At 41.3% G+C, this 144,179-nt stretch overlaps 1 protein-coding gene across 2 annotated transcripts; it reads left to right on the top strand.

The window, feature by feature from the left end:
• Nucleotides 1-42,646: 42,646 nt before the first annotated feature.
• Nucleotides 42,647-117,109, top strand: LOC141498524 (heat shock factor protein 3-like). 2 transcript variants are annotated; one of them, XM_074201742.1, is made up of 13 exons: nucleotides 42,647-42,822; nucleotides 78,277-78,385; nucleotides 82,810-82,937; nucleotides 90,949-91,073; nucleotides 95,681-95,756; nucleotides 96,188-96,249; nucleotides 98,170-98,251; nucleotides 98,402-98,574; nucleotides 102,928-103,158; nucleotides 110,146-110,251; nucleotides 111,118-111,183; nucleotides 114,408-114,477; nucleotides 115,273-117,109. In XM_074201742.1, exons 1-13 carry the CDS (start codon nucleotides 42,727-42,729, stop codon nucleotides 115,587-115,589), a joined length of 1,641 nt encoding a protein of 546 aa, XP_074057843.1. In that variant the 5' UTR covers nucleotides 42,647-42,726; the 3' UTR covers nucleotides 115,590-117,109. The 2 variants fall into 2 exon arrangements, with proteins under 2 accessions (XP_074057843.1, XP_074057842.1); XM_074201741.1 differs by lacking the exons at nucleotides 95,681-95,756; nucleotides 96,188-96,249.
• Nucleotides 117,110-144,179: the final 27,070 nt, after the last annotated feature.

Below are 144,179 nucleotides of genomic sequence, written 5' to 3'. Positions count from 1 at the left end.
TCCCTATTGAGTAAGTTACATTTCTATACACAACTGAGTGTCTTTGAGTTTTCCCTCTTTGACCTAATTCTGATGAGCCTGAGGTCCAAGCACTCCTCCATTTCCCCCTCCATTGTAAAAGCTCTTCCTTGCAAGCTTCTTTTATGTGAGAACATTTTCCCCATTCTAGGTTTCCTGTCCTTTTTCTCTTAGTGCATCCTTCTTCCTCACCCCTTCATTCATACTCACCCTCCATATGGGTGGGTTCCAGACAGATTTCCACTCTGGTCCCCCAGAGTTTTCCTGTCAGTCTCCTAAATTTGCTTGGGAAAGAAAAATGCCTCATCCCAACCATCTGTTGACTCTGCTACTCCAAAATTGGATTTGAGTGGTATTTTAAACTTGCTGGGTGGCTGGGTGGCTGGGTGGCTACCCCTAATCCACTATCTGGGTTCTGCTTCCCATGATTTTTATTTTTTTCAAGGTTATCCCTATCTTCTCAGTCCCCTTGACTTGCAACTTGGTTACATTCTTAATTCCTCCCTTGTAATAATTCAGTGTATCTATTTTGCTATCCAATTGCAATTTTTTTTAGGGTTTTGCAGGACAATGGGGTTAAGTGGTTTGTCACTTATTAAATGTCTGAGATGGGATTTGAACCACCTAGCCACCCCTCAAATTGCAACTTTTATAACTCCATCAAGTCTCTCCCACCATCCTCTCTCCACTTCCACAGCTGCTTCCCAGTACAAGCTCTCATCAACTTTCCCTTAGATTCTTAGAATAACCTTCTTACTGATTTCTATTTCTCAAGTCCGTTTAACTCCAATCCATCATCCATATAGCAGCCAAGGTGATTTTCCTAAAGCAAAGTTCTGCCTATGTAACTACCCTACTCAAGAAGCTCTAGTGGCTCCCTATTAACTCTAGGATCAAATTTAAGACCTCTGTTTGGCATTTAAAACCCTTCATAACTTTGCACCTTCTGACCTTTCTAGTCTTCCAGCTAAGCCAGCCTCCCTGCTGTTCTCATGTAACGCTCCATCTCCCACCTCCATGCTTTTGCCCTGACTGTGTCCCATAACTGCAATGCTCTCTCTCCTCACCTCTGCCTCCCAGTTTGCCTAGCTTTCTTGGTGATTCAGCTCAAATCCCACCTTCTGCAGGAGAGCCTTTCTGCTTCGCCCCTCCCTCCTTCCCCCATGCACACTCCTGCTGTTAGTACCTATTGCAACCACAAAGGGAATCCTGATCTTGAACTGACACCTAATCTAGCAACAGATTGAATTCCGCATCTGGGCCAATCATCTCCTAACACAGGACATTGATAAAAAGTAGAAAATTCCCTAGATTCTTCAAATAGAAACTGTCATCTTGATCTTCAGGCTATTTACAGTGTAAGATAAGGATGAGATAATCTCTGGAACTCAACCCCAGTCAGACTACACCTGGATCTGGAACGTTGTCTTCAAATGAGTTCTATGTGTCACATTTTAAGAAGGATATTGACAAAGTGTTGTGTGCATGTCCATGGTGAAGAGGATTCTAAATCATACCATAGAGCTTTGGGAGAACAAAGGAACTAGAAATGGTTCCCTGAAAAAGATAAGACTTGGGGGGAACACGATGGAAATTATCAAATATTCCAAGAATCTCACATTAGGAAAAATTTAGTCTCAGTCTGCTTGGTGAGGTGGGGGAAGAGAATCAGGATTAATGGGGGGAATGCTGCTAAGAACCTCATTTAACTCACAATTGGAAAGAGACTCCTCCTAAGAACTGTTCCCAAAACCCAATGGGCTGCCTTGGAAGGTAATGAGTTCCCCATCCCTGGAGGGCTTCAAATGGAAGCTGGATGAACACTAATTGGGGATGTCATAGGAAAGAGCCCTATTTTGGTAGAGGTTGTATTAGATAATGTCTAAGATTTGGTCCAAGCCTGAGACTCTGTACTTTCTATGGAATGTTACACATCTCTGCAACTACTCTCAGTTCCATCCTCTGGGCCAAACAGAACAGATCTAATCCATCTCACCACATGATAGTTCTTCAAATACTTCAAGACACTGATTATGTTCCCTGGAGTCCTCTGTTCTCCAGGCTAAATATCCTGGGTTCCTTCAATCAACCTTCCCAGGGCCGTCTCAGCTTCCTGACATCCCTTCTTTGGATGCGCTCCCAGCTGTCAAAGGTCTTTCTCAAGTGAGCACACCAGTCCAGATGTGGCCCATGTTCAGGGCTTGGTAGGAGGAAGAGGAGCCAAGGGAGGAACTGGAGTACAGAGGGGAGAAAGAGAGACTCAAGGAGGATTAATCCTGCTATGGCCTGAAGGCCAAAGCTGGGAAAAGTTTAGAGAAGGAAGAAGTGGTCAGCAACTTCAACTAAGAGAGAAAGGTCAGGGGAGGATGCAAGCTCTGAAAGGTCCACTAGATGAAATAATTAAGAGGTTATTCGTGACCTTCAAGAGGGCCGCTTGGACTGAATAGTCCGGGTGGAGGAGCAATTGTAAGGGCTTTCTGGAGGGGGCTGGTGATGAGAAAGTGGAAGCAATGACATGTAATCAGCTGCCTCAGTGAGCTGAAGTGGGGCCAATCAAAGCAAGGTGGAAAGAAGAAACACTTTAAGGACAATTTCAGTTGATGAAGTACAGTTAGCAAATACTGGCCCACACCAACCATCGGCTGACTGCCGGGTCGGCCACAGATGTGGTAATAGGACCAGAAGACAAGGGCAGGAGAGAGAGGAAATCTCTGAGGCCCACATGCAAACAGTCTCAGACCCAACAAAATGAGGGTCTCTTAATAAAATGGAAACTCTTGGCTGTACATCAGCCATTTTATACGCAAGTGGACTCTGGCATCATCTCAGAAATGGTGTGGGCGTGCACTTCAGGGGTCCCAATTTCATTTTATGGCATGATAGGCAAGACTGAAATATCAGAGAACTTAGGTTCCATCTCAGCTCTAGGGTCCAACTGCCATCCGTATGGCACCCTGGGAAGCCTCTAAAGTCCCCAGTCTTTTTTGTTTGCAAAATGAGGGAGCTGACATAGGTGAAATAAAATGTCCTGTGTTTGGCATCAACAGCTACTTTCAACCTGGTCCCTTCTTAGATTACTAGTCATATTCTACATCATCCCCGTCCTGTGCACTATCTGATCCAGTCAAACTGTGGGGGGGGGGGAGAGGAAGGAAAAGGAATAAGTATTGATTTAACACCTACTATATGACAGGAAAAAAACAAATATTATCTCATTTGATCCTTAAAACAATATTATAAGAGAGGTACCATTAAGATGCCCATTTTCCAATTGAGGAAACTGAGGCAAACAAGATGAAGTGATTTACTCAAGATCCCACAGCTGGATTTGAATTCAGACCTTTCTGACTACAGGTCCAGTGATACCAGCTCTGCTCACTTCTGACTTCTGTCTTTTGGAATTTCCAGTCTCAGTAAATGCTCCCTTTTACTGGAGGCCTTTCCTGATCCCTGTCCTCTCCCCTGGCTACAAGAGTTTTTCTCCCAGAATGCTCCTATACTCCTTTTGTATATATTAGCTGTGACTTATAGACTTGCTGCCTTGCCCATTCAAATGGAAGCTCCCTGAGAGTAAAGAATATTTACTTTCTGCCTTGTATACTCAGAACCTGACACATTGGCTGGCGTATGCGTGCTTAAGGAACACTTGTTGATTTTGAACTGCCCAAGAATCAGAGAGGAAATGTTTCTTGCTCAAAGACTCACAGCCGGTATGGTTGCCATACTCCATGGTAGTGTTCTCTCTGCCATATCACAGCTGCCTGCTGTGGGGTGCAGACATATCCTAAATTGGTAAGAAGAGTTAGGAATTTGGGAATCAAGGCCCTGTTTAGACATGTGTTGCTTAGGGTGGCATTGTGGATAGAGAACTGGCCTTGGAATCAAGGTGCCCTAGGTTCAAATCCCATCTGTGCAAGCCATTTTACTCATGCCCAGGCAACTGTCTAAGAAGACTTTAAGTGGCACAGTGTCGACCTGTATTGGGAGAACACTTTCTGCCAGTCATATCTAAGAATTTTCCTTTAGGCAAATTAAATTGAATGGTGGGAGATAAGGAGAGGGGTTTAAGGCAAAGTTTCCTGCAGACCCCATTTAACCTACAGCACTTTGGAATGCCTCCCGGACTAGGATGAAATGTCATTGGAAAATATCTAACAATATCAAAAAATAATTAATGAAATAGTTAACAATTTTAACAAAATAAATAAATATAAATACAGAAAATAATGCAAAGAAAATAAAATATAGATAACATGACATTTCAATACTAAGTCAATAGGTGACCCAAAGGGATCCTTAGGAAGGGGAAAGAAAATAAGGGTAGAGAAGGATATTGGGAGTCAGGATCTGAATTCATTGGGAAGGATGGACATCCCACAAATGACAACAAGGAACTGGATAGGATGGAGGGAAACTTGAAAGGTGTAGGCTGAGTGATGGTGGCAGGTGGAGGGTCTGAAAGTAGCAGTGGGGTGGGGGTGTTAGAGGGAGAAGAAAGACATCAGCTGTTCCTGGCCCTGCATGTCAGGGTGTGGGAGAGAAAAAGCAGACAGACGGAGCGAGGGGGGAGAGGCTGGAGCTCATGGAGCACTAAAAGATGGCGGCCAGATTTTGAGAGGAAGAGATGTCAGCCCCAGTAGAGTTTGTTACCAAAAGCAAGATTTCAGAAAGTACAATGGAGGAAGAGGGCAGAAAAGAAGAGGGATAGGGAAGGGTGTGGGCTGAGTGGAACAGATGAGTGTGGGAAGAGGTAGCTGGGAAGGGGGTTCTGAAGGATGTTTGTGAAATACACTGCATGGGGAGTTTCAAGTATGGATCAGCTAAATTAGTTCCAAGGTTCTAATTAGATTAGCATGGAAGGGCCTCTGCTCATTCTGGCTCTGGGGTGCTGTTCTCTCAGATGATTACAGCAGGTGGGGGGGGGGTAGAAGAGAGCCAGGGGGATTATTTGTTTGACAAGAAACATATCAAATGTCCTCTACTTTTGAATCCCCCACCCCCCTTGTCCTATCGTGGCTCAGGTCTTGCCAAACTCCAACCCTAGGATTACTCCCACCACCTGCCTACCATTCACGTGCTATTAAACATGCTTGAGGAAGTCACGCAATCAAGCTGCCTGGGTCTACAATAAATTTATGTTATCTAATCTCAACTGGGCTTTCATTGAAACATACCAGTCCCCCTTGAAATGATTCTCTACTCCATTCCCCACAACAGCTGTTTCAAACCTCTTCTTTCCTCAAGTCTCCTACAGTACCCCACCCCCATCCTTTCAGTTAAAGGCCTAGCCTCATTTTTAATGGAGAAAACTCAAGCTATTTGCCCTCAGTTCTGTTCTTCTCCCCATGCTATATTTCAAAAGTCCTTGACTGCATATCTCATTCTTCCTTCTTTTAGCCCCTGATGAAAAAAAGGTGACCTTTCTTCCATGCCAAGGCCAATTATTCCTTTGATCTTAGATTTCCTCTGACAGATTATCCCCATTGTCATTCTTTTTCTCTAAACTTCCATCTTTTTCTACTAGTTCATTATCATCATCATCATCATCATTATATTTAGCATTTATAAAACCCTTTAAAGTTTTCAAAGCACTTTACATATATCTTTTGGTATCCTCACAGCAACCCTGCAGCCCTGAGTGGTAGGTGCTATTATCATCACAATTTTAGAGATGAAAAAACTGAGGCAGTCAGATAAAAGTAACTTTCTCATGGTCATACAGCCTGTAAGATTTGAACCCAGGTTTCCCTGACTCCAGATCCAATACCCTACTCAACTACCATCTCTATCCTTCCCATCTAACTGGTAGTATTGACCCAGGCCCTCATTTCTTTTTTCCTTGTATTCTCTCTCTCTCTCTCTCTCTCTCTCTCTCTCTCTCTCTCTCTCTCTCTCTCTCTCTGACCTCCTCAGTTCCCATGGATCCCATGATTAAATCTAGATTTAAATCTAGATCTCCAGCCCTGGTTTCTTTCCTGAGTTCTCAGGCAACATTACCAACTATCTATTGATAGTATTTTCCAAATCGATGCTTCATGAACAGGTCTAACATGCTAAGCAGAGCTCAGCATCTTTTTTTCTCAATCCATCCTTCTTCCACACCTCTCTATTTTTGTCTAGAGTACAACCATCTCCCAGTCATTTGAGTTCATAATCTTGGTGTCTTTTCAGACTCCCTACTCTTCTCTATCACAATCATTCAGTTGCCAACTCATTCCTTTTTCACTCTACCAAGGCTCTCAGAACCATTCCCCTCACTCACACAACCACCATCCGAATTCAATCCAAATTACCTCTCATCTAGACTATTTGTCTCCTGAGTGGTCTCCCTGAAGTTAGTGCCCACTTCAATCCAACCTCCATTCAATTGAGAAAATGATATTCCTAAAACACAATAAACTCCATTAATTCCCTCTTGGGAGAGCTTCAAAACTGGACTCCAACCTACTTTTCCAGACTTAATCTATATCACTCCCTTTTACAAACTCTCTGATCCAGCCAAGTTGCCCTGAACTGTTCCTCACACATGGAATTTCGTTTCCTGTGTCTGTACTTTTGTCTAGGCTCATCCGCATCACCTTTGCCTAATTGTCTTCTGAACTTGATTTCAGCACCACCTCCTATTCTTTGTGTGTATGTGTACACATGTATGTGTGTGTGTGTGTTCTGTGAATATATCCATTGTTTACATGACATCTGCCCTGATAGGATGTAAGCTCCTTGAGGGCAGGGACTGTTTCATTCTTGTCCTCTTGTCTTATCCTATAGATCTCTATTCAGGAACTCTGGTCTCTGAACCAGAAAGGCATGTGATATAAAGATGCTTGTTGATTGATTGGTAATCATTCACAAATATTTACCAAGTTATTATTCTGTCTCTTGTGTTTGGTGGAAAGTGAGAGCGGTGTGATACTCTTTCCCCCTTCCCTCAAAACATTTGCTAGAGGGTGGGTCTTCCTTTGCTAGTGTCCTGTTGAATCCCCAGGACAGGAACAATCTATCTGGGTGGGGAGATAGCCAATGGAAAAGGATGAAATGGCCAGGGGCCATTGAAGTATGGCATCCCAGAACCTGTCAAGAGAACATGAGTGACAGGGCAGCCAATGATCTGGAGTGGGGTTTGGAAAAAGCATGCATGGCCCCTTCAAATGTCAGTGCCTGGAACTGCCCAGTAGTGCCCAGTAGTCCTACAATAGTGGGCCTCTGCTTCATTCTCAGTGGCCTCAGGGCCTTCCCAAAGAAAAATTGTAGAGTAAGTAAGGTTTCTCTGAAAAAAAAAAACAACATGGGACTTGTAGTCTGAAGGTTTGTTTGCATATTTCAGAGCTTCTTCATGTTACAAGACTGCACTGGAATTCAGATCTATAGAAACCTTCCCTTAGGAAAGGACCTACCTAATTGCAGTTATTCACACTTTACTGTAATTTCAAGTCATCATGTAAAAGTGTTAAGTTATACCAAGAGGATGGTCGATAGCCAACTACCAAACACTAAGGGCAGTAGGACCAGGCATGGCCTGTTGCAAAATTGAAAGTTTGTTGCACTTGAAGGGAGGGAGCCCACAATACTCTCCTACTACATCACTCCCCAAGCTTTAGGCCTCCTCTTTCTTCCCTCTGTGGAGATCACTGAATGCTCCAATCAGTCAAACCTCTTGCTACACTGTCCCTAAGTGCCACTATCAGTTCATGGAAAGATCACTGAGATCCAGTGAATGCTCATTGTTGTCAGGAAGCCATACAGTCTAAGTGCCAACCATCACACTCCACCTAAATTCTTAATAGTTTCATGCTCTCTCTATAGAGCATTCTGCCAAGGAGCAAACCCAGATCTCTGGAGATCCACATAATTCATCTTCTCTTAGCTTCCGCACAGTCCCAACCCACCTTATTCTTCTGATTCAGATCACCCTGAGTAGAAGACTGTCATTCTCAAGAACTCTAGGCTATCACAGAGTAGAAATAAGTTTTCCCCAGGGTCACTAAATCTCTTATGATACAAATGAGTATTGTATACAGTGTAGTATACATTGAGTATGAGTATTAAGGATAGGACAGCTTTAACTTCCTCACCTCAGAAAATACCTAAGGTGCAAAAGATCAAATCTAGAAGCATAAATTCTAATGGCCTCCCTTTAACATTTGTTAAATTTCCCCTAGAAAATAAAAGTCATCTTTTGGGGCTTGTGAGCAAACATTCCCCCTCACTTGGAACAGCACCTCTGGCACAACCCATAGCAAGATCATAGAGGATTGGCAGGATAGAAGTTTCCTGGCCTCATAGGATATGCTTAGTTCCTCATTCAGGGTAATCCTTTGATGAGACAGGAAATCTCTTTAGAAATTGTGAACTTGGACTGGCCAATGAGGTAGCTCCTAAAGATCTCTTTTCAGGAAACCTGGTCTCTGAACCAGAAAGGCATGTGGTAAGCAGCCTTCAATTAGCCAAGGGAGAATACTTCTGCAAGCTGCTATTTGAAGTCCTTGGGGAAAAAATGCAAGGAGGAGGGGAAGGAAGATGATGAATCACATCATAGCTTGCCTTTATAGATCAAGGGGGAAAGGTGCTTCTATTAATACCACTCTGATTCTTAGTCATCAGTCATTTTAGAAGCAGCTCCATCACTGAGGACCCATCTCAGCATTGGGCCTCTGTGTGGGCAAAAGTCCACACCCTCTAATCTCATCCAGTTTGTTAGGGGACGGAGATTAGTCACACTGTTCCAAGGCTCCCCTGGTCACACAAGGGGCAGATCAGGAAAGTCTGATAGGTGGGTTAAAATTTAGTCCAAAAAAGATCTAGAGTCTGTGGCAGACCACAAGAAGTAGAGTCAGCTATATGTGTGGCAGCCACTGAGGTTCATTCCATCTTGGGATGAGTTCAAAGAGACAGAGTTCTTAGGACTAAGGAGGCTCTTAGGAATAAGGACTCTGCTCAGTCCAGATTGGATCTCATTTGCAATATGTTCTTCCATACTAGGTACCACATTTTATTTTTTATTTTTTATTTTTTGTATTATAAAGTTACTTAATTTTTTTCAACCACATGCAAAGATAGTTTTCAACATTCATTTTTTGGTAAGACTTTGAATGCCATATTTTTTCTCCATCACTTCCATCCCTCCCCCCTCCCTTTGACAGTGAATAATATGATATAGATTATACATGTATAACCATGTTATACATGTTTCCATATTATCCATGTTGTGAAAGAACAATCAGAATAAAAGGAAAAAGCCATTAGAGAGAAAAAACATAAAATAAAACGAATTTTAAAAATTGAAAATAGTATGCTTTAGTCTGAATTCAGACTCCATAGTTCCTTCTCTGGATGCAGATGGTATTTTCTATCCCAAGTCCTTTCGAATTGTCTTTGGTTACTGTATTGTTGAGAAGAGCTAAGTTTCATCACACGATGTTGCTGTTGATGTGCACGATGTATAACATATACAACACTCACGGTTCTGCTCTCTTCACACAGTTCAAGCAAGTCTTTCCAGGGGCATTTTTAAAAAGACACTGACAAGTTAGAGAATATCTAGTCACTCAGTCAACAGACATTTATTAAACTGTTACTATATGGTAGATTGTCACCCTGGGAAAATCACTTCACCCTGTTTGCCTTAGTTTCCTCTTCTGTAAAATGAGCTGGAGAAGGAAATGGCAAACCACTCCAGTATCTCTGCCAAGAAAACCCCATATGGGGGTCACACAGTCAGTACAGCTGAGATGACTTAATAACAATAACAAATATGGATAAAACTGTGCTAAGCACTGGTGACACAAATATAATTTAAAAAAAGACAATTCCTATCTTCATTTAGCTCATATTTTAAAGAGGGAAGATAACATATGAAAAGGGAACTGAAAAGAGGTTTGGAGGATAATAGTCTCCTATAACTCAGACTAATTTCTGCCCTACCCACTAGACTTTCCTGATCTGCCCCTTGAGTTAGTTTCCTGAATCCCAGAGTAAAACTTATTGATCCCTATCCAAATCCGTCTTATTATATTTATCCCTGTGTCCTAGCCGTTAAGTTTTGGGGTTTTTTTTGATTCCAGAGGGCATGATGGGAAGAAGTAGAGAAAGAGGCTCGCTGGTATGGTTCCTTCCCTAAATGGAGATTCTGGTCGGAAGGAGTCTAAAGATACCTAATAGAGGGCAAACAAAATGGTGAAGAATCTATGCTATATAAGAAGGGGGCTGAAGGAACTGAGAAGCTTTAGCCTAAAGAGCAAGCTTAGGGGGGAACATGATAGCTATCTTCATTATCTGAAAAACCGTCATGTGCAAAAGGGATTAGACTTATCCCCAGAGAGCCAAACCAGGAGAGGCAAATATAGACCTGAAGTCACAAAAATTTCTTAACACAATGGGAACTGTCTTACAAAATGGGATGGCCCATTTTGGGGAAGAAATGGTAGTACCCCTGTCCTGAGTGTCTGCAAACAAAAGCTGGCTGATGACTAGTCAGGTGTTTGTAGTGAGGATTCTTATTGAGGGATGGATTGAACTAACTAAAAGAACTCTGAGTTCCCTTTCTGATTTTGTGAGAAGAACCAAGAAGAGATAAAGTGATAAAAACAAGATTATATCAGATTCCAGGGATAATTTTAGGTGTGAGAGTTTGAAAAGGTCAGGGGGAATGAGCAAGATTGATTCATACATCATCATAGTCTTTCTGTTTTTAATTTAAAAACCCCTCAACAACCAGGGTGACTGGCTAGACAGAAATTAGGCTTCACAATGGGTGGTGGGTGGGACGGAGAATGCAGATATGAAAATAAAATAAAATCTAATTAAGAAAAAGAAAAGAAAGAAACTCTAGCCACTCAGAAATGGTTCAATTTTCAACCTGACTTGTAATTGTGGAATAAAAGGCTTTCTTTTTCTCCTGCTAGAGAAATTTCTGGCATTAGCTAACAGGTGGGAAAAGCAGTTATTGGGCAGGGGCGACCAATTAATAAGAGCTAACCCTGGGTGTTGGTGAAACAAAGTAATGAAATTGACCTGGGAGGCTAAGAAGATGGCAGATGTGGTCAATTGCCCAAAAGAGGGTCCCAACTTCTCCCAACTAACACATAAAACAAGGGAATGGGAGGCTTACCCCCCCCCCTCCCATAACTGGGAGACTAGTTGGGTGAAACTTGAGAGTTTTTAGAGCAGAGAAAAGTCATTAGATGGGACCTCACAGCTGCAGGGGGCCAACTTCTCAGAGTGTTCCTCATTGTTTCTACGGGTGTCCCTTGGACAGGGCGCCAACGAGGTAGGGTTGGCATTAGTATAGGGCTGCTGGAACTCTACTCTAGAATGAGAAAATTGAAGGGTGCCAAAAAATGAGTATGCACACTCCTTTGGTAGTCTAAGTGGGTGAATTTGGGCTTTGGCTAAAGAAAAAGAGAGAAGTTCCCCAGAGATCATGGAAACAATGAAGTAGGGTATTTTTAAATTCCCACTCAGCTTCACTCTGTCAGAACAATCTCTTGCCTACCTGCTCTCAATGAGAGATATTTGCCCCAGAGTTGGGGGGCGGTGAACTTGGTGTTATACTCAGCTATAGGCCAGCTGGATGACTCAGTGAATAGCACTCTGGACCTGAGATGGGGAAGTCTTGAGTTTAAGTCCAACCTCAGACACTTCCCTTGTGTAAGTCACTGCTCTGTTTGCCTCAGTTTTCTCAGTCTTTAAATGTAAATCTGTAAAATGGAGATCATAAACTTCCCAGAGCTTTTGTGAAGATCCAATGTGATATTTGTAAAACATTGAGCTCATGGTGCCTAGTACACCACAGATGCTTAATAAATGTTAGCTATCATGATTTTCCTGGCACATGCTATGGGTGAGAGCCTTTTTCTGGGGTCTCTGAAGGAGCATGGAACTCTAAACCCTATGAGTTGGAGGCTTCTCTGACTTTGACAGCCTCTCCCTAAGCCACTATTGTAACTTAGTCTCCCTCCCTGAAACTGAATTTGTCTTAGGTCTTGTGTTCTTTGGCCTCATAATTTGCAACGTTGACTTGAGTTGGCATTTTTAGTGCTCCCCCAGGGAATGGACAGGCATGGAGAACACCCAAGGGATTAAGTACGATGTTTGTGTCTCACAAGAGCAACAGTAATTGAGAATAGAAGGGTCTTTGAATGCAAGCTCTTTCTGTATGGTACAGGGGAAAGACAGCCAAACTTAGAATCAATTTGGAATCCCACCCTTCCATTTAACTACCTGTGTGGCCTGAAGGTTCCCAAGACCTGACTTAAACCTCCTGGACTCTTAGCTCCCACTCTGTAAAATTAGGGGATTGGATCAGAACTGATCTGGACCCTGAGACCTCACCAGATCTAGGTTTAGGATCCTATATCTAACTTGGACAGGTCCCTTCTCCCTGGGTCTCACTTTCTTCCTCTGTAAAATGAGGGTATTGGCTTAGCTGCCCTCTAAGGCCCATTCCTGTCCTAGATCTCTACCCCTATGACTATTTGTGGGTCTTCCCCTTTTTGTCCTAGGAGACTTGAATGATACTGTGTTCATGAGCTTTCAGAACTATTTTATTGAATTGAATTGAAGCCAGAGTCCTACGGTGCTGAGGAAATGTGGGCCAGGAGATTTATACTTGTGGCTATTCAAAGCATTACAGGCATACCTTGTTTTATTGTACTTTGCAGCTATGTGCATATATATATATATATACACATATATATATATATTATGTGTATGTATACATGTATGTATGTATGTATACATGAATATTTTTTATACATTGAAGGTTTGTGGTATCCCTGTGTTGAGCAATTCTATCCACACTATTTTGCCAACACCATGGGCTCACATAGTGTCTGTGTCACATTTTGGTAATTCTTACAACATTTAAGATTTTTCATTTTTATTCTATTTGTCATGGTAATTGATCAGTGACTTTTGATGGTACTATTGTAACTGCTTTGGGACACCATGAACAGCACCTGTTTAAGACCATCAACTTAATCAATTAATGTGTGTCTTCATTCCCTGTCTCTGTTCTTCTCCTCCAGCTTCTCCATTCTCTGAGACAGCTAGGTAGCACAGTGAATAGATCACTGGCCTTGGAATCAGGAGGACAGGTGTTCTAGTTCAGCCTTGACTCTTAACTAGCTGTGTGACCTTGAGCAAGTCACTTAACCCCGATTGCCTTGAATCTAAATCCAAGACCATCTCCATCCGTTATGATTCATATCTGGCCACTGGACTTAGATGACTCCTGAGGAGAAAGTGAGGCTGATGATTTAGCATATTACCACCTCATAAAAATCCAATTCTTGTGCTTGTCATGGCATCACCTCTCTGATGTAACGGTTTTCTTTGAAAAACGAATACAAGCATAATCTTTGAGACACAATAGTATTGAAATTATGTCAGTTAATAACCATACAATGACATCTAAGTGCTTAAGTGAAAGGAAGAGTTAAACAATGGGACAAACTTCACTGTTGTCTTATTTTAAGAATTGCCACAGCCACTCCAACCTTCATCAACCATCACCCTGGTTAGTCAGCTTCCATCAGCAAAAGGATGATGATTTGCTGAAGGCTTAGGCAATGGCTAGCAATTTTTGCAATAAAGTACTTTTAAATTCTGGTATACATATATATTTGCATATATATATATATATATATATATATATATATATGCTGTAGTTTTTTGGTTTTTGTGCAAGGCAATGGAGTTAAGTGACTTGCCCAAGGTCACACAGCTAGGTAATTATAAAGTGTCTGAGGCAGGATTTGAACTCAGGTACTCCTGACTCCAGAGCCGGTGCTCTATCCACTGTGCCACCTAGCTGACCCTATAATACTATTGCAGACTTAATAGACTACTGTATAAACATAACTTTTATATGCACTAGGAAACTCAAAATTCTCTGTGCCTTTTTAAAATTGTGATATTTGCTTTGTTGCCATGGTCTGGAAGGGAATCTAAAATATCTCTGAGATATGTCTGTATATTCATATATATGACACATATACCTACCATATTATATTTTCTTTTTTTTAGGCTTTTGCAAGGCAATGGGGTTAAGTGGCTTTCCCAAGGCCACACAGCTAGGTAATTATAAAGAGTCTGAGGCAGGATTTGAACTCAGGTACTCCTGACTCCAGGGCCGATGCCCTATCCACTGCACCACCTAGCCGCCCTGCTATTATATTTTCGTATATATAACATATACATATACATACATTCCCATCATTTTCATAAAGGTAGAAAGTTGGATCTAAGTCACTCGAATGACTAGCCTTTACAGTAGGAGCACAAATAGCCATATGACAATCAGATTTTTTTCCTGCTTTATATTTTGGGTAAATCATTTTTCTTTAGGCCTCAACTTCCTTGATGTTGTTGTTTAGCTGATTTGTTGTATCCAACTCTTTGTGATCCCATTTGGGGATTTCTTGGCAAAGATATTGGAATGGTCTATCTTTTTTTTTTTTTACCAGCTCACTTTATGGATGAGCAAACTGAGGCAAGCAGAGTTAAAGGACTTGTCCAAGGTCAGAAAGCTAATATGAATCTGAGATCAGATTTGAATTCAGGTCTTCCTGACTCCAGGGCTCACTGTGCTATGTAGTTGCCCAATTCAACTTCCTTAACACCCAAATAAATCAGATGGATTTAGATCAGTAGTCTCCCCAGTCAAGTATCTTGTCCCCAAAGGGAATGTTCCCTCTTTGCAATTGTCAATCAGGGACATATCTCCAAAACAAACACACCTTCTATTACTACCTGTCCTTCCCAACACTATGCACCCTCCCAATCCCTTCTGCTCTTGGACATTTGCTCCTTAGGATTATTGTACCACCCCCTCCAACCACCTTGCCTTGATGCCATTAGGAAAACTTTACCCTTATCCTTCCCCCCTCAACCCAGCATCTCTACCCCTGACCCCAACCTCAAGTTGAATAGTGGGGCAGGACATGATGGATGAGTAAAATTTTCCATTCCATTTTCCTTCTTATTGGGAAAATGGGTTCTGCTTTAGACCTAAGTTTAAGAAGTCTGTTGAACACTCATTTTAAGATCTCTGAAAGGCAATTGGAGATGTAACACTGGGGCAGGAGAAGGAGATTTGAGAATCCTCAGAATATAGATGGTAATGAAAGCCGGGGGAACTGATCTAATCACCAAGTGAAGTAGTAAAGAGGAAGAGGAGAAGAGGACCCAGGACAGAACCTTCTAGGACACCCACGATTAGAAAGCATGATCTGGAGGAGGATCCAGCAAAGGAAACTGAGATGGAGCAATCAGAAAAGGAGGAAGAGAATACAGAAAGAGGAATGTTCTGTAAACCTTGAAAGAAGAACATGTCAGGCAGAAGAGGGCTAGGAGAGTAGAGAGTAGAATGAGTTGTACTCTGCATCTCAGATCTCCTTGTCCAATCTCCCCTCCTCCCTTGGTCCCAGGAGGTCTTCTCTTCTGAACTTTCTTCATCTGTGTTGAGGGCACCACTGCCCTCCCAGTCAAGAAGACTCACCAACCTTAGTGTCAGACGGAATTTTTCTCCTTCACTCACCCCACTGCTCCACTTCTACCTTGACAGTCTATCTCCTCTACCCTACCTTCTCTCCTCTGACACTGCCACCACACTAGTTCAGGTCCTCACCATCTCTTGTCTGCACTTAACTTTCCAATTGGTTTCCCTGCCCCCATTCTCCCCCCTTGCTAATCAATTCTCTGTCCAGCTCATCTGCCACAGTGAGCATTTTCCTACCTACCCCCTATACCCCAAAACATTCTAGTGGTTCCCTTTTAACTCCAAAAGGGCAATTAAAGCCCTTTACAACTAGGCCTTTTCCTGACTTTCTAATCTTCTTAAATTTTTCTCTCCCTCACAAACTCTACAATCCAGACCAGCATCTTGTCATTAGATTGTGATTTCCTTAAGGGCAGAGACTGTCATTTGCTGGCACATAAGAGACTTAATAAATGTTTGATTGTTCCCTGAACATATGCAAAAATACAAATAAAATGTCCAAATCTGAACATGAAGTTAAGGATTCCCATTCCTTAAGCCAAGGGCTCCCAGTCTGACTTGTCTGGAGAATATAGGAAGATTTGGTAAAATAGCTTAGCCTATTAATATCATCCAAATGTAGTCATGCACTTCTGGCCAAGATGGCAGAGAGAAGATAGGCACTATGTTAAGTGCTCCTGGAGTCCTCTCAAAAATAAGATGAAAGAAAACTCTTAACAGAAACTCGATCAACAAAACCTAGAAAAAGAAGCTAGGAGAAGAATACCTACCAACAATATCGGTCTCAGGGGATAGTGGATGAAATGGGAGTGGAGACCAGAGGGCAGACGCAGGGACAGCAGCTGAGGGAAGCCAGAGGACTGGCCTGAGCCACAGAGGCTTAACCAACTTTAGCATCAGAGTCTCTGGCCAGGAGGAGGGGAGGTCTGCACTCCTGGAAACTGTCCAACTGGGTGTCCGACCTGAGCTCCATACATTTGGAACATTGTTCCAGGAATGAACTGTAGCCACCCCCCACCCCCTCAGGCTCAGGTGTGGACTACAGAGACTGGCTTCCTCCCCAGGACCAAGCCCATTGTTCAGGGTCAAATCAAACCCTGCTGCCCCTGCTCATCCCCTCCCCCCAACACTTCCAGGATTGGGAGAGGGCTTTAATCACTCCAGAGAAAGCAAACACCACCACCTACTAGCCAGACCTTGGAATTACTAAGCCAAGTGAACAAAGAATCGAGGGTTTTCAAAGGCAAACCTCTGAGAGCCAGCCCCTACCCCAACAAAAGGTCCTAGAAAAATGAAGAAAAGCCAGCAGCACAGGGGGAACCCATGGAGAAATACTTAGAAGAACAAGATTTTAACCAAGCATTTCTGAGGAGAATATGAATTGAAAGACTTCCTTGAAGAAATCAGGAAGGAGTTTAAAAATCAATTGGAAAAATTGGGAAAAGAAATTCAAGAGAAAATTAACATGTTACAAGAGAAAATTAACATCTTGCAACAAGAAAACAAATAACTGGAAATACAATTGGACAAATATAAAATGAAAATAATTTTCTCAGATCCTCAATTGGGCAAATGCAAAAAGAAAATAATTCTCTCAAAACTACACTTTGGCAAATAGAAAACTCCTTCAAAAATAGAACTGACCAATTGGAAAAGGAGTTGCAAAAGTTAAATGAAGAAAATTCTTCTCTAAAAAAAGAATGGAATCTGTGGAAACTAATGACTTCATGAGAAAACAAGATTCTGTTAAACAAAACCAAAAGATCAGAAAAATAGAATAAAATATAAAATACATCAACAGCAAAGCCACTAACCTCGAGAACCAATCAAGATGGTACAACCTGAGAATTATAGGACTTCATGAAAACATTGAAGAGAAAAGTATCCTGAACTTAATATTACAGTAAATCCTTCAGTGATGAAAAACTGCCTGGATATCATGGAACCAGAGAGCAAAATAGTTATTGGAAGAATACAATGATTTCCTCCAGAAAGAGAGACTAAAATGAAAACACCAAGAAATGTTGTGGTCAAATTCCAGAACTATCAGATAAAAGAGAAAATTCTGCAAAGAAAAAATTAAATATGAAGGAACTTCAGTAAGGATTATACAGGAACTGGCTACATCAACATTAAGGAATAGAAGGGCCTGGAATGAGATATTCTGAAGAGCAAGGGAACTGGGAATACAGTCAAGAATCCACCATCTGGCAAAGCTGAGCCTTCTCTTCCAGGGGAAAAGATGGACATTTAACAAAATGGGAGACTTCTAACAGTTCCGAATGAAAAGAGCAGAGCTCAATAGAAAATTTGGACACCAAACAGGAGGCTCAAGAGACATATGAAAAAGTTAAAAAAGGGTAAAAGGAAAAAACCCTACTATCCAATAAGATGAAACTGTCTATATCTCTATCTGGGAGGAAGACTCTAATAATTCTCAAGAATTGTAACTCTATTAGAGAGAATGTACTTAGCCAGAAGTGATGAATATTCATGACTTTTCTGTGACTCAGATAGGATGATTTAAAAACAAGACCTCCTTAAAAAGGGGGAAAGTAAGGAGATGGGAGGATGGAGGAGATTGAATGGGGTAAATCAAATTACATTAAGAGGTACAAAAGACCTATTGCAAAAGAAGGGAAGAAAGGAGCAGGTTAGAACCACCTGAATCTTCTTCTCATCAGACTTGGCTTAAAGTTAACTTACACACACACACACACACACACACACACACACACACACACACTCAGTTAAGTTAAGAAATTTATCTTACTTTTCAAGTATTAAAAGGGGAAAAGTGGAGGGGGGATGGGAAGGGGGAGAAAAAGGGGAACTAAAAGAAGGAAGGGAAGGAGGAAGGGGAAAAGGGAAAGGGGAAAGAAAAGGGAGGGGGTTGATAAAGGAGGATAAACACACTGAAGGTGGCGGTATTCAGAAACAAAATACAGGAGAATATGGATAAAGGGGAAAAGGGGGAAAAACAAAGTGAAGATAACATGGAGAGCAATAAAGAGTTAGTAATTATAACTTTGAATGTGAGTAGGATGAATTCTCCCTTAAAATTTAAGCAAATAGTAGAGTGGCTTAAAAACCAGAATCCTACAATATGCTGCTTACAAGAAACCCATTTGAAGCAGAGAGATACACAGAGTAAAAGTAAAAAGTTGGAGCAAAATATATTTTGCTTCAGCTGAAGTGAAAAAAGCAGGGGTAGCAATGCTTATCTCAGACAAAGCAGCTGCAAAAATAGATCTCATTAAAGGAGATCAGGAAGGAAACTATATCCTCCTAAAAGGTACCATTAGAGAATAAAGTAAAGTAAATAGATATGCACCCAATGGTATAGCATCCAAATTCTTAGAGTAAAAGTTGAAAGAGCTACAGGAAGACATAGAAAGCAAAACTCTACTAGTGGGAGACATCAAACTCCCACTCTCAAATTTAGATAAATCTAATCATAAAATAGACAAGAAGGAAGTTAAGGAGGTAAATAGATTGTTAGAAAACTTAGATATGATAAACATATGGAGGAAATTGAATGGGGATAGAAAGGAATATATTTTTTCCAGCAGTACATGGCATTTACACAAAAATTGACCATGTACTAGGACATAAAAAGCTAATGATCAATTGTAGAAAGGCAGAAATAGTGAATACATCTTTCTTGGATCATAATGTAATAAGAATCATATGCAATATTTGGCCAGGGAGATATAGACCTAAAACTAATTGGGAACTAAATAACCTCATTTTAAAGAATGAGTGGCTCAAACAGCAAATTATAAAAGAATTAATTATTTCATCCTAGATAATGGCAATAATGAAACAACATACCAAAATCTGTGGGATTCACTCAGGGTGGCTGTCAGGGGATACATTATATCTTTAAATGCTTACATGAATAAGTTAGAGAAAGAGGAAACCAATGAACTAAATATGCACCTAAAAAAATTAGAGAAAGAACAAATTAAAACCCCCAATTAAATTTCAAATTAGAATTTCTAAAAGTTAAAGGAGAAATTAATAAAATCAAAAGCAAGAGAATTATTGAACTAATAAATAAAACCAAGAGTTGGTTTTATGAAAAAAACAAGAAAATTGATAAACATCTGGTCAATTTGATTAAAAAAAGAAGAAGAAAACCAAATTGCAAGTATCATAAATGGAAAAAAGTGAGCTCAGCACCAATGAGGAGGAAATTAAAATAATAATTTGGAATTATTTTGCCCAACTCTATGCCAATAAATTTGATAATCTAAATGAAATGGATGGATATTTACAAAAATATAAGTTGTCCAGGTTAAATGAAGAGGAAATTAAATACCTAAATAACCCTATCTCAGAAAAAGAAATTCAACAAGCCATTACTGAACTCCCTAAGAAGAAATTTCCAGTGCCTGATGGATTTACAAGTGAATTCTATCAAACATTTAAGGAACAATTGGTTCCAATTCTATATAAACTCTTTGGAAAAATAGGTGAAGACAGAATTTTGCCTAACTCTTTCTATGACACCAATATGGTGCTGATACCTAAACCAGGAGGAGTTAAAACAGAGAAAGAAAATTATAGATGTATCTCCCTGATAAATATAGATGCCAAAATCTTAAATAAAATCTTTGCAAAATGATTACAAATTATCACTAGGATAACACACCATGACCAAATAGGTTGTATGATTTTTAATGATTTTCCAATTATATTCAATAGTAATATGTACCTATCATTTTTTTGTAAGGTTTTGAGTTTTACATTCCCCCCCTTCCTCCCCCCCCACCAGAGAAGGCTGTCTGATAGTCTTTACATTTCAAGTAGGATTTATCCCAGGATTGCAGTTTTGGTTCAATATTAGGAAAACTGTTAGTATAATTAATTATATCAATAACAAACCTATCAGAAATCATATGATTATATCAATAGATGCTGGAAAAGCTTTTGACAAAATATAGCACCCATTCCTACTAAAAACACTGGAGGGTGTAGGAATAAATGGATTGTTCCTTAGAATAATAAGCAGTATCTATCTAAAATGAGCAACAAGCATTATATGCAATGGGGGATAGGCTAGAGGCATTCCCTATAAGATCAGTGATGAAACAAGGATGCCCATTATCACCACTCTTCAATATTGTATTATAACTGTTAGCTTCAGCAGTAAGAGAAGAAAAAGAAATTAAAGGAATTAGAATTGGGAAGGAAGAGACAAAACTCTGACTCTTTGCAGTTGACATGATGGTATACCTAGAGAATCCAAACAAAATCATCTAAAAAACTAGAAAAAACTTGCAACTTTAGCAAAGCCACAGGATATAAAATAAACCCTCATAAATCCTCAACTTTTCTATATATGACTAGCAAGATACAGCAAAAAGAGCTATAAAGAGAAATCCCATTCAAAGTAACTTCAGACAATATAAAATAACTGGGAGTCTACTTGCCAAGGCAGACTCAGAAACTTTTTGCATACAATTACAAAACACTTCTTACACAAATGAAATTAGATTTACATAACTGTGCAAATATCAACTGTTCGTGGTTAGGCCAAGTTAATATAATAAAAATAACATTTCGACCAAAACTAAACTACTTGTTTAGTGCCCTACCCATCAAATTTCAAAAAAATTACTTTAATGAGTCAGAAAAAGTTGTAAGTAAATTCATATGAAGAAATAAAAAGTCAAGAATTTCCAGGGATTCAAGGGAAAAAAAGTGCAAAAGACGGTGGCTTAGCCCTACCAGATCTAAAATTTTATTATAAAGCATCAGTCATCAAAACTGTCTGATATTGGCAAAGAAATAAAGTGGTGGATTAGTGGAATAGACTAGGTGCAATAGCAGGAAACAGATACAGAAATCTGCTGTTTGATAAACACAAAGAGTCCAGCTATTGGGATAAAAAAACTTTCTCTTTGATAAAAAAAAAAATATTGGGAAAATTGGAGTTTAGTATAGAAGAAATTTAGATTAGACCAACACCTCACACCCTAGACCAAGATAAGATCAAACTGGATAGAGGACTTAGACATAAAAACAATATTATAAGCAAGCTAGAAGATCAAGGAGTAGTTTACCTGTCCGATCTATGGAAAGGGAAGCAGCTTATGACCAAGGAAGAGATGGAGAACATCATTAAAAACAAATTAGATAATTTTGATTACATTAAGTTAAAAACTTTTGCACAGATAAAACCACTATAACCAAGGTCAAAAGAAATGTAGTAAATTGGGAAACAATTTTTCAACTAGTATTTTTGACAAAGGACTCATTTCTAAAATATACAGATAACTGAGTCAAATTTTCAAAAAAAGCCATTCCCCAAGTGACAAATGGTCAAAGGATATGCAAAGGCAATTTACAGATGTCAAAATTAAAGCAATCCATAGTCATATGAAAAATTGTTCTAAATCATTACTAATTAGAGAATCATAAATTAAAGCATCTCTGAGGTACCACCTCACACCTCTCAGATCAATATGACCAGAAAAGTCAATGATCAATGTTGGAAGGGATGTGGGAAATCTCGGACACTAATACATTGTTGGTGGAGCTGTGAACTCATCCAACCTTTCTGGAGAGAAATTTTGAATTATGCCCAAAAGGCAACAAAAAAGTGCATACCGTTTGATCCAGCAATATCACTACTGGGCCTATACCCTGAAGAGATGACGAAAAAGGGAAAAAAAAAACATCCCTTGTACAAAAATATTCATAGCAGCCCTGTTTATGGTGGCAAAGAACTGGAAATCAAGTAAATGTCCTTCAGTTGGGGAATGGCTTAACAAACTGTGGTATATGTATGTCATGGAACACTATTGTTCTATTAGAAAACAAGAGGGATGGCAATTCAGCGAAGCCCGGAGGGATTTGCATGAACTGATGCTGAGTGAGATGAGCAGAACCAGGCAAACACTGCATACCCTAACAGCAACATGGGGGTGATGATCAACCTTGATGGACTTGCTCAATCCATCAGTGTAACAATCAGAGACAATTTGGGGCTGTCTGCAATGGAGAATACCATCTGTATCCAGAGAAAGAACTGGGGAATTTGAACAAAGACCAAAGACTATTACCTTTAATTTAAAAAAAAAAAAACCTCTGATATCTTATCATGTAATTTTGCTATCTCTTATACTGTATTTTTTTTCCTTAAGGATATGATTTCTCTAGGGGAGGCTAGGTTGCACAATGGATAGAGCACTGGCCCTGGAGTCAGGAGTACCTGAGTTCAAATCCGGCCTCAGACACTCAATAGTTACCTAGCTGTGTGGCTTTGGGCAAGCCATTTAACCCCATTTGGCTGGCAAATACACCAAAACAAAAACAAAATAAAAAAAAAAAAACAAAAAGGACACGATTTCTCTCTCATCACATTCAACTTAGATCAATATATACTATGGAACCAATGTAAAGACTAACAGACTTCCTTCTGTGGGGGGGGGGATGGGGAAGGGAAGCTAGGTTAGTGGGAAAATTTTAAAACTCAAAATAAATAAAATATTTCATACAGAAGTAGTCATACTTGTGGTAAAAAGGATGAGTTAAAGAAAGAACAGTTCTATGATACCGAAAAATGTCGCTAGGCTCACAAAAATAAAGTTTTCTTGATTAAAAACAATACCTTCAGTTCATTTTAATTCTTGCATGTGTGTGAGTGGTAAACTCTAGAAATTTATTTCTTCTTTTTTTTGATGAGGCAATGGAGTTAAAAGACTTGCCCAAGGTCACATATCTAGTAAATATCAAGTGTCAGAGACCAAATTTGAATTCAGGTCCTTGCGACTTTAGGGCTGGTGCTCTATCCAACTGTACCATCTAGCTGCCCCAAAATGTATTGATTCTTCTATGAAATAGTAGGTATCAAAAGTCAAGGGATTTCAGGGACAGGAAAAACTCATGGAATTTCTTACATTAGAACTGTGGATAAAAAGGGGAATGGATTTATTCTGAAAACTTTCAGCAGAGACAACCCGTTTCAAGCTGGTTTTGCATTGGGAGAGGTAACCAGTTCAAAGGAGAAAATGGTGACTTCTGCTTTTGTTTGAATTTTATACATATTGTATATCTTCAAAAAAAAGTTTCTTTAAAAATTTCACCCTTTTGGGTGAAATTAACTGAATGATTAATTATTAACAAGCAATAATCATTCACAAATACACTTCCATCCCCTAGGACATACATACTGAAGGATTTTTCAAAAATATTGAAATCTATTCAAATCACATTACTCTTAGAGTGGGAACAATTCTTATTATTGTTAATAAATGACATAAAACACTTAAAATACTTTTTTATTGCATCCATATCTCATCCTTTAATTTTGTGTGTATATTTTATAATGTACGTAATAGTACCAAAGTCCAAGTAGAGAGTTTTAAATAAGTATATATATATATATATATATTAGTAGGAGTCCATTCAAAATTGTTTTACTGAATAGGGTGTGGTAATCAAAAAAATATAGAGATCTTTGGATTAAATGAGGTCCCTTCCTGTAAGGTAGTGGTATATAGCCTGGTCAAAGGAAACATATACAGTTTGCTCACTTTCTGGGCATAATTCCAAAGTTCTTTCTAAAATGGCTGGGCCCATTCACAGCTTCCCAAACAGTGAACTAGTGTACCTTCAACAAGGGTGCATTAAGCACTAACTATGAATAAGGAGGGTGCACATATTTCTTCGGGAGTACCAAGGAAAGCAAAATAAAGGTTCCTTCTCTAAAGGGGTTTTCATTGCACTGGGGGAGATGACAATCTCCGAGGTTCACACAAAATGTCTACAGTTATGTGAAAGTAATCTGAGAGGGGAAGGCATGGGCAACTAGGGTGGACCAGGAAAGGCCTTCTGTGGAACATAAGATTTGAACTGTGCCCTGAATGAAGGTTTGAAGGGGCCTGGGCAGATCCAGTGCAAAAGCAGGGGAAGATGGCTTTTGGAATGTCCTGTTTCTCAATAGTCCCACATGGTTGTATCACCATGTGTGTGAAGGGCATGAAGGTGAAAGAAGAGGCTGGGTTATTAGGAGCTTTAAATGCCAAATGGGGGATTTTATAGCATAATCTTAGGAGGTAATAGGGAGTCAGTGGAAGTCCTTGAAGAGGGGCGTGATTCTGCCTCCTTTCCATTTGTAGATTAATCAACTGTTAAAATACTAATACCTTTGGTATTATTGACTTCTGGCTAAGGATTGGATACTGATATGCTCTATATTATTGAGTCCTGTATAAAGACTTGTATTGAGTTCAATGTGAGAAATTTAAAAACACTAATTGAAATGGTATATATTCTTTTTGTGTTTAAGCAAATCTAAACTGCTTATCTTTTTTTTTTTCTGAGTGTTTTCTTAGGTTTGTTTTGTTTGGCTTTTTTGTTTTTTGCAAGGCAATGGGGTTAAGGGACTTGCCCAAGGTCACACAGTTAAGTAAGTATTAAGTGTCTGAGACCAGATGTGAACTTGGGTACCCTTGACTCCAGAGCTGGTGCTCTATCCACTGGGTAACCTAGCTGCCCCCCCCTCTTTTGTAAGTTTTTATAAGATAGTTTTCAACCTTCATTTTTCTATAAGCTTTCAAGGTACTGCTTGCTTTTTGTGAAAGCAAAATGATCCGAACTTCTTAGGTCGAGCAAACCCTGTGCCTCAAATCCTCAAATCCTTTGCTACTTCTCTGAGTCCACTTGTCTTTTTGCCTACTGAGTACATTTTCAGTTCTGCTTGTTCCCTCTCCCAGTGGCAAAGATCCATGAGGGAATTTCGAGTGTCCTTCAGGATAAGGAACCCAGAGGAAATTGCCTGGACCTCTATGAAGATGGCCTATGCAAACAGGACCCCTATGTGTCCTTTGTTTAGAGTCCAGTTGAATGGTCTTATGCACTGAGAGCATCATGGAAGAGGTTCTACTTTGGACAGCTTTCTCATTTGAGAAAGGATCAATGCCAAGCTGGCCCCAAACCCCTGTGGAGGGAGCTCTGTGTGGCTTGGAAAGCTTCGTGTAGACCAGTTTCTGTTTGAGACAGAAGCCAATTTTCTTTATCTTTGCTCTTTCACTTGTAGGTTCAGAGAGGTCCAGCTAAGGAAGCTGAGATATTTGGTAAACTGTTAAAAACAAACAGCTCTTCTTTTGTTGACTGGTTTGGGGAACTTTGTGAAATGTTCTTTTTTTATTCAAATCTTCAAAATTTTGTATTTAGATATAATTACAATTCTTATATGTGAGACTGCATATGGTGATGTGATATTCAGTTATATGATAACATAAACTGAGTTACAGACTCAAGTATAAGACACGGGAGAGGAAAAGGAATAAACATTGCTTAGAGACCGGAGAGAACTATTTGGAATTTGGAACTAGTCCTGTGGAGGGGTAAAAAGAAAGAAAGGGAAAAGAAATGCATCTGTCTTTTTTTCAAGGGCAGCAAATTTCAGACAAGGGGAAATGTAAAATAACGGTCTTGTCTGGCATGTCCAGTTTCTAAGGGGTCTATGGAGCAGTCTAGATTGCCTAAGATGGAGGTTTCTGCATCCCCTACCAAGTAGGTAGGGGTAGCCTCCTTTGACTGATTGTCTTTGTCTTTAAAACAGCAAGATTGAAACAAGCACTCTTTTTGGTAATCTGCTGGGTCCAGCCTAGGTCATGAACTAAATCAAAAAAAGGGGAAGCCCTCTCCTTCCCCACTCCCCTTTGTTTACCCCTGGCTCTGAGAAATGGATCTGAGAATCTTTGTTTCAGTTTTGTATAATTTATCCTCAGTTTTAGGCATTTTAGTTTTCCATAGAGACCTTGGAGCCAGGATATTGCAGGAATGATACAGCTAGCGAAGACAGCATGGAAGTTCGGAGAAGCAGAGGCACCTGGAACTTGAGCCTGAAGAAAATTTTGGACTTGGAGCTGGGACTGTGCTCTATAGGAACCAAGGTAAGCTAAGGCACCAAATCTCCTTCCTTTCCTTAGAGACTGAAGGGGTGCAGGTTAATACCATTTTCCATTAGCAGCTGTGCTTGGTTTCAACCTCATAAGAATATACATCATACCTCCTCCAGGATCAACTGATCATCTGTAATTTCACCGCTATGTACATGATTCATTTTTGAAGACTGGAAGAGAGAGCAATCAAGTCCCAACAACTTCCTTCAAAGAGAGCTCAGTCCTTTTTAGAGAACGTTCCATTTTTCAGGAGCATCTCTGCTCAGAAAATCACAACCCGCCTGCCAAGAACCCCTTGGTACCCTCCACTCTTTTCCAATTTCCTTTTGTGTGTTGTCTTCTCTTTTAGATTGTAAGCTCCTAGAAGACAGGGACTGGTTTTCCTTTTTAATCTTTGTATCCTTATGGGCTTAGCATGGTATCTGACATATGATATGGCTAAATAAATTTGTATTGAATTGATAGAGAAAAAAAATCAGTTTGGTAGTTAAGTAGAGAATGGATTGGAATGAGGAGAGATAATAGGAAAACTGTTAGAATGTTCTGTATGGAACATTCTAAGGTACCCCATAGCTTTGAAAGTCTGTGTTCTAAGTAACAAGAATCAGTCCTGAATTATATGATCTCTCAGGGTCCTATCAGTTAAGTTCTAGACACTCCAATTAAAAATCTGTGGCTTTTGAGTTTTGAAAACCCCTAACAGCCCTAGCAATATTGTTTCAAATCTTGTCTAATGCAACTGGCTCCTGGTTAAGGGTCCCAGGATAGGTGCTGCCCATTGTAATGGAAGCACACCTGAATAACACATTATTTGGGACTGAGGACCACACCATTTCCCCAAAAGGGGCTACCCCTGGAAACTCTCCCGAGTCCCAAATCTCCAGATCATCGGTCTCACAGGGGCAGACAGAAGCTGCTGGGACCCCTGCGGCTCCCACTAAAGTCCCCTCTCTGATGTCTCGGGGAAGAAGAGGGCCCCATGGACTCTGAAAAAACTTATCCATAACCAGAAAATCTAGGTTACTCCCTGGTTTTGAGTTGTTTGTCTTGACATCCAAGGCTCAGTGCCCTAGAATAGAAGGTTGATCACTAAGAGGATGAATTTTTATTTTATCCATAGAGACTAATGAAGACAAAATGATCTGAGATGACAATCTGCATCAATAGATGAAATAAAAGCTTCATGAATTCCTGAGCCACATATCTCAGGAAATATTTGAAGAAGATTCTTTAGAAAAGAGGGGATCCAGGTGGCCTGGACAAAAGAGACAAATCCAGGAGACAAGAGACAATAATAACCAGCTTTGGGTACTGAATGTTCCTTTAGACCAGCTGTTTTCCAACTTTTTTCATCAAGCTTCTCAATCAATAAAAAATTTTGAGCATGTCCACATTTAATTATTTTTAGATTATGTTTGTGTATGGAGAGACAGTGTGTGGGGTAGTAAAAGGGAGATAACCTTGAAGCCAGAAGGGCCCAAGGCTTGTGCCTCCGAGTCATCTTGCCATTTTTGTGATTTACTGAATTTAATTATTTACTCAATGACCATAGCTTATGAAGGATGTTTTATTAAGTAATATATATATATATATACACATATATGTATACACATATATACCTATATATATATATATCATACATACATAGTAACCATTATGTGTACATATATATTATACACACACACACACACACACACACACACACACACACACACACACACACCTCCTGTTTCAGACAAATCATTTATCCTTTCAGGATTACAGAACAACCAACTCTCTAGGGCAATAAGGTAGATGAGAAGGCGTCAGACTCCATGGGCGAGAAGATGTTGCCCTCTCAGAAGATGCCTATATCAATGAAATCACCAGGTCAGTCCCTATCCTTAATAAGGGATAACTGTAGTATAAGCCAGACATATCTTAAAATTTATACAAAAATAGACATTTGGAAATGGTAAACTAAAGATGGAATAATATTAGCTCATAAAGGCAATAAGGAGATCCTGAGGCTTCTTGAACAAGATAGACTTGTGATTTAGGAAAATTACTGTGGCAGATGAGTGGAGGTTGGGTTGAAGAGGGGACAGACAGGAAGCAGGGAGGCTAGTTAGAAAGCCATTGCAGTAATCTAGGTAAGAGGTAATGAGGGCCTGATTTAGCCTGGTGAATAGGAAAGTAGAGGGAAGAAGACTTTATGGAGGTAGAAAGTACAGAGTTTGGCAACTGATTGCATACATGGGTGAGGGAGAGAGGATGATGTCAACTGGAATGACTGGAAGGATGATGTTGCCCTTGCCAGAAATAAGAAAGTTGGAAGAGGGGTGGTTCTGGGGGAGAAGGAAACACAATGAGATCTGAGATGAATATCCCAATTCAAATCCACCCTGTTCATACTGTGGGACACATTCTGAACCACCTAAACTAAAGGGAGAGGAGCTTTTACTGATCACAGCTTTGGATCCTTGAGCTCACCCACTGGGGGTACATAAGCTAATCTTTGGTGGTGGTGGGTGGCAGAGGGGGAAGAAAGGCAAGAGAATTGTCCCAATGGCACATGCATAACTGCTGCTATAGGTGCCCAAGGAATGGTTATAACTGCCCTGAACTTGAAAATTAGACTAAGGGGGCACAAGAAGGAAATATTAGGGGAGAAGGGGAAGAGTGTTGGAGAAAAGTTCTACAATTAGCAACTCTACAACACCGAGCTATGCATTCTCTCAGTCAATAAGGAGTTCCATCTGCCATTGCATATCCACCATGCAGCACATATCTTTGAGGAAAAAGGGACATTACAACAAAGAGATTAATTTTTCATAAATAAAACTTTATTTTATATATAAAACAACATTTTAGTAGCATAATGTTAAATTTTTATCAGAACACAGTCAAATAAATAAATGCAGTGCTTAATTCTGTTTTTTTGCCAACAAATAGTTTTATTCTTTATCAAGTTTTCAAAAGAGAAATACAAATGTAATGTTTAACCTCCAATTTGTTTCTTGCTTTGAATTTGATTGAGAATCCAGATTCTCAGAGATAAGTTGTTATAAAGAAAATTCAAATTTTGTGAGCAGAGTAAGATTGTTTCTCCAAAGGGTACACTGAATATCTTACTACTTCATTGACTGAAAATCAATTTGGGATTTCTGATTATTGTAGAGATCAATGAACTTATCTTTCAATGATTCAAATTTATTGATTTTTTTCTGGCTCAATATTAAAAGAATTTCATCTCCAAACCTTATTCATTTGACTTTGGCCAATAGGAATTATTCCTACAACTGTATCTTTCAAATTTTTAATATGCACAATAATTCTCTGACTTGTACTACCTCACAATTCTCTCTATAATCCAAACATTTTTTCACTAAATTCTTTTGAAATATTTCAATAGGATAAGAGTGATATACTATAAATTCCCTATACTCCCCTTGACAATTTTCTCCTACCCCCATGGTATATGTTTACTCAAGTTGGGGATCCTTATACTATGTCATATATACTTTCATTAGGAAAGTTAAGAGTTAAAAGCATGGATTCAACTTCCATCTCCTGACTTGTTAGCTGTATACCTTAGACAAGTCCTTTAACTGCTCTGAGTCTCAGTTTCCCTATTTATAATATAATTTATTAGGAATAATAAATTCCCATGTATAATATAATAATCATAAAATAATAATAATGCCTTTCAGCTCTCCCTGCACCCCATCTTTCCTCCCAAGAGTACTGGGATGATTCAATGAAATTTTGGAGGCCATTTCCTCATTTTCCAGATGAAGGAACTGAGACCCAGAGAGGAAAGTGACTTGCCTAAGAATACCCAGGAGTTAAGTGGTATAGCATCCAAATTCTTACAGGAGAAGTTAAATGAGTTACAGGAAGACATGGAAAGCAAAACCATACTGGTGAGGGACCTCAACCTCTCTCTCTCAGAATTAGATAAATCTAACCATCTTCTGGGGCAGAACCAAGATGGTGGCATGAAGCTAGCACGCTCCTGGAGCTTTTCCCTACACAAAGTTAAATGAAGCCTCTGCACAGACATTAAAGCTACAGTTCCCACCAAAAAAAGACAAGATGCAAAGTGGTTTTCAATAATAGACATCATGGAGGATCTTCAGTGAAGGTCTGTCTCTTTGAGGGAAGGGGGGAAGTAAAGCCCAGGTAGGTGGGAGAGCAGGAAAGCCAGCAGGAGGCTTTTAGCTTCAGTGCAGTCCAGGTCCAGGTCCTGAAACCTTGACAACAGCATAGGTCCCAGCAGCTATATAACAACCCAGCAGGGAGAGGTCCAACCCCAAACAAAATCTGAACCCTGGGAACACTGGGGCAAAAGACAGAATTGGGTTGGGAACAAACCACTGCATAGGCAGAACCTGGACATAAAGTAGGGATAAAACCTCTTTGCAAAGGCAAGGGCTGGATGACATAGGTGACATCTTGTCCAATGACAAGTCAGGGATCAGACCCCAACTCCAGCATAAAAAAGCTTGGATCTATACTCCCTATACTCCAGGAGCAGAGCTCAAACAATAAAGATGAGCGGAAAAGCTAAAAGAGCATTCAAAAAAGCTTCTATACAGATAAAGATGATAACAGTGCCACCTTAGAAGAAGAAAGCAGTGAAAAAATACATACAAAAGAAGTCTCAAAAGAGTCTATGAATTGAACTCAAATCCAAAAGCTCATAGAAGAGCTTAAGAAAGAATTTAAAAACCAAAGAAGAGAGGAAAAACAAAAATGGAAAAAAAGAAATGAGAGTCATGCAGGAAAATTATAAAAAAATTGACCAAAGAAATAACTTTCTTTAAAAGTAAAAATAACCAACTGGAAAAGGAATATAACTCAGCACAAAAAGCAAAATTAACCAACTAGAAAAAGAAAACACAACATACTAAATTGAAGAAAATAAAACCCTAAAAATTAGAATTGAACAAATAGAAATCAATGAATCTGAGACTACATGATTCCATCAAATAAAGTCAAAAAGCCGAAAAAATTGAAGAAAACATAAAGTACTTTTTTAGGAAAAACAAATGACCTGGAAAATAGATATAGAAGAGATAATTTACAAATTATTGGACTACCAGAAAGCCTGGATCAAAATAAGAACCTGGAAAAATCTTTCAGGAAATTGTCAGAGAAAACTATCTAAATCTGCTAGAGCAAGAAGATAAAATAGCCATTGAAAGAATACATAGGCGTGGCTGGGTGGCATAATGGATAGAGCACCGGCCCTAGAGTCAGGAGTACCTGAGTTCAAATCCGGCCTCAGACACTTAATAATTACCTAGCTGTGTGGTCTTGGGCAAGCCGCTTAACCCCATTTGCCTTGCAAAAAAAACCCCTAAAAAACAAAAGAATACATAGAACTCCTCTAGAAAGAGATCCCAGGATAAAAACTACAAGGGCTATCAGAGAGCCAAATTACAGAATTCTCAAATAAAGAAAATACTGCAAGCAACAAAAAGAAGCAATTTAAATACAAAGAAAATACAGTCATATTTACACAAGACTTGTCAGCTTAAACATTGAAGGACCAGAGGACCTGGAATATCATATATATTAGATTGCAACCAAGAATTTACTACCCTGAAAAATTCGACATATTCTGTCAGGAGAAAAGATGAATGGTCAATGAAATAGAGGACTTTAAAAATTTCCTGATAAACAGACCAGAACTGAACAGAGAATTCAATCTCCAAATACAAGTCTCAAGAGATGCATAAAATGGAACTGATGCTGAGTGAAGGGAGCAGAACCAAGAAAACATTATACACATTAAAATTAACCTTGATGGCTGCAGCTCCTCTCAGTAGTTCAGAGAGTTCAGACAACCCTAGGAGATGGACTATGCTATCCTCACCCAGAGGAAGAAAAACAAAACAGAACAAAAAACAACTAAATCCTTACAGAGTCTGAATGAACACTACACTAACTTTTTAAATTTTTTAAAAATATTTTATTTATTTTGAGTTTTACAATTTTCCCCTAATCTTACTTCCCTCCCCCCATGCCCCACCCCCACAGAAGGCAATTTGTCAGTCTTTACAATGTTTCCATGGTATACATTGATCCAAATTGAATGTGAAGAGAGAGAAATCATATTCCCATGAAAGAAACATAAAGTACAAGAGCAAGATCAGACCATAAGTTATCAGGTTTTTTTTCCCTAAATTAAAAGTAATAGTCCTTGGTCTTTGTTCATACTCCACAGTTCTTTTTCTGGATACAGATGGTATTCCCCACTGCAGAGAACCCCAAATTGTCCCTGATTGTTTCACTGATGGAATGAGCGAGTCCATCAAGGTTGATCATCACCCCCATGTTGCTGTTAGGTTATAGTGTTTTTCTGGTTCTGCTCATCTCACTCAGCATCAGTTCATGCAAATCCCTCCAGGCTTCCCTGAATTCCCATCCCTCCTGGTTTCTAATAGAACAATAGTGTTCCATGACATACATATACCACAGTTTGCTAAGCCATTCCCCAACTGAAGGACATTTACTTGATTTCTAATTCTTTGCCACCACAAACAGGGCTGCTATGAATATTTTTGTATAAGTGATGTTTTTACCCTTTTTCATCATCTTTTCAGGGTATAGACCCAGTAGTGTTATTTATGCATCAAAGAGTATGCACATTTTTGTTTCCCTTTGGGTGCAGTTCCAAATTTCTCTCCAGAAAGGTTGGATGAGTTCACAGCTCCACCAACAATGTAATATACACTCACTTTTAAAAATTTTCTCTTAAGTATCTTTCTTTTCCCTTAATCCTAATTCTTCATACCAAAATGACTAATCTGAAAACGTGTTAAACATAAATGTGTATGTATAATATTCACCTAATTGTTTACTACATAGTGGTGAGAATCAAAGTAAATAATATATGAAAGATGCTTTGCAAACTTAGTTTGTTTGGAGTATAAGAACTTTGGGAAATATTGCATCAAAAATAGTTCCTCTATTTTAAAAGTTTGTAATCTTTGATCAGACAACTTTTTCTAAATCAAATATTTTAGAATTAGAATGGACCATAGAGGCCACCTCATTCAGCTTCCTCATTACAAAGTCAAAGAAATTGAGCCCTGAGAGATGAGGTCATGGCATGTTTAACAGAGCTGGTCAATGACAGTCATGTCTAGAAGTCAAGTTTCCTGGCTCCTCAAAGAATCCTAAGTTCTCTAGTATAACTTCCAGCTCCAAACTTCTGTTTTTTATGATCTTTTAACAAAGAATTCTTAAATAAATATAAGGCAGTCTTTGAAGGGACAAGCAGTATACACACACACACACACACACACAATTCAAAGATATCTATATATATATATATATATATATAATAGATGGATATATAGATATACATACACACACATACATAAATATTATTGCATAAGGTAGGGATCAGTATAGAAGTTGGTTATTTCATAGAAATGGTGAGATTTGAGCTGGGATTCAAAAAACTATTTGTAGGGTTTTTAAGGACATGTAAAATAAGTACATTGTTGAAGGGAGGAAGTTGGGAGGGAAATTGTAAAATCTTCAGGCCTGGTAAATAGAATGTGCAAAGAATTAGAACAATGAGACTTGGGGACAAAGGGAAAAGGAACAGGGAGAAGCATAGGGGCCATTTCCCAATAGGGAGAGAGAAGGTTGAATAATTAGGATTAGATTATAGTTAATCTTAGATTTATGTCTCTAGGTCTTTGGAAGTTGTTGAAAGTTCTGGAAAGAAAAATGATGAAGTGAAATCATTGTTTTAGGAAGATTTATTTTATGGTGGCACACAAAATGAATTTGAGACTGGGAGATGAGTTAAAATGTATGTATCTTAACTGTCAATAAGACTGGGAATTTTTGCAAAAAAGCATAGTTTGTCTTTATTTTTAAACCTCTGATCACATATATCAAAAACTAAGATAAAGATCATGTTTTGCCATTTAACATTTTTATTATTGTTGTTTTGGCTCCCAATTGTTTGTCTCCCAAGAAAAGACCTCATAAGTATGGTTTAAAAAAGTAGAAGAAGCAGAAGTAGGAGGAGGAGGGGGCTACTTAGATACCCAGGGAGCTGCCAAATCCCACAGCTGCTTCAGGCCAATGAGAAGAGGACTCCATAACCTGGGTCACCTGTGTACAGAGTTGCGACTACAGCTCCCAGTGTATCTCCACCTGCTGCTTTGTTATTTGCCTGTTGCCACAGGACTTTGAAGTACATAAAATGGTAAAATAGTAAGGGTGATGTCTTGACTCACTCATAAATTGTATTTGAGACAAAGTTCCTCAAACTTGGCAGTATCACTCTTTCTTTCAGAGTCATCAAAGTCCAATGGCAGGACAAAAATCAGAAGGACCAAGATGGCCTGGAATGCAGATGGTCTTAGTGGTTTTTAATGTCTACCCATACTCTTAAATACTTCACAGCACCTGCTTTGGTTGCTTTCAAGGTTGTTGTAATAAATTATTTTCATCTGCCCATTCTGCTTCAGGGGAGGTCTTCTCATCCTTGGGTTAGACACTCCTCTAACTCACTGATGGTTTTGAGACTCCTTGATTATCCTCAACCTGGTTTAGACTGTCTGCCAAAATAGTTCACTGTATTGTGGCTGCTGCACATGCTACAGATTCTTGGAGCCCAACTGAGAGGTGGGTAGCAGGTGGACACCAAAGGAGAAGAAGCAGTCTTGAAAAGGGCTCAGCACTCCTCTCATCAGAGGGGCTACTCCTCCTTGAACACCTGCCCACCTTCCCCCCCAAAAAATAACAGATAAATTTGACTATAGAGGAATTTCAAAGATTTTATATGAACCAAATAAATGTAAATAGGATAAGAAGGAAAGATACCAATGGGATTTTGATGATGATGTTTGCCGTTCTTTCCTGAAGAAGATCATGACATCAGGAGTAGGTGATGCCATGACAAACACATAAATTGGATTTGAGTGAGGCAGGGCTATGCTAAGTCACCAGCCTCACTTTCTCCTCCAGAACCATCTGTGTACAGTGGTCAGATGTGGATCAGGATGACGAGGGTTAAAGTGACTTGCCCAAGGTTGCACAGCTGAGAAAGGGGCAAGTGTCTGGCTAGATTAGAATTCCTGTCCTGATTCCAAGGCCAGTGCTCTATCTACTGCGCCACCTAGCTGCACACACACACATACATACACACACAAACACACACACACACACACACACACACACACACACACACCACACACAAACACTCCAGTGAACCATATGAAAGTTTGCTATAAATCACTAATAAGGGAAGAAAAAACAACTCTGAGATTTCACCTTATATCTAGCAAATTGACAAAGACAAGAAAAGATGGCATGACTTAACATTGGAGAGGCTGTGAAAAGACAGGAATGCTAGTAAATAACCTTTAGTAGAACTTTTATTGAAATGGGTCTAACCATTCTGGAAAACAATTTGAAGTTATACTAAGAAAATGACTAAAATGTCTGTACCCTTTAACCCAGAGCCCCTATCGTTAGGCACATACCCACCCTCCAGAAGGTCAAAAGTTTCAAGAAAGATGCTCTATTCACCAAAATATTTATAGCAGCACTTTCCATAGTAGCAAAGAAGGAGAAACAAAGTCAATGCCAATCAATTAGAGGATGGTTAAACAAATTGTGGTCCATGAATATCATGGAATAGTTTTGCATTGTTGGAATGGATGGAATGGACCATTTCAGAGGGAGGTCTCTATGAATTGAATGGAGGGCAAAGTGAGCAGAACCAGAACAGTTATACAATGATAACAACAGTATGAGAGAAAAGCAACTTTGAAAGACTTGAGAATGCTGAGGAAGAAAATGATAAATCATGGGATCCAAAGAATGAAGATATAGCATACCCTTCTTTTCCAGACAGACATCTGATGAGCTTAGAATGCAGGAAGGGATATTCAGATATGGCTAATGGGGGGATTTGTTTGCTGTGTTATATAGCTATGTGTATCTGTCTGTCTGTCTGTCTTTGACTCTTAAGGGAGTATGTGTGTGTGTATGTGTGTGTGTGATTTGTTCAATTAGGGAAGTAGTGGAAGAAGACTATTTTTTAAATTCTTATTAATTGAAAAAAATAAAAATAAATTATCTTTTAAAAATAAGTACATTTAGTGCTTAGGAAAATATTACGACAACGTTAATGGAAAGCCCCCCCTACATGCCCCCACCAGAAAGCAAAAGATACATAATTATAATGATCCGGCTTGCCCTACATGAAGACAGGACATCATGTTCTCTTCCTTAATGGGAGAGGTAGAAAACCCTGGGTGGCAGGGAACATTCAAGCTATTGTTGCCCTCTGCTTCACTGAAGTGCTCTTTCTTCCTCCTGTTCTTTCTCTCTTTTATACTTTGTTACAAGCAGAGGTTCTCTGGAGACGGAAGGGAGGATGGAAATATTTAGAAACGAAGGTCATATGAGAACAAAAGATTTAAATACATTTTTAAAAAAGTCATGCTAACCTCAGAGGAAGCTGAGCCCAAAGATGTTAAATAACTTGTCTAAGGTCACACAAGTGTTTTCGGTGAGTGCTCTGCTTCCAAATCCAAAACCACCTGCCCACACTCAGGCAGCCTTTGTCCTCATGGATGGGAAAGTCCAGAAAAGGGATGATGCCAACACAAAGAACTGCCTGAGAAGTACATCAGAAAAGTCCAAATCAAATGCTTCATGGAATCCATTAGTGCCAGTGGCGCAGAGAAGGATCTCAGGGGGAGGGGCATTGGAGGAAGGGTCTGAAGGCAAGAGCAATGAAAACGAACCCATTATTGAGTGCCTACTCTCTGCCAGGCACTGTTTCAAACTCTGGGGATACAAAAAAAGGCAAGTCAGTCCCTGCCCTCAAGAAGCTTACAATGGGACGCAAAGTGCAAATAAATTTATACAGAACAAACTGGGATAAAGAGGAAATCTTGTTTGGAGGAAGGTCCTGGAATTCCAGGGGCTTGGGGAAGGCTTGCTGTATGAAAAGTAGCCTGGGAAGTCAAGAGTAATTGCATGGGGTGGGGAGTGAGGTATAAGGACTCTGGAAAGGTAGAAGGGAGCTGGGTGATGAAGGACTCTGATCACCAATCAGCATCCTGGATGCAACAGGGAACCACTGGAGTTTATTGAGAGAGAGAGAGAGAGAGAGAGAGAGAGAGAGAGAGAAAGAGAGAGAGAGATTGAACTTATATTTTAGAAAATCACTTTAGGGACTGAATGGGGATGGACTACAGTGGGGAGAAACAAAGGCAGACAAATCTCCCAATAGGATGTTGTAACAGTTCAGGCATGAGATTATGAGGGCCTATACCAGGTGATGGTCATGTCAGAGGAGAGAAAGGGGGAGTATTGGAGAGAAATTGAAAAGGTTAAATCAACAGGCCTTGATAACAGATTGGATGTCAGGAATGAGAGAGAGGGAGGTATCCAGGATGACTCCTGGGTTGTGAAGTTGAGAGACTGGGAGGATGATGGTACCCTCTACAGTAATGGAGAATTCAAAAGGTAAAGAGGGTAGGCAGGACATTCCAGGAGAAGGGCAGAGCCTGAACAAACAGAGATCTGAGAGTACAGGACAGAGAGTTATGGGGCTTGACTACAGGGTACAGTTCAGGAAGGAAAGTTTTCATGAGCTACGGTTGAATGGCACCAGGCTGGGCAGGACCTTGAATAACAGGCAAAGGAACTTGAAATTTCCCTAGGAGCCAATAGGGATCAACTGATGAATTTTGAGGAGCAGAATAACATGGCCAGATGTCGTCAGAAGACTAAGTACCCCCACCCTAGTATTATGGGGGGAGGGGCAGAGGAGGAAAGGGAGTGAAGGGGATTAAATTTGGTAGGATGCCAGTGCTCCAGTTTAGGCCTTTGCCTAGTCTCTCATTCCAATCTACCATATTGCATTCCAGTTTCCCAATTTTTCAAGTTGTGGAATATAAGCTAATATATATATATATATATAAAATTTAATATAACATATTTTATATAGAAATATGTAATATAATACACAAATAATTGAAAGTGGAGCTTTAACAAGAGTTAAGAGTTTCTGTATTCACTGGTTGACTTCCCACTAGGGGAATCCAGGAAGGTGTCTGGGATGGGGGTGGCAAGGTAACTGCCTAATTGAAGAATAGGTAACTGTCCCCCTGGGGAGGCAGGAGGAAGATGGTGGTTCTGCACCTGTTTTCTTGGCAAACATACTGGAGTGATTTACCATTTCCTTCTCCAGTGGTTTAAGGCAAAAAGAGGTGAAGTGACTTGCCCAGGGTCATAAAGCTAGTGAGTGTCTGAGGCTGCATTTGAATTCAAGTGTATCTTCCTCCTGCCTCCCCGGGGGGACATCTAGAGAGCATCTCATTGAGCTTGCCCAAGAGGAGAGATCATGATGAGAAAAGCAGTCAGATCTCTAACTGCCTATAGGACATTTCAGACTGGATGTCTCATAGTTATCTTAAACTCCATTGAACTCACTAGCTTTCCTTCGAACCCTAACCTGGGCCAGCTAAGTGGCTGTAGTGGATAGAGTGCCAGTGACTCTAGAGTAAGGAAGACTCATATCCATGAGTTCAAATTCAGCCTCAAATTACTAGCTGTGTGACCCTGGGCAAGGCTCTTTACCCTGTGTACCTCAGTTTCTTCATCTGTAAAATGAACTAGAGAAGGAAATGACAAACTACTGTGGTATCTCTGCTGAGAAAAATCCAAATGGGATCATCAAGGCTCAGACACCATGGAAAACAGCTGAACAACAAAATCTACCCCTCTTCTTAACCTTTTGTTTACTATAGAAGGTACTTCCAGTCAACACAACTCACAACCTCAGTGTTTTCCTTCAGTCCTCATATCTACCTGTGTACTATTTCTCATCTATATTCCCTTCTCTTCTCTGACATGGTCACCACCCTGACTCTCACTACCCCATGCTGGGTCTATTCAGCCTGTCTTAAGTCTCCCTAGTCCAACCCATCTTCCATTTTCAACCTCCAAAGTGATCTTCCTAAAGTACAGGTCTGATCATATCATGACCCCTTTCCCCTTCATTTATCTCTATTGGCTCCCTATTACCTTCAAATCTTTTGGAATTGGGATTTAACATGACTTCTCCTTACTACATCTCCCTACTCTGGCAGACCATGCTAACTTGAGATGGCATGGGTGGGCCACTGGACCCAATGGATCCACCCCAATTGTTCCTCGTGACCTGTCGAAGAAAGTTCAAAGTCCTTAGCTTGGCACTCAAGGCCCTTCATGACCTTCCTCCTCCTACCTTGCCAGTCTTACATCTTATACCTTCTCCTTACTCTACAATGCTGGGGGCACTGATCTCATTGATCCTCCAGCAGAAAGATCCTCTGTGCATTTTGCTGATTCACTGGGCTATCTCCCATTCCTAGAATTCTCTTCTTCCTCCTCCTACTCTTTACCTCTTGGCTTCCCTTAAGTCTCTGCTAAAATTCAGCTTGGAGTGATCTTGTCTGCATAAATGTGTTTGCCTATGTCTCCCCTTTTTGAGTCTGAGTGTCCTGAGGATCCATAAAGCTCACCTTTCTGGGGGCAGGAGGAGAGAAAGTGCTTGGTAGAGGAGACCCTGGAGAAAATTCCTTTATCATCATACTCAGGAGTTGGGAGCAGCCATGGCTCTCAAGTCCTCCCCCCAATCCAAGCAATCATGGCCATCCCTACTTTAAAGGGCTTGAACTCTAAGATAGAAAAAGAGCCCAGGAGAGCGTTCGGGGTCAGAAAATCAGGGAGAAAGCTGACAATTCACAGCACTGGGTCTGGAGTCAGAGAAAACCTAAGTTCAGTTCTAGACTCAGATACCAGCTCTGGTCTTGTGCACGTCACTTAAGTTCTGTTGCCTCCATTTCCTCATGTGTACAATGGGACTAATAATAGCACCTACTTCCCTGGGTGGTTGTGAGGGAAAATGGGACAATGTTTATGAAGTATTTTGCAGACATTAAACAACTCTATACATGTTCATTGTTCTATTGGTCCTGGTGGTAGGGAGGTGGTTCAGGAGAGAGAGTGCTGGACTGCAGTCAGGATACACTGGAATTCAAATTCGGCCTCAAGACACTCACTAGCTTTATGACCCTGGGCAAGTCACTTCACCTCTTTTTGCCTTAAACCACTGGAGAAGGAAATGGTAAATCACTCCAGTATGTTTGCCAAGAAAAGTCCTGGACAATATGTGGTCCATGGAGATTCAAAGAATCGGACATGACTGAAGACCAATATTATAGTGTTACTATTAAATGGAAGGAATGGGAGTGTTTTCTAGAGCTAAAGCTGGGAAAGAAAAGGTGGTTTGGCATCAAGTACATAATTGCTACTGAAACAATCACCTACCAAATCTTGCCAAAATTTTTTGGGGGTCCAGACTTGTGATTTTATCCCTATAGGGAACTCCCAGAATGGGAGATACCCCTTCACTGATTTGTGTTCTACAGGGAGAGAGAATTGCCTAGAGGTCATAGGACCTGAAGGCTGTCAAAGTACATGTGAATCCAGGTTTCTTTGACTGCAACAGCAGCCTGGGATCCGTCCCCTAAGCTGCTTCATTGGATGGTCTCTAGCGCCCTCACAGTCTGCAATCTTATACTCTTGTATTTGAGAGTCTTTGAAATGCTGTTGACCTCTGGTGTAGGGTTTTGTCTTCTCAGGTAGGCTGGGGGGGGGGGGGTTGCTTCTCCCCGAACCCAAGCCTGGCTAGAGCCAGAAGATACCTTGGACTACATCAGCCAAATCAGTCAGTAAACGTGGATCAAATGCCTATTGACCCTACCATATTTCTTGGGGGAAGACAGCCTGGCAACATATCTACAAAGCAAACTAAGTCCAAGAAGAATTGGAAATAATGAGCAGAGAAGGCACTATAATTGTGAGGATAGAATGGGGGATTTTATTAGATTTTAAGGGTTTTTTTTGGCAAGGCAATGGGGTTCACTGGCTTGCCCAAGGCCACACAGCTAGGTCATTATGAAGTGTCTGAGGCTGGATTTGAACTCAGGTCCTCCTGACTCCAGGGATGGTGCTCTATCCACTGTACCACCTAGTCGCTCCTCGAATGGGGGATTTTAGTTGGGGTTGGAAGTCTGGAGGGTGCCATAAGGGGAAGGTAGCCAATATTAAGCAGGCACAAAAGGTATTACAGAGGGTCCCGGAACATGAACAGTGAAGAGACCATTTATAAGATCTGAAGTCCTTTGAGCTGTGACATTATATGGTTTGGTGGGGGTGAGGGGGAGGAAACATAGCTCCTCTCTAGACTTATTATAGTGTAAATATTTTCAAAAGGGGGCAGGTTAGAGCAGATCAGAAGTCCCCGATCTGGGGGGTGTATGGAGCACATAGCAAAGAGAAGTTTGTGGAGTGGTGCAGGAATATCTGCGAAATCACTGTTCTAGTCTACCTGGGGGGGGGGGGGGGGCTTGCAAGGCAATAAGGTTAAGGGACTTGCTAGCAAGTTTCCAGTGTCAGGTCCCATTTCAGCTCAGATCCTCCTGACGCCAGGGCAAGGGTTCCCTCCACTACGCCACCCAGCCGACCATCTGCTAACAGCCTTTCAATGAAGCGGGCACACTGACTTGACCTCTCTTTTATTTCTATGGGGTATGGTAAGCGCCATACTTCATTTGATATTGGGGTGTGCCAGAGGTATACTGGCATCAAGGCAAGGGGGGCGAAAGAACGGGGAGTCTGTGGACTAGCTGGGAGATGTCCAGGTCCCTGCAGGCTGTCCGTTCTGCCCCTTTCCCCTTAAGGGGTCTGGAACCAGAGGCTCGGCATTCCCATGTGTCTGCCTTGGGCCAAGGCGCTGCGGTGAAGTTTAAGGCCACCAGGTCTCTGCCCTAGGAGGGCACTTGGATGAGGCGGGGCTGGCTGAAGCCTTGCCCCGCATGTACTCAAAGCGAAGGCTGCGGGCGCTACCCGCCGCGAGGGGCCAACCGGCTCCGGGACTCGGCGTGCCGCTTGCAGACGGGGCCCCCGGGCAGCAACGGGCACAGCCCTCGCCCCCCCTTCCCTCCCCTCGTGCTCCCCAGCTAGGTCCTGGCTTTGCCCCCACGCGTGCCTCCAAGTCACGTGGCCCCGGGCAGCAGTGACGTGGCCGGGTCCGCAGCCAATCGGGGGTCGACTTGGCGTTCGCGGCCCCGGCCCCCGCCAAAGGGGCGGGGCCGCCTGCCCCTCTACCCCGGCCTGCCTGAGACTTGTGGTCCCGAGACCGGAGCTCAACTTTGGGCTGCGCTTCGGCTGCGCCCTCCTCGTCCCGAGCCGCCGCGCGCCGCCATGGAGGGGGCTTCGTCCGTGGCACCCGCCTTCCTGAGCAAGCTCTGGGCACTGGTCGAGGACTCGGGCACCGACGACCTGATCCGTTGGAGCCAGGTAAGGGCCGGGGAGGCTGCTTGTGCGCAGGGAACAGCCCGGGCGCCAACGGGACAGCAGGCTGCGGAGGGTGTCGCGCGCGGGGGCGGGTGTCCCGCGCCGGAGCCGCAGCCGATTCATGCGCCCGCCGTCCGGCTCCCCTTTCCCTGCGGCCATTCCCCAGCCGAGGCGCCAGCTCTGGTCCCGAGCGGCCGTTCCCCTTAGGATGCCCCCGGTGCCCGAGGCGGCTCACTGCGGTCCCGGGTGGGTCCTGGCTGCGCTCCGAGCTGTAGGGAGGCGCGGCCCCTGCCTCAGTTAGGTCAGAGGGGTGGCCACCCTCCCCCCGAGAGCTGGGCGTCTGTCAGGGCGGCCAGGGGAGGAGGCGCTACTTCTGCCCCCCGACATTTTGCCCCGACTAAAGAACTTTGGGGGTGAGGTGGCTACTCGCGCCCCGAGTCAGTTTCACCTGATTAGAGAACTTTGGGGGTGAGGTGGCTCCTCCCGCCCCGAGACAGTTTCTTTTTTTATTGAAGATATTAAGTTTTACAATTTCCCCCCCAAACTTGCTTCCCCCCACCCTCACAAAAGGCAATTTGCGGGTCCTTACATAGTTTCCATAGTGTACCTTGATCCAAATTGAGTCTGATGAGAGGGAAATCACATCTTGAAAGAAGAAACAAAAAGGCTAAGATACAGCAAGATCAGACGACAAGATAGCAGATTGCTTTTCTAAATTAAAGAGAATAGCCCAATTCTTCCAACCCCAGGGCCCTTTATCTCGATACAGATGCTACTCTCTTTGCAGACAGCCCCAAATTGGGCCTGATTGTTGCACTTTTGGAATGAGCCAGTCCAAGTTTGATCATCAGCCCCATGTTGCTGATAGGGCACAGGATATTTTTTCTGGTTCTGCTCATCTCACTCAGCATCAGTTCATGCAAATCCCTCCAGGCTTCCCTGAATTCCCCTCCCTCCTGGTTTCTAATAGAACAGTAGTGTTCGATCACATACATATGCCACAGTTTGCTAAGCCATTTACCAGTTGAAGGACATTGACTTCATTTCCAGTTCTTTGCCACCACAAACAAGGCTGCTATGGATATTTTTGTACAAGTGATTTTTTTACCCTTTTTATTCATGTCTTCAGGGTATACACCCAGTAGTGGTATTGCTGGGTCAAAGGGTATGTTCATTTTTTGTTGCCCTTTGGGCATGCTCCCAAATTTCTCTTCAGAAAGGCTAGATGAGTTCACAGCTCCAGGAACAATGTAATAGTGTCCCAGATTTTCCACAAACCTTCCAACAATGATCATTATCCTTTCTGGCCATATTGGCCAGTCTGACAGGTGCAAGGTGGTACCTCAAAGAAGCTTTCATTTGCATTTCTCTAATAACTAATGATTTAGAGCAGTTTTTTTTTCCCTATGGCTATGGATTGCTTTGATCTCCCCATCTGTAAACTGCCTTTGCATATCCTTTGACCATTTGCCAATTGGGGAATGGCTTTTTGTTTTAAAAATATGACTCAGTTTTCTGTACATTTTAAAAATGTGACCTTTGTGAGAATCATTAGTTGTAAACATGGTTTCCCAGTGTACTAGATTTCTTTTGGTCTTGCTTACAGTGGTTTTATCTGTGCAGAAGCTTTTTAAAATGAATGTAATCGAAATCACCTAGTTTGTTTTTAGTGATGTTCTCCATCTCTTCCTTAGTCATAAACTGCTCCCCTTTCATAGATTGGACAGGTAAACTAGTCCTTCATCTTCTAATTTGCTTACAGTATTGTTTTTTATGTCTAAGTCCTGTATCTATTTGGATCTTATCTTGTTATAGGGTGTGAGGTGTTGGACTAATCTAAGGTTCTTCCATACTAACTTCCATTTTTCCCAGCAGTTTTTATCAAAGGGGGCGATTTTATCCCAATAGCTGGACCCTTTGGGTTTATCAAGCAGCAGATTACTATAATAATTGTCTCCTGCTTTCTCACCTAGTCTATTCCACTGGTCCACCACTCTATTACTTATCCAATACCAAACACTTTTGATGACTAATTCTTCATAATATAATTTTAGATCCGGTGGGGCTAAGCCCACTCCTTTTACACTTTTTTTCCATTAAACTCCTGGAAATTCTTGACTTTTTATTTCTCCATATGAATTGACTTACAATTTTTTCTAACTCATTAAAATAATTTTTTGGAATTTTTATTACTACGGCACTAAGAAAGTAGTTTAGTTTGGGTAAAATTGTCATTTTTATTATATTAGCTCTACCTCCCCCATGAGCAGTTGATATTTACCCAGTTAATTAAATCTGATTTAATGTGTGTGAGAAGGGTTTTATAATTATTTTCAAAAACGTTTCTGAGTCTGTCTTGGCAAATAGACTCCCAGGTATTTTATATTGTCTGAGGTTACTTTGAATGGGATTTCTCTTTCTAGCTCTTCCTGCTGTATCTTGCTAGACAAATATAGAAAAGTTGAAGATTTATGAGGGTTTATTTTATGTCCTGCAACTTTCCTAAAATTGCTAATTGTTTCCAGTACGTTTTTAGATGATTTCTTGGGATTCTCTAGGTAGACCATCATGTCATCTGCAAAGGGTGAGAGTTTTTTTCTCTTCCTTCCCAATTCTGATTCCTTGAATTTCTTTTTCTTCTCTAATTGCTGAAGCTAACATTTCTAATACGATATTGAATAGTACTGGTGATAATGGGCACCCTTGTTTCAGGAAACCCTGATCTTATTGGGAATGCCTCTAGCCTCTCCCCATTGAATCTAATGCTGGTTGATAGTTTCAGGTAGATACTGCTAATTATTCTAAGGAACAGTCCATTGATTCCTACACTCTCTAGTGTTTTTACTAGGAATGGATGTTGTATTTTGTCAAAAGCTTTTTAATTTCTGATAGGTTTGTTGATGGTATAATCGAGTATACTAACCATTTTCCCAAGACTGAACCAACCCTGCATTCCTGGGATAAATCCTACTTGATCACAATGTATTACCCTAGTGATTACTTGTTGTAATCATTTTGCTAAGATTTTATTTAAGATTTTTGCATCTATATTCATCAGGGAGATAGGTCTAGAATTTTCTTTCTCTGTTTCAACTCTTCCTGTTTTAGGTAACAGCACCATATTGGTTTCATAGAAAGAGTTAGGCAGAGTTCCATCTTTCCCTAGTTTTTCCAAAGAGTACATATAGAATTGGAACCAATTGTTCCTTACATGTTTGGTAGAATTCACTTGTGAATCCATCAGGCCCTGGAGATTTCTTCTTATGGAGTTCAGTAATGGCTTGTTGAATTTCTTTTTCTGAGATAAGGTTGTTTAGGTATTTAAGCGCCTCTTCCTTTAACCTGGGCAACATATTTTTCTCCATTTCACCTAGATTATCAAATTTATTGGCATAGAGTGGGGCAAAATAATTTCAAATTATTACTTTAATTTCCTCCCAATTGGTGGCGAGTTCACCTTTTTTGATTTATGATACTAGCAATTTGATTTTCTTATTTCTTTTTTTACTCAAATCAACCAGAGGTTTATCAATTGTATTGGTTGTTTCATAATACCAAATTTTGCTTTTATTTATTCAATAGGTTTTTTTGCTTTTGATTTGTATTAATTTCTCCTTTAATACTTAGTATTTCTAATTGGTATTAAATTGGGGGTTTTTAATTTGTTATTTCTCTAATTTTTTTTAGTTGCAACTTTACATCATTGATTTCCTCTTTTTCCAATTTATTCATGTAAGCATTTAAAGCTATAATATGTCCACTGAGAGCTGCTTTGAGTAAATCCCATAGGTTTTGGTATTTTGCTTCATGATTATCATTTTCTAGGATAAAATGGTGAGTTCTTTCTATAATTTGTTTTGGGGTCCACTCATTCTTTAAAAGGAGGTTATTCAGTTTCCAATTGGTTCTGGGTCTATATCTCCTTGGCCCAATATTACATATGACTTTTATTGCATTGTGATCTGAGAAAGATGTATTCACTATTTCTGCCTTTCTGCAGTTGATCATTAGATTTTTACATTCTAGTACATGGTCAAGTTTTGTGTAAGATCCATGTACTGCAGAGAAAAAGGGATATTCCTTTCTATCCCCATTCAATTTCCTCCATCAGTCCACCATATCTATTTTTTTCTAACAATCTATTTGTCTCCTTAACTTCTTCCTTTTTTATTTTATGATTCAGTTTATTTAGATCTGAGAGCAGGAGGTTGAGATCTCTCACTCGTAGAGTTTTGCTGTCTATGTCTTCCTGTAGGTCTTTCAGCTTCTCTAAGAATTTGGATGTCCCATTGGGTGCATATATGTATATATTCAGTATTGAAATAACTTTATTGTCTTTGGTACATTTTAGGAGGATAAAGTTTCCTTCTGTATTTTTTTAGCACTATCTATTTTTGCTGCTACTTTGAGATAAGGATTGCGACTTCAGCTAAAGCAAAATATAGAAAATATATTTTGCTCCAACCTTTTACCTTTACTCTATATGTATCTCTCTAGTTCAAATGAGTTTCTTGTAGGATTGTGGTTTTTAATCCACTGTGCAAATTCACTTACATTTTAAGGGAAAGTTCATCCCATTCACTTTCAAAGTTATGATTACTAATTCTGTATTGCCCTCCATGCTTTCTTCCCTTTGTATTTTCCCCCGTTCCCCCCTCCATCATTATTCCCCAGTATTTTGTCTCTGAATACCACCCCCTTCAGTGTGTTTGCCCGCCTATATCACCCCCTCCTCTTCTTCCCCCTTTCCCTTTTTCCCTTTTCCCTTCCCTTCCTTTTGTTAGTTCCCCCTTTGCCCCCCTCCCCTTCACTTTCTCCATCCCCCCCTTTTCCCCTTGTAATACTTGAAAGGTTAGATGTTTCATAAATTAACTGAGTATGTGTAGGTTGAATTTAAGCCAAGTCTGATGAGAAGAAGATTCAGGTGTTTCTCATCTCCTCCCTTCTTCCCCTGTATTACCATAATTATTTTGTAGCTCTTAGTGTATATCTCTGAAGAAGTTTGTTTCATATCATAGATGGGGAAAGATCTGGAGACTTTAGAACTGTGTCTGTATTCTCTCTGCCATCCTTGCCAGAAGTCTCCGCCACAAGACATTTTGAACTGACTTGAGAACTTTGGGGGTGAGGTGGCTCCTCCCGCCCCGAGACAGTTTTTTTTTTTTATTAAAGATATTAAGTTTTAAAATTTTCCCCCAACCTTGCTTCCCCCCACCCTCACAAAAGGCAATTTGTGGGTCCTTACATAGTTTCCATAGTGTACCTTGATCCAAATTGAGTCTGATGAGAGGGAAATCACATCTTCAAAGAAGAAACAAAAAGGCTAAGATACAGCAAGATCAGACAACAAGATAGCAGATTGCTTTTCTAAATTAAAGAGAATAGCCCAATTCTTCCAACCCCAGGGCCCTTTATCTCGATACAGATGCTATTCTCTTTGCAGACAGCCTCAAATTGGGCCTGATTGTTGCACTTTTGGAATGAGCCAGTCCATCAAGTTTGATCATCAGCCCCATGTTGCTGATAGGGCACAGGATGTTTTTTCTGGTTCTGCTCATCTCTCTCAGCTTCAGTTCATGCAAATCCCTCCAGGCTTCCCTGAATTCCCCTGCCTCCTGGTTTCTAATAGAACAGTAGTGTTCGATCACATACATATGCCACAGTTTGCTAAGCCATTTACCAGTTGAAGGACATTGACTTCATTTCCAGTTCTTTGCCACCACAAACAGGGCTCCTATGAATGTTTTTGTACGAGTGATGTTTTTGCCTTTTTTCTCATCTCTTCAGGGTATACAACCAGTAGTGGTATAGCTGGGTCAAAGGGTATGTTCATTTTTGTTGCCCTTTGGGCATGCTCCCAAATTTCTCTTCAGAAAGGCTAGATGAGGTCACAGCTCCAGGAACAATGTGATAGTGTCGAAGATTTCCCACAAACCTTCCAACAATGATCATTATCCTTTCTATCCATATTGGCCAGTCTGACAGGTGCGAGGTGGTACCTCAGAGAAGCTTTCATTTGCATTTCTCTAATAACTAATGATTTAGAGCATTTTTTTCCTATGGCTATGGATTGCTTTGATCTCATCTGTAAATTGCCTTTGCATATCCTTTGACCATTTGCCAATTGGGGAATGGCTTTTTGTTTTAAAAATATGACTCAGTTTTCTGTACATTTTAAAAATGTGACCTTTGTGAGAATCATTAGTTGTAAACATGGTTTCCCAGTGTACTAGATTTCTTTTGGTCTTGCTTACAGTGGTTTTATCTGTGCAGAAGCTTTTTAATATGAATGTAATCGAAATCATCTAGTTGATTTTTAGTGATGTTCTCCATCTCTTCCTTACTCATAAACTGCTCCCCTTTCACAGATTGGACAGGTAAACTAGTCCTTCATCTTCTAATTTGCTTATACTATAGTTTTTTATGTCTAAGTCCTGTATCCATTTGGATCTTATCTTGGTATAGGGTGTGAGGTGTTGGACTAATCTAAGTTTCTTCCACACTAACTTCCATTTTTCCCAGCAGTTTTTATCAAAGGGGCCAATTTTATCCCAATAGCTGGACCCTTTGGGTTTATCAAGCAGCAGATTACTATAATAATTGTCTCCTGCTTTTGCACCGAGTCTATTCCACTGGTCCACCACTCTATTTCTTAGCCAATACCAAACAGTTTTGATGACTGATGCTTACACTTTTTTCCATTAAACTCCTGGAAATTCTTGACTTTTTATTTCTCCATACGAATTTACTTACAATTTTTTCTAACTTATTAAAGTAATTTTTTGGAATTTTTATTGCTACGGCACTAAGCAAGTATTTTAGTTTTGGTAGAATTGTCATTTTTATTATATTAGCTCTACCTCCCCACGAGCAGTTGATATTTACCCAGTAACTTAAATCTGATTTAATTTGTATGAGAAGTGTTTTATAATTATTTTCAAAAAAGTTTCTGAGTCTGTCTTGGCAAATAGACTCCCAGGTATTTTATATTGTCTGAGGTTACTTTGAATGGGATTTCTCTTTCTACCCCTTGCTGCTGTATCTTGCTAGACATATATAGAAACGTTGAAGATTTATGAGGGTTTATTTTATGTCCTGCAACTTTCCTAAAATTGCTAATTATTTCCAGTACTTTTTTAGATGATTGCTTGGGATTCTCTAGGTAGACCATCATGTCATCTGCAAAGGGTGAGAGTTTTTTTCTCTTCCTTCCCAATTCTGATTCCTTGAATTTCTTTTTCTTCTCTAATTGCTGAAGCTAACATTTCTAATACAATATTGAATAGTACTGGTGATAATGGACACCCTTGTTTCAGGAAACCCTGATCTTATTGGGAATGCCTCTAGCCTCTCCCCATTGAATCTAATGCTGGTTGATAGTTTCAGGTAGATACTGCTAATTATTCTAAGGAACAGTCCATTGATTCCTACACTCTCTAGTGTTTTTACTAGGAATGGATGTTGTATTTTGTCAAAAGCTTTTTAATTTCTGATAGGTTTGTTGATGGTATAATCGAGTATACTAACCATTTTCCCAAGACTGAACCAACCCTGCATTCCTGGGATAAATCCTACTTGATCACAATGTATTACCCTAGTGATTACTTGTTGTAATCATTTTGCTAAGATTTTATTTAAGATTTTTGCATCTATATTCATCAGGGAGATAGGTCTAGAATTTTCTTTCTCTGTTTCAACTCTTCCTGGTTTACTTAACAGCACCATATTGGTTTCATAGAAAGAGTTAGGCAGAGTTCCATCTTTCCCTAGTTTTTCCAAAGAGTACATATAGAATTGGAACCAATTGTTCCTTACATGTTTGGTAGAATTCACTTGTGAATCCATCAGGCCCTGGAGATTTCTTCTTATGGAGTTCAGTGATGACTTGTTGAATTTCTTTTTCTGAGATAGGGTTGTTTAGGTATTTAAGCTGCTCATCCTTTAACCTGGGCAACATATTTTTCTGAATATTCATCCATTTCACCTAGATTATCAAATTTATTGGCATACAGTGGGGCAAAATAATTTCAAATTATTACTTATTTTCCTCCCCACTGGTGGCGAGTTCACCTTTTTCGTTTTTGATACTAGCAATTTGATTTTCTTCTTTCCTTCTTTTAGTCAAATCAACCAGAGGTTTATCAATTTTATTGGTTTTTTATAATACCAAATTTTGATTTATTTATTAATTCAATACTTTTTTGGTTTTTGATTTGTATTAATTTCTCCTTTAATACTTAGTATTTCTAATTTGGTATTTAATTGGTGGTTTTTAATTTGTTATTTCTCTAATTTTTTTTAGTTTCACCTTTACTTCATTGATTTCCTCTTTTTCCAATTTATTCATGTAAGCATTTAAAGCTATAATATGTCCGCTGAGAGCCGCTTTGAGTGAATCCCATAGGTTTTGGTATTTTGCTTCATTATTATCATTTTCTAGGATAAAATGGTTAATTCTTTCTATAATTTGTTTTGGGGTCCAGTCATTCTTTAAAATGAGGTTATTCAGTTTCCAATTGGTTCTGGGTCTATATCTCCTTGGCCCAATATTACATATGACTTTTATTGCATTGTGATCTGAGAAAGATGTATTCACTATTTCTGCCTTTCTGCAGTTGATCATTAGATTTTTACGTCCTAGTACATGGTCAAGTTTTGTGTAAGATCCATGTACTGCAGAGAAAAAGGTATATTCCTTTCTATCCCCATTCAATTTCCTCCATCAGTCTACCATTTCTATTTTTTCTAACAATCTATTTGCCTCCTTAGCTTCTTTCTTGTTTATTTTATGATTCAATTTATTTAGATCTGAGAGCAGGAGGTTGAGATCTCCCACTAGTAGAGTTTTGCTGTCTATGTCTTCCTGTAGGTCTTTCAGCTTCTCCTCTAAGAATTTGGATGCTGTCCCATTGGGTGCATATATGTATATATTCAGTATTGAAATAACTTTATTGTCTTTGGTACATTTTAGGAGGATAAAGTTTCCTTCTGTATTTTTTTAGCACTATCTATTTTTGCTGCTACTTTGAGATAAGGATTGCGACTTCAGCTAAAGCAAAATATAGAAAATATATTTTGCTCCAACCTTTTACCTTTACTCTATATGTATCTCTCTAGTTCAAATGAGTTTCTTGTAGGATTGTGGTTTTTAATCCACTGTGCAAATTCACTTACATTTTAAGGGAAAGTTCATCCCATTCACTTTCAAAGTTATGATTACTAATTCTGTATTGCCCTCCATGCTTTCTTCCTTTTTATTTTCCCCCGTTCCCCCCTCCATCATTATTCCCCAGTATTTTGTCTCTGAATACCACCCCCTTCAGTGTGTTTGCCCGCCTATATCACCCCCTCCTCTTCTTCCCCCTTTCCCTTTTTCCCTTTTCCCTTCCCTTCCTTTTGTTATTTCTCCCTTTCACCCACTCTCCTTCCCTTTCTCCATCGCCCCCCTTTCCCCCTTGTAATACTTGAAAGGTTAGATGTTTCATAAGTTAACTGAGTATCTGGAGGTTGAATTTAAGCCAAGTCTGATGAGAAGAAAATTCAGGTGTTTCTCATCTCCTCCCTTCTTCCCCTGTATTACCATAATTATTTTGTAGTTCTTAGTGTATATCTGTTAAGAAGTTTGTTTCATATCATAGATGGGGAAAGATCTGGAGATTTTAGTACTGTGCCTGTATTCTCTCTGCCATTGTTGCCAGAAGACTCCACCACAAGACTTTTTGAACTGACTTGAGAACTTTGGGGGTGAGGTGGCTACTCCTGCCCTGAGATATTTTCACCTGACTAGAGAACTTTGGGGGTGAGGTGGCTCCTCCCGCCCCGAGACAGTTTTTTTTTTTTATTAAAGATATTAAGTTTTACAATTTCCCCCCAATCTTGCTTCCCCCCACCCCTGCAAAAGGCAATTTGCTGGTCCTTACATTGTTTCCATAGTGTACCTTGATCCAAATTGAGTTTGATGAGAGGGAAATCACATCTTGAAAGAAGAAACAAAAAGGCTAAGATAACAGCAAGATCAGACAACAAGATAGCAGATTGCTTTTCTAAATTAAAGAGAATAGCCCTTGGGCTTTCTTCCAACCCCAGGGCCCTTTATCTCGATACAGATGCTATTCTCTTTGCAGACAGCCCCAAATTGGGCCTGATTGTTGCACTTTTGGAATGAGCCAGTCCATCAAGTTTGATCATCAGCCCCATGTTGCTGATAGGGCATACACTGTTTTTTCTGGTTCTGCTCATCTCATTCAGCATCAGTTCATGCACATCCCTCCAGGCTTCCCTGAATTCCCCTCCCTCCTGGTTTCTAATAGAACAGTAGTGTTCGATCACATACATATGCCACAGTTTGCTAAGCCATTTACCAGTTGAAGGACATTGACTTCATTTCCAGTTCTTTGCCACCACAAACAAGGCTGCTATGGATATTTTTGTACAAGTGATTTTTTTTACCCTTTATATTCATGTCTTCAGGGTATACACCCAGTAGTGGTATTGCTGGGTCAAAGGGTATGCTCATTTTTTGTTGCCCTTTGGGCATACTCCCAAATTTCTCTCTAGAAAGGTTGGATGACTTCACAGCTCCAGGAACAAAGTAATAGTGTCCCAGATTACCCACAAACCTTCCAACAATGATCAATATCCTTTCTATCCATATTGGCCAGTCTGACAGGTGTGAGGTGGTACCTCAGAAAAGCTTTCATTTGCATTTCTCTAATAATTAATGATTTAGAGTATTTTTTTTCATATGGCTATGGAGTGCTTTAATCTCCTCATTTGTAAATTGCCTTTGCATATCCTTTGACCATTTACCAATTGGGGAATGGCTTTTTGTTTTAAAAATATGATTCAGTTTTGTGTACATTTTAGAAATGTGACCTTTGTGAGAATCAGTAGTTGTAAACATGGTTTCCCAATGTGTACTACTTTTCTTTTGGTCTTGCTTACAGTGGTTTTATCTGTGCAGAAGCTTTTTAATATGAATATAATCGAAATCATCTAGTTCATTTTTGGTGATGTTTTCCAACTCTTCCTTAGTCATAAACTGCTCCCCTTTTCATAGATTGGACAGGTAAACTAGTCCTTCATCTTCTAATTTGCTTACAGTATTGTTTTTTATGTCTAAATCCTGTATCCATTTGGATCTTATCTTGGTATAGGGTGTGAGGTGTTGGTCTAATCTAAGCTTCTTCCACACTAACTTCCATTTTTCCCAGCAGTTTTTATCAAAGGGGCCAATTTTATCCCAATAGCTGGACCCTTTGGGTTTATCAAGCAGCAGATTACTATAATAATTGTCTCCTGCTTTTGCACCGAGTCTATTCTACTGGTCCACCACTCTATTTCTTAGCCAATACCAAACAGTTTTGATGACTGATGCCTACACTTTTTTCCATTAAACTCCTGGAAATTCTTGACTTTTTATTTCTCCATATGAATTTACTTACAATTTTTTCTAACTCATTAAAGTAATTTTTTGGAATTTTTATTGCTACGGCACTAAGCAAGTATTTTAGTTTTGGTAAAATTGTCATTTTTATTATATTAGCTCTACCTCCCCACGAGCAGTTGATATTTACCCAGTTACCTAAGTCTGATTTAATTTGTGTGAGAAATGTTTTATAATTATTTTCAAAAAGTTTCTGAGTCTGTCTTGGCAACTCACAGGTATTTTATATTGTCTAAGGTTATTTTGAATGGGATTTCTCTTTCTACCCCTTGCTGCTGTATCTTGCTAGACATATATAGAAAAGTTGAAGATTTATGAGGGTTTATTTTATATCCTGCAACTTTCTTAAAATTGCTAATTGTTTCCATTACTTTTTTAGATGATTTCTTGGGATTCTCTAGGTAGACCATCATGTCATCTGCAAAGGGTGAGAGTTTTTTTCTCTTCCTTCCCAATTCTGATTCCTTGAATTTCTTTTTCTTCTCTAATTGCTGAAGCTAACATTTCTAATACAATATTGAATAATACTGGTGATAATGGACACCCTTGTTTCAGGAAACCCTGATCTTATTGGGAATGCCTCTAGCCTCTCCCCATTGAATCTAATGCTGGTTGATAGTTTCAGGTAGATACTGCTAATTATTCTAAGGAACAGTCCATTGATTCCTACACTCTCTAGTGTTTTTACTAGGAATGGATGTTGTATTTTGTCAAAAGCTTTTTAATTTCTGATAGGTTTGTTGATGGTATAATCGAGTATACTAACCATTTTCCCAAGACTGAACCAACCCTGCATTCCTGGGATGAATCCTACTTGATCACAATGTATTACCCTAGTGATTACTTGTTGTAATCATTTTGCTAAGATTTTGTTTAAGATTTTTGCATCTATATTCATCAGGGAGATAGGTCTAGAATTTTCTTTCTCTGTTTCAACTCTTCCTGTTTTAGGTAACAGCACCATATTGGTTTCATAGAAAGAGTCAGGCAGAGTTCCATCTTTCCCTAGTTTTTCCAAAGAGTACATATAGAATTGGAACCAATTGTTCCTTACATGTTTGGTAGAATTCACTTGTGAATCCATCAGGCCCTGGAGATTTCTTCTTATGGAGTTCAGTGATGACTTGTTGAATTTCTTTTTCTGAGATAGGGTTGTTTAGGTATTTAAGCTCCTCATCCTTTAACCTGGGCAACATATTTTTCTGAATATTCATCCATTTCACCTAGATTATCAAATTTATTGGCATAGAGTGGGGCAAAATAATTTCAAATTATTACTTTAATTTCCTCCCCACTGGTGGCGAGTTCACCTTTTTCATTTTTGATACTAGCAATTTGATTTTCTTCTTTCCTTCTTTTAGTCAAATCAACCAGAGGTTTATCAATTTTATTGGTTTTTTCATAATACCAAATTTTGATTTATTTATTAATTCAATACTTTTTTGGTTTTTGATTTGTATTAATTTCTCCTTTAATGCTTAGTATTTCTAATTTGGTATTAAATTGGGGTTTTTTAATTTGTTATTTCTCTAATTTTTTTAGTTTCACCTTTACTTCATTGATTTCCTCTTTTTTCCAATTTATTCATGTAAGCATTTAAAGCTATAATATGTCCGCTGAGAGCCGCTTTGAGTGAATCCCATAGGTTTTGGTATTTTGCTTCATTATCATTTTCTAGGATAAAATGGTTAATTCTTTCTATAATTTGTTTTGGGGTCCAGTCATTCTTTAAAATGAGGTTATTCAGTTTCCAATTGGTTCTGGGTCTATATCTCCTTGGCCCAATATTACATATGACTTTTATTGCATTGTGATCTGAGAAAGATGTATTCACTATTTCTGCCTTTCTGCAGTTGATCATTAGATTTTTACGTCCTAGTACATGGTCAAGTTTTGTGTAAGATCCATGTACTGCAGAGAAAAAGGTATATTCCTTTCTATCCCCATTCAATTTCCTCCATCAGTCTACCATATCTATTTTTTCTAACAATCTATTTGCCTCCTTAGCTTCTTTCTTGTTTATTTTATGATTCGATTTATTTAGATCTGAGAGCAGGAGGTTGAGATCTCTCACTCGTAGAGTTTTGCTGTCTATGTCTTCCTGTAGGTCTTTCAGCTTCTCCTCTAAGAATTTGGATGCTGTCCCATTGGGTGCATATATGTATTTATTCAGTATTGAAATAACTTTATTGTCTTTGGTACATTTTAGGAGGATAAAGTTTCCTTCTGTATTTTTTTAGCACTATCTATTTTTGATGCTACTTTGAGATAAGGATTGCTACCCCTGCTTTTCTTACTTCAGCGAAAGCAATATATAGAAAATATATTTTGCTCCAAGCTTTTACCTTTACTCTATATGTATCTCTCGTTCAAATGAGTTTCTTGTAGGATTCTGGTTTTTAATCCACTGTGCTATTCACTTATGTTTTAAGGGAAAGTTCATCCCATTCACATTCAAAGTTATGATTACTAATTCTTTATTGCCCTCCATGCTTTTTTCCCTTTGTTGGTATTTTTCCCCTTTTGCCCCACTTTATCATTATTCCCCAGTATTTTGTCTCTGAATACCTCCCCCTTCAGTGTGTTTGCCCTCCTACATCACCCCCTCCCCTTTTTCCCCCTTTCCCTTTTTCCCTTTTCCCTTCCCTTCCTTTTGTTAGTTCCCCCTTTTCCCCACTCCCCTTCCCTTTTCCATCCTCCCTCCCCTTCCCTTTCTCCATCCCCCTCCCCTTTTCCCCTTGTAATACTTGAAAGTTTAGATGTTTTATAAGTTAGCTGAGTATGTGTAGGTTGAATTTAAGCCAAGTTTGAGGAGAAGAAGATTCAGGTGTTTCTCATCTCCTCCCTTCTTCCCCTTTATTACCATAAGTATTTTATACCTCTTAGTGTATTTCTGTTAGGAAGTTTGTTTGATATCAATGATGAGGAAAGATTTGGATACTTTAGAACTGTGCCTGTATTCTCTGTACCATCGTTGCTAGAATTCTCTGCCAGAAAGTCATTTTGACCTGATTAGAGAACTTTTGGGGGTTTGGTGGCCATTCCTGCTCCCAAGACATTTTGACCTGATTAGAGACTTTTTGGGGGTGATGTGGCTGTTCCTACCCGAAGACCTTTCTGACCTGACTAGTGAAACTTTGGAAGTGAGGTGGCTACTCCCCCCACTACACATTTTGACCATACTGCAGAACTTTGTGGGGTGAGGTGGCTACTCCTGCTCCAAACATTTTGACCTGACTAGACATCTTTGGGGGGTGAGGAGGCTACTCCCACCCTAAGACATTTTCACCTGACTAGAGAGCTTTTGGGAGTTAGGTGGCTACTCCTGCCGAAAGACATTTTGACCTGATGAGAGAACTTTTGGGGGGTTAGCTGGCTATTCCCACCCCAAGACATTTTTCCCTGACTAGAGAACTTTTTGGGGGTGTGGTAGCTACTCTTGTCCCAAGACATTTTTTTCCTGATTAGAGATCTTTGAGGGTGAGGTGGCTACTCTTGCCCTAAGATATTTTGACTTAGCTAGATAATTTTTGGGGATGAGGTGTGTACTCCTGCCCCAAGACATTTTGACCTGACTAGAGAACTTTGGGGATGAGGTGTTTACTCCTGCCCCAAGACATTTTTGGCCTGACTAGGGAACTTTTGGGGCTGAGGAGGCTACTCCTGCCCCAAGACATTTTGACCTGACTCGAGAAATTTTGGGGGTTAGGCGGCTACTCCTCCCGCCCTAGACATTTTGGCCTTGCTGCAGAGCTTTGGGGGTAAGTTGGCTACTCCAGCCCCAAGACATTTTGACTTGAGTAGAGAATTTTTGGGCTGAGGTGGCTACTCCCACCCTGAGATATTTTGACCTGACTAGAGTATTTTGGGGGTGAGGTGGCTATTCCTGCCCCAAGGTATTTTGACCTGACTAGGGAACTTTGGCGATGAGGCGGCTACTCCTGTCCCAAGACATTTTGACCTGACTAGAGAACTTTGGGGATGAGTTGGTTACTCCTTCCCTAAGACAGTTTGCCCTGACTAGATAACTTTTGGGGGGAAAGGTGGCTACTCTCGCCCCAAGACATTTTGACCTGACTAGAGTACTTGTGAGGCGTGAGGTGGCTACTCCCGCCACAAGACATTTTGACCTGATTAGAGAACTTTGGGGGTTAGGTGGCTACTCCTGCCCTGAGACATTTTGAACTGACTTGAGAACTTTGGGGCTAAGGTGGCTACTCCTGGCCCAAGACAGTTTGACCTGATAAGGGAACATTTTGGGGGTTAGGTGGCTACTCTTGCCCCAAGACATTTTGACTTGACTAGAGAACTTTTGGGGGGTGAGGTGACTACTCTTGCCCCAAGACATTTTGCCCTGACTAGAGAGCTTTTGGGGTTGAGGTGGCTACTCTCACCAGAAGACATTTTTGACCTGACTTGAGAACTTTGGGGGGTGAGGTGGCTACTACCGCCCCCAGAAACTTGCTAAAAGGCAGAGGTTGCAGGGGTTGCCCCAAGGAATTTTGCAGACTACCCTTGCCTCAGTGTTTGCAGGTTGCAGTGGGGTGGGTGCCTGACTATTCTTCCTTCCCCTCTGGGAGATTTTGACAAAGGGAGAGTTTGGGGTGGGGTATTTCCCCCCAGAGAGTTTGCCTGATAGGAGAATTGGGAAGTTTTTGGCTAGGGTTGGTGGTGGGAGGATTACTTTTGTGTTAAGGCGTTTTCAGAAGAGGAGAGGTGAGGGCTGCTTTTGCCCTGGTGGCTTTGCGGACAGCAGAGATATGAAGCATCTGCTCTAAAGAGTTTTCCCAGAGGAGGGGGGTATTGTGTGAGGTTGGGGGTTGCTTTCCCTTGTCTTATAAAGTATACACATCTGGAAAGTTGGGGGAGGGCTGCTTGTGTCCCAAGGAGTTTTACAAAAGATGGGAGATTTGAGGGGAGCTACTCTTCCCCAAAGAAGTTTTCATGACAGGAGAATTGGCAAGAACCTACTCAAAAGAGTTTTTCGGGAGGAGGCGGATTACTTGGGGTTGAGGGGTGCTTACTCTCGTCTTTCAGAGTTTAGAGAACTGGAAAGTTGTGGGGAGGGCCACTCATGTTCTAAGGGGTTTTACGAGGGGACTGTGATTCTGGGGTAGCTACTCTTCCCCCCCCGCCACTAAGTTTGTAGGACAGAAGAATTGGGAAGTCACTGTTCCCTGGCAATCTTGCAGAATGGATTTGCCTTTTCAAAGGGAAATTTCTGTACCCCAAAGAATTTACAGGACGGGACAGTTGGAGAGGGGTTCCTCTTGCTTCTTGCAGTGTAGGCCAGAAGACTTTTGACAATCTCAAGGAATTTTCAGGACAGTAGTATTTGTGAAGGGGGGGGCTATCCATGCCATTTAAAGTTTTGAGGTGACTCAGTAGTGTCAAAAATTTGGGGATGGCTATTCTTGTCTGCAAGAATTTCTGGAACTGAAGAGTTTTCAGGGGGTCCACTCCTTCCGGAAAGAATGAGGGACTCGAGTTTGGGGGTAGCTTTGTGTTTGCAAGACGAGTTGGGGGCAGTGGCAAGTGTGCCTATTCCTTGCCTGGGTTTGCAGGGCAAAGAATTTGCCGCAGGGCTACTCCTGCTGGGAAGAGTGAGGGGCTGCAAGAGTTTGGGGGATGTGTCCTGCCCTGCAGATTTTGTAAAGAGGCTACTCCTGCTGGCAAATGCTGGGGTTTTTAATTTGGAGGGAGGGACTCTTTAAAGTTTACAGGGCTCCACTCCTGTTTGAAAACTGAAAGAGCAGTTTGCAGGGTGGAAGTGGAAGCATACAAGGGGCTACTCTTGCCAACAAGATTTTGAAGTGCAGAAAAGTTTTCTGGACACTCTTGTTACTTGGAGATTGCACTTACTCTTGTCTGAAAGACTTTGTTGCATTTAAAGCTGCCTTCTCTCCCCCACTCTCAGTTTATTACCCACAGAATTTGTTTTTCTCCTCCTGCAAAATGCCCGTTTGTTTCTAGTCATCCCAACAGGCTTACAATGATAGAATTTCAAATCTGGAGTTGGGTAGGCTTGTTAGTGCCACTCCCCCACTGCCCCTTGCTCTTGGAATGCCCCTATCTTCCTTGGAGACTCAGCTCAGACAGTCCCTCCTCCTCGTAGGATCTTGCTGAGTCACTTTTACAGACCTGTACCTCAATTTCCTCCTGTAAAATGAGGAAATTGAATTAGATTTAGATGATTTGTGAGGTCCCTTCCAGTTCCAGAAGTAGGATACTAAATGTGACCTTAGCTAAATCTGTTCACTTTCCCCATCTGTAAAACAATAAGACTTCACTAGGTGGTCTCCCTTCCTTCTCCAGACCTAGGATGCTAAAGGAAGCCTCCAGAATATTTCTCTTCAGATGGCTTTTGTACATAGTTATCAGTGTAAATTGTATCCTTCTAAGAGAATGATGATGATGATGATGATGATGATGATGATGATGAAGACCATGCCATCAGGGAGGTGATACCATGATAAGTACATGAATTGGGTTTGAATTGGGGGGGGGGGCTGTGCTAAGTCACCAACTTTACTTTCTCCTTCAGAGCCAACTGTATTCCAGGAGGCAGATATGAATTAGGGTGATTGGAGATGACCTTGGAAGCAAGGCAGTTAGGATTAAGTGACTTGCCCAAGATCACCCAGATAGCAAGAGTCAAGTGTCTGAGGCTGGATCCGAACTCCCTTTCTCCTGCCTTTAAGACCAGTGCTCTTTCCACTGTACCAACTAGGTGCCCCTTCAAATAGAATATCAGCTGTATGAGATGAGGGTAGGAGCTGTTTTTCTCCATTGGAAATGAAAACCTCTTCATAAATGCTTGTTGAATGGTGTTTGTTGTCTAGTCAGCTAACTCCCCTCTCCCTTGCCAAGCTTAGCACAGTGACTGCCTCAGTTCTCCCCTGAGGTGGGCTGCCCCATGCTACTTAAGACATTGCTAATCTTAACGCAGTTTTCTTTCCTGAGCTTAAGCCTACCTCTAAGATTTGTACTCTCTAGGGCCAAGCACAAAGCAGAGCCTTTCAAATATTTGAAAATAATTATCCCCCTCCCAGGCTTCTCTTCTGCATCTAGGTCTGACTTAGGCTCATTCTGTAGAAATCCCTTATCTCCCCCTTTTCCCAATTTGGCCCTTTGGAACCCCCTGGTAGAACTAGAAAGGACCTCAGAAGGCTTCTTTCTCATTCCCATCTCTTCTTAGTGGCACCTAAGCACCTCTGTGTAGTGAGGCAGTTTCTCAGAGTGCTGAATCTCCAGGTTGGCCTGGACCTCAGAAACTGCTCAGCTCTTATCGGAGCAGGAATCAGGCTGCAGTTAGGTGCCAGGCCAACACTTGGACACATACAAAACTAATGAGGCAGGTCAACTAGAGATGACTGCAGCCTCTGGGGGTTGGAAATCAATAAACATCCCTTCTGTCTCTTTATTCGGTTCCACCTCTTTCTATATCTGTCTGTCAGTTGACATCAGAGCCAATTTGAATGTTTATTAAACCCCTATTAAGTATTTCTTGTTTGGGACTGTGGAGGAAAGTGAGAAAAAGAAAAGTTTGGAGGCTCTGTTTAGCAAGGGCAGAACTTCTGGAGTTAGAAAAATTGACCCTGTCCCTCTGCCTTTCTGTATGCAGACAGTATAACAGAGTTTGTTTCATACTGGTACTTCAAAAAACACTAGGGGTTAAGTCATCTCTAAGTCCCAGGGGCCTGCATGGTTAAATTTGCATGTGTTAACTACCGCATGTTTTGCTCTGGGAAACTCTTAGCCCAAGAAAGGAGCAAGAATCCACCCTGCATAGTTCTTGAGAGCCCAGCCCGAGCTAGGGCAGGGAGTCGCTGTAATGTGAGAGCCAGCTGCCCCAGTCCCACCAGATGGCCTGCTGGGCCAGCTGTAATTCTCTTTGAATCCCAAGAACTATCTTCTTCTTGAAGCCATTTGTGATCTCTCCCAGCTGCTAGTCCCTCCTCAGACAGAATTTCATAGGAATCAATGTCAAGTCTTCTCCTTGGAGTCTAAAAAATCAACTTTCCCCCTTTCCTGCCCGCTCCTACCTTATGATTTTGCACATACGTGTTGATGTATGTGATTCCCACAAGAGCCCACCTAAATTCCTCAAGAGTGGGGACTGTTTGTGTGGCTCCAGACATGGAGAAGAAGGCCCTTTAAATGCTTGTTGAATGAATCACATCTGGTAGGCCCCCCTTCTCACTCTCTTTATTGTTTGGTGACTCAGTAGTCTTAGACTATCCTTCGTTGTAACTCACACAGAAGGACCACAGGACCCCCTCTATTAGGAGGGAACTTGGGGATCATTCAGAGCAGCTTCCTCCCTCATTCAGTGGATTTGGAAGCCTACTCAGAGGGCAGTTATGATCCAAGGACTGTGATTTGAACTCATGCTCTCAAGCTCAAGATGGAACCCTCCCCCTTCCCGCCAAGCTCTTGGATGTACTACACAGTTTCCCTACTCATTCTAGGAGGCACACAGACGAAGGCCTACACCCGTTACTATCTGACACACAAACCATTTCCTTTGGAGATGGATGCCAGAATTACTCCCCTGTCCACAAACACTGTGTTCTAACACTGATGGTGTTTTCCTAGTTACTATTAAGGCACACACATGCTAGGCCACTGTGGAACACCCTCTAAAAATGTCTGACATTCCATAGGTTAGAATTGCTCCTTGTTCTGGGCCAGGGGAGGGGATGAAGGCAGAGGCTGAAAAAAGTATTTATTTGTAGGAGAAAAACTATGTTTTTTTCTGTCTTGTCAGTTAATGAAATTAACTCTAGAATGAATCTAAGTATTGAAGAGTGAAATGAATAGCAAATCAAATCTGGGCCATTCATGAGTCCAAAAATGTCACTCAATTAATCCCACCAAAGTATAGTCCTGTCTTTTACTCAAGTGCTTGCCCAGTGCCTTGGCCTCCAGATGGCTAAGTCAGTGGGACGTTGACCTTGTTTGAGCTGGAGAGGTCCACTGGGGCCAGTTTGGAGAAACTTGTCTCTCAAGGGTGACTACCAGGTGGGGGATTTTGTTTTCAGCCACTGGAGAAATGTGAAATCACAGATGTGTGGATGGAAGTAAGTCCATAAAGCTCTAGAACAATCTTTGTCTCATATTCTCTCTCTCTCTCTCTCTCTCTCTCTCTCTCTCTCTCTCAAAAATGTCTTTTTTAATCATGAACTTAATAAATATCAACATTTCAATATAAAGGAAAAAATGAGTATCATATATGAAGCTAATCCTCCCTTCTGTCCAGGTTGGTATTAAAAAAAAATATACATTAAATGTAACATGTTGTTAACAAAAGTGAATGTTTTCTTGCTCTCTTCTTTGTCTTATTTAACATGTTTTTCAGGGTCCTCTTTCATTCTCTTACCACTTATCAACTCCTTCCAATAATAACAGCTAACATGTCTCTATCCCTTAAAGGTTTGCCAGTATCTTACACCTGTCCTTATCTCATTTAGTCCTCACAACAAATGGAAGCTCTCTTATGGCAAGTAAATCTCATCCAGACTTAGAGTAAATGGACCATGGTTAAAAGTCGATCTCATTTGGTGTTTCCAGCTTCTCACTTTCTCCTTTTGGCCAGGAAGCAGGGTCTTTCTTCAGATTTCTGAAGTTGGGCTTAGCCATTATATTGATTGGCCTTCTTTAGTCTTTCCAATTTGTGGTCCATAAATACTAGAGACTTAGTTAACAATAGCTGGGGGGTGAGGTAGCCCAGGAGAATGATGTGTTTTTTCAAAGTTTACCAATGGCCCCCTCTACCTACCTTCAGAGGCTGAACTGGAAGGTACCCAGGAGAGTCCTGAAGAGGATCCATAAAGAGGTATTAATAAAGCTTATCATCTGCAAATAACTAACAAAGTTTAAAAACCAGAGTTGTGGGGTTTTTTAAAAAAAATCTAATAGACATTTCTATTTGTTTTGGGATGAAAACATTACCTGACCAAATATAGGTGGTTCCAGAAGGAGAAGAAAGGGCCAGGAGTGACTGAAGAATGGTCAATAAACTTTCACCTAGTCCATTGTCTGCATGTCTGTTTTTGCCCCTAAAGTGTCTGACCCTGCCAAATGGGTCAACATCAGAAATACAGCTGATTGGATCAGTGTGAATGAGAGTGCAGAAGAGGCATGAACACTGCTTTGCTACTGCCCCTTCTGGACCATGAGAGCCTTTTGTCTGACCTGCCCTTAAACCCTTCCCTAGGCACTGTCTCCTCCCATTAGAACAGGAGCTACTTTTCTGTTTGTATCACCAGTGCTTTGTATACAACAAACGCTTAATAAATACTATCATTTAAATGGTGCTTCTGGTTCTGTTCACTTTTTATACATCAGTTTTCATGAGTCTTGCCAAGGTTCTCTGAATTTATTCTTTTATCAATTGCTTACTCAATATTCCACTCAGAGAACATAATGTGTTTTGCCAACATCAAAGCTATTATCCTTATTCTGGAATACTGGGAGGCTTTCCCTTCTGTCTTTGACCTCTTGGGGGTTTATGCCAGTCAAAGGGTATGCAGAGGTGACTGACCTTTTGTAGAAAGCCAAATTGCTTTCCAGAATGGTCAGACCAATTCTTGGTGAGACCAACAAGGCATGTATGTGCCTGTTCTCACTTAGCCCCTGTAGCCATTTGATCATTTCTCCCAATCTCACAGGCGTGAGATGGAACTTCAGAGGTGTTTGAATTTGTATTTGTCTTACTATTAGTCATTTGGACCAAATTTTTATGTGGTATTGATTTTGGTTCTTTTTTTTCCAGTTTTTGCAAGGCAATGGGGTTAAGTGGCTTGCCCAAAATTTTGGTTCTTTTTAAAATGGCCTATTTATAATCCTTTTGATGTTTTGGGAGTAACTCTTACATATTTATATCAATTTCTTATTTATCTTGGATAGCCTACCTGTATTAGAGAAATTTACTTCAAAGATTTTCTTAACCAGTTAATTAGTTCTCTTCTAATTATAATTGCATTAATTTTTGTTGGTGCAAAGCCTTTTCTGTTTTATGTAATAAAAATTGTCCATTGTATCTTTTATGTTCATTTCACTCCCTTGTTTAGTTATACCCTCTCCCAGATCTATAATTGTGAAAGATATCTCCTCCCCTTCTCCTCTAATTTGTTTATGATACAAGAATTGTTTTTTAATAGAACAGCACCCTGGTGTCAAGAACAGAGAGCCAGTCTCGAAGTAAGGAAGACCTGGGTTCATCTCCTTCCTTGACTCTATGACTCTGGGCCAAGTCAGTAAGCCACTCTGTTATCTAGGCAGCTCTTAGGCCAGAGTTAAGACATACCAATGAAATCAAAAGTTCACTTCTTAACTTGAAGAACTTTTATATTCATTTGGAATTCCTGGTGGAGGCTTTGGGCTAAACTTACTTTCTAGTTGTGGAATTGTGGAATAGAAAGGGGCCCTTGTGGCTATAGCTCGTATATTTGGGTTCATTGAGCACTATGTTACTGTGTTTGATCATCCTTAAATACAGTGTAGAGGTTCTATGTGTCTATCTGTTCCCCTGACACATTTTTCTATTATTTGACCAATACCAAATTATTTTGACCATTCCTATTTTACAATAGAACACCAGATATGGTATTGCTAGGTCTCTGTTGTTCCTTTTTTTTCATTTCTCCATTTACTGACCTTTTCCTCCAGAAGGATTTTGTTTCTATTTTGTCTAGTCTCTGAGGTGTCAAATACTGGCATTCCTGAGTATACAACCAGATTAAAATAAATTTGGAAAATATTTAACAAAACAAATAAAAATACAATAAAACATATGTACTATTAGATTTTGAAACTAAGTCCACATGTAGTCTATAGGGATCTTCATGAAAAATTTGCTGATTTCATTTCTATTACAGTGATGACTAATTATGCAAATTAATATAGCTAGTCTTGGCTATCTTCATTTTAGCAGGACCATGAACAACTAACATCCCTCAGCTGTTTTGTTTTTATTTTTTGAAATAATTTTTACTGGTATTTTTTACATCACTTAAATTTTCAAATTAAATTAATTTTTTTCCCTAAATTTAAACACCAAATAAGCCTTGAGTATTTCTATATACCCAGTAGAACATAAAAGGAAGATTGTGTATGAAACAGTGAAACACTATTTTACGTTTCTTATTTTAAAATATATTTATTTATTTAAAATAAATTCCACACATTACTTTCCAAACTGTTTTGTATGTGTTTCCTTCTGAACTTCCTTCTTTTCTGTGTATATTTTTTTCAAAAAGTGTTTCAATGACTTTTTGTTTTTTGGCATCACTATTGCTGACTTCCCTCCCACCAATAAAAACTTGGCGAATAAAACAAGCAGACCCTTGTAACAACTAAGCTTAGTTAAGTAACACAAATTCATTAGAGGCCATGTCAACAATGTGTGCTCCTCGCAACACCCTACACCCTGAGTCCATGGCCTCTGGCACGAGGTGGAGAACATGCTTCTTCATCATCGGAGAAGAGGTGCTGCTGTCATGGCATTCATCAGCTTTCAGAGTTGTTTTTCTTTGGTGTTCCCCTTGTAGAAGTTGTTTTCAAGGTTCCTATATTACCCAGGATTCTTTGAAATCCTTTATCATTTCTTACAGTACAATCACATTTCATTACATTCATATAACCCAATTTGTTCAGCCATTCCCCACTTCAGAATGTGCCCCCTTAGATCCCCATTCTGTTCTGTTCTTTTCATTCTCCTTTAAGAATCAGAGTTGGTTTTGCTCACCCCATATGAGCACCCCTCCCCCTTAACTCTCCCATCCCCTGTTTGTTTGACTGTTGAGTTTGCTGAATCTCTCTGCCAGTGTGTGTATTCATCCCTTCTTGAGGTTCATCTGATGCTTTGTTTCCATTCCTTCCTCTGTATTTGCATGCTCTTCTCATGAACTCTGATAACACGGAATAGTTCTATCAACATTCTTCTTGTTTTCCTCTTCAAACCCTCACAATAGAACTAATCCGCTCAGAAGTCCTACTTTCTTATTTAACTCCTTCAATACCCTTTGAAGGCATTAAGGTTCTGGAGGAACCTGTGTTTCTTCTCCCCTGATTAGAATATTAGTAGTGTATCATCATTCAGCTCCTTCTCGTTGATTAATACATTTATTTCCCTGCCCAGATTTCTCTGGAAAATTTCAGTGTTTCTACTCAGCTCTTATTTAAAGTCCTGTACTACTGCATTCAACTTCATGTTCTTTATCTGTAAGATAATACTCAAAATTGAGGCTTTTTCTGCAGGGGGGTTGGAGGAGATACACCTATACTTTTGGTCCTTTAGATCTTTTGTCTATAACAGAAGCTTCCAGGACTCAGATGATCCTGCCTGTGACTCCTTACATGTTCACCATTTGAATCTATGTGGTATTTTTCCTTGATGTAGAAACTCTGGATTTTGAGTTTGATATTCCTGAAATTTTTCCTTGTGGAGTTTATTTCAGGAGATGTAACTGATGAACTATTTCCATGTTCACTTTATCCTCTGTTATAATACATCTGGGGTAGTTTTCATTTATAATTTCTTGAACTGTTTAGGCTTTTTTGAAACTATAGTTTAAGTCATAGTGATTCATCAGTTAATTTTTTCCTTGTCATATTTTCCAAGTCAGTTGTATTTGATAGTGTAAATTTTCATTTTGTGTCCTCAAACTTGGATTACTTTTTCTCATGGAGTCATTGGCTCCTGTTTTGTCTCTTCCAGTTTTCAAGGAGTGCATTTCTTTTTTAAAAGTTTAATCTACATCATCATCATCATCATTATTATAATTGTTATCAGCAGCAGCCATATTTTGAGACAATCAGGGCTAAGTGACTTGCCAGGGTCACACAGTTGGTAAGTGTTTTGAATTTGGATTTGAACTCAGGTCCTCCTGACTCCAGGGTCAGTGTGCTATAAACTCCTTTATCTAACTGCCCTATAGCAGTTCTTAGGCAAGATGTCCCACTTTTATGTTCTTGTTTTTCTTTTTGCAAGACAATGGGGTTGAGTGACTTGCCCAGGGTTACACAGCTAGAAAACCCAAAATACAGCCTTAAGTGTCTAAGGCTGGATTTGAACTCAAATCCTCCTGATTCCAGGGCAAACTCCACTGCCTATCCACTGCGCCACCTAGCTACCCCCTACCACTTTATATTCTAATAATGCTGGATACTCCTCATCTCTCTAGCTTGAAAAAGTTCTTCACCTGGGGAATTGTGCCAGAGTTAGGTTACGTCATCTGTTGAGGTTGGGGATATGGGCTTTGGCCCTCCTCGGTCTTCTTCATCCCTGGCTTCCTGTGCTGATTTTTACCTCCGCTTCCAGTGCTTGAGGAGTGCCTGTTGTCTCCAGCACACCTCTGGGTAGAAGCTACTCTCTCACTTGTCTGCCTTATTGCTGGCACCAGCTTTGCTAGTGATGGTCATTTTCCCTGTAACCCTTGGCCGAATGGCTAACTTTCTTTGGGCAGTTTTGGAGTAGAAATCGCTTGTAGTTTCTATTTGGATTTCTTGACGGTTATTCGGTTTTTGACTGGAGTTGGAAAATAGGAGCTGGGGGTGGGAGTGATCTGCATCTTGTTCAGACAGTCATCTTGTCTGGAAAACAGTTCAACAAAGCCAAACAACTCAATGAAAACAATATTCTATCCTTGTAGTATTCCACACTCCTAGTCCCCCTATTTCTGCAAAAAAGGGGGGGGGGGAGATGATATCTTTCTTATGTCCTCAAGGGGACTAAACCTGGTCATGATTTCCTAGCACTCAGTGTCACTTGTTTTATTGTTGTTTCTATTCTTTTATTTTTGTAAAAAGTGTTTTCCATATCACTCAGGCATCCAAATCCTGGTTATGTCTGGCCTCTCACATATAAATTAGGCATAAATGCCTATGTATCTACTTTATGTACACACACACACACACACACACATTGGAGTAGGATTTCTTTTTCTATTTTGTCTTGCTGGGTTTTAGTAAGTCAATATTCATTCCCTTGGAACAACTCTTTGTTTCAAGCTGGCCAGTGGAGGTGACTTCCTAGAGCAGAGACTTCGAGCTCAGAGGAGGGAGGATTTGTACTTGGAGGTCGCATCGGAAGTAGAAGAACCGCAGCCTGGGTCTCTGTGCTGCTGCCCGATCCCGTGGTCTTACCACTTCCCTACCTTGCCTCTCGTTGGGATCCATCGCCAGAATCACTCCCACTGCATAGCTAGATAACTTTAAAGAAAGCAGTTGTTGGTGTTTTGCTTTTTTCCTAGCAGAGATTTATCGAATTGAAGGAGATCCTCTTACTCCATTAGGCATGCTTGCTCCCTCGTCTGCCTACCTACTTGCTGGCACTAATTCCATTGCCAATATAACAGAAATCCCCATCGATTAGTTGCTTGATTGTTCTAGCACCTGCTGTGGGAGAAAACCAAGCTTAGACTGAAAGTCATTGTCACTTATTCAGCTTTCTTTACCTGCCCGCCACAAGGCAGTCCTACTGTAAAGTCAAGGCGAGGGTCCTGCATTCCCTACTCCTATAATGAGAAAGTTTGTCAGAAGTTTTCCCGAGTCAATCGCATTTATTCAGAAAGCTTTGGGTTCTCTGATGGCCCACATACTACCTCAGTGCCACACATGGCTCTTGCCCATTTCCTAACTACCACTTAAGGCCAAACTGCTATTAGACTTGAAATTGAAAGACTTGGCTTCAGTCTTTTCCTAGCAGTGGTCTTGACCAGGTCATTTGCATTCCCTTAACTTTGTTGCTTCATCTGTAAAATGGGATACTCACAGTTGCACCACCTCCTAGGGTTGTTGTATGGACAATGCTTTTAAAGTGAGCCATGAGACAGTCAGCATGATGGCACAGGAGCAGGAAGAAGTATAGCTTGGTGCTCTTCTTTCTGCCCCCCCCCCACCAAAAAAAACCACCTCAAAATGAAATTTGAAACCAAAAAACCCTCCTCCAGATAGAAGGTTAGGAAATTCAAGAAAATCATAGTGAATCGTTTTTCTAGTCAAGTTGACATTATGAGACAGAGAGATCTGTTAACCTTAGAAGAAGACTGGTCTGATCTATAAAGCCAAACAACTTGGGAAGATTCAGGAGCTCAGATTAGTGTAATGATGAACCACCATTCTGGAGGCCTCGCGAGCAAACATTCATCCCCAGCAGAGAGGCGGAAATCTTGGAGTGCAGAGGGAGACAGATAATTTTTGACATGACCAATAAGGAAATTAGTTTTACTTGACTATGCATTTTTGTAATGGGGAAGATTTTCCCCTTTTTAATTTGGGGATATGATGCAAAGGAGAGAATGTAGATTTTGCTAATTGCAAAAATAAAAACTGAGTTAAAAAATAAAAGTAAGCCACAAAGGAAATACATTATTTAGGGCACTGGATTGATTTGTCTTATAGTATATAAATCTGCAGTCTCCAACTTGGTAGTGAGCTCCTCAAGGGCAGTATTATAAAAGACTTCCTCCCTTTCTTTATTTTGTAGTCCTTTCTCCAGTATCCCCCTCCCTATTGCCTTTGGACTATATATGCTGCTTCTTTTTTTATTTTATTAGAACTGCAAAAAGATCGATCTTTCTGCCCTGCTTCTTGTTTGGAGCAGCACCTGTAGTCAGATGAGCATCACTTGACCATGTGCTGTCTTATTTATTTATTGTTGGCTGGGATCAAGCTGCATATGGCCCCAATTGCCACATTTGCAGATGACACAGTGGTGGGAAGGACAGACATTAGATTGGATCTAAAACAAAGGAGAACAACGAAATTTAATAGGGATATATGGAAAGGTTTAACCTGGGATTCAACAGATCAACTTCACAAATGTAAGATAGGGAAATCATGGTTAGGCAGCTGTTTGGAAAAACAAAACAGAACAAAACTGAGGGCTTTGGGTAGTCACATTCAATCTAGTAAACAGAGTGATGAAGCAGCCAAAAAAAGTGTTGATGCCATCTTGGGCTCCATTAAGAAAAGTTGTGGGAATGCCATAGAGCTGTGGAGAGCGGTGATAGCAAATTCAACTACAAACCACTGACTTATTAGAAAACCTCCAATTGGCATCATCTATGGCTCACTGTAGTCTTACTCTGTTTGGTGTAAAGGATCTCAGAGTTGTCTGGTTTGAATCCCTCATTTTAGAGATGAGGTCACTGAAATAAAGGAAAGTTACATATTTGCTCAGAGTGATATACTCACATTGGAGTGATACACAAAACATCTGAGGCAACATTTGAACCCAAGTCTTAGGCCTTTTCCACTTGATTCTAGGCAGCACAGTGGAGGAAAGCTATCGATAAGTGGGAGATCATTGTGGGGAGGGAAACCAGGATGATGAAAGGCATTGGGATTTATATTATAGGCAGATAGGTGGAAGGAACCATGGTTGTTGACCTGGACCTTGAGGGACGTAGGATTATAACCCTAAAGCAGTCGACCCCAAGCTGTTGTGATAATTCACGCAATTAAAAAATGTCTGAGCAGGCACTCCCCAATACATTTAGGTTTATGTATATACATTACATATGTAAATTACTCTACTAAAAATCAAATTAATTGAAGTTAAAAGAATATGATAAAGATGACAATATTTATAAAAACATTTACTAATCGTATAGAAAACATTTTTAATCCAGGTTAAAATGAGAATTTTGGAAAGAGAGCAGAATGATTAAATGAAGACTATTATTTTGATTTTTGATTCATTTAAGTCTTGATAATACAACTATCCAAAGGTCTGCTTTAAGTTTTAATCATTTTGGTAGTTGGTTTTAATTACTATTATAGCTTAAAAATGATCATGGAAAAGAAGTAGGTCCAATGGAAATAGTGCATCATTGGCTGTGTTTATACTTGGTGAACATACAAAAATTTCTGTTGAGAAACAATGCATAGTATAGTGGATAGTGTTGGGCTAGGAATTAGACAGATCTGGTTTCAAATCCGGCCTCAGAAACTTTGTAGCTTTGGGATGGGTGGCAAATCCCTTAACCTCCATCTGTCTCAGGTTTCTTGTCTCTAAGGCCCCTTTCAGCTAGAAATTGATGATATTAGAAAATTCAACTTGTGAATTTCATTTTCTCTAATTGGAGATGAGGTTAGGTGATGGTCCCTGGGGCTAGGTCCTGGGTACATAAGGTGGCTGTTTCAGGTGGGAAGAAGGACCCAACAGCAGAGCAAACAGCATGTCTGGGTGGCCCCGATCACCTGGGGGTGGATGGTTTTTCTCCTTGACTTCTGTGTTTTCCTGTGGATCGGGACTCTTGGGAACAGGGCTACAGAGCATTTAATCCCAAGGCCCCTGGCAGCCACAGCATCTGTGCTTGTTCCTCTGGGACTCCTTGGGGGGAGAAGAGCCCCAGGGAAGGAGAGGAGCTTTTGGCCTGCACCTCAGTGATGGGTCAGGGAGATTATGATATGGTGGGGTGGTCTGTGTGTTTCTGTGTGTGTGTGTGTGTGTGTGTGTGTGTGTGTGTGTGTGTTGGACACGTAGTTTCTTCCAATTCTGAAATTCTGTGACTTGGTGCCTCCTGGAATAGGAACAAGGAGCCTTGCTTTTGAACCCTGTTCTGTTCATTAACTCCTTGTGTAATATATCTGTAGACATCCCTGTGTTCATCTGTAAACTGAGAGGCTACATCATCACTTTTGATCTAAGATCAGCTGGGCTTTGGGGACCCTCTTCCACACTTCCCTTCTGGGTTCAGCCGTCTCCTCTAGCCTGTGATATTGGGAATTTGGTTCATGTCAGAGCTGCTGGATATTTGGGTTTTTTTTTTACTCCAGTCTGTTTCTTCTGATTGATCCAGAGGGTAAAATTGACAGGGAAATGCTTTGTTGTGCCCAAGTGCAGGTGCCCCCTAAAAGAATGATCTCTCAACATCCCCCAAAGACCCTTCCAGGAAGTGGGATCCAGGAAGGGAGAATGCAATCTCCATTGAAAGAATCATGTAGATGAGTCTAATTAATTGGTCAGACATTCTGCTTTCTATCTGCTCTCTTGTTTTGCATGTGTATCCCAAGTGAGGGACCATTGAGCCAATGGTGAAATCTCTATTAAATGGTTTTCTCTGAGATAGACTTTGAACCCAGTTGCCAGCTGGTGAAAAACAAACCGATTTTCCTTGAAGTGATGTACTCTCTCCTGGAAGTTCCTGTATCTGAATGATTAGATTTGGATATTTATAGCAGGAAGTTAAGTGGCAAAGAATGGGAACTGACCTGAGAAGGCCAGCCTGGGGAATACTGCCATCTGGTGGCGCTCAGATGAAAACTGCTTCCATGGTAGGTAGCTGGGCAGAATGGGGGCCAGCCCCATCATTTTTACAGAGGAGCAGGCACACCCAGAGAGTGGAGAGGAATCTTCATTTGGATGAAAATCAAAGAATTGTACTGCCCTTGACCCTTTTTTCCTAACATGATCCATGCAAATATATTTCTCAATCATATTTCATTCAAATAAAAAGAATTTATTAGCATTTTCTAACACAAACATAGAATACTCAAATTTGTTTATTGATCAAAATCTTTGACAAATTACGTGGTGATACCATAATAAGGCACCTTGTTTTAGTGGCTAGGGAGCTGGCCTGGTAGCCCAGAAGGCCTAGGGTCATGTGCCCCCTTGACACACACTGGGTATGGGAGCCTGTGAGCAAGGCCCTTCATATTTCAGTGATGTGAAAGCTGAAGAGTTCTCCAGACTCATGAATTAACAGATCCTTTTTCTGTTCTCAGCTCAACCTTTAAAAAATAACCATAATAATATGTGATAAGGCAGATGAGTGGGTAGGAGCTTTCCTTGGGATTCAGAGCCAACCAAGTCTAGCTTTTCACACGTACTGACTGGGTGACTTCTCAATGCCCTAAGCAGCCCCCCAAGACTAAAAGGGTAGAGAAGGTTCCAGGAGTCTGTATTAATAGGTGCTGCTGCTTATACCAATGAAATCAGCCATTTGTGCCCCAAAGAAAAGTCAGCCTGAAACAGGTGTTTTTCTGTCTAGATGTGGAATGTGTAAATCAAGTGACAATTTTGGATTCCCAAGGAGGGGCTCATGATGGAAACATGCTGGAGTGAGACTTTTTGCCTAGGCAATTGGCACTCCCCAATTCATCTGTTAATTGGGATTTTTCACCATCTATTATTACCTTTTTCTTAAAGGATAGCATGCCTGCAGTCTTAGGTTATTATAAAAGCACCAGATATTAGATTGAGGAAATTGGAAAGGAAATGGCGCAATTTGATTTAACTCTCTTATGCCCATAGTCAAGCCCTTGCTTGTTCAGGTGACAATTAGCCAATTTGTTGACTGATCCAAGTTCCTTGTTTCTCTAGCCTCTTTCTCCTTCTGGTCCCTGTATGGGCTATTTGCTGTCTTTCAAGGACAAACAAAGGAAGGGAGAAGCCAAAAATACCTTGGATAGAATTTCCACTTCCTGGGGGTTCTTCTGGCCTTCAGGGCAGTCAAATCCAGGTTTACTTCAGGAATACAGATGCAGAGCAGCAGGAGGTAAAGGAAAGCCCAGATTTGACTAATTCCTAATCCAGAGCCCACCTCCCCCTTCCCTTGCCTTTCCCCCTCAAGTGGAACAACCACCTGGAACTCTCAGTTCATTAACCACCCAGGGATTTCAGACATCTTTAGATATATCATCAGACAGAACCAATCTAGACTGGACCTATTATTCATCTATTCAAGGTGATTTCTTGGCCTTCTGAGAGCTAATTATGATCTTGCTGAGGGCCGTGGATAGGGGTGGAGGATGTGAAAGGGGGGATTGTCCAGATCTAAGACCATTTTTTACAGAACTGAATTAGGCATTCCCAACCCTGTCATTGATGAGGTATTTCACTGTGGGCAAGTTACTTATTTCTGGGCCTCAGTTTCCCCAAGTAAAATGATGGTGAAAGACTAGATAACCACTGAGGTCCTTGCCAGTGTTGACATATGATGGTTTTGTAGTCAACTACTGAGGAGTTAAGGTAGGAGGAGGTGAGAGACCTTACAAAATGAGAAACTGAACTCAGGGTTACCCTCTGAAATAGTCAGTCTGTGGTTCAAAAGAACATTTTACTCTGGAAGTCAGGAGACCTGTGTTCCACTCTTAACTGTGCAACTGACTTAGCTTATGTCCTGGAATAAACTGCCAAATTTCTCACTTTTGACCATTTTTAATCTTTTTTCTTTTTTAAATCTGTAAAATAAGGAACGTGGATTAGGTGATTTCTAGTTTTCATATTAGACCGTTTAAAATTCACAAACTGAAAGATCTAAATTCTGACTCTCTGTCTGTCTTTTGCTTTTTTGGGGGGGAGGAGATAGTCCTTTTTTCCAATGGGGAAGCAGGCAAAGACTTTGTTTTATTCCTCAATTTGGACTTGTCTAAAGATAGGGGTTCAGATGGTAACTGCCCATTTCTAGTCCCTTTGTAGATCAGTTTCCTTGTTTAGAGGAATGTGAATACTAAGCTGACAGGATCTTTGAAGGGAAAGCAGGCTTGTAAACTTGGGCTTGTCACTTGTTCACTTCTGATCCCAGTGATTCCACTGGGGCACCTTATCATGACCCAACCCTTAGATAATTCAATAGGCAGGCTTCAAAAATTGTTGTTGTCAGAAATTTCATTGCCCTGTGGTCATCTTGGTGATGAAGCTCCTTATGCTTAGGGTTCATTGGTTATCTTCTGGCAGGCCTTCAGTCCCTCCATATGTCTATCCTTCATGCCCTTCCAGCTTGGTAAGGTCAGTCAGAACTTGTGCCCTACTACTACAGACTTTAAGAACCCAGGACCGTTTTCCTGCCCAGATAAAGAGACAGTGGAGAACTTAATGACATTAATCTATGAAATGGAGCACCATTGGGTGCTTGTGCTACCGGCCCTTCCTAGGTCATTGAGAGCCTTGCACGAGATAACAACTATGCTACTTTCTAGTGGCTGTGGACCATAGAATTAAAAGTTGACGATTATCAGCTTGTCAAACCCCACGTGCCCTTCCTAAATCTACATTTCCTCCAGCCTTCTTCATATTCAGTTTAGGGTACCACTTCACCATCCTTTTAGTATCCTGGCTCCACTACCTTGGAATCATTGTTGACTCTCTTCCCTCTTCCCCCATATTCAATTGCTTGCCAAATCTGATCTGCCCTTCAGCATTGTAGAATTTGAGAATCATAAGGGATGCTAGTAGCCATCTGCTCCAATCCATACCTGATAAAGAATCTCTACTATAACATACTTTACCAGTAGTCCCCTAGCCCTGAAGACTTCCAATGGACCTTCAGTCCAGTCTCTTGACTTAACATTCCCATCCTGGAACCTTGGACTTCTGAATTACAAGTATTCATCCTATCTAGCCTAAACCCAGACAAACTGCATTATTTATGAACCACCTTCATGGTATACCACAGCATGCATGCCATTCTCTTCTCCCTACCTACTGCTTTCCATCTGGAGCTCTGAGTAATCCATCACTACCACTCATGGAAAGGATACAATGCCAACCAGTGATTTTACTGTCCAAAACACTTTTCCCTGGTAACTATTCCCCAGATGGATTTTCTTCCTCTGTTAGAGGGCAGAGACCATTTGGCTTATTCGTATCCCTGGTGCTTTCATGGTGCCTGGTACATCATTTCTTCCAGTGAGTGGGAATTCACCATCCTGGAGATAGCCTACTTCACTTCTATAAAACTAAATTTGTCTCGACTATTTCTAACTGGTTCTGCCTTCAGGGACCAAGAGCAACAAGCCTGGAGCATTTTCTAGAGGGTAGACCATTAAATATTTGAAGACAGCTATAATGTCCCCATGAGTGTTATTTCACTAAGCTAAACATCCATAGTTCCTTATTATCTTCATATGGATATGGATTCAGGGCCTTTTGTCATTATGACTGCCCTCTTCTGGATACTCCCCAGTTTATCACTATCATTTCTGAAATGTGCCCAAGACCGAGATTGAATTGCCTCCTTATTCTTGGTAGCTTTGGCTGGCCTCTTTGTTTACAGCCCAATAAATATCTTATTAGCTTTCCTACCTGCTATGGAACAACACTGTTGTTGATTCATTGAGCTTGAAATTTTTAAATATTTTTTCAGACAAATAACTCTCCCCTGTTGGATTGTGGAGCTCAGTCATCTCTTGGGCTTTACTTACTATATCTGGCCCAGGGCTTCAGCCTATGAAGACCCTTTTGGAGTCTGACTCTCTCATGCAGTGTGTATTAACCCTCCCTCTCAGCTTGCTGTTGTCTGCAAGTCAGCAAATTAACCTTTATCCAATTCACTGATAAAAATACATGGTTCTTGAAAGACCCATGAGTACTTGTGGGGTCCATGCATTTAACCAGTTCTAAAACTACCTAGTTGTACTGTTATCTACTGGCTCGGTGACCCTTGTCAGACAGGGAAATAGTTAGTCTGGAATGACCTGTACTTATAATGATGGCCAGTGCCTACATATTTGCTCTGAGAAGCCCCAGCTTCCTTCAAGGCCCAGCTTTGATGCCACCCCCTACAGGAAGCCCATCCTAGAGTCCCTGGCTAAAGAGAAATAGGCTACCTTGTATTGACTATATGTCTTTTTTCATTCTATTGTTGGAATAGAATATAAACTTCTTGAGGGCAGAGATGTTTTTTTAAATCAGTGGTATATGGTATCTTGCATATAATAAATACTTTAAAATGTTTATCAAATTAAATTATTGATATTATTCCCTTATGGTTTTTCCTCTCTTGCTCCCCTACCTTGTCCCACCACTATGAGCATGAATTTAGAGAGTTCATTATCTAGAAGGATACACACAAGGACAGAGGAATTATATGACTAAGTTGCCTATGCCCCTCCAAAGGGGATCACAGGGCTTCAGTCCTTGACTTTTAGCTATAGGTTTACATGGATCCCTGGCACTGGGTGGTATGTGCTTATCCATCTTCTGGACACTCCTTTCTTCAGTGTGTATATATTTATCTTCAGTGTGTGACCTTTCATTTTTGTTTTCCTTCTAGAATGGCCAGAGCTTCTGCATCTTCGATGAACAGAACTTTTCCAAAGAGCTGCTTCCCAAATATTTCAAACATAATAATTTCTCCAGCTTTGTCCGCCAGCTCAATATGTGTAAGTACAGTGCTTCACACTCTAATGACCAGGCTCATTAATATACACTGATGTTGCTAACATTTGAACTCTCACTACATATTTGTATTCCAATTTTCATTCAGCATTACATCACCATTGAAAGATCAGAAGTTTTTCTCTTCCCAGGTCCTCCCATTCTAAGATCCGACTCTGTGTCAATAAAATATTTAGACCTTTCGGAGCCAGAGTCCAAGTGTCCAGTTCTTAGAGTAATAAAAACTATTCATCTAGGCCCCTGCACTCCATGATTTTGCTCTAGGCTGGCACTAGGCTCTTCAGATAGTATTTGAGGAGGATGTGCCATGACTGCCCATTCTATACTTAGGAAGGAAAAAGCAATCTTCTGTCTTGGCCGCCATATTGTGCCAGAGTGTGGCTCCCTTAAGGCAGAGAGTTTTAACCTCTGTGCTCCCATGGGAGCTAGGTGGGCGCTCTGAGCATTTTCTCCAGGTTAGCTCCTGGTCACTGCAGATGTGGCAAGTCAGGCCCAGAGCCAAACATCTCCTCTTTTTTGGCTGAGTTCTTTCAGGAAATCAATTTCCAATCTTTTCCAAAGTCTTGACATGTGAGCAGGTACCTGAGAAGAAAGCAGCATGCACAGGCTGCAGCCAATGTCCTGATGTACATTGGGTCCCTCTGGTCCTCAATGTGGGTGTGTTTCTTCCTTCTCAAAAACTCTGGCTTGGCTTTCAAACTATTCTGAGGCTTCATTCCCAACGCCTCAGAGAGAAGAATAATGGAGGGAGGGAGGCAGGAACAAGAAGGATGAGGTTTAGATAGAGGGCCTATGGGATAGAGGATGAAGGAAGTGCTCCTTCCTCTTTGAAAGCAGGTCCTGTAAGCCAGACTGGGAAGCTCATGAGTAGGACCTGGCCATGGCCCCTGCAGCTCAGTGAGCCCCCTCCCCTGCAAGCACTGGCACGTAAATAAGGCAGTCAGTCATAAAGACTGTCTACTCTGGGTCCGAGGGCCACAGTCAGCTCTCAGCTCTTGCTGACATCTTTGTGTCCACCTTAAGAGAACCTCGGTTTTTGAGGGAATAGAAGCCAGGCCCCAAGAGTGGAACCTCAGCTTTTGAGGGAACAGGCCCCAAGAGTGGGTTGCTCTCTGGCATTTTGGTGAAGGAAGAAGGAATTGAAATGGCAAGTTAGACTTCTGTCCACATGAGGGGGAAGTAATGCTTTCGGAGCTCATTTTGGAAGGGGAAGTTTTTGCCTTTTCGAGTGAGTTTATTCTGGAGTTCTCTACTGGTGCCTGAGGAGGGACCCTGCAAGTCACTACTAAAGTCCAGCCTCTGCCTGCAAGCAGAAGCTAGACTGCTGGCCAGTGACCAGTTTCATTTCCAGATTACAAGACCCTACTTCTGTGGCCTGTTACAGAGCTCAAAAGGTCACCCCCTTCCTTTGCCCATGACCCACATGACTGGACTTCGAGAACTCAAGGTGCTGCTCAAGGTAGCGTAAGATCTGGGGACTAGCCAACATGTCAGAGATGAGGTCTATTTTTTAGACAAGTCTCATGGCCATTCAAGTGGTCTTCAAGTCTCTGATTTGGAACTCTGCTTGGGGCAAACTGTTGAGCCCCAATAACATAGTACTTAAGAACACAAGATCACTCCTAGGCCCTGAATCAGCTCAGGGAGATTCCTCCTCAGCCTCCGGTGGGCTGATTGGAAGAATTCCTGTGGAAATTCTCATTGATGTCTGAATACCTGCACCATCTTGGGTCTCTGCTGAAGTAGCTTGATGAGAGAAGGCCCTCCCATGTTCCATCATGTGCCTCGTGTCCTTGGTCCACCCCAGTGCCACCTTTATTTCTGAAGGTTTGGTGTCATAAACAAAGACAAGGAAAATAGCTGAAAAGAAAGCAACATATACAGGCTGCAGTCAACATTCTGTCAAACATTGGATCCCTCTCACCCTCTGCATGGGTAGCCTTTTTCCTCTAACTTTTATAGTAGAGTATAAGTTGCTTGAGAACAAGGACATTGCCTCTGGATCCCCAGTGCCTGTCACAGAGGAGACACCTTGGGCACATTGACTGACTAGCTGATTGAGTGTGCAGTAAGTCAGGTTACCCAGTCTACAATTTGGGAGTGAGTAAATGAGTACTCAGCATCTGAATTGCACCTTGACTAGAACTACGATGTTTGTAGAGCTTTGCATGTAAACTCTTTGAGGGCAGGGTTGGTTATTCTGTCTTTCTTTTTGTGCTCTGAGTGCTGTTCAAGCCTATGCCTCTCAGCTGGTTTGTTTCTCTATAATGGAGGAGTGAAGTGCCCTGGTCAGCCTAGTGCTGTCTTTGGCAGGCCCTCTGGCCCTTCCAGAGCTTGGGCTTGACTGGAAGAACTTTCCAGGACTCAGGGTTGCCTGAGAAAGATTTCGTTAGGTCTGACACTGGCAGTACCCTGTAAGAACGCATGTGGGAAAGAGCGGAGTTGGCCTCCTAGGCAGAGGGGCAAGGACTCTCGAGCATCTCATAGCTCCAGGTCATTTGATTGGGGTTAAAGAGGAGGAGCAAGTTGGGTCCCATTTCCTTTCCTGCCCTAAAGGAGCCCAAGACAAGTGGGCAGCTGAGGCTAATTTCCTGCTTGGATCTTCTTGAGTTGGATTCTGTCCTATTTGAGACTTTACATCTGTGCCCACCCGTTGGGCCTCTCTTGCCCTCCTGGGGCTTACAGTCAAGGAGATGGAGATTATAAACAAACAAAACCAGAACAGTTGAGTGTATGTGCCAAGTTCACATAAGTCTTTGGGCTTTCTCGTCCCTAGACAGCCATGCCGGGGCCTTGGGAAGCTTCCCTCACAAGCCAGTACTCTTGAGGTTCTTGGTGGCCTTAGAAAATGAAGGTTCTGGGGATCACACCTCAAATCTTCACTGGGGAATTTCAAGCACTGCTTTCTATGGGTAAAATGGTGTCATATTCCATTGAGCTGTTTTAAAATGAGTTGTCATCTTGATGGATGCAGCTCCTCTCAGCAGTTCAGATAATTAGGGAAATCCTATTTGACTGGCTGTGGACAATGCTATATCCCCATCCAGAGGAAGAAAAATAAAACAAAAACCAACAAAACTCCTTCAAAATTTGATGAACACTACAGTCACTTTTTAAAAACTTTCTCTTATGTATTTCTTTCCCTTAATCCTAATTCCTCATACTGAAAATGACTAATCTGTAAACATGTCTAACACAAATGTGTATATACAATATTTACATGACTGTTTGCCACTGTGGGAAGGGGGGAAGGAAATTATGTAGCTTAAAAATACACATACATATGGGTGAATGTTGAAAAATTTTCATGTCATGTATTTGGAAAAATAAAATATCAATTAGAAAGTGAGAAAAGTCAAAAAGCAACAAAAAGCAATGGATGTCTCCCCAAGGGAAAGAAGGTAGATGCACGCAAGCATGTGCATGTGATTGTGAGGTGGGGAGTAATGAAACTCTTGAACATGAGAGGAAGAAGGAAAGTTTTGTTGGCATAGATAGAGTAATTCTCCTACCCTTTGTTCCCCTTCTCCTTTAATTTATCTAACTTTTAGACTTGGCATGTGGACTCAAAGGGTCAGATGCCCTGGTTGAGCTTAGAGCAGAGGGTCCATGAATATGAACAGGAAGAAAAAGACATCTTCTATTCACTAATCTCTGCCTGAAATTTAGCACTTCCTTCAATAATGAGTTAAAATTTTGTTTCAGAGGCTTTTTCTGAGAAAGGCTCTCTGGAGATTTCAGTAACCTACCTGAGATCTCCATGGCTGAAAGTTAAGAACCTGGGGCTTAGAGGAAATCAGACAGGCTAACCAAGTGCTCACTTACTCTGGCTCTCAGGCCCCTTGACCCTCCCAGACTCCCTTCCCCATTGCAGGTACCATCATCTCCCAAACTCTCCCCAATCCCTAACCCCAACCAACTTCTCTGTTACAGGCTACTAATCATTACCCAGGTACCATTACTTTCTGGAGTTTGTCCTTCTTCCTCTTACTTCTTTTTGAGTCATTTCCAGGGGCAAGGCAAGAGACAGAAAACAACACAGTCAAGCCATTCCATTTTTCTCCCATGCAACACTGGGGAAAGGGTCAGTGGGTTTTGGTCAAAGTTGAGGCTGTTGGTGGAAGGAGCTTTGAGAACTGTCTAGAGCTTTCAATTGTCTCTGTGCTCCCTGTGGTCCATTATCCTGAAAATGGTCATTATGTGCTATTAAAAAACCCCAAAAAACTCCATGCAAAAAACCCAGACTTGTGAGTTCTCCATCCCTCCATTTCAAAGGCAGCCTGGTTATTGAAACCCATTGCCATCCTCAGGGATGTAAAAATGTTTGGCAGTTATTGCTTAGTTATCTGGGTGATTTTCCACCTTGTGCCCATCACTGTCCCAGTGATCTCTTCTCTTTTGTTGCCAGATGGTTTTCGAAAGGTGGCTGTCATGGATAGTGGAATGGTTGGTCCAGAGAAGAATACAGTGATTGAGTTCCAGCATCTGTTTTTCAAACAAGGGGAAGCAAACCTTCTGGAGAACATCAAGCGAAAGGTATGCTTCCTGGTGCTGACCTTGCTTTGAGAGGGACCTCCTATAGCTATATGGGACCGGTGTGCTGCTACCATTTGGGGTTCTCCATCAGGAGCTCCAGGCCTCTCTTGGCAGCCCCTTCCACTTCTGATTACTGGCCCTCAGGCCAATGAATACTCTCCTAAAGACTTAGGAAGGAGCCAGGGGGAAAAACTGGAATTTGATTGTTTGCTGTGGAATGGAATCTGTGCCTTGTCTCTCTCTAGCCCCGGAGCTTCCTCTTGGCCACAACAGGCTCCACAATTGCCAGCCTGAGTTTTCCACTGTTGGAGACAGGGTGTGGGTCTGATGCATCCACTGATGTTGTCAATAGCGCATGTAGATGCCATGGTCCCCAACTGGCCTCAAATTTGTATCCCAGCAAGGCCAGGAAATGTTGGAACGTTGCCTCAGTTAGCTTAGCTCATGACCCACTCTGGGAAAGCCAACCCGAATGGTCATATGGAGGTTTGCGGATGCTCTCCTCTGTTACGACAGTTGGAGGAAGGGAAGAGAATGACACAGTTCAGGTAGAACACTGGTCTACACAGCCTAGACACAGTGTCCTTTCCCTCTGAGACTCCTCAGGGAGCTTTCAGGGTTCTCCAGAGTACCAAGCATTTCATAGATCAACACATTGCATGTGGAGGTTCTTGGGAATACCATCCTATGCTGATTTACCCATCAGATCACACGACCTTTTCTTTCTATTTGTCTATGTGCAGAACACTGGCAAGAAAACTGTAAGAGAGAAATAACATTTGGATAAGGCCACTTGATTTGCTTGAAGACAGCCAGGACAGAGCCATATACAGCATGGATCACCTGAGATGCACAGGAGGCAGGCAAATATTTTCCCAGGACTAAAATGATACTAGTTGAGTGAACACTGATGTTTGAGGTCTTGGGTTCAAATTCTGTCTTTGTTATTTTTCTAACTCCTATCTGAAGTGAAAGCATTGGATTATGTCATCTTCAGGGTTCTTTCCAGCTATGAAAGGACCCTCTGATTCAATTGATTCTCAAAATGAAATAGTATAAAGGTATTTTCTCAATCCCATTTGACCATTGAGATGACTAGCTCACATAAGATGAAATCACTTGCTCACTGTTAAAAAGACAAAACTAGTAAGTGGCCAAGTCTTCCAGGTCTTCTGATTCTGTTTCCTTCTGTCAGAGACTGGCTTTAGGTTCCTTGGGCCCAGTAGTTCTCTTCTTGTGGCTCTCAAGCAGCTCTCTTAGGTTGACATGGGTCCATCCTGGAGAAGAACCTTATACCAGGGTAGTGGATGGTCTGGGCCTGGTCATGCCCTAGGTGCCCCTAGCCTTCTTCTTGCCACTTAGCTTGTTGGCACTTCACCGAGTTGTCTAGGGCCCCATCTGACTTGGGGATGCAGGGACTTAGGACGTGAGCTGGGGAGACCCAACTTTTTTCTGAGAGTCATCAGAGGCTCAGCTCAGGCTCTGTAACTGCATTTGCTAACTGCTCCAGCCCACGCTTGTTTCTGTTAATGACTCAGTGTAATTCATAAATGAGAGTACATGAACAGGCAGTAAGTGCTCCAAGTTATTTTACAAAACATTTTATAAAAATGTTCATTTTTTTACCTGGCTAATTACTGCTGTCAGGATGGGCTGGTGCCATGGGGGTCATAGGGAAGGGATTCACTTTAAGGCTCTTTGAAATCGACAGGACTAATATAGCTGGCGGCTTTGCCAGCCGTTCAGGCTGCCTCCCACTGGCACCCTTGTTATTCTCATAAAGGCAAAGAGGCTGTGACCTACCTGGTACCACTGTGGTCAGGGCACTACCCCCTCAATACCTGCAGGGTAATTGGGCTTTTTCAGACTGCTTTGTAAACCCAGCCATGCTTAGTAAGTAACTGCAATTAGAATTTGTACTCAGCCTCCAGTAAATGTTCTTAGTAACGTCAGAGGCCCCTGGGGGGAGCCTTATGGTGCCAACTAATGTCTCAGGGCCAAATATGTCAGCCACTTGCTGCTTGAAGTTGGGAAAGTCGATTTCTATCCGGGGGTCTCAGTTTCTTTGTCTGTAAAATGAGAGAGCAGGACTAACTCCATTTGGCAGCAAGCATTCCCATCATTGCTGTATGCCAGCCTCAGTGGGAAGCACTAGAGAAATGATCCCCCAAAATTGACATTTTTTTAGAAAGATTTTATTTATTTTGAGTTTTACAGTTTTACCCCTAATCTGGCTTCCCTCTCCCCATCCCCCCCCCCAGGAGGCAGTCTGTCAGTCTTTACGTTGTTTCCATGGTATACATTGATCTCAGTTGAATGTGATGAGAGAGAAATCATATCCTTAAAGAACAAAAATAAAGTATAAGAGATAGCAAAATTGCATAATAAGATAACGGATTTTTTTTTTCTAAATTAAAGCTCTTTGGTCTTTGTTCAAACTCCACAATTCTTTCTCTGGATACAGATAGCATTCTCTATCGCAGATAGCCCCAAATCGTCCCTGATTGTTGCACTGATGGAATGAGCAAGTCCATCAAGGTTGGTCATCACCCCCATGTTGCTGTTAGGGTGTACATTGTTTTTTCTGGTTCTGCTCATCTCACTCAGCATCAGTTCATGCAAATCCCTCTAGGCTTCCCTGAATTCCCATCCCTCCCTGTTTCTAATAGAACAATAGTGTTCCATGACATACATAAATATCTCTATCTCTCTCTCTCTCTCTCTCTCTCTCTCTCTCTCTCTCTCTCTCTCTCTCTCTCTCTCCATATATATATATATATATATATATACACACATACATACATACACCACAGTTTGTTAAGCCATTCCCCATTTGAAGGACCTTTACTTGATTTCCAATTCTTTACCACCACAAACAAGACTGAGATGAATATTTTTGTACAAGTGATGTTTTTACCCTTTTTCATCATCTCTTCGGGGTATAGATCCAGTATTGGTATTTGGGCGTAATTCCAATTTGCTCTCCAGAAATGTTGGATGAGTTCACAGCTCCACCAACAGTGTAATAATTTCTCAGATTTCTCACATCCTGTCCAACATTGATCATTGTCCTTTCTGATCATATTGGTCAGTCTTCTGAGAGGTGTCAAGTGGTATCTCAGAGATGTTTTAATTTGCATTTCTCTAAGAAGTAAAGATTTAGAGCAATTTTTCATATGACTATGGATCCCTTTGATTTCCTCATCTGTATATCCTTTGACCATTATTCAATTGGGGAATGGCTTGGTTTTTTTTGAAAGTTTGACTCAGTTCTCTGTATATTTTAGAAGTGAGTCCTTTGTCAAAAATATACGGTGGTTTTGTCTGTGTAAAATCTTTTTAATTTAATGTAATTAACATCGTCTAGTTTGTTTTTAGTGATGTTCTCCAACTCTTTCTTAGTCATAAACTGCTTCCCTTTCCATAGATCTGACAGGTAAACTACTCCTTGATCTTCTAGTTTGCTTATAATATTGTTTTTTCTGTCTAAATCCTGTATCCATTTGGATCTTATCTTGGTATAGGGTGTGGGGTGTTGATCTAATCTAAGTTTCTTCAATATTAACTTCCAATTTTCCCAGCAGTTTTTATCAAAGAGAGTTTTTATCCCAATAGCTGAACTCTACGGTTTATCCAACAGCAGATTACTATAATCATTTCCTGCTGTTGCACCTAGTCTGTTCCACTGATCCACCACTCTATTTCTTAACCGATACCAGATAGTTTGGTGGATGACTGATGCTTTATAATAAAATTTTAGGTCAGGTAGGGCTAAGCCACCTTCTTTTGCACTTTTTTATTGAATCCCTGGAAATTCTTGACATTTTATTTCTTCATGTGAATTTACTTACAACTTTTTCTAACTCATTAAAGTAATTTTTTTGGAATTTTGATTGGTAGGGCACTAAGCGGGTAGTTTAATTTTGGTAGAATTGTCATTTTTATTATATTAGCTCGACCTATCCATGAGCTGTTGATGTTTTCCCAGTTATTTAAATCTGATTTAATTTGTGTAAGAAGTGTTTTGTAATTGTTTTCAAAAAGTTTTTGAGTCTATCTTGGCAAATAGACTCCCAAGTATTTTATATTATCTGAAGCTACTTTGAATGGGATTTCTCTTTCTAGTTCTTTCTGCTGTCTCTTGCTAGTCATATATAGAAATGTTGAGGATTTATGAGGGTTTATTTTATATCCTGTGACTTTGACAAAGTTGCTAATTATTTCTAGCAGTTTTTTTAGGTAACTTCCTGGGATTCTCTAGGTAGACCATCATGTCTTCTGCAAAGAGTGAGAGTTTTGTCTCTTTCTTCCAAATTCTAATTCCTTCAATTTCTTTTTCTTCTCTAATTGCTCATGCTAACATTTCTAATACAATATTGAATAGTGGTGATAATGGGCGCCCTTGTTTCACCCTTGATCTTATTGGGAATCCCTCTAGCCTATCCCTGTTGCATATAATGCTTGTTGATGGTTTCAGATAGATACTGCTTATTATTCTAAGGAACATTCCATTTATTCCTACACTCTCTAGTGTTTTTAGTAGGAATGGGTGCTGTATTTTGTCAAAAGCTTTTTCAGCATCTATTGATACAATCATATGATTTCTGATAGGTTTGTTGTTGATATCATTAATTATACTAATTATACTAATACTAATCATTAATTATACTAAAACTAGTTTTCCTAACATTGAACCAAGCCTGCATTCCTGGGATAAATCCAACTTGGTCATAGTGTATTATCCTAGTGATGACTTGTAATCGTTTTGCTAAGATTATATTTCAGATTTTGGCACCTATATTCATCAGAGAGATAGGTCTATACTTTCTTTCTCTGTTTTAACTCCTCCTGGTTTGGGTATCAGCACCATATTGGTGTCATAGAAAGAGATAGGCAGAGCTCTGTCTTCACCTATTTTTCCAAAGAGTTTATATAGAATTGGAACCAATTGTTACTTAAATGTTTGATAGAATTCACTTGTGAATTCATCTAGCCTTGGAGATTTTTTTCTTAGGGAGTTCAGTAATGGCTTGTTGAATTTCTTTTTCTGAGATGAAGTTATTTAAGTATTTAATTTCCTCTTCAGTTAACCTGGGCAACTTATATTTTTGTAAACATCTATCCATTTCATTTAGATTATCAAATTTACTGGCATAGACTTGGGCAAAATAATTCTGAATTATTACTTTAATTTCCTCCTCATTGGTGGTGAGTTCACCTTTTTCATTTATGACACTAGCAATTTGGTTTTCTTCTTTCTTTTTAAATCAAATTGACCAGAGGTCTATCAGTTTTATAGGTTTTTTTCATAAAACCATCTCTTAGTTTTATTTATTAGTTCAATATTTTTCTTGCTTTTGATTTTATTAATTTCTCTTGATTTTTAGCATTTCTAATTTGGTATTTAATTGGGGGGGTTTAGTTTGTTCTTTCTCTAATTTTTTTAGTTGCATGTTCAGTTCATTGTTTTCCTTTTTCTCTAACTTATTCACATAAGCATTTAAAGATATAATATATCCCCTGACAGCCCCCTTGAGTGAATCCCATAGGTTTGGGTATGTTATTTCTTTATCGTTATTATCTAGGATGAAATAATTAATTCTTTCTATAATTTGTTGTTTGCTCTACTCATTCTTTTAAATGAGGTTATTTAATTTCCAATTATTTTGGGGTTTGTATCTCCCTGGCCTAATATTGTATATGATCTTTATTGCATTATGATCTGAGAAAGATGTATTCACTGTTTCTGCCTTTCTGCAACTGATCATTAGGTTTTTATGCCCTAGTACATGGTCAATTTTGTATAAGTGCCTTGTACTGCAGAGAAAAAGGTATATTCCTTTCTATCCCCATTCCATTAAGGAATTGACATTTTTCTGGGGAGATAGTATACACATCTTGAAGTCCATATGGAAAAAAACAGAAGGAGAAGAAATCCAAAGTAAATTCAGGGAAGGTGGTCAGGAGGGCAGGAGGGTGGGCACTCGTGGTATAAAAGACATGCTCTGTGACCCACAAAGTCTCTGGGCTTAAAATGGAACCATCATCAACAATACAGAATACTGCACTGTGCTCAGTGGCATCTCAGGGAGCTGAAGTTGTAAACCCAGGGAATGGCCTTTGGGGGATAGAAGTGTCAATGCTAGAGTATAGCTTAGTGAGACTGTGTCTCAGACTGATCTTAGAGGGGCAGAATCTCTGAATTTCACAGTTGAAAGCTACTTTGTATCGACTGTATGCAAAAAAAAGACCACCTTCTACCTTTGTCCCCCAAAGAGGGGGAGGACATCATCTCTGGAGACAATCCGTTCAAGCCTGGACAGCTCTCATAAAAAGTTTTCCTGTTGCCAAGCCTCAGTTTCCCCTTTGGACTTTGTACCCATTGCTTCCAGTTCTGTTCTCTGGCGCCCGACAAAACAAGTTTTATCTCTTTCCTTTCAGATTCTTGAAGACAGCTATCATAGAAGAGGAGATATGTATGTTATTATGAGGGTGTATGTATATATTTATGTATATAATGCACAAATACATACATATATATGTGTGTGTGTGTACACACATACAGCATATATATGTGTGTAGTATATATGATGGGAGAAGACTTCCAAAGATTTTCAGTTTTTGCTCCTATTCCAAGTCTTTCATTCTTTAGGTCAGAAGTCCTTAGGTCTTTCAGTTTTCATGGTATGAGCCCAAGGACCTTTACCATCATGCTTTCAGCTTTCCATCTAAACAATGATCTTTGGCTTGTCCAGGGCGGAATTCCTTCTTGGAGGCTGCCACAATCACACTCTTGACCCAAAGAGAACTTGCAGTCCACTGCTTGAAGTCCCTCGATTCTTTTTCATTTGAGCTTCTAGTTATTTTGTCAGGCCTCCCTCAACTTCTTGTATTTCTTAGGTGGATTTTGGGGGACTCCAGCATAAAACTACACTCAGCCTTCTTGAATTTATCTTTGTGCCTTCACTGCAGTGAACCAGCCCCCTGGTCAGGATGTTTTGGCTCTCCCTCCCAGTTTGATGTTACTGGCGCATTTGACAAGCACGGCATCTATCCCTTTCTCTAAATCATTCATGAAAGGCTAAATAACCAGAGCCTAAAATGACATCCCTTGGGCCTGTCCCTGGAGACCTCCTACCAATTGGACATCAACCCATTTCTGCTCTGGGTGGTTCTTTAGTTTTACTATCCCCAGACCAGATGCCACAAGTTGTCTTCTCTTCTGGCTCACATCACATATCGCATATCACGCCACTCCATCTACCAGAAGAACTTGAGCTACTGTAGCAAATCACGTGCTAAGGCTGTCCCCGGTAGAAGACGAAGAAGACCCTCCCTGCTCTGGTCTGGGTTAGCAAAAGCCAAATTGGCGCTTGTTGATTGCTGTCTCCTTCTCAGATGTTTACTGCCCAGCCCTTTAATGAGAGCCCGCAGGATTTTGCCAGAACTTTGGTTAAGCTCGGATCCATCTCATTGGCAGAGAAAACAGGGAAAATTAGAGTGAGGCATCTCTGTTTTGCCCCATTAACAAGCTAGCATCCCATCAGTCCAAAGGAAAGGTTCCATTCTTTTTCCCAGTAGAGTGAGCAAGAAAGTCCCTTTTGCTGTCCTTAGCTTTCCCTGTCTGTTTCCACTCATTCTGAGCTTTAGCACTCCCAATACTATATTTAAGTAGTGATAAGGGCAACAAAAATAATTTTAGTGAGAAGACACCTGGCATAGGGGATAGAGGGCCAGCCTCAAAGTCAGAAAGACCAATGTCGAAGGCCTGCTCCTGACACAAGCCAGCTGTGTGATCCCAGGCCAATAATTTGAGTGCCCCAGACCATTCAGGCCAGATATCCATATACATTGGTGATGATTGCAGGTGTGCCCATATTAACATCATTCGCTTCCTCACAGCATTACATTGGGCACAACAGTATTCTGGAAGCAGTTAGCCTGAGCCGCACTCCAGATTTGGATTTGGGGACAGTGTATACACATATGTGCAAAACCCTTTTGGTTTTAGGTGCCACCTGGGAAAATGGAAGAGTTCAAAGCGTGCTCTGATGACTTGCAGAAAATTCTCACTGAGGTGCAGGAGATCAAGGAACAGCAGACTGGCATGGATAGCAAAGTGGAGAGTATGAAGAGGTGGGTGTGAATCCAGGTGGCAGGGGCCCCACCTTTCTGGTGGAAACTCCAAGCTCCTTGCTCATCAGAGTGCAAGACTGGAGCTTGGGGACTGCCCCTTCCATTGCCTCTTTTCTCCCTCTCCCTCTCCCTCTCCCTCTCCCTCTCCCTCTCCCTCTCTCTCTCCCTCTCCCTCTCCTTCTCCCTCTCCCTCTCCCTCTGTCTCTCTCTCTCTCTCTCTCTGTCTCTGTCTCTCTCTCCCCCCTATCCTCTTCCTTTCCCCCACTTTATGTCAAGTGGATGTCAGATTTTGACCACATCAGGATGCTGGGCTTCCAGGCCCAGCCCTGTCCTGGAGTAGCTTTGTGACACTGGATAAGTCACCTAACCTCTCTGAGCCTCAGCTTCTCCATCTGTGAAATGGGCATATAATATTGTGAGCAAAACTCTAGGGAAACATGAGGGATGGGAGTTTTTACTGGTCTCAGTTCATTTCCCACACTGTTCTGGCTAGCCAGAGAGGAGACATGTAGAAACACCCCTCCTCCCCTTATAAAAAGACCATTCTCTGATTAAATTCAAAATTTCTGACTCTGCTATGTTGTCACTGGGCCAGATTGGGCAAGCACCTTGCCTTCCTTTTCCTTTCCTGCTCCATGGTTTTCCATTCTTATTTTGTACCAAGCAGACCAGATAATTGCTATCTGAATTTGCCACTTGCCATTTGGTTGAAGTCTAGCATATTGGAAAGAGTGCCAGTCTTGGAGTCAGAGCTACTTGGGTTCAAATCCCCACCTCTAACATTTGATGCCTTTGTGTCTGTAGGCAAATCTTAACATCTTTCTGAACCTCAGTTTCTTTATCCTTCACTAACTTCTCAGGTCCCATCACTCAACTGAAGATGATCTTAGCAAGTCATCATTTTTATCTTTAGCCTTTTTAGTCTCTGTGTTGACTACTTCCCTCACCTCCTGGGCATTCTCTCCTCTCTAAATAGATGTGATTCCCCTTATTGCTGGTGTTTCTTTTAGCTATCCGATTTGCCTTCTCAGGCTCTTACTAAACTCATTTTATCTCTCTCCACTCTCTCTTTGTTGATCTCCTCAGCTCCCATGGGTTTGATTTTCATCCCTAATAGATGGTTCCCAGATCTATATAGGGTATCCCTAAACTTTGCCACATAGTTCTGAGCTTTAACATTTGTATATCCCATGCTTACCACCCCCTCCATGTCCCCCTACCCCAACTTCCCTTGTCAGCATTCTATCACAGACAACTTGCTACTCATCTCTGTCTTTTCTCAGAAACTGACTTTTTTACCTACCTTGCTTATTCCTGGCAAGAATGTCACCATCCTCCTAGGTGGCTAAGCTCACCATCCCAAAGACATTCTCAATTCTTGACTCTTGCTCCTCCAACCCCCTCCCCACTCTAAATCTATTCACATGGTTCGCAAGTCTCATGAATTCTATCTGTACACTATCTCCATATCCATCCCTTTCTCCACTGGTTCAGGTGCGCAGCACCTCTTAGCTAGATTAGCATAGTAGCCTCCTGACTGTCTTCCCTGCTTGAAAATCTTATAAACTTCTTTCTTGACAGCATCTCTTATATCCTCTCTCTTGTAGCCACCACCTTAGTTAATGCTCACCTCACTTCTCACTTGAATTACTTGAAACAACCTTTTTAAAAAGTATAGTTTTAGTTTGTCATCAACAAAAAGCCACTTCCTCTCCTTTGGTCCACACCCTGAGTTCATCTGTCACCTCTCTGTTGGGAGAGGAGTAATGTGTTTAGTTATGAGCCTTTTATAATCGTGGTTGGTTGTTATATTGATCAGTCTTAAGTCTGATCATAAGTCTTCTAAGGCTGCTTATCTTTCCAATACTATTTCAATTGAATAAATTGTTCTCCAGGTTTTGCTCACTTCCCTCTGCCTCAGTTCATCCAAGCCTTCCAGACTTTTCTGAAACTCCATCATTTATCATGTCATCTCTTAGGGTATTCTGATATTCCATCATAATTGCATGCCAGAACTTTTTAAGCCATTCCCCAGGGAATAGCTAGCTCCCCCCGCTCAGTTTTCAATTCTTTGTCACCACTAAAAGAGTTTCTGGGAATATTTGAATTGTACAATTGGATCCTTTTCCTCCTCCATTGATCTTTTTTGGAATTCAGACCTAATGTTGGAATCACTGGGTCCAAGAGCATACCCAGTTAGTTGCTTTTTGGGCCTGGTTCCACTCCTAGGGCATTAAGAGATGTGCTTTTCCACTGCCCCTCAGTCTTTGACTTTTTCCTTGCTGATTTACTAGGTGTGAGATGGTATCTCAGAATTGTTTTAATTTGCAATTTAATTTGTAGAGATAGCCTAGGGTTCATCCCTTGAGAATGGTCTCACCACATCCTTTGACCATTTATCAATTGAAGAACAGTCCTATACTGTTATAAATTTGAATCAATTCCCTTAAAAATTAGATCTTTAGCAGAGAAACTTGCCACAAAGATTTTCCCCCTACAATAGCCTTTTAATTGTTTTCCCTGATTCTAGGCTCTTCTCTTCCCCATCTGTTGTCTCCTTGATGGGCAAATTGATGTTTCTAAGCTGTAAGTTCACTTGTGTCACCCTTTATCTTGGTGAGCTCCATTCCCCATGGCCCCCTAAGACGAAATTCAAATTTCTCTCTTTGACAGGTAAAGCCCTACCTTTCATAGCCTGGCACAATCTTGTCTTTCTTTTGTTTTCTTCTCTTAAAGAATGTCAGCTGTATAGAACAAAGTAGAAAACAAGAAAGAAAATTACTCCCTCCAGAATCCCATTCACAGATCTGATTGGATTGGATTTCTTCAATCTGTATACTTTTTGCACCCCATATTTCCCTGGGAATGAACTCAATGGTCTTATTGCTTAAGTAATATGACCATCAGATTGCTTTCATCATTGCTCAGGCTCAATTTCCAGATTGATTTCCTACCCTTCCCTTTCCTGACGTCTCTGTTCTGGCCAAACCAACCTGCTTGCTCTTCCTGGAACATGGCACTCCATCTGTCCCCTCTGGTTCTAGGAGTCTTTCGCCTCCTTCAAGCCTCAGCTCAGATGCTGCCTTCTGGATACCTTTTTCCTGGGCCCTTCTGACCTGTGTGTTGACTTGATATTTTGTGTTTACTAGGCTATTTTCTCCACACATTGTGAGCTCCTTGAAGGCAGAGACTGCTGGTGTTTGATTCTAGATGCTCAGCATTTGAGAAGCCAAAATGCTTGTTGACTTGAATTGAATCATGGCTGCCCACTAGCCTGATCCCTAAGGCTGTGGTAGAAACATGGAGACATCAGCTAGGAAGGGCAGTCCAGTCTGGGATGGCTCCTCTCCTGGATGCCTGCAGTTCAGGCAGGTGCTCAGGCCTGGGCAGCCTTGTTTGGGTTCTCAGCAGTAGCCTAGGTGTTTCTGGATCATTTTCCTACCTTCCCTCAGTCATAGCTGGCCCCCAGCATAGACATGAAAGGATACTCAGCAACATTCTGCCATTTCAAAGGACCAAGTGAAAAAGGGACCCTCTGTGCTTGGAGGAATCTGAGGTAAGCAGTTCTCTAAGCCTGTGCTCCCATCATTTGTTGTAGATCAGTACTCAAGGACTCATTTTATTTTGACAGAGAGATGCTTTGCCCACCCCCAAGTCAGCCTTGACTTTGTCCCCTTATCTTCTGGAGGGGGCCTTCCTGCCCCTTCACCTTGTCTGCCTCCCTGCCGATTGGGCCAGTGTTTAAGGGTAGAGGAGCAATGGGGGTCTGGGGTTGTATACCCACAAGGCTAGTAAGAAAGTCTCCTTTTGGGGCGGCTAGGTGGCGCAGTGGATAAAGCACCGGCCCTGGAGTCAGGAGTACCTGGGTTCAAACCCGGTCTTAATAATTACCTAGCTGTGTGGCCTTGGGCAAGCCACTTAACCCCATTGCCTTGCAAAAAAAAAGAAAAAAGAAAAGAAAAGAAAAGAAAGTCTCCTTTTTCTGATGTGATCTTGGCATTCGGTGAATTGCCACTAGATTTGACAGACTCAGAAACCTGGGGTTGATACTTGAGACCTTGGATAGAATTCCCACAAGGAGGAGAAGGCCCACTTTAGAAAGAGGGAAGAGATTTTTCCAGGGTCACATAGTGAGTGAGTGGCAGAGCTAGGATTTGAACTCAAAGTTTCTGACTCCATCATTCCTTCTGCTCCTCAGCCTGGGGAGATAAACCTAGTCTTGTTGGTCTTAGAAATCTCTGATCTTAAGGAGTGAAGATTGTCATGAGTTCCCCGGACTAATCAACTACTTGGGAGACCAAAGGGACCTCGAGGCGACTGCTTGGCTGAGGATTTCTGCTTCTGAGATAGCCCAAGGCAGTCCCCCAAGATAGGATGGTGGGAGCAGGTGGGGGAAGGGAAAGGGAGCAGGCTGAGAGAACACACAGGTTTCCATGTGAAGGCAGGTCACAACTTTCAGAATGCCCGAGTTCAATGTGCTGTGCCCAGCCAGGGCAAGGACAGGCACTAATGGTATGTACACAGCAGCCATCTGTGGGTACCTGGCCCACCACCCGGCTTCCCAGTCAGAGGCCCAGCTTCACTTTGGGCTCTGTTGTATGTTACAGGACTAATAAAGCTCTCTGGAAAGAAGTGTGCAGCCTAAGACAGCAACACGACCAACAGCAGCAGCTGTTATCAAAGGTAGCAGTTATCCTTTGTAGGCTTCTCCTTTATGTGTTTCTCTGAATTGTTGTTAGGTCAGAAAGTGCCCATCCGTTGTGAGCTTAGTTTGGCCACCATTTCATGGATTGGATTATCCCAGCCAAAGCAGGCCTCCCTTCCTTAGTCTATCCTCCCTCCCCTCCCTCCCTGTGCCTGAGCCTCTGGGTGATTCCTCCACCAGGCTGGGTCCCAAGAACATAGGCTTACTCTGCCACTGGAAAGTGCCATTCTGGTAGTCTTGTTGGCAGAGTTGAAGCTGCCTGCAACTTGGGCGCTTGGGCTGCCACCAAATTGTCATCATCTGAAGGCGAGGACAATGTGCTGATGTTTAGGAATGGAGTGCTTCGGTGAGGCTTTTGTTCTCCTGAAGCACAGGGTGCTGATCAAAACATCCTTTGTATTCTTCTCAGATCTTCCAGTACATACTTGGTATGATGAGAGGAAACTACACTGGGGGCGTCAAGAGAAAAAGGTGAAATTACTGGTTCTGAGTATTTTCTCTGTAACCGGCCATAATTTCCCCAATTGCCTCCAGCCTTTTAAATGTACCTCAACTTTTGGTTCAGTGTTTAGACAAGTCATCTATGGCTCAAGTGCTTTGTGGGTAGAAAGTGGTACCTCCCAGGAGAGCTGACCAGGCCCAGACCCTCAGTGAACAGCGGACTGCAGCAGTACATGGTCTTTGAAGATAGTGATGATGAGTGGATCAATGGCAAGCTGATTCCAGGCAGCCTGATCCTAAGATGGGTGGACCCAAGTTGCTGGCACTCACTTTCTCTTTCAGGATGTCCTGGTAGTGGAGCTAGCCTGAGGATTGTCCAGACAGTGTGGGGCTTTTTGTTCAGTGTTTAGACAAGTCATCTATGACTCAAGTGCTTTGTCGGTAGAAAGTGGTACCTCCCAGGAGAGCTGACCAGGTCCAGACCCTCAGTGAATGGCAGACTGCAGCAGTACATGGACTTTGAAGGTAGTGATGATGAGTGAGTGGATCAATGGCAAGCTGATTCCAGGCAGCCTGATCCTAAGATGGGTGGACCCCAGTTGCTGGCACTCACTTTCTCTTTCAGGATGTCCTGATAGTGGAGTTAGCCTGGGGATTGTCCAGACAATGTAGGGCTTTTGCGTAGCTCCAAAGAGAGTGATGGATTAGCAGGAAGAAGACTTGACTGGAGTCAAAAACCACAAGGTTGCTTTCCACCTTGGAAAGTGTCTATCCTTTTGACCCTGTAAGAAGATCACCTTCTTGGAGTTTCTTTGCTCTTCTGGGACCCTCCAGAGCTCTTAGCTCACAGGGTTGTGTGAAGGAAAGTGCTTAGTAAACCTTCCAAGCAAAATGAAGTGATAAGCTCCTTTTCTGAAATGGCCCTGCCCCAGGCTCATCTTACAGCAAATCCCCAGAGGTGGTCCTGGAACCATCCTGGGGATGCAGTGAAGCATTTGTCCCCCATCCCCAAACCCTGGCCACCTGGTCTCAGGGGGGCCCAATGCTATAGGCCTTCCTGTGTTCAACTCGAAAGGAGAGCATTGAACTTTAGAGTATTTCCACCAGCCCCTGGCTCCATGCCAGGTACTTGACTTTCCAGTTGGAGGCAGCAAGATTTGATTAAGCAGCAACTGAGCTGTATGGAAGGCACCACCATGGTAAGCACTGGGGAGACAGAGAACTGAGCCACAGACTGTGCTCGGACGAGGAGAGTTGGGGGACAAAAAGGGCAAAGGAGCCGAAAAGCATGAAGGTGCAGTGGCTGCCGACCTGACTCCCTGAGAGAGGGAGCAAGAGAGGTCTTTCTCTCTCACTGAGGGAAGGGGAGCATCAGGGGGTGGGGCTGGTCCAAAATAACCCTGAATGTTCTGCTCATGCTTTCAGCATGCCAGCCCTGTAGGGAAATGCTCATCACCTCCCCATTTCGCAGATGAGAGGAAATTATGACTCAGAGAGATCATGTAACTTGGTCCATGCTCCCTTATCTAGTAGATGCCAGAGGTAGGATCCAAATTCAGGGAGTTCCTGACTCCCAAGGCCATCGCCCTTTGAACCAGGATATGTTGTCTGTCACATGAAGGAGACTTGCATGAGCTCAGGCTGGGAAAAAAAGAGGTTGGAGTCAGACTGGAGCCCTCCAGACTGTCTAAACAAATGAAAGATGGGTTCTGTGTTATCATGGCCTGCTCCCATTGACCACTCCTCATGAGGAGTTGTTGAAATCTAAATACTTTACAAAAAGAATTCCCCCTTGTTGGATGGGAGTATTGAATTGGAGTGAATCTTCCATAAAGTAATTTCCACTAGAGACCTAAACTCTGGCTCCCATTGGAACCAGATTCACTAGCTCTCCTGAAGTCTGTGTGATTCTTCTTGCTAACAGTGCATGGGAATGGGGTGTCTTTGCAGGTCATTGACAGATGTGTCTGGTTCCCCGCCTTCGAAGTACAGCCGCCAATGTATCCCGATCCCTATGGAGAATGGGGAAGCTGTGAGTTGGAAGGAGAAAGTGATGGTGGGGAAGGGGAGGACAGAGTTGTAGCCATCTGTTAACACTGGTATAGTCTTCAGTCCCTTTTGCATCACGTGCAGATGGACAGATTATTCATCCCTAGCTCCTCTCCCCTTTGCTTCTGTTTAGGTGGATGTGTTAGATCCTGGTTCTCCAATTGTCAAGGACTCCAGTGGCACCACATTCCAAGACGCCCCAGCTTCTGAAGATGATGACCTCAGTGGGTTTGAGGGTCCAGCCCTATCTCCCACTTCATTTGCATCTCCAAGTTTTTGTGCAGATCTGCCAAGCCTGATTGAAGGGTAAACATGGGGATGTGTCTATTGGAATTGTTTGTGCCTACAAGAGACTGCCCTCAGGACCAAGGTGTGCTGTGAATGTGCCAATTGACCTTGGGGAATATTATAAATAGGGCAAGTGGTATGCTAAAGTCATGGGATCTTAGATTTTAGAGTTGGGAGAGACCTTAGCTATTATCCAATCCAATCCCTTTATTTTACAGAGGAGGAAACTGAGTTGCAGGGAGAGGAATGAACTTAGCCAAGGTCCCACATGGGATCCTAGGTCTAGAGCTGGCAGAGACCTCATGGGCCATCTAATCCAATCTCTTTATTTTATAGAGGGGAGAGAGGTCCAGGGAGAGGAAGGGACTTGCACAAAGGCACGTAGCTAATAAGTGTTTGATGTGGTATCGGAACCCAGTTTTACCTGCCTCCTAGGTTCAATAGTCTATTTACGATATTGGTTACAGGGCAGATTTTATTCTCAGTCAACAGAACCCAGGTTTTTCCATTATTGTCCCAGTTCCCACTTGTTGTCTTTCTTCAGTCCTCGGTGGCCTTGGAGTTAGGAAGGGAGCAAGGGAACGATCTTTTAGTAATTGATTATTACAGATATTCTGGGTTCAAGTTCTGCCTCCAATAGTTACTATCTGGGTGACCTGGGCAATTCCTTTCCCCTTCCCGGGCCTCAGTTTTCTCATCTGCACCATGAAGATAGTACTACCTCCCAGAGTTTTTCTGAGTATTAGTCATGCTAATATATAAAAGGTATTTTGCAAAGATTAAGGAGCTATGGGAGCAGCTATTCATCTGCCTTTGGAAAATCAGGGATTTCTTTTTTTGTTTAGGTTTTTGTAAGGCAGTAGAATTAAGCAACTTGCCCAAGGGTCACACAGCTAGGTAATTAGTGTCTGAGTCTGGATTGGAACTCAGGACCTCCTGCCTCCAGGGTTGGGGCTCTATTCATTGTGCCATCTAGCTGACCCCAGATCAGGGATTTCTTTAGGGAATGGGTCCTCCCTTTACCCCAAAAACTGGTTCCATGAGAACTGAAAATCTTTGGCCAAGCCTTTGGTGAATAGCCTCTCTGACCTTCCCAAGACTCATCTTTTCATTGGAATCCAAATGTCTCCATTAGCAGGGTCATTGGGTAGGGCCAGAGTCTGATTATCTACATGGTTTCAGAGGTTTGTTTTATCTCAGAATCATTGTTTTTCCCCTGGAAGATGAGGGCTGTTGCCCTCAATGGTCTTAGAGATCTGTTCCAGCTTGAGCACTAGGATTTCTAAGATAGCCTGGCACTACATCCCATGATCCTCTCACTGTCTGCTGCTTCACCAGCTTAGGTGTGGCCCTGAGCACCAAGGATTCCCTTCCCCCCCCCCAGGATGAGCCTAGTTTACCTGGGGGGGCCCATAGAGAGACAAAAGCCACCATCATCCTAAGACCAACGGAGCTCACCACATTCAGATGAAACACTTTACCTCTGAAGTCAAATGAGCAATCTCATTTGCTCATCAGAGAAATAAAATGTTTCAAAGTAGCCTGCTGAAGGACAGAAATGTCAGACTGGTTAAAAGAATATCATTCAGTTGAGTTATTAAATTGAAATGGAAACTTGGGCCTCCTAGAAGAGTCCCTAAAATTGGTTGGTGAATGGGAGGACTGCATAACTGCAAAAGCAAACCTGAAGCTTGTCTGCATAAAGAGGCCCCTGTGGAAGGGAGGGCTCTCCTCAGGCAGAAATTGGGCCTGGGGAGCTAAAAGAGACCTGGTGATGACTGAGGGCTGGGTAGGCCAAGCAGAGGCCCACTGAAGAAGGAAGACATTCCAGGGAAGGAGCCTCAGGCTTTTGGCACTGGCCAAGGACTAGGCTGGGGGGAAGTTGGCAGGCAAGAACTGAGACAGGACATTCGAGGAGGAGGGAAATGGTAGAAGGAGGGGGAGGGGGTTTCTGAGGAGGAGAGACAGTTTTGCCTTTGTAGTAGGTAGTGGGTTGTGATGGGAAGGTGAGGGTAAGACCAAAACAGATGGATACCTGGTGCTGGTCTCCAGATGTTGGCCTCTGTTGGGTAAGTTTTTGCTCCCTTACCACCTGAAGAGTAGAATGGTAGAAAGAGCCCAGGACTCTGAATCGGGAGATGTGCATGCCCACCTTGCCTTTGACTGGCCTTAATGAGTCAGTTCATCTCTCTGAGCTGAGTTTCAGTACTGTCAACTGCAGAAAAAGGAGAGGGGACTACTTAGTACTGTTCACCTCCTGGGTCTCTGTGGTTATTGCTGGCAGATAACAGAGGGGATCAGGAGGGAAGAATGGGGGGGGGTGTCATGTACCAACTGCCCACAGCAAGGCTTAGCTCCAGAGATGGAATAGCAAGAAGGATTTAAGTGGAGTTCCAACTTGGCTGTTAAAATGTCCTAGGAGATAATAGAAGGAGTGATGGTTAGTAAGTGGACCTGTCTACAGCACATCGAGTTGGAGGAGCCCCAATTATCCACTTGGGGTATTCGGGCAGCTCTGCTGAACTGACAGCTCTCCAAACCAACAAGTAAAAAGGAGATGGAAAATCACACTTACTCAGGCAACTTAATTAGCCTTGGACGTCCAACTTAATTAGCCTCATGCAAAGGATCTTTTGAGAAAATTATTCTCCATCTCTGCAGCTGAAAGGCCTGCCCCTCCCCCTCTCCCTTTTGGTTCTTCAACTCCTCATCTCTTTTTTACTTCCTTGGGGGAAAGGAGGAGCAGGGACCTTCTTGTAAGAAAAAACACCCAGTCAATTTGAGGTCTCATGATTGAAGGGAAAAAGGAAAAAGGACCAAAGCCCAGCTTCAATCCTGGTTGTGACTCCATTTCTCCATTTTGAACCTCACTTTCCCCATTAGTAAAAATGGAAAGAGGAAGCCCAATCCTTCCTCTCAAGATTTTGAGAAATGCCCTTTGGATAGATGATGGTGATGAAAGCTCCTTGTTGCAGAGCACTCCCTTGACAAGGTGGCTGATGGGAGCCTGGTTTCCAGGGGAGCTGAGCAGAAGGAGAGGACCATTAAGCACTTGGAGCTGTCATACCAGCTGCTGATCTGCTCTCTCCTGTGCTGGTTTAGCCAACTAAGCCATTCAATGAGTGCAATGGCTGAACTGTGCAAGGAAGAATAGACAAATATCCAACATTACCCATAGAATCCTAGATTGAGGGCTGGAAGGGATACCAAAGACCACTGTATTCTAACCTTTTGTTTTACAGAGATGGAAAATGAGACCCAGGGCGGGCAAGGGACCTATCTAAGGAAGGTCCTGCAGGTATTAAGTAACTGAGCAGAGATTTGAACCCTGTGTTATATATTCCAAATTGAGTGTCTTTTCTCCTGGATCACACGCCCATGGTGCCAGACAGATGGATTTTGCCGTGATGGACAAAACCCATCCTCATCCAAGTCTTGCCCTGCCCCTGCTACCACATGACCTGTTAGTTCTTGTTTTTGTTTTCTGTTGGCCTTAGAGTGCACCAAGGTGGAGGAGGGGAACGATCGCCAGGCTGGCCCCAGTGGTGGTATAGAGCTCAATAATGCATCCAGAAGACTTCCCTCAGGGGACTGGAGAAAGTGCTCCCATTCCACTGTAGGCCTCTCTGTGTGCTCGAGGTGCTTCTCGGAGAACTCTTCCTCCATTCTTGCCAGCTTGTCTTTCTTTTGTTGAGAATTATTTTGAAGTTGGGTTGAGTTAAATACAGTCACTTCAATACCCTGCACGTCTGTATCTTCTACTCTACTTCTTCTCCTGTGGATTTTTTTACAGGTCATTAATCATCTTTTCTTTTGTTTTGTGAATCACTGCTTCTTCTCCCACCCTGACTTCCCCACAACTCTTCCCTCAAAAAATTGAAATCCTGCTTTTGGTACAAATGCATACAATCCAGCAAAACTTATCAACACACTGCTCATGCCTGGAAATTTATCTTTTTCTGTATTGACGCAGCCCCTCTAAGAGCCCTGATTGGATCTATCAGTTGTTTGTCTTGTAAGTGTTGCTGTTGGGTACATCTTTCTCCTGGCTCATCTCACTCTACTTTGTATTAGTACATCTGAGTCTTCCTGGGTTTCTCTGAAATCATTATTTCTTATTCATAGGAATATTCCGTGGCATTCATGTGCCCAGTTAATAGACATTCTCTCGGTTTCTGGTTCTGGGCTACCACAGCAAGTACTGCTGTGAATATTTATTGTTCCCTGATGAGTTCCCTGTCATAGATGTCCTTGGTCATACATACTTGTGACACCATTTGTCTTGTTTTGAATGACTTGGCATATGTGGTATCGGAGGAGACCCTAAATACCTCTGAGCTGACCAGTATCCACATGTTGATTATTTCTTAGGGAAGACCATCTATCCCCAGTATATGTGATACCATCATTCGGGCTGGACTTGGATATGACAGACTGTCCACTTCAAATCACTGAGGATTCCCTGGAGCCTGAAGATATTGGAGACTTTCCTCTGGACTTCCACTCCTCCCAGGCCATTGATTCTGAAGACCCTGCTGTGGTTATTGACTCCATCTTGAATGACAATCATTTATTCCCCCAGGGTGGTGGCTTTTTGAGCAGGTACTCTACTCCCATCAGGGAGGTCTGGGAGAGCACATTCAATAAGTGGCTATACTTCTCAATCTTTTGAAGCCATTTAGGCCACCATGGTAGGGTTCGAGAAGGGGTCGTTGCTGCCAGTTGAAGTCCTCAGAGTAGAGGAGGGAATTGAGGGGCTCTGGTTGGCAGGTGGATAATTGCAGTAACTGATAGGCACCATTCAAAATGGGGTCTGCCACTTTCCATATTCCTAGTTGACATCAGAATCAGTAGGAACCTTGAGACCCTCCTCACTTTGGCTCATTTGAGGGGAGGGTTTAGAGTCAGCCTGGATAGTTAGCATTGAGACTATTAAGACCCAAATCCCTTTGGGTTCATGGCCTATAGAGAGACTGCTTTGGAATGGACCTCATCCTAGTCCTTGTGATTGTTTTGTGTTTGGTTTTCTGGGTTATCTTTTTATTAGGAAATTTAGAGACAGTGTGGCTTAATGTATAGAGAGCTGGTCTTTGACCCTACATGTTCTGGGTTCAAGACCTACTGCTGGCCCATAACTGTCCCAGGTGCTTCTCTAACACTGTTGTTTGGAAGAGGGAGTTGTTTATATTCATTGAAATTCCGAATCTTACCCTTCTGCCTGTTGCACTAGCCAACAGAAACCTTCCCATATAGAACAGGAAAGGAAGCCTTATGTGAAATGTATTCTCTCTTATGTAGCAATTGCTTCCTTTGGAAAATAGATAATTTATCAAACTCCATCATTTTATAAGGCAGGAAACTAAGACCCAGAGAGAAGTGATTTGCTCAAAGCTATTCAACTGGTAACTAGCAGGGGTGGGATTTGAATCCAGTTCTTCTGACTCTCAAGTCAAGATTTCTGAAAACGTGGTGGTCATGGAAGTTTGGTGAGACAACAAGAAGCAGTCAAGGAAGAGAACTCTCCCTTTCTTGTCATCCCTCACCCAAAACACAAACACAAAACCCCCAATGGGGATAGCCAGAAAGGAAGCCCTTAGCCTCCTCTCTGAGTTCCTTTCACCTCCCTTGTTCCACACCTATGTGCCTGCCCCATGGAGCTTAGGAGCTAGCAAGGGCCACAGTTTGGACTCCAAGACAGAAGGAAGCACATGACGAGGGAAATAAAGAAGTATGATTTGAATTGGACTTGAAAGGATGATTTAGCAAGAATTCAGGAGGTGAGGAGGCCATAGGAAGGAGAGAGACAGACAGACAGACACAAAGAGACAGGGAAGAAGGGAAGGAATTCCAAGCTTAAGGAATAAGAAGATGCCAGGGACAGAGGAGACCAGGCATCTTCAGGGGACAGAGAAGAATCCCTTTGGGCTGTTACTCAGCTGTGGCAGAATTCATACATGTATAAGTAGCTATTTGAGGCTTGGCCCCAAAACAATAACAGGACGTCTTCACTTCCTGAAGTGAGAAGGTTGTGTGCGCTTCAGCAGAAAGCCATACTAAATTGGAACTGTGAAGACACTAGTGTCAGCAAATCTCTACCCAGGAAAAAACTAGAAATGGCATGTAAGGGAGAGGCGGTGGCCCCAGTTTCAGCCCCGTCAGCAACCCTTTCCAGAAGTGGACAGTGTTGGCATATTCTAGCATTTGATCTGGACCTGTGTTCTCCTGACCACCCTCCACGTCTGTGCTCCCCCTCCCCCTCACTCATGGGGAGAAGGTGGGCTTACGTGAACTTTGCCAGGCACAGGAAAATGAAGCTTGCCCAACAGCATGCCCATCGGTTGATTTTCTGTTTTTTTCTTTTCATGTGACAAAATTTATTGCAAAATCTTTCAGACCGAATGTAATGTAGGATCATAGAACATAGGATTTACAACCAGAATGGCCTTGGAGATCATCTAGTCTTAGTCCCTCAATTTACAGTTAAACTGTGGGCCAGTTTCAATGGCATCTCACTTCTGTATTCTTTTTAAAAATTTTAATAAATTAATTTTTTCCAACTACATGTAAGGATAGTTTTCAACAATCATGTTTTGTAAAGGTTTTGAGTTTCACATTTTTCTCTCTCGCTCTATTCTCTAACCCTTCTCTTTGACAGAGAACAGTCTAATATAGGTTTTATATGTATCACCATGTTAAACATATATCCATATTAATCATGTTGTGAAGGGAGAATCAGAACAAAAAAGGACAAGAAAACCATGAGAGGAAAAAAAACTATAAAACACATTTTAAAAATTGAAAATACTAAACTTTGGCCTGCATTCAGACTTCATGGTTCCCTCTCTGAATATGGATGGTAATTTTCCATCACAAGTCCTTTAGAATTGGCTTTGATTATTGTATTCCTGAGAGGAGCAAGTTCATCATAGCTGTGTTGCTATTCATGTGAATAGTGTTCTTCTAGTTCTGTTCACTGTACTCAGCATCAGTTCATGCAGGTCTTTCTGGGCTTTTCTGAAGTCCAGCTGCTCATCGTTTCTTACAGAACCATAGTACTCCATCACATTCACATACCACAATTTGTTAAGCCATTTTGCAATAGATGAGTATTCCCTTCATTTCCAATTCTTTGCTAGTATAAAAAGAGCTGAGCTGCTTTCAATATTTTTGTACATGTGGGCCTTTTTCCCTTTTTGTGATCTCTTTGGGACACAGATCTAATAGTGGATCAAAGGATGTGCACAGTTTTCCTAGTCCTTTGGGTGCAGTTCCAAATTGCTCTCCAGAAAGATTGGCTCACAACTCCACCAACAATACATTATGTCCCAGTATTCCCATATCCATTTCAACATGGATCCTCGTCCATTTTTGTCACATAGGCCAACTGAGAAGGGTAAAGTGATGCCTCAGAGTTGTTTTAATTTATATTTCTCTAATCAGTAATGCTTTAAAGCATTTTATATGGCTATAGAGAGTTTTAATTTACTCATCTGAGAAGAGCTTGTTCATGACCTTTGACCATTTTTCAAGTGGAGAATGACTTGTGGTCTTATACATTTGCCTCAGTTCTCTATATAGTTTAGAAATGAGTCCTTCCAGTATTAACAGTTTTGATGTCTGCTGCTTTAAAACATAATTTTAGATTTGGTACAGCTGAGCCACCTGCCTTGGCATTTTTTTTTTCATTAATTCCCTTGATATTCTTGAAATTTTATTCTTCCATATGAATTTTGTTACTATTTTTTCTAACTCAATAAAATAATTATTTGGTAGTTTAAATAAGTCATTTAATTTGAATAGAATTGTCATTTTTATTATATTAGCTAAGCTTACCCATGAGCAATTGACCTTTTAAAATTTTTTTTACATTTTTTTATTTATTTAGCACAGTTGGAGTTAAGTGACTTGCCCTAAGTCACACAGCTCAGTAATTGTTAAGTATCTGAGGTCGGATTTGAACTCAGGTTCTCCTGACTCCAGGGCCTGTTCTCTATTCCACTATGCCATCTAGTTGCCCTGAGCAATTGACTTTTGTCCAGTTCTTTAGATTTGTTCTTATTTGTGTGAAAAGTATTTTGTAATTGTTTTTCTATAGTTTCTCAGTATGTCCTGGTAGGTAGACTCCTAAGCATTTTACGTTGTCTACAGTTAATTTAAATGAAATTTTTCTTTCAATCTCTTCCTGCTGTGCTTTGTTGGTCATATATAGAAATGCTGATGATTTTATGTGGGTTAATTTTATATCCTGCAACTCTGCTAAAGTTGCCAATTGCTTCAGGTAGTTTTTTAGTTGATTTTCTAGGATTCTCTAAATATGTCATCATCATCTGCAATGAGTGAGAGTTTTGTTTCCTCATTGGCTATTTTAATTCCTTCAATTTCTTTTTCTTCTCTTATTGCTAAAGCTAAAATTTCTAATACGATATGGAATAATAGTGGTGATAATGGGTATCCCTGTTTCACCCTGTTTTTTTCTAAGAAAGCTTCTAAATCATCCCCATTACATATAATATTGCTGATGGTTTTATATACCGCCATTTATTCCTATGCTCTCTAGTGGTTTTTTTTTTTTTTTTTTTTGCAAGGCAATGGGGTTAAGTGGCTTGCCCAAGGCCACACAGCTAGGTAATTATTAAGTGTCTGAGGTTGGATTTGAATTCAGGTACTCCTGATTCCTGGGCTAGTGCTCTATCCACTGCACCACCTAGCTGCCCCGTCTCTAGTCTTTTTAATAGGAGTGAGTGCTGTATTTTGTCAAAAAGCTTTTTCAGCATCTATTGATATAATCATATGATTTCTATTCATTTTTGTTTTCTTAATTTGATCAATTATACTGATAGTTTTCTTAATATTAACCCAACCCTGCATTACTGGTATAAATCCCACCTGATCATAGTATATTATCCTAGTGATAATTGCTGTTATCATTTTGCTAATATTATCTTTAAATTTTTTGCATTACTGTTCTTTATGAAAATTGGTCTATAATTTTCTTTCTATATTTTGACTCTTCCTGGTTTAGGTATCAGTACCATACTGTTGTCATAGAAGGAATTTGGAAGAACTCCTCCTTAACTTATTTTTTCAAATAGTTTATATAGGATTGGAATGAATTGTTCGCCCTGGAGATTTTTCTTAGGACATTCATTGATGACTTGTTCAATTTCTTTTTGTGAAATGGGGTTATTTAAGCATTTAATTTCCTCTTCTGTTAATCTGGGTAATTTGTAGTTTCGTAAATATTCATCCATTTCACTTAGGTTTTTCAGGTTTAATGGCACACAGTTGGGCAAAATAGCTCCGAATTATTGTTTTTAATTTCCTCCTCATTGGTGGTGAGTTTACCTTTTTTATTTCCGATACTGGTTATTTGGTTTTCTTCTTTTCTTTTTATCGGATTAACCAAAGGCCTATCCATTTTATTGATTTTTTCCATAAAACCAATTCTTGGTTTTATTTGTTTGTTCAGTAGTTTCCTTTCAATTTCATTAATCACTCTTTTAATTTTCAGAATCTCTGATTTGGCATTTAATTGAGAATTTTTTAATTTGTTTTTCTCTAGCTTTTTAATTGCATGCCCAATTCATTGATTTCCTCTTTCTCTATTTTATTCATGTAAGCATTTAGAGATATAAAATTTCCCCTAATAACTACTTTGGCTGTATCCCAAAAGTTTTGCTATGTTGTCTCCTTATTATCATTGTCTTGGATGAAATTAATAATTATTTCTATGATTTGCTGTTTTATCTACGCAATCTTTAAAATTAAGTTATTTAGTTTTCAGTTGGTTTTTAATCTATCTTTGCATGACCTTTTATTATACGTGATTTTTATTTCATCATGATCTCAAAAGAGGGCATTCAATATCTCTGCCTTTCTACATTTGATTTTGAGATTTTTCTGCCCTAATTTGTGGTCAGTTTTTGTGTAGATGCCATATACACAGGGGGAAAATGGTATATTCCTTTTTATTCCCGTTCAGTTTTCTCAAGAGATTTATCATATCTAATTTTTCTAGCATTCTATTCACCTCCTTAACTTCTTATTTATTTCAAGGTTAGATTTATCTAATTCTGAGAGAGGGAGATTGAGGTGTACCAGCAGAGTAGTTTTGCTGTCTGTGTCCTCCTTTAACTCATATATCTTCTCCTCTAAGAATTTGGATGCTATACTGCTTTGGTGCATACACATTTAGTACTGAAATTACTTCATTTTCTATGGTACCTTTTAGGTGTCTTCCTAAAAATTTTCTCCTTTATGTATTCTTGTGAAACAGCAGTTTTATTCTGTTTATATTTCTTTCATACTCACTAAGCCATCCCTTATAACAAAAAAATAAAAATGAGAGAGGAAAATAATCCAAAGTAGGTTGACCAAATGAATCATGATGTCCTGCAGGTCCAATAGAATGTCCAGAGCTTCATGTGCACTTGGTTTTCTTTCTGGCAAGATAGAACTGAAATGACCGATGCCCAAAACCCTCCCCACCCCATATCTCACTAGGTCTTAGCAGAACTTCAGCTTGAGTCCTTGCATGGGGGCCTAGGCAATTGGTATTCAGAGCAGTACTTCAATAAGAACAAATCTCCGAGTATCTGGGGTGGTGCTCCCCTTTGTCTCATTTCAATTCTCCCTCGGGTCATACTTGCTGGTGTATGTAAGTAATAGATTGAGAACTTGAGGACACGGATGATTTTGGTTTTCAAAGAGCTTTGTATTCCCCGTATTAAATACTGGGCCTATAGAAAGTGGGTGCTTAACAAATAGCCAATTGAAATAGGTAGTGTGTTTTCAGCAGACCTCACTGAATGAATGAATACTTACACTTTGGAACCATGTCCCGAGCTATAACTATTTCTGTGCTTACAAGATTGCTGTGATTCTTTTATTTTCTGAGTGCTGGGTTTTCCATCTATTGACAGATTTCTAGCAAAGTGCAATTCATTCATTCATTCAACTATAAACACCAAATGCCTATTATTTGATGAGAGAAAGTCTGAACAAATGGGACATTTCTTGCTGCTGGAAGAAATGTAGCTATTTCTAAATCTTATTTGTTTTACAATATTGATGAGCTTGTTGCAATTCCTAGCAGCTCCTTCCTCCCTTCCTCTTAGGCCAGTGGAGTATTCTGGGCATACCTGGGCATAAAGACTTACCTCCCTTTGGAAAAGATTGAAGAGGGTTTCCTATTTAGAATTCTTCAAGTATGTTTCTGCATATGCATGCACATATGTAGACACACACATTGTCCCTTCCCTCTCTCAGAATTCAGAATTTGACTATGTTGCCTTGGAAGTGAGGAAGAACACTATGTCTCAGATTTACCCTATGAGTGATGGTGCTGGCCTCATGAATAGCAATGGGCTTTAGAGACTAGACGTGAAGAAGGCCATATGGTTAGTGGTTTCATGTTCTAGGACGTGCCACAATCTATGAAATTTATGTTTTGTGATATTTGCCCAAGGATATCCTGTGGTGTCAGGCTCAAGCCATATGAATCCCCATCAGCTAAATTGCCACATTTTCCATGGGCTTTCATTTGCTTTTCACATAGATTTTTAACTTCCCTTTTTCTCTTCAATTAAGGAATGAAATTCGGGCATTTCTGAGTCGTATTGAAGCTAATCTGGAGGAGCTGCACTCCATGCTATCTGGAAAGAAACTGAATCCAAACTCTGATCTTCTGAGTGAGGTGAGGGCAGCTCTTTATTCTGGGACCTGGACAGAGAATGGCAGGTCTCAGATTCACAAACATTTGTATTTGGAAAATAACATGTTGGTTTTTTCTCCCCATTTTATCATTTTCATAATCCCCAATAGTCAAGGAAACTTAGGAGCTAAGCCAAGACCAAAGGCCAGACCTCTTGGCTCTGAGGACAGTACTCAGTGTGACTAAAAAAATCAGAAGATATAGCCATTCTTTGCAGTTTTCTAATATGCATGTCTTTGCAATGTCATCTTATTATTATTATTGAGTTCACTATGACTGATTCACTTAAAAAAAATCCTTGTTAAAACAGCAGGACCTTTTTCTTGGTGTAGTCATGGGAACTCCCAGAATGCAAAGTCCCTTCACTGTTACATTATCAACAGTCCAGCTATAACTTAGAGCCTCAAAGAATTGCCTGGGAACAGACTACATTATGAAGTTTGTGGTCTAATTCCATTCCATAGTTTCCCCTTTTGCTGACGTGTTGCCTTTGTTGCGAGGCAGAGTGTGGTGGCGGTGCATATTTAACAACTGGCTCACTGGGGGAAATATGCACAAGACAACTTTGTTTGAAGTTAAATCTGTCTCATTAGCATTTTCTTCTTTACTCTGTTAAGTTTAGACAATCAACAACAATCAAGCCCCGATTTGTTCCATGTGCCAATTTCCAAGGTATAAGAGCTCATAGTAAAAATTGAAAATTCAACTCTCCAGAGTAAGAACTGGCTCTAGCAGCGCGACCTCCCAATGCCCTCATCAGAAGTCTTTTGTTGTGTTACAACAATCAAGAACATTGAACTGAAATTCTTGGATTTAAAGTTTCCCTTAATTTTTTTTTTCCTCCTCAGATTCCAGCTCCTGAATTTCCAGTTGTAGACATGAATGAAACTGAAACCTCATCCAATATGGCTGATGTAAGAGTGAATTCTCTCGGATGGTCTCTATATTATGCATTTACTTTTGATCTATAATGCTGTGTACTGGTCACCATTGTGAAAGTTTCCTATGGTGATGGGTTTACTAACAATAGAATGGAAATGAGATGCATTGTCTGTATTTTCCTGATTCCCTGTGACATACATACAAATTCAGATCATTATTGCTGATTGGGCTACACTGGGAATATAACAGAGGAGTTCAATGAGAGAACATTTGAGTTCAAGCTGGCCAAAGGAGGTATGACTCACCAAGAGTTCATACAAAAAGATGGAGGGGTTTCAGTGCACTGTGATCTCTGTAAGACCCCACAGTGTGACATGGTGGCCCAAAGAGCTCCCAGGATCTTAATGGTGAAATGAGAACAGACATGAGGCAGGAAGAATGGTCTCTCACGGGGTCATCATATTGCTAGGAAAGGAAACGGGGATAATTTAGAGTACTGAAGACCAGGGAGCTTGATAGCCTTTGGTGAGGAGGACAGTACCTGGCCTCAGGTGTTTAAAGGGTCTTGATATGGGAAAAGGACTAGTCTATTTGTCCAACTTTCCTACGTTCAAGACTAGGAACACTTTGGGGGAAGTTTTAGAGAGGTAGAGTTCAGTCTAAATGATTAGAACTGGCCCATCAGTGGAAGCCCCAGAATTGATATTTGTTAAAGCAAAGGGAAGTGTGGGCTTTAACTCAGAGAGGTCAGTGCCAGGGAGTCTTGAGCTGCCATCCTTTCTGAATATCTCCCTCCCTTACCCAACCAGTCATCCTGTGTAACAAAGATTTCAAAGGGAAAAGAACAGCCAAGCCACACAAGCGCTATGAATGCTGAATGCCACACGGCTGGGCCCCCCTTTCTAGGACTCAGCTTTGTTCAGCATTTTTCAGAGACTGTTGGTCATTGTGCGATTTTTACTGCATCTGTAGTTGTCCTTGTCGGTGTTGTTCACTTCATGCCCATCTTCCCAGGCTTTCCTTCATTCTTCACATTGCTCATTGCATTCCCATCCATTCTCATCCCACCACACATTGAACAGAGCTGTAAGTGTTTGCCATAGGTGGAACATTGTGCACATAACATCACCGCCACCGGGAAGCCACCTGCTCTATCACAAGCAATCATGTGCCAGGTCTGTGCTAGGTGCTGGGGATTCAAAGAGATAGGCCCTGCGCTCAAGGAGCACACAGTCTTGTGGGGGAGGCAACGTGCAAACAACGACGTCCAGACAAAGACTAGACAGGATCTAGCATCAATGGGAAACCGAGGAAGGCCTGCAGAAGGTGGAGGGAATGTGATGTCAAAGGGTGGCTGGGGGGTGTGGACAGAGGGAACGGTGTATTTGGAGAGGGGAGGGCAGTGAGGTCAGTCTAGTGGAATATGTTGCTAAAGTGACAGCAGAATTTGGAGATCCTTGGAGGCCAGGTAGAGGCATTGGGGCCTTCAGTGGGAAGATTTTGTGGAAGCAGAAGAGGACCACAATGAGAACAACTTCTTGACAACAACAACTCCTACCTGCTCTCTTTCTATCAAGCACAAGGCCTCAGCTCTTTGTTGTTGGCCTTCATGGTCCAGGCCTGATTAAACCTAGATTGGGTGGCTCATTTTACATACCTGGAAACACTTCATAGATGGAGTTGGTTAATCTTTGACTTTACCAGCTTCAGGAATCTGCACAATCACAAGTTATGATTCTTGGGGGACTTAAGTACTTTGTAATTAACAGATTGATGACTCGTTGCTTGAAAAAATGCTCTTCTCTTAGTAGTCTAGTCATTCTCCCTGCACTCTCCTCTCTGTGACTTTATTTCCTAAGCAGACCTTCCCAGGTTGTACTAGTCAGTGTCTTTAGTCTGAGCTTCATTTGAATTCATGAGATTTTACTTGAGTTCCTATTTTGAATAACAAAATAGTCTTCAGTACTTGATTCTAGTGACCTAGGGCATTGTATTTCATATTCTAATGGAATTGTAGAGCCTTCCAGCCTGGAGAAGCTTTAGAACAGAACAGTTCCGGGGAGATAGTTGAAACCCTGTTGATCTGGAAGGGACCTTTAGTGAGGAGGACAGTAATTGGCCTCAGGTGTTTAAAGGGTCTTGCTATGGAATTGTTTTGGTTAGGGCAAGTGCACATATTCTGCTGCCTTAGCTGATTGAATTTCTCTTTATTTTATTGATTTATTAGTTTTCTGATTGCATGCAAAGACAGTTATCAGCATTATCTTCTTTGCAAGTTGAGTTCCACGCTTTTCTCCCCCCGTCCCTTCCCCCCCCATGCAGTGAACAATCAGATACAAGTTGTACATGTACAGTTGTGTTTACCATATTTCCATATTAGTCATGTTGTGAAAGAGGAATTAGAACTAAGGAAAAAACAACATGAAAAAGAAAGAAAAAAATGGAGAAGAAATTTTTAAAAGATTGCATTTCTCTACCACTGCCTCCCCCTCTCGCACTCCCCTCATTGTTCTTTCCATTTTAGCTGTCACATTTTTCTGTGAATGTTCAAGGTGGATAGGCAAGTCCTGGGCTGATCAGGAAGTCCTACAGCCAGCTGGCTGGAAGCCTGCCTCAGCTCACCAGAAGGAGTAATGGTATACTATTGTCACATGAATTAGGTGTAGTGATAGTTAAGACAGACCATGCCCCTGGGGGATTCTGCTGTCTCTTCCTTCCTCTGGCACTGACCAGAAGCTGCTACCTTTCCTTCTCCTCACACATGTCTGTTCTGCCTGGGACAATAGCGGTTTGTCTGGGGATTTTTTCCCCCAAAGTCCACTCTCCTGTTGGCTCAGAACTGCTTTTTTTGTCCAGTCAGGAAAGGAAATAAATGACATTGATCAGACTCGTAAGTGGCAGGAGCCTTCCAGGTCATTGACTGTCATCCCAGAAGAACTTGAAAGCCTTCTTCTTCTTCTCCCCTTCTTGTCAGACAGATCGGGCTTGTTTGACAAGTCGGCTCACTTGGACTTCAGTCCCCCATTCAGTCAGTGTTTGCTGGTGTTCGTTCAGAGAAATATTGGTCAATATTAGCTCAGGCAGAATTGCTACTGGACCATTTGGTCCACTTGGCTCAGCAATGCCACTGATTGATTTCTCCCCCTGGCAGGAGAGCAGCAAGCCAAAAACAAAGCCAGGCCCTTAGAATGAGAGAAGAGAATGGCCTGCTTCTTCCCTCTGCTCCCATAATCCTCTGCCCTTTGTTCCCCTCTAGACCCTGGCTCCCCCAGAGAGTGCTGAAGAAGGTGGAATGACCAGTGAATTTGGAGCTGTTGAAATGGAAGGTAGGACAGACAGAGGCCTGAGCTGGCAAACAGCAGACCCCCTGACTTCTAGACCCACCCCCATTCGGTCATTTACCTTAGCCCTTCGTCACCTCTCAAGTGGAGCTAGCTCTGCCTTGCCTTGCATCATCCTGCCCTTCTGTCAATTGGAAGGAAGTGATGATAGGCTCTGCTCCTTAAAGGAAAGTCCTACAGAGTTACCTTAGGCTCCTGGTGTGAGTAGAGGAAGTTCAGCATGACCACAGCAGCTCTCAAAGACCCTACTTGGGGTCCTCTGATCCGAGAGGCCATATGTAGTACTAGTATTGGGGGACCTGGGTTCAAATCTTGCTTGTGACTCTTAGTGCCTGTGTGATGTCACTTCCCCTCCATAGGTCTATTTCCTCCCCTAGACATGAGAAGGAAGTTGGACTCTGGCCTCTGAGGACCCTTAGAGACCTCAGTTGGAGATCTGCAAGCCATGTCGTATTCTCATGACATGCGTGTCTGTCAATTGAGAATGTCTACCTAACCCCAATGCCAAAAGTGCAGAACTTGAAAGGGCTTCTCACAATATTGTAGCTGAAGCCTATACTTTTTGTAAGGGGTACATGTAAAAGGAACAAGGAAGAGGGCTGCTGTTGGTTTTGGGGTTCAAAAGGGAAGGTGTGAGCCATCTTTGGTTCTGCTGAGCATAGTGTTTGGTGACTAGTGGGAGCTGTATAGAGTGAGTCCGATCTCCAACTGGTAGTATATAGATTTATCCCTTTGAAGGACTATAGTGTATAACCAAATACCTGACCCATCTCCCTGCAGACATACAGCTGGTCCAGTACATGAGCAACACTCTGCCGTTGCTATTTGAAGAGCTGCCTTCCTTTGAAGATAAACCCCAAGATGACCTCCTCCTGGCTGACCTAGAGAATGAGGAGGCCATTCCTACCTACTTAGAGGACTCCAATGATCCTCTCTGTCTGGTGGCATCCAGCCTGTCAGATGAGAATTCATTGGGGTTTTTCCAGGCCCCACTGCTCTCGGAAGACTCCAATGAGGAATATAAACTGTTCCCTCTGTTGCTTCTGAACCCTGTCACTAACTTCATCGATGAGGCCTCTGAAATCGAAAACACCTGATCCCCTAGGATACCATTCCCCCTGCCTGACTTCCTCCTCAATTCCATGAGGCCCTACCACCATCTGGGGCACTAGTCTCTGTTCTCCTCATACTCTTAAAGGGCAGGGCCTTGGGAATGTAAGTGAGTTACTTTACTAGAAGTCCCGTGCCATCCGGGATCCAAATCTAAATGAGGGGGTAGATGTGGGAATCACTGAAGGCGGGGGCGGGGGCACCATCCATTCCAAGCCAAAGTTCTAGGTTGCAATTTTTAGGGTATGCTGTTCTTGTATAGGTGAGAAAGCTGTGTTTAAGATGCCACAAAATAGGGCCGTTTCTTTTGTGAACCGGGGACTAGAGCATTCCCTGTGTGCACCATAAGATCTCCCATGCCAGGATTCTCCCGGGCCCGTGGGGTCTGTTACCTGAAATCAGGTTTCCCCGAGCACTCCAGAGACAGAACAGAGCCTTTTGTTCGGAAGTTTGCAAGTAGGGTTATTTGTGTAGCCACGTGTTGCTCTTTTTTCTACTTTTAGATACAATCTAGTTTGGTGATTTACAATTTTCTTTTCCTATGGAAAACAGAACTTTTAATATGGAGAGTTATTGTTACATAGGGCTACCCAATTCATTGTGTGTCCCTACGATCTGAGATGCCTGCCCCACCTATACATGTATGACTTTGTGTAAGAACCCACAGGAGTCAGGTCAAGGCCAAGGTAGGCCGGGCCATTTGGGGAAGCCCACACCATTTCTCTATAAGCTAATTGCCACAGAATACCCTATACCCCCCCCTCCCCCTGGATGATCACTGAGAAAATGAGATGCATGAGGCTTCCCAAACTCCCTGTTCAGCTCCTCCCACCTGTCCACCCTCTCCCTCCACTCTAGCACTTTAGCCAGGCTCAGGGTTCCAATGCAGGCCAGTCGGGTAGCTCCCTTTGCAGGTCATTGTGCTTTAGAAGTTGAGGGGGAGGGATGGGAAGGGAAAGAGACAGGGTCACACTTTTCCCCAGTATCCTCTTTGCTTTCTCCTTTTCCTGATGGACCAAGTACCAAAACGCCAGTAGCAAAATTAAACTCTAAAACTCTCATTTTTATTTTGCACATTTCTCAAACATTCTAATAAACTTTTACATAGCGTGCATTATGTAAAATACAAGCTTCGAACAATGTCTGCTTTTTAGGGAATAGTTCCCCCACCCCCACTATCTTTTCCCATTGGCTTTGCTCCACCTAGTCCCATTCTTTGGTTTGCTTTGCTTTTGTAGCACTCTTGCTGCTTTCTGTATAGGCTAGTGCCTTCCCCGTAAAGCATACCCTGTTGGGGAAATTGTATTTTGGCAAATATTAGAGTTTCCAGCTGTATCACCTTCTAAATGGCATCTTGTCTCACAACACATTCACCACACTCTAACATTGTCTTTTTTCTTAAATGAAGACTATAGATGTTGATCCATAGAAAAGTTTGACTCAGTCCAGTTGACATAATTCATACAATGACAAGATGATTGTCTCCTGCCATGTAGCTCTAATGCTTATTTACACAATGTTAATAAAGAATTTCATCAACATTGGCTGGTTTGCTTTCTGTCATGATTGACTATACTCTTCCTTTACCCTAACCCCATTCCTACTCTTAAGAGGAAGCAACCTCTGACCTTACTGTACTTCCCATCTCTCAGAAGCACCTAGGGTAACTGATGAGGAGGCAGGGTTTCTCCCAATTCAGAAACTGGTATGCATGCCTTGGTGCCAAATATAATGGGAATAAAAATGTATGAGATGGACCAACCAGAAAACTGGCCTCAGTCAGAAGACCTGGATTCATTACTTCAGACACAGACTCACTATGTGAACCTAGGTGAGCAACTCTTAAGATACTAGTTATGGAGAAAGTCTACAATGGTCATGTGAGTTTTATCATTTGAAATTACATACACAGTGTTGTTCATCCCCCCACCCCCACCCCCAATGAAGCCCAGTGGAGTACATTAATTGGAAAGGATTTCCCAGAGGACACCAATTTGGAGTCCTAGGATTCTGTGGTTAACAGGGAGAACCATATTCAGGAAATGACTAATGATGAAAAAAGTGAAAAAAGAATGGGGTAGAATAGTAGCCACTCCAATCTCCAAGCTTGTGGGTATTAAGGAGATATGGAGGCCCTCAAGGAGGAAGAAGATGACATGATGAAATCAATACATTTTGTGGGTAGCCCAATTGGGGCATGTATAGACTGACTGAAGTGAAAGACCCTCATCGAGGAGTGAGTTTCCCATCACTGGAAGCCTTTAAGATGTGGCTGGATGGTTGGTTGTGAAAGGAAGAAGCAGGGTCTCTATTGGAACTGTGGGTAAGGTTAGCAAAAATCTACAAATATCATTTAGCAGCTAGAACAACTGCATGAGCCCGGACTAGTCACCTGCAATGCCCTTGGGCCATTCTAAGTAAAATCTGCACTGGGCAAGGTAGTTTCCTGATCTGAAGTTCTCTGAACCAGCAAAATGTTGAGTTCAGGCAAGAAATACAAAGACAAGTCAAAATTGTTAGCTGTCTTCAAAGACCTGCCGTTCTTGGGGAGAAACCTACACAGAATAGTCAACGCAAAATAAATTCAAAGTGATTACAGGGACATGGAGTTTGAATATTTGTGAGATCCAGAAAGACTGAGTGAGCAAGTTCAAGGTCACTTATAAAGGGAGAAGAATATGAGGGATGGCCCTACCCTGTCTGGAGTTTAGTGAAATTTGGTTTGCTGAATTTTGAGGCATTCAATTACAGATAACAATTAAGCATCCTTGAAGTCCCTAGCACTCCTCAGATTCTAGATAGACATGGATGGCATTGCTTGATTTGGATCCCCTTAGGAGCTTAGGGTTAAATAGAGACAGCAAATCTCACAGAATAGACCAATGAGGAAGAGGCAGCTAGCCCCTAGGCAATGAGGCCTCAAGACAAGTGGGCCAACCACAGGGTGCTTATCAGGAAGCTGCAAAATATTAGACCAAGGGACATAGATGTGAACCATATGTCAATTAACCAACATTAAAATAAGAGACAAAAGGCAACTGCAGACACTGACTACTGGTTTGACCCTGGGTAGGTCACTAACCTCTGAGCCTTGATTTCCTTATTTGCAAGATGAAGGGACTAGTTTAGAGGTCTTCTAATGCTCCTTGTAGATCAAGATTGCATATCTGTCATCTTAATTGTGTGCCCCCTTTAAGAATGTTAATGTGTTGGTCAAGATAATTTCCACAGGCTCTGGATGTCACTATAAGTGTTGGGTGAGATGATAAACTCACAAATAGACTCCAGACCCTGAACTTTGAATCTTTTTTTTCATAAGACACAAGGTTTTGGACCCTTGGATGGTTAATCTGGTGAGGCTCATGTGTGTCTTACCAGAATCAGGGTTTTAAGATGCATAAAATACACAGAATCACAAAAGGAAACCAATTATGTTGAAATGTAGTTATCAAAATACTGGAAAACCATGCCCATGGACCTTGGTCTAAGAATCCTTTCTCTAAACAACACACCCATTCAGGTCATACTTGGGGGCAGGGAGGGGGAAATGGCCCAAGATCCATTTCCTCTCCAGCTTATTCCAGTAGGGGAACCCACCACTCAGAGACCCCAGTAGCACAGGCTTTTGCAATAATATTTGCTAAGATGTCCATGAGCACATACAGACACAATGTCAGGGTACAAAGCAGAATGGTCAACTTTGGCTTCTCTTTATCATACCTACCTCAGAAACATCTGGATTAAGGGCCAATTCATTTTTTCAAGAAGCAAATAGTAAATTTCTAGGCTAGATGCTGATTTTGTTTTTTATTTACGGTGAGATAGATTCCTAAAGGGGCAATAGTTTTAGAGTCAGGCATAACACCACCAGGCCTGGAGTCAAAAAAACCTGAATTCAAATTTGACTTCAGATAGTTAATATCTGTATTATCTGTATTATGGGGCAGGTCAGTTCACCTCTTTGCCTTAGTTTCCCCAGATGATGAGAATGATAACATCTATCTCCCAGGATGGTCTTGAGGATCAAATGAGATGAAAATTGTAAAGTGTTTAACATAGTGCCTGAGCCACTGGAATTGTTATAGAAATGTTAGATATTTTATTATTATTATTAATGTCAAGTGGATTGGGTAGGGTATGGAAGATGAAGAAAAAATTGGGGGTGGAGCACGTTATCTCACTGGTCACCAATCACATTATTTCTGTGGAAGTTCAAAGAAACCCCTACTGTGTACAATTCTGAGGGAGATACATTAGGTACATTCCTACCTTTTGAGGGTTATACAGTCAGCACCCTGAGAAGCTTCAGTCAAGCTAAAATTCAGAAGATCTGCAACAGGGACATACCACAGGCCTATGGTAGACAATTCCAAAGGACTCATGAAGGAAAAACCTCTCCACCTCCACAGATGTTGTCTAATGCAGATGGAAGCAGATTTTTGTCACTTTATTTTTCTCTTCTGCCTTCTTTTTTACAACACAGCTGAACTGACCATATAAGCCCATAGGAGTTAGAACTTTGATCATCTGGGAAATCCTTATTTTACAGATAAGGAAACTGAGACTGAGAGAAGGAAGTGGCTTGCCTAAGGTCCCCCTGGCAGTAAATGATGGTGTTGGACTTTGGAGCTTCAGGTTCTCAACAACTGTCCCTGGAGCTTTCATATGACCTCAGAGATCAAGTCCCATTGCAATAGGAAGCTTTGACAAATTCCTTTCACGTTGTTTGCTTTCACTTCCTTTTCTTCGATGAAGGGAGGGGATCATTCTTCAAAAATGAGAACTAGAAGGTCTAAAATTAGGGAGGAAAAAGGCAAAGACATGGGCAATCCATGTCCTGATGACTAATCATCACCATGTTAATAGGTTTGCAAAATGCTTTCCAAAGATCTAATTCTATCTGGCCTTTCCCATCCTACAACCCGGATGCAACAGTGGAGTAACAAGACTGGGCAAATAGGGAGAAAGTGATTACGTACAAAAAAATGCCAGAAATGTCCCTTGGTTTTCCCTTTGGTCTTCTGTGCCCCAAGGACCCACCTGTCTGGAACTGAGGTTTCTGCCCTCTCTATCAGTTGACAAATAGAAGGAAAGGACTCAATTTTGAAACATAGCCTCCTGACCTCATGAAATGGAGGATCAGGAAGATACAACCACCTCCCATTGGGGATGAGACGGGGAGAACTTCCCTCTTTGGAAAGGCACAGCTTAGAACATTTGCCCTAGAGCCAGAGAATGACCTTGGACTTGGACTTGAGATAGTAAACAGTACTTGATTCAGTTAGAGGTGCTAGTAGTGTGCTATTCCTTCAAAGTTGTCCCTGTCTCTTATCAATCACCTCAGCTCATCACAGTCTCAGCCATGGTCACTCCTGGATCTCCCAGTCTCACTTCCATGATCAAGAATACTGAAATTCCTCTATCTCGCCCTATCATCCTATCATTCCATGTCCTTCCGATGCTTCCATCTTCCTAAACCTATTCTTGCCATCCCTCCCACTTCTGTCCCCTCCCATGGCAGCATTCTAGCTCTAGGCTCACGTTCCTGCCTTTCTGATTTTTACTCTATGAAACCAATTCGCTGGTTCTACTTGACATTGCCCTCTACCCTTAAACCCTTTGCCGTTTGTCCTCTTAGCACTTAAGTCTCGCCAAGCCCCGACCCTGCATCACACCCTCCTGCGCTGCTTGACAATGCTGAAGGAAGTCACATCAACATGGTGCCTTGCTCCACAACCAAATGATGACTTTCTGACTCAGCTGGGCCCACATTGCAGCAAAGCAATTTTCCCTAAATGCTTCCCTGTTGTGCTGTCTTTTGCTCTCGACCTCAAGGCTCATGCCTTTCATACCACAATTGAGCAGAGGACCTGGTCTTATACATTACAGAGGCCATGAGGGCTCTACTATTTCATCTCCAACACATCACGCTGGCTACATTCCCCTCCCTGTGTCTAAGCTTCAATCCTTCCCTATTTTCCAACTTGTTTCCTGCCTACCTGCAGACATGTTCAGGACGTCACCATACTTTAAAAGCTTTCACTGGGGTGGCTAGGTGGTACAGTAGATACAACACTGGCCCTGGAGTCAGGAGGACCTGAGTTCACATCCAGCCTCAGATACTTAATAATTACCTAGCTGTGTGACCTTGGGCAAGTCACTTAGCCCTGTTGCCTTGCAAAAAAAAAACCAAACCCTTCATTTAATTCTTCCATCCTGTGTTCTCTATTTCCTGGTTAAATTATTAGAATAAGCTATCTACAACTCTGCTTCTTCTTCCCTTCCTTCCCTCAATTTCCTGCCATCTGAATTCTAACTTCATTATTTAACTGAAACTGCTCTTTCAAAAGCTATCAATGATCTCTTAATTACCAAAACTGAAGGTTGCTTTGTTTCTCAAATCTTATCCTCCTTGACCTTTCTGCAATCTTTGAGACCATGGATTAAGGCAGCTTGGTTTCACAATGGATAGCTGGGAGTCAGGAAGATCTGCATCCAAATCTGCTCTCAGACACTGCTGCCATTTCACCCTGTCTGCCTTAGTTTCCTCATCTGTAAAATGAGCTGGAGAGGGAAATGAAAAACCACTCCAGTGTCTTTGCCAGGAAAACCCCAAATGGGATCATGAGAAGTCAATGTTGATATGTTTTGACTTTCCTTCTTGAAGAAGACCATGACATCAGGGGAGGTGAAGTCATAACAAACTGGTGAAATAGATTTGAGTGAGGGGCCACTGTGCTAAGTCACCAGCCTCAACTTTCTCCTCCAGAGTCATCTGGGTCCAGTGGCCAGACATGAATCAGGATGACTGGAGATGGCCCTGGAGGTGAGGCAATCAGGGTTAAGTGACTTGCCCAGGATCACACAACTAGGAAGTTTCAAGTGTCTGATTCAGATTTGAACTTAGGTCCTTCTGACTCCAAAACCAGTGCTCTCTCTACTGCACCATCTTGCTGCCTATGAGGAGTCAGACACAATGGAAACAACTGAGCGACAACAGCAACTTCTCAGGGTCATAATGAAGATCAAATGAAATATTTGCCCAGTACCTAGAATATATTAAGTCTTTAATAAATGTTGGTTTCATTTCTTGCTAACTCTCTCATCTTGGATATTTTCTCTTCTCTGGAGTTCCATGACACTGCTCTCTCTTTTGGTTCTCGTACTTATCTGACTTGTTTGGACTCTAAGGGAGACTAAATATCTTCTCTATCCTGCTCCCTAACTGTGGATAGTTTGTCTCCAAGGCTCTGTCTTGGGTGCAAAATTAGGATGCCTGGAGCAGTTCATCAGTATTGTTCACCAGCTTCACAGTGGCATACTTGCATGTGTTCCAGATAGTGGATGATGCTCTTGTTCTTCTCCAGTCAGCAGGGCTGTGTGCTGGCTTGCATGCTTTTTCATATGATATTTTAATAGTGGTGTCAGATACCTTCAAGGAGCATGAAAATGACATTGAGGTCAGCTGCCACACTGGTGGTAAATCATTGAATTTGCAAAGACCACAAGCCAAAACTAAAAAGAAGGGAGAGGCAGTTTGTAGACTGCCTGGTTCTTGTCCTTCGTTATCAAAAAAGACCAAAATGGCATCACTATGTTTGAGACATATTACAGTGTGTCCAACTGTGGCTGATCAGACCAATATGAGCTCAGAATGCTCTACCACAGGTTGGGCACAAATAGTCCAGGCAAACCTCTGGGGTGGGTACTCTAAACTTACGGATGTCATATTTCTTTTGAGCTGATTCAATTCTGCCTGCCTCATAGAGTGCAGCCCCCTCACCAATGAGGGCACTCCATGCTGGGTGGTCCTGTGCCAGTATCTCCCAAGCTGTACAATCAATTCTAAAGTTCTTCAATGAGACCTTTGGTATCACTTCTTCTGACCCCCGTGTGAGCTCTCCATAAAATAGTTTTTTGGCAAGCATATGTCTGGCATTCTAACATGTCCAACCCATTGCAATGCACTCTCTGTAGTAATGTTGGAATGCTTACTCGAGAAAGGACCTCATTGTCTGATATTTTCTCCTGCCAGGTGATCTTCAGAATCTTCCTAAGACAATTTAAATGGAAACGATTCAGTTTCCTGACATGACGTTGGCAGACTGTCCAGGTTTCACAGACATATAGCAATGAGGTCAACCCAATGGCTCTGTAGACCTTTACTTTGGTAGTCAGTCTAATACCTCTCTTCTCTCCCATACTTTCTTTCAGGAACTAGCTCTGGTAATTCGAGTGTCATCCTAATTATCATTGTGTACCTCCTTGGAAAGGACACTGCCAAGGTAAGTGAACTTGTCCACGAAACTTCTCTGTTTGCTGTAATCGATGGATCCACATATGGATAATGTGGTGCTGGCTGATGGAGCACCTGTGTTTTCTTGGTATTCGTTGTTAGACCAAAATGAGCACAAACAGTGGAGAATCAATCCATCCTTTGTTACATCCCAGTCTGAATGCACAGTCATCTGCAAACAGAAGAACATGCACCAGCACTTCCTCTACTTTGGTCTTGGCTTGTAGCCTTTTCAAGTTAAAGAATTTGCCATCAGTGTGATAGCTGACCTTGAGGCCATGTTCATCCTCAGGGAAGGCATTTGATAACATGGTTGAAAACATCATGTTAAAAAGTATGGGAGCAAGGATACATTCTTATTTCACTCCATTGGTGACTGGGAAATTTCGAGAGGTAGACTATCCAAAACCTGAACATGCGTGCTGTCATGAAATTAATGTACAATACTGATGAACTTCTCTGGTCAAACAAATGTTGACATAATTTTCCATAAATCCTTGTGACTGATGGTATCAAAGACATTGGTCAGATCTGCAAATGTATTCAGACCTCTTTTCTGTTCCTGGCATTTTTCCTGCAGTTGTCAGGCAGCAAACGCCATATAGACTGTTCCTCTATCCTTTTTGAAGTCACAATGACTGTCAGGAAGGTGACCAATTTCCAGATGAAGGATCATTATATTGAGAAGGACTCTGGCAAGAATATTACCAGCAATGACTAAAAGTGGAATACCCCTGTGATTGTCACAGGACAATCTCTTTTCTTTACCTTTTTAGAGATGTACTATGGAGGCATTCTTGAATTCTTGGGGGATAGCCTCTTCATGTCATATAACCTGGAAAATTTCAGGCAGCTTTCAGATGAGCACTGGACCCTGACCCCCCCCCACACACACACACACCCCTTGTAGATCTCAACTGGCATAGAATCAGCATCAGGTTCTTTGCCACTTGAAAGGAGACTAATGGCATTCAAAACCTCTTCTTCAGTTGGAACTTCAGCTAGGGATTGACTTCAACTTGAGGTAAGTGGTCAATGGCTTCTACATTGACTGATGATGGTCTGTTAAGAACACTGTGGAAGTGTTCAGTCCATTTCTCTAGGATTAGGTCCCTATCATTAATCAATGTGGATCCTTCAGCAGTGAGTTGTTGAGATGCATCATATGTCTTTGGCCCATAAATAGCCTTCAGGGCATCATAAAAGCATTTTGCTTTGTTACTGTCTGCGGAAAATTGAATTTCATCTGCCTTCTTGAATCTGGATTTTGTAGATGATTGTGCACTCGATGCAGTCTCTGAGACTGAGATGCAACAAAGGATGGATCGATTCTCTACTGCTTATGCTCATTTTGGCCTAACAATGAACACCAAGCAACCCATGCATTCCATCAGCCAGCACCACATCATCCATATGGGGAACCAAATGGATGGAAATGTAGACATTTTGAATATTGTTGATAATAAGTTCATTTACCTTAGCAGTATTTCTAGGAATGTACACAAAGGTAATGAAGTTGATACATACATTGCCAGAACTAGGTCAGTGTTTGGTGGGTTCAGAAGAAAGATGTGGGAGAGAAGAGATATTAGACTACCTAGCAAACTGAAAGTCTCCAGAACCACTGTGTGATCTCATTGTTGTTTGCCCATGAAACCTGAACAGTCTACCAGCACCATGTTGGGAAACTTAATCTCTTTTATTTAAATTGTCTTGGGAAGATTAGATTCTTCCTGGGATGAGTGTGGTTTGAATATCAGACATATTTGCCTAAAAGACAATTTTATGGGGAAGTCACACAGGACCAGTGCTCACAGGGAGGTCAAAAAGAAGAGATACTTTGGAATTATGAGACATGGGAGAGATCCTGGCACAGGACCACTCAGTATGACATGCTTGCATCAAAGAAGGTTCTATGCTCTAAGTGAAGTAGAACTGAAGTAATTTAATGGAATCCTGAGATGTGCAAATTGAGAGACAACTTCATTCCAAAAATTTCTATGGTCTATTTGTGCCCAGGCTGTGATAGAGCATTTTGATCTTGTACTATTTTGAGCAACTACAGTTGGACACACTGCAGTGTGATTCTAACATAGTAATGTCATTTTGTTCCTCTTTGAGAATGAAGGACAAAAACTAACCTTCTTCTCTCTCTGCACATTCTCTTGGTGATCTCATCAGCTTCCATGAGTTCAATTATCATCTTTATGTGAATGACTCCCGAAGCTATATATCCTGCCCCATTCTCTCTAACTCCTGTTATCAGCAATGGCCTATTGGACATTTCCAACTGGGTTGCTTTATGGGCTCGTCAGATTCAATATGTCCAAAGAAGAATTCATTATCCTTGTCTCCAAATACACTCCTCCCTATTTCTTGCCCAGTACCATCAGTTTTCCAGTCACCAGATTCACAGTCCCAGTGTCATCCCATTCTTCCCTCTTTCTCATTGCCCCGACCCCCCATCTGCATATCCCATCAGTTGCCAAATCCACAATCCCTCTCATATCTGTCCTTTCTTCTCCACGTACATGGTCATCACCATAGGCTTTCAACTAGACTATTGCAATGACCTCCTCATTTGTTGTCTCTTTCTCCTACACTTTCCCCTCTCTAAATCATCGTCCAGATAGATGCAAAAGCAATATTTTCCTCAAAAGCATGGATCTGGTCATGTGACTCACCTGCTCAACAAACTCCAGTGTTTCCCCTATTAGCACTGGACTCAAATCTGAACTCCTCTATTTGTCATTTCAAGTCCTTTGCAGCCGAATTTCAACCTCTCTCCCTGGACTCCTTCTTCCCTGTCATACTATCTGTAGTTCAGACTAATTGGTCTTCTTGGGCTTCTTCATATGGGTTCTTCCATCTCCCATTTTTCAAGAGCTACCCCCTATACTTTGAATGTCTCTTGAACATCTGGTTCTCTTTAAACTGAACTCATGAGACTTTTCTGTCTCAATCTAGGAGTTTTATCTCCCCTCCAGGAACTTCTTTGTTTTTGCCTTTGTACCCCAGTGCCTTATAATAGGGGTGAAATAAAGACTTGATGATTGATTGATAGTGAAAAGGATGATGGATCCAGAGTCCAGTGCCTGGGTCCACACTCAAGTTCTAATGCTTGACAGTTGAGGGAGAATCAGTTCACCTCTCAGGACTTGGCTTCTTCCTTTGTAAAATGAAGGAGTTGGTCTCAATGGCTTCTAATGCTAATTCTGAGATCCCTTCCAGCCATAAGTATGTTCATTCTAGGCTCTACCTCTAAATCTTGTGACCTGGGTTCATGCCTGAGCTTTGATACTTCCTATTGAATCTCCCCTTCTCTTAACCTCCATTTCCTCATCTGTAAAATGAGGATCATAAAAGTGGAACTCTCCCCTCCCTCTGCCCCAATAGTTATGAGGGAATGAAACCTTAAAACGCTAAAGCAATGTCCAGTTTTATTATTTTTAGCTACAGCTGCATTGTTGTTTTTTTAATCACATCTTTTCCAGTTAACCTGAGATGCTTTTTCATAGTCAAGCAAAGCCTGTGAGGGTAAATTATCCCCTTGTATAGCTTGAAATGGGACCTAGACCAGCACATTGCTGTTTTTCCCTTTCAAACCCTAGCCTGGTCATTTTTGGGCGACACTTGAGCAGATGTCTCTGATGCAACTGAATTTCCACCATTTAGTTGAACTTCTGAATGTTCATGGCATCTCCTCAATGGAAGGGACTTCTGAGGCATTCCCATTCCTGCTGCCCTCTTTCTGATGATTTGTTATGTCTTCCATGAAATACCTAGGAAAAAATCAATCACCACTTGTCATGAGTGTTGTACAGGGAGTTTCTGTTCAGGTCCAGGGTGGACTAGAGGCTCTCTGAGATCCTTTTCAACTCAAGGTTCTCTGAATGAAGCCATTCATTCTTTTCTGAATAATTTGCCATGGCCTTCATAAAAGTAGCTGTTTATAAGGCTGAATTATTACTTGGAATCTGCACAGTGTCTGTCTTCTTAATGACTTGAAATGGCCCCAAAATGTATCCTTCTTGTGATGGGCCTCTCTGTGCTTACCTAGGCTGGTCCTAGGGGTGGAGGAGACAGTCTGTTGACAAGACTGTTCTCAAAGCATTCCTGACTTAGTAGACTCTAGCATTAGCAAGGGCTTTGAGAAACGAGGAGTCACCTCCACACCACAAGCAGGTATCAGAGCACCATTTAGTGTATCATTCTCCTTGATAACTTACCCAGATTTGCACATTTGTGTTGAGGATTTTGGAGCAACCGATTATCAAGCTTTTGCTAGGGACAGTTGGATTTTGCCATGCTTCCTACTGCTGGACCATTAGGAGCTCTGGGTCTTTCCATCCTGCCTTCTTAGCAACTGAACTCTCCTCTAAGTGTTGTCTCTCCCAACTAGAATGGGGGCTGCTGGTTTTGTATCCCCAGTGTTTAGCATAGGAATTCAGCATTGAGTAAGTTCCTAATAAGTGCTGCTTCATTCATTGATTCCCTGACATTGCATGTCCCGTGATCAGTGAGAGCCAACTTTCAATCTTTGCTTCTGTAGATGAACTTGGGCAAATCACTTCCCATTTCTGTGCCTCATTTTCCTCAGATATTGGGCTTGACCTCCTCAAAGATCCCTTCTAATTTGAGACCTAGGATCCTAACATCTTTTTGTAATCTCCCATTAGGTCCTAATAGAAACCCTTTTCTTCTAGGTGATGGGTCTCCTTCCCAATCTACTATATGCATTCCTATTTCTCTGATTCAGTTTCTTTTCCCTCTTTGCAATGCCCTGGAGACCTTGACCTCTCTAGATCTTATAGGTTAATCAAAACATAACAGTGGGGGCAGCTAGATGGCACAGTGGATAGAATATCAGCCTTGGAGTCAGAAGGGCCTGTGTTCAAATCTGGCCTCAGATATTTAATAATTACCTAGCTGTGTGACCTTGGGTGAGTCACTTAACCCCCATTGCCTTAAATAAATAAAATTTTTTAAAAAATAGCAGTGATCCCGTCTCCACTTCATGTCCTCACTCAGCACCCTTTTACTCCCTATCTTTTCTGATTCCTTATATAGTCTTCCTCACTCGTTAGTACTTTGCATGCTGTGTTTTGTGGGGGGAGTGATATTTTCATGTGTGTTGAACTGCTCCACCTTGGGAAAAATCACATCTCTGAGCCTGTTTTCTCATTTGTATGGTCAGGGGGTTAGAATAGATGATTTCTGAGGTGTTGTCTAGTTCTAAAAGTAGGGTCTATAATCTATAATCTATAATCTATGATCTATCATTGGTTTAACTGTCATAAGGGGGAAGCAGGCACACAAAGGAGCTAGGTGGCACAGTGCATAGACTGCTGAGCCTGGAGTCAGGAAGACCCGAATTTGAATCTTGTCTCACTCACTACCTAGCTGTGCAACTCTGAACAAGTCACTCCATTGCTGTTTGCCTCAGTTTTCCCAACTGAAAAAAATGGGGATAATAACAGCACCTCCCTCCCAGGGATGTTGCGAGGATCAAGTGCAAAAATGTTTCTAAAAGTACATAGCATAGTAATGGCACCAAATAGGTACTAGATACATGTGTAATCCCTTCTTTTTCACTGCCACAGAGGGGAAGTGACTTGCCCAAGGCCACATAATTATTAAGCCACAGAGGAAGGGTTTGAGCACAGATATTTTGACATTAAATCCACTTTCCACTCTTTCACTATTCATACACTTTCTTCTTTGTATGCCTCAAGGCAAATAGTACGGAGTTATGTACATAGTAGATACTCTAAATATTTGTTGAGTGAATATTTGAATTAACATAAACATTCCATCTGTGCTAGAAGCCTGGTACCTCTGCCAAATTAAGCTTAGTGGGGGATAGAGGGGAGGCACCATTCCTCAAAGGGCCCAGACCCACAGTGGTTTGTGGGTGAATGAAGGCAGGAGGACCCTCAGAGACAGATTGTGAGCTCAGTTATAAAAGGAGAGGGGGTGGGCTGTCTCCTTCTTTCCCCAAGGACCCCTGCTTCACCCCATCAACTCTCAGAGGCTAAAGGCAATGAATGCCTGGAGGAGCTAAGAAGGAGTGGGAGCTAATGCATTCTTCAGGCAGCAGGACTGGGGTAAAGCCCCAGCTGTCCTGTGCTAATTCTTGCTTTAAGTTGTACCATAATTGTCCAGGAAAAATAGGAATCTGACCATCCAGTGCTGATTAGGGGCAAGTGTGTTGGGAGCTGAACAGTCCCTTCCACTACAGAGCTGAGGGGAATCTTCCCAGAACATTATCAAGAAGACCCCTGTCTCCAACTATCACTCATTTCTCTAGCATAACTATTCCTTTAGTTCTAGAAAGTTTTTTATCTTCACAGACACCCTTTGTATGGCTGGAACCCTGAGCCCAACTCTTGTCTCCAGTCATCTAGAATAAAGATAAAACTACAATTCTAGGTGAAGAAACAAGGTCACAGAGGGAGGTGACATGTCCAGGATCACAAACATCCTACAAATCTATAAAGACAAGATTTTAACTCAGGCCTTCCTGACTCTAAATCCATCCTGGTCACTACTCCTGCTTGCTGGGATTCAGGATAGTTCAGTAAAGTTGCTGGAAGATGGGTTTTTAACTTGATATCACGAAAACCCCACCTGCCTAACAATTAGATTGGTATAGACGTGGGGCAGACAGTCTTAGGGTGGGGTGGGGGAGCAGTGAATTTTCTAGGAATGGAGATCTTCTGATCAAAGGTAGATAGATGGTTACTTGTTGTAGATATCACAGAAGGGATTCTTGCTTAGGTCCAACTCTGAAATTCTGATAAAATCCCCCAGGGGCAAAGAGATACTCCATCGAGGGTTCCAACTCTAACCTTGATCCACCCTCTTCACCCTGGTCATGATACTCAAGCCAGGAAGAGGCTTCCCTGAGCCCTCTCTGCATCCTGGAGACTTCTAGGTCCAACCCTTCCACCCCCTAGTCTTGCAGTCCCCTGGCCAGGTCACTGCACCCTAGTTCCATCATAGCACAAGGAAGCTGCCCATGAGGGTGGAGGGGGTGTGTCCACTGTTAGTCCCATGATGAAAGCATTGCTCCATTTGGATTAGCCCATTGCCCAGGGTTCAAGGATTTCTCAATGGTAGTCATGGGGTCAATTGAAGCCCTGTATTTGTTCTTTTAAGATTTGCTGACAACTGGAAACCTTGGAAATGCTTCTGAAAAATGTGATGAGACTAGTGGGAAAAAATGTCTACTGGAAAAAATTAATAGCTTATATATTTTGTTATAGAGAAGACAATATGTTAATGCCCAGTAATAGTCTCCAAGATCACATAAATATGTTAAGGTGACTAATTTGAAATTTATAACAATAATAGGAAGGAACAGAGTGAAAATTCATAAACAGAGAGATGGGGTACTATGGTTTTCCCCTCTCCCTCAAGCCAAAAGCAGAGTAGAAAGGAAGAATGATGACAAAAGGAGTGTCAACTCTGAGGAAAAGTTCTGCCAAAATATCAGACATGGTAAGATTGTGGATGAGTAAACTCTCCTTGCTTGGCATCAATTTTTTGTTCTCCATAAAATAGGGGGTTAGAAGAGATCTTTCTGTTTCTCTAATGTTCTCCCATCTAAGACCCTGCCAGCTCTAACATTCTGTTTTTCTAAGAACCCTCAGAGCTTTGAAACTCCATGTTCTAAGGCCCCTCCACCTCTGACATTCTGTTTCTAAGATCCCTCCCAGCTCTAACATTTAGTATTCTAAGACCCCATCCACCTCTGACATTCTATATTCTAAGGGTCCTCTAGACCTGATAATTTCTCTTCTAAGAACCTTCCAGCTCTGAGATTCTCTGTTCCATGACCCCTCCCAGCTCCAACATTCTGGGTTCTAAAGACCCTCCAGCTCTGACATGCTGTGTTCTAAGACTCCTCCTTGCTCTGATGTTGTGTGTTCTAAGATCCCTCCAGCCCTGACATTTTCTCTTCTAAGATCATTCCCAGGTCCAACATTCTGGGTTCTAAGGACCCTCCAACTCTGACATCCTGTGTTCTAAGGGGGAGGGGTCTTAGAGCATAGATTGTCAGAGTTGGGAGGGGCATTACAACACAGAATGTCAGGGCTGGAGGCCCCTTAGAACACAGGATGTCAGAGCTGGGCGGGACATTAGAACACAGGATGTCAGGGCTGGGAGTGTTCTTAGAACATAGGATATCAAAGCTGGAAAAGATATTAGAACGCATAATGTCAGGACCCTTAGAACACAGGACTTTAGAGCTGGGAGGGTCCTTAGAACACAGAATGTCTGAACTGAAGGTGTCTTAGAACACAGAATGTCAGAACTTGGAGTGGTCTTAGAACACTGAATGTCAAACTTGGAGGGCCTTAGAACACAGAACCTCAAAGCTGGAGGTTCTTAGAACACAGAATGTCAGAGCTGGTAGGGTTCTTTGAAAACAGAATGTCATACCTGGGAGGGCCCTTAGAACATAGAATGTTAGAACTAGAGGGACCTTTAGAACACTGAATGTCAGAGGTGGTGGGGTCTTAGAACACATAATGTCAGAGTGGGGAGGGTCTTTAGAACAGAGAATGTCAGAGCTGTGAGGGACCTTAGAACCCAGAATGTCAGAGTTGGGAGTGGCCTTAGAACACAGAATATCTGAGCTGGGAGAGTCCTTAGAACATAGGATATCAAAGCTGGGAGGGCTCTTAGAACAGAGAATGTTAGAGATGGGAAGGTTCCTAGAACATAGAATGTCAGAGCTAGGGGATCTCTTAGAACACAGAATGTCAGAGGTGGGAGGGGCCTTAGAACACAGAATGTCAGAGGTGGGAGGGGTCTTAGAACACAGTATGTCAGAGCTGTGAGTGTTCTTAGAACCCAGAATACCAGAACTGGGAAAGACATTACAACACATAATGTCAGAACTGGGAGGGCCCTTAGAACACAAGACTTTAGAGCTAGGAGGGTCCTTAGAACACAGAATGTCTGAACTGGAGGTGTCTTAGAACACAGAATGTCAGAACTTGGAGTGCTCTTAGAACACTGAATGTCAAACCTGGAGGGGTCTTAGAACACAGAACCTCAAAGCTGGAGGGTTCTTTGAAAACAGAATGTCATACCTGGAAGGGCCCTTATAACATAGAATGTTAGAGCTGGAGGGACCTTAGAACACAGAATGTCACAGGTGGGAGGGGTCTTAGAACACATAATGTTAGAGTGGGAAGGGTCTTTAGAACCCAGAATATCAGAGCTGGGAAAGACATTAGAACACATAATGGCAAGGCTGGGAGGGCCCTTAGAACACAAAATGTCTGAACTGGAGGTGTCTTAGAACACAAAATGTCAGAACTTGGAGTGGTCTTAGAACACTGAATGTCTGAGCTGGGAGAGTCCTTAGAACACAGAATTTCAGAGCTATGAAGGATCTTAGAACACAGAATGTCAGAGGTTAGAGTTCCCTTATAACATGATATGTTGGAACAGGAAGGGCTCCCAAATATCATTTCAACTATCTGCTTCATTTAACACAGTGGGAAACACAGTTTGAAGAAAGAACTAGCTCCCTATTCTTCCTATCGAGTCATTTCCTTTAGCCCCTGGATGTTCCTCAGATTTCTTACACCATTACCAGATGTGTGACTCAACAGGAGTTGGGAAGGTCTGGATTCAAATGCTCACTCCTACAGTTAGAGCAAGTCACTTGACCTCTTGATCTTTTCTGCCCTTTGAAGGTCATCTCTTGATGTTTCTTATGTGATACTCTGTGCATAGTGACATTGGTGCTATCATTGCCTCTGTTTATCAGCACTGTATCCATCTACTTGGGATCTAGGGTCTGATTTATCCTAGTCTTGCCCACTCTACTCTCAATGAGAGTTTTTGGCCCTGCCATGCCCCAAAGTGTGCACCTTCCTTTTGGGGTTCTATTTTGTTCCTCAGAGCAAGGGTTCCTCATTGGACAGAGAGATAAAAGAGAAGAGCATCAATGGGAATTATCTGATGGTTGACAAATTTGGGGTGACTTCTACTTCACACAAAGCCATCAACAGCTTTTTCTTTGCTGCTGGACAGTTCTTACTGTTGGGAAATCTTTCCTTATCATGAGGTAAATTCTATCATCCTTCCTCAACCCCTCCCCATTGCCTGGGTGTGCCTGGGCAACTCCCTTGAGATCAAGGGTAGGAGAAACCTCACTTCCTTCTTAACTGGAGTTCTATTTTTTAGGGAATTTGGGGTAGAACTTGGGGAGAGATCATGAGGACAGATGTGGAAGGAAGCAGGACAGAGTGTACCAAAAGTATCATAATAATAGTAACAATAATAAATAGTATTTAGATAATATTTTAAGTTTTGTAGGCGGTAGGTGTTATTATTTGCATTTTCAGAAAATTAATCGAACAGAAGCAAAGTGACTTGCCTAAGGTTACATATCTTGACTCTTGTCTTCCTGAATCCAAGCCTAGTGCTCTCTTCATTGCACCACCCGACTGCTTCGTTTCACAGACTTAGAGCTGGATGGCATTTTGTACATGAAGAAATTGAGGTACAGTGAACTAATCCAGGGTCCAGCAGCTAGTGAGACCAGATTCAAACTCAAGATTGGTTGTCTCAAGGTCTATAATGTCTCCACCAAGGTCTATTCTCTCTTCCAATGCCATGCTTGCCCAACACCAGCAATCCATTTTTTCATAGAGAATTAAACCATAGAAAATAGGTCATGTGACCAGCATCCCACTGGTTTATATAGGAGGGAACCCAAACTCTGAGATTGTTATTAGATCATTTTTCAAATGGCTTAAATAATTGGGTTAAGTGACTTGCCTGGGATGGCACAACTGGGAAGTATTTCAGCTGGGACTTGAAAATAAAGCTTCTGACTCCAATTGAGTAATTCATCAATAATTAATTATTAAATCATGTGCAAAATGAGAGTTAGCATAGTAAAATGTCAGTTTTGAATCTAAGGGTAGCTCTGTTCAAAGCCTGCCACTGATACATCATGGGTTATTGACCCTGTGATCATGGTTTAAGTTCCAGGTGATTCAATAAGACTGGAAGTGTCAGCGATGATGCCAACTTGTATTGGTAGAGTTTCTGCCTCCCAGAAGTTCTGCCTGTCAGGTCCAGGTTCTTCTCCTGGGCAGAGGGGTCTAAGCCAGAGTACCTTCGTGCCATCCCAGGAAGGCGATGTGAAAGCAAACTCTTGTCAAACCCTAATGACATAGAGTGAGAGGGCCATATTTGCCTTACTGAGACATGATAAAGAAGGCAAAACTTTGACACTTACAAAGATACCCCAACAGAAAGAGAGTTCTTTTAATTATAGGAATAAAAGAGCAATAGAATCTTATTTGCTTAGTATTTTGTTGTCACATCTTGAGTCTGCTCTTCCTAAAACTTTGTCATTGGAAGAGTAGATGTGGAGAGGGAAGATCCAGGCAGCCAGGGAGAAGAGAAAATCCTGTTAAGGAAAATCATCTGCAGAAGGCCTGTCTAGTTGAATTTCTAGCTAAGTATAATTGAAAATGAACTTGGGGCCCTCATCATCTCCTTCCTAGGAATCCATAGAGATTGAAAAGGAAATGGCCCAAAGATTCAAGGATCAGTTACAACCGTAACAAGTAAGTTGAGTGAATCAATTCACAAATATGCGTTAAATATTTAGTTAGATGGATAGCTGAATGGATAAATAGAAATGTAGGTTGATGGATAGATAGATAGATGAATAAATAGATGTGTGTGTGTTTGTGTGTGTGTGTGTGTGTGTGTGTGTGTGTGAGAGAGAGAGAGAGAGAGAGAGAGAGAGAGAGAGAGAGAGAGAATCATCCATGGATGGATGGATGGATGGATGAATAGAGTTTTTATGAAGTTCATACTGTGTTTCAGGCATTGTGCTCTAGGCACCAAAGATACACAATCAAATTAAAAATCCAGGCCCTACACTTAAACTGCTTTCTTTCTAATGGGGAAAGACAACTTTCAAAGGAAAGGTGAAAAGTGGGTGAGGGCTAGAGGACACAAGAACATGTGAAATTTCTGCTTGTAGGTGGAAAAGCAGGTGAAAGGTAGAGCTGGGAGTGAAGGTTCAAAGACCAATTTGGTTTTTGTAATAGCCCAGGAGAGACACAATGAAGAACTGAGTTAGGGTGGTTTAATGTGTGTGGAGAAAAAAAGGGAAGGAAACATGGTCCAAGCCCAATCCAGATCCTACTCTGACTGGCCTGGAGGCTTGGCCCTTCTTCATTTCTAACTTGCCCTGGTTCACCTCTTCTTAGGCAACCTGATGCCCTTGTGAAACTCATTGTGTACCCAATTTGCTTAGCACATTGTTGCTCAGAACTCCTGAGTTCAGAGATCCATCAGCCTCAGCCACACCAGTATTAGGGGTTATAGAGGAGCACTAGCATTCCTAGCCCCACTTCCTATTCTTCTTTTAGTCATATCCTTTCTTTTATTTCTTTTTAACATTTCTTTTTAAGTTTTGAGTGTCAAATTCTCTCCCTTTCTCCAATAACTCCCCTATCCACTGAGAAAGAAAGCAATATATCAATTATATCAATATATTATATTTATCAATATATCATGTAAAAACACAAGAAAAATAAAATGAGAAACTTATACATCAATCTGTAGTCTTCAATGAGAATTCTTCGATTCTCTTTGGTGGTGTAGAGCACTTTTCATCATGAGTCTTGGAATTGTCTTGAATGTTGTATTGATCAGAATAGCTAAGTCATTTTCAATGGATTATCCTTAAAACATTGTTGTTACTGCCTACAATGATCTCCTGGTTCCTTTGTATTCATTTTGCATCAGTTCATATAGGTCTTGCCATATTTTTTCTGAAACCACTACCCCCCCTTCCATTGTCACTTCTCACAACACAATAGTATTCCATCCCAAGCATATACTACACCTTGTTTAACCATTGCTCAATTGATGGGCATTCCCTCAATTTTAAATTCTTTTCCATTACCAAAAGAACTGCTATAAATATTTTTTATAATACAAATCTTTGTCCTTTTCCTTTCATCTGTCTGGAATACAGTCCTAATAGTAGTATTGCTAGAACAAAGGCTTTGTACAGTTTCATAGCCCTTTTTTCTTTGGGCTTAAGGTCAAATAGTTCTTCAGAATAGTTAGATCAGTTCACAACTCCCACAAGAGTGTTAGTGTCACTATTTATCTACATCCCCTCCAACATTTGTAATTTTTATTTTCTGTCATATTAGTCTATCGAATAGGTTCTTAAGAGCTATTTAATTGGCATTTCTCTAGTTACGATTTAGAACGTTTTTTTCTTCTTCATCCCTGCCCCTTCTGAATCACTACCTTATCATTGGCAGAGGGGCCTGCATAGCTCATTGAAACTATGAGCTGTTCTTTTTGTGGTGGCAAAGAATTGAAAATTAAGGGGATATTCATTAATGGGAGCCGACTGAACAAGTTGTGGTGTATAATGTGATGGAATACTATTGTTCTATAAGAAATAATAACTAGAGGATTTCAGAAAAACCTGGAAAGACTCACATGAACTGATGCAGAGTGAAGTGAGCTGAAGCTGGAGAACATTGTGTACATTAGCAGAAACATTGTGTGGTGATCGATTATGAATGATTTAACTCTTCTCAGCAGTACAGAGATCAAAAACAATTCCAAAAGACTGTGATGGGAAAATGCCGTCTATATCTAGAGAAAGAGCTATAGAGTCTGATTGCAGATCAAATAATTCTTTTCCTCATTTTTAAAATTTGTTTTTTGTTTTTTCCATGCTTTTTCCTCTTTTGTTCTGATTCTTCTTTTGCATCATGAGTAATGTGGACATGTTTACTTTATGCATGTATAACCTATTTTATGTAACTTGTGTAAAGGAGGGTGGAAGGGAAGGAAAGGAGAGAGAAAAATTTGGAAATCAAGATTTTATGAAAATGAATTTGAGGGGAGGCTAGGTGGCACAGTGCATAGAGCACTGGCCCTGGAGTCAGGAGTACCTGAGTTCAAATTCGTTCTCAGACACTTAATAATTACCTAGCTGTGTGGCCTTGGGCAAGCCACTTAACCCCATTGCCTTGCAAAAACCTAAAAAAAAAATAAAATGAATTTGAAAACTATCATCATCACATGTAATTGGAAAAAAATAAAATATTATTAAGTGAAGAATCAAAGGAAACTATGACCTGTGCCACGTGCAGTTTCCCAGCATGGACAGGTCATAATGGTGAAGTCTGACAAAAGGCAATCCACTGCAGAAGCAAATGGCAAACCCCTCCAGGATCATTGCCAAGAAACCCCAAAGACAACATTAAAATGATAAAAGCAATATCAGAAGATGGACCCCTCAGATCAGAAGGTGTCCAACATACTACAGGTAAAAAATGGAGGACAACTACAAATAGCTCCAGTACTAATGAAATGTCTATAACTTCAGTGATGTGGTTGTTGATCTAGGGTCAAAAGTCTTGGAGAATGAAGTCAAGTGGGTTTTAGGAAGTATTGCAAACAGTAAGGCTAGTAGAGGTGATGGAATTCCAGCATTGTTATTTAAATCTCTAAAAGATGATGCTCTTGAAGTGAGTGCTGTACTCAATGTGCCAGCAAATTTGGAAAACATATCAGTGACTACTGGATTGGAAAAACTCAGTTTGCATCCCAATCTTTAAAAAGGCCAATGCCAAAGAATGTTCAAAGTACCAAACAATTGCATTCCTTTCACATGCTAGCAAGGTTATGCTTATTTTCTGCAAGTTAGATTTGAGCAATGTGTGAACTGAGAAATACCAGAAGAACAGACTGGTTTTTGAAGAGACATAGAAGTAGAGATCAAATTGACTTGATGCCAAATTCACCTGATTAAGGAGAAAGGCATATCCAGAAAATCATCTATTTGCTTTGTTGATTCCCCTAAATTCTTTGTGTGAATCACAACAAAATGTGTAGACCTCCAAGATGCAGAAGTACCAGATCATCTGACTTGTTTCCTGAAGAACCTGTTTGTGGGCCAAAAAGCAATAATTAGAACCAAACATAAAGCAACTAATTGGTTTAAGCTTGGAAAAGTAGTATGTGTATTGTCACCTTATTTATTTGTTGGGGTTTTTAAATTTTAAACTTCAATACATAATAAGGAAGAAAACATTGTCATGTGTGCAGCAAAAACATAAGAGAGGATTCATAAGATAAAGCAAAGAATTTCCTCTTCAAGAAAGCTTATATAATAAATATTACACTTAAATTGTGTTTAAAATTGTCCATCTTTTCTTTGTTTCCTTGTAGGTTTTCTTCTGTTCTTTGCTGTTCATGGTTTATTTTTCCCCCCTATAATTAAGCATGAACATATGCAGACATATACATTAACACACTTATGCATACTTATAAATTTATACAAACTACTTATACATATATTCATACTCCCATACACATCCATGTATACATACATTTATATATGTATATATACATATACATACATACTCATATAATACACCTTGATACATATTCATAGATATCTATATATTTGGTTGGTGCATATTTCTCATTTTTATAATTTTCCCTAAAAGCAACAAACCCTCCTCACTCCTCTACTTCACTACCTTGCCCTCCTTCATTAACTTACCATACTTCCAAGAATCTTTCCTTATACACCCTTCTATAATCCTCCCCACTGAACTACAAACCCTTCTATATACCTTCTTATTTCATTTCCTCTGTAACCTCCCTATCCCTTCTTATTTCTTTCTGAATTTAAGTCCTTTATACCCCTATATGTGTGTATATGTGTGTGTACGTAAATGTATTGTTCCTTCTTTAATCCATTCCCAATGAAAGTAAGTTTCCAAACATACATGTGCCAAATGATATAGTATCTGTTTTGTGGGGAGTTTGCAAGGCAATGGGGTTAAGTGTCTTGCTGAAGGTCATACAGTTAGCACCTAGATGGCACAGTGAATAGAGCATGGGCCTGGGAGTCATGAGGACAGGAATTCAAATCTGGCCTCAGACACTGTTTCTGTGTGACCTTGGGCAAGTCACTTAACCCTGATTGCCACATATACAAGGTCACCTCCAGTCATCCTTATTTATATCTGACCATTGTTTCCAGATGGCTCTGGAGGAAAAAGTGAGGCTGATGACTCAGCACAGACCTCATCTCACTCAAATTCAATTTATATGCATGTCATGGCATCACCTCTCCGATATCATGGTCTTCTTTGAGAACAAAGGACAAATATCATCAAGTTTTCAGAACTACCAACTCTAATTCTTCTCTATCATTTCCCCATCTAATTCCTCTGTATCATTTCTTTCCCTCACATTTCATTTGTTTAAGATGATAGTTTTTTTTATCTTTTCCTATGCTGTTTTACTTTTAAATCTCATCCAACTCAACTCTACCACATTCTTGTCTTTGAACTACCCAATTACTTTTTAGGGGTTTTTCTTTTTTTTTTTTGCGAGGCAGTGGGGTTAAGTGCCCAATTCCACGCTGTTAAGTAATTCTTATGTGTCTGACACTGGATTTGAACTCAGGGTCTCCTGACTCCAGGCCCAGTGCTCTAACCACTGCACCACCTAGCTGCCATTGAACTACTCAGTTACTAAAAACAATCTTAAATATATGGTTTACATTAACATAAAAACTATGCAAATCATTACTTATTAGAGAAATGCAAATTAAAGCCTCTCTGAGGTACCACTGCATACCTCTCAGACTGGCCAATATAATCAGAAAGGAAAATGATCAGTCTTGGAAGGGATGTGGGAAATCTGGGACACTACTACATTGTTGGTGGAGCTGTGAATTCATCCAACCTTTCTGGAGAGAAATTTGGAAGTATGCCCAAAGGGCAACAAAAAATGTGCATACCCTTTGATCCAGCAAAATCACTACTGGGTCTATACCCCGAAGAGATGATGAAAAAGGGTAAAAACATCACTTGTACAAAAATTGATAGCAGCCCTATTTGTGGTGGCAAAGAATTGGAAATCAAGTAATTGTCCTTCCATTGGGGAATGGCTTAGCAAACTGTTGTATGTGTATGTCATGGAACACTATTGTTCTATTAGAAACTAGGAGGGATGGGAATTCAGGGAAGCCTGGAGGAATTTGATTGAACTGATGCTGAGCAAGATGAGCAGAACCAGGAAAATGTTGTACACCCTAACAGCAACGTGGGGGCGATGATCAGTCTTGATGCACTTGCTCATTCCATCAGTGCAACAATCAGGGACAATTTGGGGTTGTCTGCGATGGAGAATCCCATCTGTATCCGGAGAAAGAACTGTGGAGTTTGAACAAAGACCAAGGACTATGTTTGATTAAGGAATTTTGGTTTCGATTCGCTCCTACAAAATGACACATTCACACCAACAAAACTAAAAAGAATCTATTTAATAAAGTGATTATAAAACAGCTAGAAATAAATTCGTTTTACAACAAAAGTAACCAATAAGTCCCAATATAATAAAAAGAAGAGCAAAACTTACATAAACATAGATATTAAAAGAAAACATCATCAAGTGGGGGAGCTTCAACACCTGAATCAACAGCTGCTGGGGTGTCCCGGGTTACAGCCTTCAGAGTCCCGATCAGGAAAGTCCTAAGCAGAGCATCCTCTCCATGGGTGAAACTCCAATCCAAAGAGGGTGTAATTAGATCTTATATAGCTTGAGAACAAAGAAGGCTTCTTGCCAATTTTTTTGTGGAATAAAACCGAATTTTCCAGGTTGTCCGAGGAGGGAGTCACCCCTCCCTCAACCCCAAGAATTATGGTGTTTACATTCAGGAATGGCTAGTTTCTGAAGAGATAGGCAATGTTAATCAAGTATGGCCTTGAGAGTCTGGCAAGGACCAGTCAAGGACGTTCAGCAGTTCTTTTAAATATTCAAGTTGTTTTAAATATGTGCATGAGATCAGTCCTGCTCATCTCCCCTCCCTGTACATCAGGGGTGAATTGGGGGTCAGAGATCCTCTGTATACCAGAAGTAAACTGAGGGTCAATAATTCTCTGTAACTAAACTATAAGGCCTTACCGTGGAAAATCTTATATCCTATGTATGAACCATACATTTGGCCCTAAGATTAGACTTGGTATGGGCTGCTCCAACTTTGGGGGTTAATTTCCTATAAATTTTCTTTAGTCTGGTCTATATGTATATATTGCACGAGAATAACAAAAGAAGCAGTGCAGCAAACGATAGAGGAGGATGTGTACTAGTATGGAAAGATACTTTTGAGTTGAAAGCTGATCTAACTAAAAAAAATCATACCATATCATATCATAGCACATCATATCATACCATAGCATAGCATAGCATAGCATAGCATACCATATCATACCATATCATATCATACCATATCATACCAAATAACACCATATCAACATTTACAAGGTGAGAGACCTCAAGTAGTTTACCAGCAACTAGGTGGGTCTGTATTCAGTGTTCATTAAGAGTTCTTTCCTTTTTCTCCAATAGTTGCTTTAGAGAATCAGAATCACTTAAAATTTGTATAAAAGGTTCAAAAGACAGATATATATTTGGAAGAGGTAAAGATTTGGGTACCCGTTTAAGAGTTACTGCATCAATAAAAAGTAAAAATTATCACCCTGCAAGTCTCCACTGCCTGAAAAGGGGGCAGTCTGGCCAATAGAGGACAGATCAGTTTAAATATTAGAGGTAATACATATATGTTATGAGGATACTTTATATAACAGAGAAATTAGACTGATGGTATATTGTCAAATCACAGAGATTAGAGGAATGGACTAAAAGACTGGGCTCCATCTGCTGTGTAACCGTTCCACACACTATTCCTGAATTACACACAATACAATCAGCTAAACTATGAATGCAAAGTAATCATATAGCACAAAAGGAATAACATGAAAATTACACATGGTTATAGGAGTATTGACATTAAAATGAGTAATAGTGCCTATACAGGAAGTATAAGTACAATGAGGAGAGGTTACAGATGTTACAATCCAATCATCTCTAGGGAGATAGTTCCTAAAAGCATTTTCTCACAATTTGGCATCTCCTGATTGTAGTAATCACTGAGCATTTTCCTTTTGCAACAACATATACATGTTTTCCAGGGAACATTGAGTTCAGTTAAATAGGGCAGAGATATGAGCATCAATATGCAAGTTAGCTAAGATAAAAATGGTTAAAAATTGCTTTTCATATTTTAGGGTTAGTTGGTGGGGTAGTGGACTGTTGTGGACAACCATTGAGCATTGATTGTTAAAACCTGAGTGGCATGCTGTCTAGCACTGTGCAGTCTGCTGGCCAAGGCCTCAAGATCTACACCACTTCCAGCCCCACCAAGTAGGGTATCATACCAAGCACATTTTTTCCCCTTTGGCTAGTTTAAGTCTTTAGTATGGGGAAAATGATAATATAATGCAACAAAAATTTTTGGGAACTTTGAGGTGCATTATCACAGTTATGGGGAATTCTCATAGTTGAAGGAAGACTTTGTAATGGCTTTTGCTGCCATAATAATTTAATATAATGTTGATAGAATTAGTACACACAAGATATTTGTCCTGGTCCTTGGTGAGACTGAATGACAAAGTAGTTTCATGGGTAATTACCCATCTAGAACAGCTTTGTACGGCAGCATCACTGTGGGGAAATCTAGTCTGTGGGGTAGTAAATGGAATGGGCTTAAGGCAACATGAGGTATTTACCTGAGAACATACAGTGATATTCACTATAGGATTATTGCTTATCAATACAGTTTGCACAGGGGAAGGAGCTTGCCAGAAAGTAGCATTGACAGTAGTCCAATTAGCAACGTTGCACGGTTGGTTATAAGGACAGGTGAAGTTATCTTGTTGTCTGGAAGATGGGGAATTACTCCACCACAAATTTATGTGGGTACAATTGTATCTCAGGAGGGCTCCAGGATTCCATGAGACTGATCCATGCAGGAGAAACCACAACTGGAGGCACCCTAATAAACACTTCATTCATTGAGTTAATGGAACAGTATACCATTTATCACTCCCTAAATAACAGATTATAACAGTCTTATCTTTGCCTTCCGCAAAAATTTCCACAGTCTTAGGTGTCTCATGTAAATGTGTCCTTATCCAAACCTTAGCCCCCACTTTAATATTAGTGGAGCCAAAACTTCCCCTGCAGGTGGTACTGGAGTGTGGCTCTTTGATCTGTTCCCATTCTACTTTTAAACATGGTATAATTATTGACACACTCTTGCTCCTTTAAAAGCTATGAATGTACTAGGGGAGCTAAAATTATGAAGATATGCCTTGATTTCTCTGTTATAATC

Source organism: Macrotis lagotis, chromosome X, assembly GCF_037893015.1.
Source record: "Macrotis lagotis isolate mMagLag1 chromosome X, bilby.v1.9.chrom.fasta, whole genome shotgun sequence".
NCBI lineage: Eukaryota > Metazoa > Chordata > Mammalia > Peramelemorphia > Peramelidae > Macrotis > Macrotis lagotis.
Note: the sequence above shows the minus strand (reverse complement) of the source record. Positions and strands in the feature narration are given on the sequence as shown.

What these genes read in the sequence shown, in the direction of transcription:
- LOC141498524 (XM_074201742.1), top strand. Translation starts at nt 42,727, where the DNA reads ATGGAGGGGGCTTCGTCCGTGGCACCCGCCTTCCTGAGCAAGCTCTGG. An exon ending in ACCTGATCCGTTGGAGCCAG is followed by an intron (nt 42,823 to 78,276) that starts GTAAGGGCCGGG and finishes TTTTCCTTCTAG; the next exon opens with AATGGCCAGAGCTTCTGCAT. An exon ending in TGGAGCTGTTGAAATGGAAG is followed by an intron (nt 114,478 to 115,272) that starts GTAGGACAGACA and finishes ATCTCCCTGCAG; the next exon opens with ACATACAGCTGGTCCAGTAC.